General features: G+C 39.1%; 1 protein-coding gene and 3 pseudogenes across 4 annotated transcripts; 2 read left to right on the top strand and 2 right to left on the bottom strand.

Annotated features, from left to right (window-relative positions):
- Positions 1 to 6,610: 6,610 nt before the first annotated feature.
- On the top strand, positions 6,611 to 42,018 carry LOC149813499 (uncharacterized; annotated as a pseudogene). The gene is made up of 23 exons (XR_016428257.1): positions 6,611 to 6,855; positions 12,452 to 12,532; positions 12,637 to 12,705; positions 12,789 to 12,926; positions 13,036 to 13,141; positions 19,175 to 19,257; positions 19,480 to 19,575; positions 20,491 to 20,659; positions 20,753 to 20,895; positions 21,022 to 21,108; positions 31,923 to 32,108; positions 33,209 to 33,376; positions 34,889 to 35,009; positions 35,096 to 35,165; positions 35,398 to 35,485; positions 35,581 to 35,701; positions 37,455 to 37,656; positions 37,737 to 37,858; positions 38,344 to 38,499; positions 40,148 to 40,250; positions 41,059 to 41,232; positions 41,320 to 41,465; positions 41,543 to 42,018. The product of XR_016428257.1 is annotated as an uncharacterized LOC149813499 (transcript).
- A 3,285-nt stretch (positions 42,019 to 45,303) lies between these two features.
- Positions 45,304 to 47,701, bottom strand: LOC149813500 (cell division cycle 20.2, cofactor of APC complex-like; annotated as a pseudogene). The gene is made up of 4 exons (XR_016428255.1): positions 47,397 to 47,701; positions 47,052 to 47,317; positions 46,135 to 46,717; positions 45,304 to 46,017 (listed from the first exon to the last, which is right to left on the bottom strand). The product of XR_016428255.1 is annotated as a cell division cycle 20.2, cofactor of APC complex-like (transcript).
- A 304-nt stretch (positions 47,702 to 48,005) lies between these two features.
- LOC149813501 (cell division cycle 20.2, cofactor of APC complex-like) lies at positions 48,006 to 49,850 on the bottom strand (annotated as a pseudogene). The gene is made up of 4 exons (XR_016428256.1): positions 49,441 to 49,850; positions 49,050 to 49,317; positions 48,274 to 48,855; positions 48,006 to 48,165 (listed from the first exon to the last, which is right to left on the bottom strand). The product of XR_016428256.1 is annotated as a cell division cycle 20.2, cofactor of APC complex-like (transcript).
- A 19,910-nt stretch (positions 49,851 to 69,760) lies between these two features.
- Positions 69,761 to 72,275, top strand: LOC149813502 (late embryogenesis abundant protein At5g17165-like). The gene is made up of 2 exons (XM_089990825.1): positions 69,761 to 70,058; positions 71,717 to 72,275. The coding sequence occupies exons 1-2, from the start codon at positions 69,985 to 69,987 to the stop codon at positions 72,003 to 72,005; spliced, it is 363 nt and encodes a 120-aa protein (XP_089846951.1). The 5' UTR covers positions 69,761 to 69,984; the 3' UTR covers positions 72,006 to 72,275.
- Positions 72,276 to 109,644: the final 37,369 nt, after the last annotated feature.

Consider the following 109,644-nt stretch of genomic DNA (forward strand, 5'->3'; position numbering starts at 1 on the left):
TTTATTAAAGAACTAGACGATTCAGGGGGTGAAGCGTATCAAATTTCTGTTTATACGGTACATATTGGCCGATACTGACAAGGTTGATGATATGCACTGTTGCTTTTGTCCTATTGTTTTCAAGAAAATATCATGTTCATTTGGCAGAATCCCACTTGGTTTTAGACTACCTCACAGAGACACATGGACAAGAGGATGCGTGTGATGCCGAATGACTCGAAAGTAGGGATGGCAGTGGACCTGGGGACCGCCCCACCTCGCCCCATTTGGACCCAGGATGAAGGGCATGAAACGGAGATGAAGGTTAAAATCTATCCCCCGTGCGGGGATGGATTTACGCTTTTCCCCGCCCTGCCCCGTCTCCATCCCAATCCCCGCCTAACCTCGTCCCCAATCCTTTAAGGGATGACTATAAACTAAGGGTAAACGGGCTCCACCCTGCCTCGCCCCTGTTTGAACCGGGGATAGAGAACATGAAACGGGGATGGAGGCGGGGGTGGAGGTTAAAATCCATCCCCGTGCGGGGATGGAGGTTCAGATTTTGAAACAGGGCCTCCGCCCCAATCCACTGCCATCCCTACTCGAAAGTTCAAATTTTTTTTACAAAAGGTGACACGAGGACATGGAAATTTTAAATTTTTAATCAATAAGACTATTTTTTATTTTAATGTTAAAAATACAGTTTTATTAAAACAAAACCTTGAAAATTTTAAAAATATTAAAATATGGTATGCATGTGTCGTGTGTTCGTGTCCATGTGTTTGAGCGTGTCTGCTTGTGTCACTAAGAACACATAGGGGTGGCAATTGTGTTGGGTTGGCGGGTCGACCCAATGGGTTGGTGGGTCAGCATACCTCAACCCGAACCCGACCTGTTTATTAAACGGGTAACCCGACATGACCCGCCAACCCGTTTAATAAACAGGTTGGGTCGGGTAAACGGGTTGGCGGGTTGACCCGCCCGCCTAACCCGTTTATTAAACAGGTCAGCCGGGTTGGCATACCCCTAACACGAACCCAACCCGTTTAATAAACGGGTTAGGCGGGTCGACCCGTTTATTAAACGGGTTAGTTTAATCCCAACCCGCGGGTAGTGTCAGGTTTGGCCACCCCAAGGGACACACCACCAAAATGGCATGTCCGTGTGACATAGGTTTCAGTTCAACAATATTGATAGGTTCTATTAAAAATTTATTGTTAAAAGAATAAGTGATTATTTAATGGTAAAATGGCAATTGCAATGTTCACTTAGTAGCAACCTCGAGCAAAATGGAACTTTAGGTCTTTACTAATTAGGGAAAATTCTATTTAGGGTTTAATCTTTTTGGCCTAAATTCAAATATAGGCTTCATATTTTTAAAATTCCAAATATGAGCATTTGTTTCACAAGTGAAATTACAATAATAACCTTAAGAGTTCAAAATGTTTACTTTTCTTTTTTATGAGAATAAATGAGTATTTTTCAATTTTCAAGGGACAATACAGTCTACCAAAAAGGAATCACCTTTTTCCAAGATGATAGGTATTGACATGAGGTTCTTATTTGACTGTTTTCATGAAAAGTTTCTCATATTAAGAATTTCAAAAAAGTGAGGCTCATATTTGAAATTAGGGGTAAAATGTCAGCCCACAAATGAAAATTTTCTTTCTAATTAACCATGACATAATTTAGGTGCCTTTTTATTATTGCCAATAATTTAGATATGTTTCTGAAAATTCTCCATTATAAAAAAACCAGTTTTTTTTTTACATGAGCCCTCTTTTTGTTTTTTTTATAACTCCAACGAATCCCAACTTGAACAAAACGCGGTCATGCAAAAAACTTCACGGCCGGTCCCACCACGGCCCACTTGGACTGGCCCACTCATCTAGTGGGGCCCACTTGGGGAAAAGCTCTCAAAGAAGCCGCCAACCACAGTCGGCTGCGTGTGCAAATCGGATGCGTACTTTGCAAATCCAACCGAACAAACCAAAATAAAAAAAAGGAAAAAAATTACAGAGGGTACGATCAAGGTTGTTAAATGTGATGAGGTGAAGCGAGGCATAAGCCTCGAGGTGCTGAAGCGTAAGCTTCATGATCAGAATAATAAAATATATAATATTAATAAAATGTTTCTTTCTAAATTATTTATTATAACTAAATTAATCATATAACTATAACTTTTTTTTTAAAGGCAAGCGGGGTTAGGCGGACCCCTATTAGATCCCATGTGGGGGATTTGATCATGGGCCTTCGTCTTGACACTGGGCCCTCCATTGGGAATCGTATAACTATAATTGTTCTATATATTACAAATTATTATTCGAGTCCAATTCAATACAAAATTATAATATATAGTCTCTCTCTCATATGATTTGGAGCTTGACCCACCAAAGTGGTCAGATAGGTTTACTTGGTTCAGCCATAGAACTTGGGTTCCATCCCATTGCGCCAAACCCTTTTGGGGTGGATCCTGGGTAGGTTGGACCAGAGCAGCTGGATCTGAGAGATGCGCCATGCTCCAACTGTTTTTGACTCTCATCAACAACTGTATTTTCCAAATCAACCTTTTCTGTCTACAGGATATAATTCCAATTATTAGACCAATCTATTCACTGCTGAAGTTAGAAAATGAAAAAAAATACATACGATATCTGAGTTGAAGTTATAAAGTTCTTATCCTTTTGTGCCAAACAAAATGTTGTCATAACATAGAAGAAACTGAACATGCTAAACATGAAGAAATGCCATACAGCAAGCAACATAGAGTAATTTATGCACAAATACTGGAGCGAACAAGTCATCAATCTGAAGTTCTTAGCATTGGTTCTTTTTTCTGTTTGGCCTTGGGTGAATGCTTCTTACTTTCTCTATTTTGTAGTTGTTCCCAATTTTCTCATTTTCAAATTGCCTTGCTTAAAACAAAAGCTAAAAACTTTGGAAGTATTTTTTAAAACCAGACATAATGTCAATCCATAATCCCAAAATTTCCATGTTGTTGTGTGTGTTCTATAGCTAACAAATGAGGGGAAATGTCGCCGGCCTGCTTCAACTTAAGAAAATTAGCTATAAGATTAAAGTTGACAAGATGAACCACACATGGGTCAGGCGTTCAAAAAAAAAGTTCAGAGATCATTTTGCATTACATAGAGCTTGTTAAATGAAGTATTCAAGGATGGTATTTGTTTATCATAATAAATGATTCTCTCAAGTCTAATACATTGCAGAAACTAACCTTATGTAAATACCCAACCCTTGCACTCATAATCAATGGTAGATACTTGACGAAACACTAAATACAGAACTGAATTACATCTCCAGTGAAGTATTTCATGGGGAAAAAATCCATGAATCAAAAAGCCAAAACACACATGGAATCAACGAAGCTCTTTGTCATCACATCCAAGGACCATGAAAATACAAATCAGAGCCAAAAACAAACATATTAGACAACACCAATCTGCTATGCATTATTGAGTCCACAATTTCCAGAAGTGTTCCTGAGGAGATGAATGCTCATGGCCAAACATTAATCTATGCTCTTCACAAACTCATGAGAAGCATGAATACTGATTTGGATGGATTTATGTCCTTTGTACATAGATTTGCTGTGAAAGAGAATTATGTTTCTCTCCAATACAATCCATATACACGTGTAGAGTTCAAATTTTTCAGCAGTGCTAATTGCTGCTATAAAAAAATGATACTTTGCTGAGTACAAATAATTAAAAAAAAAAAGATTCACTACAAAATACACTAATTGCATCTTCTTGGGTGATTCAGCCCATAAGATCCTCCGCCACTTTTTCCCTAAATTTCCAATAATATTGTCCTCATTTGACCTCTTTACGAAAGGTGGAACTGTTGACTTCCACTTCATATATCTTCTTGTGCTTCCAACATGATTCCCTCTAGCTATTCCCAAATTTCTGTTGAAGTTTGACTCGTGTCACTGGTCCTCTGCTTGAGAGTCAATGATGACTTCCACCTATGTATGGTGTCCATATTCCCTTCCTGCTCTACCAGCTTTGGTTAGAAGAACAACAAATAATCATGGGAAAGGTAAGGTCAAAATGACCATGAAAAACAAGTAACATGATGCAAAAGAAGGTGCCTGAGTCCAAACACTCGAATCTCAGTATCAACAAAGAAATTCTTCCTTCAAGTGGAGCCTAGTTGATAGCATGGCAATGAGTTCCATATCAATAGAAACCAAAAGGCATATTTAAGGACTTTAATTTGGACTTCATTTAAGTTGCATTTTATAGGCCATCTAATTTTTTGAACTTGAGTACTGGGCTGATGTCTCAGAGCTTTATACATAGTCTAGGTTCTCAAACTGCAACCTGATTCAGTCAGAGTTTAGAGTCTTCACCACCTAGAACTTTGAGTACCAAGTTGAGATATTTAGTTCAAATATCAGGATTATGAGCCAGTACCATTTACATCAATAACACATAATAGATTTATGTCTATTTGTATCATGTAGCGCATAAGGTGCAAGTACCCATGCTCGAGAAACCTACTATGACTTTAAACTTAGTTTGTGGAGGTGGAAATCAAAGAGTCTTTCAAATTTAGATGTTACAGATTCCTCCAAGAATGTTAACTAATTTAATTAGAAATAAGACAGTATGCCAAATCGATCGAACACAGGCCGCAGGGGGCGTCGCCCCTGCCGGCCTGCTGAAAAAGAAACGGAGACGAAGAAGACAAGGATAAAGAAGAGGACATCCATGGGAGAGAGGGGGGTTCCGGATAGAGCAGGGGTGGCAAGGAGCGCTGGAGCAGGGAAGGGCGAACCAGAGAGAGATGGAGCAGAGAAGGGGGCAGCGGCCCTCCCCTGCGAGCCTAACACAGAGTGAGAGAGGGGGAGAGGTCACCTGAGAGGGATGGATGCGTAGGGTTCTTCGGCGAGGGTCGTCGACGAGGTTGCCTGCGTCGATCCCGACAAACAGAAGAAGGGGATGAAGGAGAGGAAGAACGAGAAGAAGAAAAGACAACACAGGAAGAGGGGGTTACCTGCGAGGGGGAGCCCAGGGACGGATGGGGTGTCGGGCGAGGGAGGTGGAAGCAGGGACTCGGGGAGGTGCTCATCGGATTGAGCCTACCGGGGAGACGGGGCTCCGGCAAGGGCTCGAGGCAGGGTGGGCTCGAGAGTGAGGGGGTTCAGGCAAACAACGAGAGAGAAAGGCAGCGGAGATTCAGAGGGTACCTAGGGGTTGCCCAGGGGTGTCCCCGGCGGCGCATTTTGGCAGGAAATGGGTGGTCTGCACAGATGCGTACGCACGGCTTGAGGCGTGCGCTTGACATGAGTGAAGCGTGTGTTTCAAGCCTGAAACGCCTCAATGCAAGGCCTCAATACCTTGAGCGTGCGTTTCGCCTATGAGGCGTACGCTTCAGGTATTGAGGCGTACGCCTCTCACAACACTGGGTACGATTCGATCGTTGTCGGAAAATGGGCGTCATTAAATCGACGATTAAATCGTCGGAGGCCGTCCTCTTATTCCTCTCCGCTCGATCCCTCCCGCCGACGTTCTCAAAGTCTTCTTCGTGGGTTCCTTGGCCGTCTCTTCGCTACGCCTCTCTCTCTTCCGGTAGACCAAAACCTCATGATTTTCCTCTGAACTCGTTCCGCTCGATCGGTTGTTGTTGGAGGGATTCGTGATCTCGTAATGTTTCCGGAGCTCTCGAGGATTCCTTCTTGTTCGCGTTTTCTCTGGTTGTTTTCTGTTTCTGTTTTCTTTCTTTTTCTTCTCTTGGAAGAATATGATCTTTCTGATTTATGTTTTCGTTCCGAGACTTTTTCCGGATTTATTTTGGCTGTCGTAAAGTTTACGATTGGACTGAACCGGTTGCTACGGTTAGTTGATTGTCTGGCTTCTCTTTGTTCGTTGTTTTTCTAGTTTTTCGGGAAGCCGAGTGAATTTTGATGAGAGATGGCTCTGCAACTTTTATACATTGGTTCTGCGCAATGCGCGTAGAGTTTTTGCTTCCGAGTCTCCCTAAATGAACGCCAGTGCTGCAATTGAGCTTCTTTATTTTTTGGATTTTGATGCAATCTGAGATTTTTGTTCCATGCGATATAATACAATACGGGGTCAATATTTGCTGGTGTCGCCATGAGTCGCAAACGGGTCTTTTTTTTTTACGTTTCATGAAAGTAGCCTTGCAGATGTGATCTACATGTTTTGCTTAGTGGGAATCTTCTCTTGGGTCGTCATGTAGGCAGGGTTTTATAAGGCTTAAAAATTCAACGGCCTACAATGTGCGATGTTTCTCCGACACACTTTTAGGTTGAAAAAACGCAACCTAAATGCTGATTTCTAAAATTTGGACCATGCTGAACCCATCTATGAGGTCTGATTGGGTCAAAACAACCTGCGCGATGGTGATCTAGAGGCGTTTGTACCTCATGTTAACATGGGCTATCATTAATTTGGTTGAGTTTTTAAGTAACATTCTTAGTTATGTATTGCAGGGAAAAAATCATGAAAGTTTAAGTTGTCCCTTCTGTGTGTGTGTGTGTTTAGTGGCTTATGACATGCTTATCATATGCCAAAAAGTCTTCGAGGTTGTTTCACATTTTAACCATATCGATATGTGATCAAATGTAAATGACAGCATCCTTGATTGATGAACGCAGAACCAAGTTTCACAAAAAGAGACAAGGTACTATTAAAAAATATGGATGGAGATCAATTGATGTCTAAGATGGCTGAACATTAATGTGTAATGGATGCTAGAGATGATAAGTCTAGAAAGATGTTTTTTCAGCCTGTTATTGAGGAGGGAGTTTTTAGATTTGATTGTTTTGGGGATGCAAGGAATGCAGCATATCCAAGCCTTTCATTTTCAAATGCTAAAGATAGAGATATGGTTATTGAAATGAAATGGGGATTTTCGAAACACGAGCTTAGATTCACAAGGGCAAGTGTCAAGAATGACACTAAAGCATAACCCTTAAAAAGGGTATAACTGGAAACAAAATAAAAATAAAAATGTATTCTTTATTGATATGAAAAATCAATTGCTTAAGAAGCATTGGAATAAAATACAAGAGGGGTTGCACCCCTTTATATACAGAGCTGAAAGAGGACTCAATAGAGTTGTTGGACATTTAGAGTTGTTGGACGGTGTCAGTCCAACAGCTCTATTGCTAGTCAAGTCTGGACAGGACTTGACTAGCAACAGTCATTCTAGTTCAAACTGAACTAGATGACATAAAGACAAAAAATAAAAATAAAGGAAAAAAATTACAGAAAAGAAAGAAATAAAAAAAATATATTTATATATATATATAATAATATATTATTATTATATATATATACATTTTTATATTTTAACACTCCCCCTTAAACTTACGGTACAATGAGCGAAAGTTTGTCTAAGAGAAAGTGAAATCGGGGAGCAACGAGAGGCTTTGTAAAGAAGTCTGTTAACTGATATTCTGAAGTGAATATGGCAGATCAATTATCCCGTGTAGATATTCTTCTCTGACGTAGTGACAATCCATTTCGATGTGTTTGGTGCGTTCGTGGAATGTTCTGTTACTGGCAATGTAGATCGCACTTTTGTTGTCACAACACATTTGTGAAGCCTTTGTTGCTTCAGCTCCCATGTCAGCAAGCAGTCATCGGAGCCAAACTACTTTCATAGTCATGGTTGCCATGGCTCTGTATTCAGCTTCGGTGGATGATAGAGATACCTTTTGCTTCTTTTTACACCTCCACGAGATCAATGATTCCCCTAAAAAGATACAAAAGCCAGTGGTTGAGTGTCTGTTATTGGGATCACCGATCACCTCCCCAATCAGCATCAGTATATGCAATTAAATTAAGAGGAAGATAAGAAAAGCCCTAGTGAAAGAGAGGACTTGATGTATTTAATAATACGCATGACTGCTCTCATATGAACAGAAGTAGGAGCATGTTGAAATTGACTTGTTGTGTGAACAACATGTGCTATATTTGGTCTGATAATAGATAGATAGGAAAGTGCCCCGACAAACTGTCTGTAAGGAGTAGGGTCTGCAAGAAGTTCTTCATCATCAATCTTTATTTTAACATTAACAACTTCTGGAGTGCCAACTTTCTTATCATCAGTAATACCAGACCTAAAAACACTATCAAAAGCAAATTTAGTCTGAGATAATAAATATCCTCTAGGAGAATAAGCAACTTCAATGCCTAAAAAATATCTCAACAAGCCCAAATCAGTCATTTCAAAATGAGATTTAAGAAGTGTTTTGATTGTTTTAACTCCCTGTTTATTGCTTTCGGTGATGATCATATCATCCACATAGAAAAGAAGCACAATGATCCCTGCATCAGAATTCTTAATAAACAAAGCAGTGTCAGTTAAACAGAATTGAAAACCAATATCAATCATAACATGTCTAAACCTATTATACCAAGCTTTTGGTGCTTGTTTAAGTCCATAAAGAGCTTTTTTTAAGCGAAGGACTTTACTCTTAGGAATACTTAGACCCGGAGGGGGTTCCATGTATACTTCTTCAACTAGCTTTCTGTTTAAAAAAGTATTTTTGACATCCATTTGAAAAATAGACCATTTTTTGATAGAAGCTAAGGCAATTAAGGTTCAGACAGTTTTCATACGAGCCATCGGAGCAAAGGTTTCTTCACAATCAATCCCATATTCTTGGGCATAACCTTTGGCTACTAAATGGGTTTTATATCTTTCAAGAGTACCATCACTCTTGGTTTTAATTTTATAAACCCATCGACATCTTATAGTTTTCTTCCCTGGAGGAAGATCTTGAATATTCCATGTAAAAGCCTTTTCAAGTGCATCTAATTCAGCTTTCATGGCTTCTATCCATTTGATATCATTTTTTGCTTGAAAATATGTGGATGTTTTTTCATATGAGTGAATTAATGCAATAATTGCCCTATATGTGGGTGAGAAAGACTCGTATGATACAAACTTTCCTGGAGGCCTCGAGACTCAGGATGATTGTCTAGTTAGAATGTTAGAATATTTTTCAAGTGCACATGGAGGATTAGACTCTTGTCGCCTGAAATATTGAATACTAGTATCTCTATGAACTTCTTCATTTTCAACATTAAGATCAATAATTCTTTAATCATCATCAAAGTTACAGTCAAGGTCATATTCATTAGATGTTGATGTTAGATCTAGCAAAAAGGAGTACTCAGTGACGTCTTTTAATTTTCTAAAATCAAAGAAACTCTCCTTTTCAAGAAAGGAAACATTTTTAGACACATATAGTCTATTATTTTTGAAGTCAAATCAGAGTTACCAGTCGAGGAAGCGGGAGCGGGAAGCGATACGGGAAGCGGGAGCGGGAAGCGAGGCACTTTCAAAAATTTAGGAAGCGGGGAAGCGTGGGATCACTTAGAAGAAAAATCCGAACCATCTCGGAAGCGACCTAGGAAGTGAACCGGAAGCGACCTAGGAAGCGAACCGGAAGCGAGAGGGAAGCGAAAAAAATGAAAAAAATGGGGAAGCGAGGGGGAAGTGCGCTTCCCAAAAAAAGGGGACGCTTCCCCTCACGCTTCGGAAGCGTGACGTTTCACGCTTCCGAAGCGCGCTTCCGGTAACTCTGAGTCAAAACATCTATAACCTTTCTGTTTTCAGCATATCCTAAAAAGGCACAGGGAATCACACGAGGGGAAAGTTTATCATTTTTGTCAGTAAATATGAAACGTTTGCATCCAAATATTCTTAGTCTAGAGTAGTCTGGAGAAATGTTCATAAGTTTTTCAATGGGAGTGATATTTTGTAACGAAGAAGATGACATCCTATTAATGAGATAGGTGGCAGTTAAGGCAACTTCTGCCCAAAAGTCTTTCGGGACTTGATTTGCTATTAATAAAGTCTTAGTGGTTTCTATAATATGACGATGTTTTCGTTCTGCCAGTCCATTTTGTTGAGGTGTATAAGGACAAGATCTTTGATGTGTGATGCCATGCAATTTAAGATAATTTTGAAAATCTGTGGATAAAAACTCTTCCCTTGAATCTGTGCGAAAAATAGTAATATCATTTTGAAACTTGTTTTTAACCATATTATGAAAAATTTGAAAGTATGAAAATACTTCAGACTTATGTTTGAGAAAGTACATCCACGTATGTCGTGAGAAATCATCGACAAAAATAACATAGTAAACAAATCCTCCTTTAGAAATTACTGGTGCAGGACCCCAAACATCCGAGTGTATTAATTCAAGTGGTCTTGAAGAGAAAAAGGTTCTGTTCTGAAATGGTAATATTTTCATTTTGCCGAGAATACAATCTTTACAATCAAATGATTCAGAGTTACAAAATTTTCCTAGATTTGGAAAATGTTGGATTTTGGCTATATGTGGGTGACCAAGTCTCTTATGCCACAGTTCCAACTCTATTTTTTGAATATTATAACAAAAAGCTTTCTTCGACATTAACAAAAAGCTTATCCATGTAATAGAGTCCTCCTTCTCTATGGCCTTCCCCAATCAGCTTGCCTGACTGGCGATCCTGTACCCAACAACCATGAGAAGAAAAGGAAATATTACACCCATAATCAGAAATTTGAGATACAGATAAAAGATTTACATTTAATTTGGGAACATGTCTAATTTCTGGAATAGAAAATTTCTTTGTTTTATAATTTTTTTCAAAATTTTCTATTCCTTCTATTTCAAGAGAAGTCCCATCAACAGTAAAGACCTTTGACACACTTGTTTTATTTTTAGCACATTTGGATAGACTTTGATTATTTGGGGTCATATGAAAAGATGCACCAGAGTCAAGGAGCCAAGAAATTTTACCTGGATCAGAAAAAGATGAGGCTGCTGCGCCGGCTGAAGCTTCAGATGAGGAAGAGGCACCTTTGATGAGAGGCTGAAGAATCTTCATTAGTTGGGCCAGGGAAACTGGTGCATCCTGATCTTTAGGCTCCGATCCAACAATTGCAGCTCTTTTTTCTCTCAACTCCTTAAGTTTGGGACATTGTGGCCTGTAGTGTCCCGGTTCATGACAGTGATGACAAATAACTTTTTTCTTATCATAGTCACCATTTTGTCGGTTAAAGTGAGGAGGCCTATATGATCGAACATGATTCCCTGGTCTAGACACGGCTAAAACGGAATCATCTTCAATTTTTAAAGAACCTTTCCGGAGACGATTTTCTTCCATTGTTAACTCTTCAATAGTTTTAACAATAGAAGAAATTTTTCCCCGGTGAAGTAGGGCCGATTTAGTGGTTTCAAATTCCGGCCTTAATCCAGTGATAAACTGGTAAAAATGTTCAGCATTGAGTTGTTTCTGACGAAGCTCGATGTCTTCGGCACAATGCCACTTTGGTTTTAAAAGGGAAAGTTCTTCCCAAAGTTCGGACAACCCATTATAATATTCACGAATAGTTTTGTCTCCTTGTGTTATCATTCAAACTTTTTCTTGGAGGTTGCACACATGTGCAATATCTTTAAGGGAATACATATTCTTAAGGTATTCCCATACTTTATCGACATAATCAAATTTGGCAAGACTTGAGCATTTTTTAATGTCAACGCTATTGATAAGCCATGACATTATCTTCGCATGAGATATTCTCCATTCTTTCCATTTCTTCTCGTATGAGGCAATAGCCTTGATTTTCTCTTCTTCCGATAGAGGGACCTCTTTATCTCCCTCCTTTTTAGTAAGAGATAGCTTAGGTTTCGAATCGGAACCATCCACAATCCCCCATAGGCCTTTTCTCCATATATGGTGCTTCATGATTGAAGCCCATGTTACATAGTTCGTATCGCTTAGTTTAATAGGCATGATGGTGACTTTATCATTGTCATCCATCGATTACAAGGAGAGAAAGAATAGGGATAAAAGAGAAACAAGAAGGAAAATGAAAAAGAAAGGAGAAAAAAACAATACAACAAGATGTGAAATCTTCCCCAATGAAGTGATAAAACACTTCTCTTCAAGTGGCGAACACTTTTGCAAATGGGCACGGAAACCGAGGCAACTTTTCTCAAGATTTAGTACTTCCACGTCTCTGATACCATGAAATGAAATGGGGATCTTCGAAACACGAGCTTAGATTCACAAGGGTAAGTGTCAAGAATGACACTAAAGCATAACCCTTAAAAAGGGTATAACTGGAAACAAAATAAAAATAAAAATGTATTCTTTATTGATATGAAAAATCAATTGCTTAAGAAGCATTGGAATAAAATACAAGAGGGGCTGCACCCCTTTATATACACAGCTGAAAGAGGACTCAATAGAGCTGTTGGACTGTGTCAGTCCAACAGCTCTACTGCTAGTCAAGTCTGGACAAGACTTGACTAGCAACAGTCATTCTAGTTCAAACTGAACTAGATGACATAAAGACAAAAAATAAAAATAAAGGAAAAAAATTACAGAAAAGAAAGAAATGAAATATATATATATATATATATATATATAATAATATAATATTATTATATATATATGTACAATTTTACATTTTAACAGTTATCACCACCCATAGTTTACCCGAATATGTTCCTTTTTGTGAGTGTACCAATGGCCAACAAATTGTTACCATTGAGGTTTGTGGTAACTCTTTCTAGTAAATCAAACTCATTCATTGTCAGCTTTAAGTTTATATCATTGGCTATGTGACAGGGGTTTAATTGGTTTAATTTTCTTCTAGCTTCTAGTAGGAACTTCTTTTTATGGAATTGGAGAGGTAAGTGGGCAACTTGAACGGACTGGAAAAAGAGTAAGCACTTTTGGCTGCATGATCCTTTTAATTTGTTTACTGAATTATTGGATGCATTAAAAACTAATTTCATTTTGATTCAGGTGTTTACATGGACTACTGATGCTTGGAGCTATGGACCTGTAACTGCGTCATTGTACCAATCACATCCTTGGGTCCTAGCTCTTTTTCCAAATGGAGATGCCTTTGGGGTTCTTGCTGACACGACCTATCATTGTGAGGTCTGTTTGTAATTTCGCTTCTGCTCAAGAATGTATATCCTAGGATATCCAATTGCTTGGATCTTTCTCCAGATATGCATTCCTTAGATGATTGTAATTCTCTTTGCAGATTGACCTACGCAAAGAATCAACAATAAGATTTGTGGCTCCTGTTGTGACGATTGGCCCATTTTCTTCTCCTTCCCAAGTCTTGGCATCTCTATCTCATGCAATTGGTAAATTAACTTTAATGAGTCACCAGATTCCATTATATGTTTGGTATATCAAGAAAAAACTTTAATTTTATTGTATATTTATAGTGTTTTCAGAGTTACCCAATGTCTTTTAGTCTTAGATGGCTATATTTTTGGAAATTTCTTTGCACTGAAGAAATTATGTTGTCCATCAATGTCATGTCTGATGGAAATGTATTTGCTGTTTCAATATTCTACTCAATGTTTGGACTTTGGATACTTGGTTCCCTAGTCCTTGTCTTGACTATAACTGGAATTGTAGGTTATCCATAGCTCTCTTCTTTCAGATGTGTTGTAAACTTCTAACCGGTTAAGGAAATACAAGACTTGGATGATAGCCCATCTTGGATGTCGTTGGAGTATTTCCAACTTCCAACTTGGTCAGATGATACTTGGTCTAACTTGCTGAAGTAGTTGAGTTGATCTTGTGATTGTTGTATATATCTCTGCTATGCCAATTGTTGAGATTAAGAGGTTTTAAGTTTAAGTCTTCTTAAAAGTAGGCTATTTGATATTTCTTGTTTAATAAGGGACTTGTTATGTAATTTTTTATATTGGTCTCTCTCTATTTAACATAGAGATTAGCCCTAATCAAATAAGTGTGTTTTACATTCTTTCTCAGCCGATATCTCTCTCTGCCTCGGCTCCTGTTGACTCCAGTAAAGTTCTCCACATGGTATCAGAGCAACTGGTCTTGGGAACGTGAGCACAGGTTCTCTGCAACAAAGGTGTGCATCACGTGTTCTGTCTGCACCAAAGCTCGAGTAAAGAAATAAAAAGGTGCGAGTTTTTTTTTTTTTTTGTTGCATAGATTTGATAACAGATCTGGTGTCTGACAAATGTCATGACATAGTTCTGCAATCAGATCTAAAGGCCACGACAATTTTTTTGTCAACCAGATTGAGTATCGGCAGCGATGGGTGATGTACAAAAGCAATTTTTTTTTATCATGGGTCGAAGTGGAAGTGAAAGAAAAGTATACTATTCAGTCGTAGATCTGGATATTTAAGGATCTGGATGATATCTGTGCTATCTGGGGTTGCTGTGAATCCTGTGATAAGGGGATTTTTTTTTAACTGATTTGCCGCTGCCGTGATTTCTGTTTTATGGAAAAGATCTTATCTGAGATGTGCTTATAACAGATCATAGGCATAATGATCCTTTGTTGTTGTTTTGGTTGTGGACCTAGATGGCATGTTTGAAGTGGTTCTGGCTTTTTTTTTTCAGATCTGCTGTCGTGACTCATCATCGTTTCTGCTGTGTGTTGAATAGCCTAATGTGGTCGATCTTTTTTTTTAGATCTGCTATCGTGACTCCTCATCATTTCTGCTGTGTGTTGAACAACTTAGTGTGGTCGTAAAACATTCAGATTTGAACTCTGAGCTATCTAAAGAGGGGATCTGATGGTTGGTTGTGCCTTTTTGTTTGTTTTGTGGATCTGGGATAAGTTTTTTTTGGTCATTTATTGTAGCATTATTATCAGCTAGTGTTTTTCATTATGGGTGAAGCTTCGAAACTCGATTCCAAGAATGAGACTATTGGAGAATATAAGGCTTTTGCAAATCCCTTCTCGTATGGCTTGTCTGTGAAATTGAATGAAACAAATTATGCCAGGTGGTCCAGAACTTTTATGATGTCAGTATCTGGACATCGTAGAAAATACATATTATTGGAAACTGAACCAGATCATAAAGTGGGAAACTATATCACTTGGGATGAAGATAATGACATTGTTATGTCATGGATTATGAATAGTGTCGAACCCCATATTGCAGATGGTCTAATTTACTATAATACAGCTAAACAGATGTGGGACAATATTCGAGATACGTACTCTCAAGAGACTAATGTGAGTCGTATCCTGCAAGTTGAACAAGAGATATATAATTTGCAGCAGGGAGATCAAACCTTGGCCCAGTACTATGCCTCCGTCAAATCAGCATTTGAAAGACTTAATGCTCACAGGCCTCTTTGTTGTTCGAAGCAAAAGGATCATCAAGAACATACTATGGTTGCTCGGTTTCTCACAGGCTTATCTTCAGAATTCTCTGTTGCTAAAGTTCAAATGTTGACTGGATCTGATATACCTACGCTTGCTGATGCATACAATCGCTTAAGTAGACTTGTTTTTTCTCTTCCACAATCTCATCCTATATCTCAGACATCTGCTCTAGCTGTCCCATCAGGTTATGGACATGGAAATACTCAAAATATTAGAGGACGAGGCTGTGGAAGAGGTATGGGAGGTAGAGGTAGACTTCAATGTAATTTCTATGGAAAATCAGGACACTTAGAAGATCATTGCTGGGACAAACATGGACGACCAACCTTCTCTTCATCAAAGCCTAATGTTCCAAAAGCGAATGTTACAACTCTAGAGGTAGCAAATGCAAATGAAACTACTCCTACCAGCGACAATATTACTCTTAGTCGAGCAGAATATGATGAACTGATAGCCCGTCGGCCTTCATCTTCTTCTCCTGTAGCTGGTGTTGCCTACTCAACAGGGGATCATCTTCATAAAAATGATAGTAAGTGGATTATTGACTCTGGTGCCTCCAGACATTTGTGTGGAAATTCTAATTTCTTTTCAGATCATAAGGATATTACTGCTCATCGAGGAGTCTCATTAGCAGATGGGAGTTCCTCACCAGTTGTTGGTCAGGAAAATATTTCTATATCCTCCTCCTTACAGTTGAAAAATGTTCTTCATGCTCCCAATTTTTCTCAAAGTTTACTCTCTGTTAGTTGTCTTACCAAAGAACTAAACTATAGAGTGATATTTGATCCGATGGGTTGTCATTTTCAAGATTTGCTGACGGGGAAGAAGATTGGTGGAGGCTATGAAGAAAATGGAGTCTACTACCTACATCATCCAGTGGGTAATGTTTATGTTGCGGTGGAACACTCATCCAGTCTTGTTCAGTGGCATCGTCGTCTTGGTCATCCTTCATTATCAAAGCTTCGTTATGTCTTTCCTCAAATTCTTTCTACTACATCATTTCAGTGTGAAGCATGTCAGTTGGGCAAGCATCATTGAAGTTCGTTCCCTTCAAGTCAGAGTCAATCCAGTCATAAAGTTTTTGAACTTCATGCAGATGTATGGGGTCCTAGTAAGATCCCTACTAGGACTCAATGTCGATATTATCTTGTTATTATTGATGATTTCTCTAAGTTGTCATAGGTGTTTTTAATAAAAGAAAGATATGAAGTTTCAAGGATTATAAAATCCTTAATTCTTGAATTAAAAACTCAGTTTGAATCTGTTGTCAAGATTGTTCGCACTGATAATGCTCTTGAGTTTAAATCAAAAGCCTTGTTACAATTTTACCAAGATCATGGCATTCAACCCCAAACTACCTGTGCCTATTCATCTCAACAAAATGGTGTGGCTGAGCGAAAATACAGGCACCTACTTGATGTCGCACGAACCCTTATGATACAATTCAATGTTCCTGCGTTATATTGGGGTGATGCGGCTATCACTGCTTGTTATTTGATCAACCGCATGCCTTCATCTTCTGTGGGAGATCAAATTCCATTACATATCCTAAAACCTAATGCCCCACTCTTCTCTTTCTCACCTAAAATATTTGGATGTGTTTGTTTTGTACACAAACTTGGCCCTGATGTGATAAATTAGCTGCTCAAGCTACAAAATGCTATTTATAGGTTATCCAAAAAATCAAAAGGGATATCGATGTTATGATTCAATTTCTCGCCAAGAGTATGTCAGTGCGGATGTATCTTTCTTGGAATCCATTCCTTATTACTCTAGTACCGGTTCCCAGATGCAAGTTGATCCAGCTGAGTCTTTTCCATTACCTATACCTCCTTTTCCTTTGGAATCTGTGTCCTCATTACCGATTCAAACTTCATCCTCTTCACGATTTAATAATCCTCCATTGGTATATGTGCATAGAGCTTCACCTCTCCTAGTGCCTTCATCTTCTTCTTCTCCTGAGGTAAGTACTACTGATGACAGTGATCTTCATGATGATGATAACAGGCCAATCACTCTACGAAAGGGGACACGACAATGTACTTTATATCTCATATCTCATTTTGTGTCCGATGTCAGAATTGGAGATCACATGAAAACTTTTATTTCAGCCTTATTTGCTGAAACTATTCCTCTGAACTATCAACAGGCAGAGCTAGATAACAGGTGGAAGTTGGCTATGCAAGAAGAAATTGATGCTTTATTGTCTCAGCATACATGGGATCTAGTTGATTCCCCAGTGGATGCTGACATTATTGGATGCAAATGGGTATATACAATAAAGTACAAATCGGATGGTTCTATTGAAAGGTACAAGGCCAGATTAGTAGCAAAAGGGTATACTCAGACTTATGGAATTGATTTCTTTGAAACTTTTTCTTCTGTTGCACGGATGAGCATCATTCGTCTTGTTCTCTCAGTAGCTGTTCATCATGGTTGGAGTTTGTGTCAATTAGACGTGAAAAATGCATTTCTATGTGGGGATCTTTCTGAGACAGTTTACATGCAACAACCTCCTGGATTCGAGGTTGAGGGGGAGTCTCAGAAGGTGTGTAGATTTTGAAAGACGATATATGGCTTGAAACAAAGTCCACGTGCATGGTTTCAAAAGTTGTTTGAGGTGATGTCAAGTTTTGGCTTTAATAGGTCAGCGGCAGATCATACATTATTTATCAAGAAAACTAACTCAGGCATAGTTGTTACGGTGGTATATGTGGATGACATCATTCTTACATGAGATGATATGAAAGATATTGAAGCTACAAAGGCTCATCTTCAAAAACACTTTGTTACAAAAGATCTTGGTTCACTTAGATATTTTCTGGGTATAGAAGTTGTCAGGAGTCGTGAAGGGATGGTTTTGTCTCAACGGAAGTATGTTCTTGACTTATTAAAGGAAACTGGAATGTTGGGAGCTAAACCAGCAAATATTCCCATGGACCATAAAGTTCAGTTGTTTGAAGAAGGGTCGAAACCGGTTGATAGCAAAAGTTATCGCTCACTAGTAGGTAAGTTACTATATGTAACTGTGATCAGGCCTGATATTGCTTTAGCAGTAAGCAAAGTTAGCCAATTTATGGACAAACCAACTGAGGTACACTGGAATGCAACTATAATAATTCTCAGGTATTTAAAATCTTCTCCTGGAAAAGGGTTATTATTCAAGAAAGGTGGAACTCTGGAGATAGTGACTTACTCTGATGCTGACTATGCAGGATCTGTAGTGGATAGAAAATCTACCACAGGATTCTGTGTGTTTTTGGGAGATAACTTAATTTCGTAGAGAAGTAAGAAGCAAAATGTGGTTGCTAGGTCGAGTGCAGAATCAGAATATAGGGCTATGGCCCAAACAACTGCTGAATTAATGTGGGTTCGTACGGTTCTAAATGATCTTCGGGTGAAGGTTTCCTTTCCTATGACCATGATGTGTGATAACAAGGCTGCCACATATATAGCGAACAATCCTGTTTTTCATGAGAGGACAAAGCATATTGAGGTTGATTGCCACTATATAAGAGATATGGTTCAAGCTGGTCATATCACTACCAAATATCTAAAGTCGGAGGACCAAGTTGCAGATATGTTTACAAAGCTTCTTGCTAGACCAAATTTCTTAAAATGCTGTGACAAGCTGAGCATGATTGATATCTATGCTCCAGCTTGAGGGGGAGTGTTGAGATTAAGAGGTTTTAAGTTTAAGTCTTCTTAAAAGTAGGCTATTTGATATTTCTTGTTTAATAGGGGACTTGTTATGTAATTTTTTATATTGGCCTCTCTCTATTTAACATAGAGATTAGCCCTAATCAAATAAGTGTGTGTTACATTCTTTCTCAGCCGATCTCTCTCTCTCTCTCTCTCTCTCTCTCTCTCTCTCTGCCTCGGCTCCTGTTGACTCCAGTAAAGTTCTCCACACCAATGAATTGAAACTTACTTAACATTGTGGCTCATCTGATTCTATGTCAAGCCTTTAATTTCAAATTAATGATGTAACTTTTCCTCCTTTTTTCTTTCAGGAACTGTGTTTATGCCTCCAAAGTGGTCTCTAGGCTATCATCAATGCCGTTATAGTTATGAGTCAGATGAAAGGGTTCTTAAGGTAAGAAAACTTTTCTGCTTGGCTAATATATTAGTTTTCTATATGAGCTATTTCTGAAGCATGCCTACCTACTTCCTGAAAATCATTTTAATGGAGCAGGTTCTGTTCTTGGTTCTTATTTTTCAATTACCACGAGTTCATTTTTCAGATTATTGGACCTTTTTGTTGGTTTCTTTTCTGAATAGCTATTGCATTCATCTCTTCTTGGTGTTGTCTATGCAGGTGGCTAAAACATTTCGTGAAAAGGGTATCCCTTGTGATGTCGTGTGGATGGACATTGACTACATGGATGGCTTCCGCTGTTTTACCTTTGATCAAGTATGTCGTTCTTCTCATTTGATCTCTTTTGAGAACAGTTATCCTTTTGATTTTATCTGAAAATTCAATTTACTGTTAGTTAACACCCTAAATCAATAAGATCCTCTATAATAAACATTTTTTTCTCACATCTTTTATCTTTGAATAAGCTATAATTCTATTTGTCCATATCACTTTGTTGAAATATTGAATAGTTATCATTAAAAAAAAAGAGAATATGGACCCTTCCTCTCTTGAGGTTTGTCCTTCTATATGAATGAGTCCCTAGAGTTATGACAAGCAAACAGAAGTGAGTGCAGTACATAAGGAAAGCTATTATAACAACAAGATGATCTCATAAACCAGAAAGCAGTGGGTTCAAATTTGAATGATTAACTCTCCAACCCTCTAATGTAGCACAAAAAGTGTTCCAAAGATGAATTATTTATGACATTTCATTGCACCAGAAATTGAATTCCTTGCAAGATGTGTTTAAGATAATTCATCTATGAATATCTGGCATTTTTCAACTCCATATATGCACTGGCAAGAAGCAATAATTCATCACATCTCCTGGTAGTGAAGTGACTGTGCAGCAATCTACTTTGATCCATTGAGCAAACTTTATCTGAACCACACTATAAATTGAAACTGCTGGACAATGGTTTTTTGTTAATTCTGATTTTCTTAACAAAATTCATATTCTTATTTATTTTGATTATGTAATTAAGTATAGAGTTTCCGTAAACATCCATATTCTCATGATGATTTATATATTTACATGTCCAAAAGAAATGGGGAGGAGCTATACATTTTTTTACTTGGAACCCTTCAGTTTTAGTTACTTTCTCTATGGCTTCATATAATTGTTATGAGGGAAGGCTCAAGAAGATTCAAAATCTAAATGGCTGATTTGATCTTCAACTTTCTCATCAGGAGCATTTCCCAGATCCAAAATCTTTGGTGGATAACCTTCACATGATTGGCTTCAGAGCTATCTGGATGCTTGATCCTGGGATTAAATATGAAAAGGGTTACTTTGTTTATGATAGTGGCTGTAAGAATGATGTCTGGACCCTACAAGTGGATGGAGAACATTTTGTCGGTAACTTCTCTAAGTTTACAGTTTTTTGTTATAAAAAGTGGATGGAAAACCATTTGTTGTTATCTTTTAAATTCTCTTTCTCATGCTACTTAGGGGAGGTGTGGCCCGGACCTTGTGTTTTCCCTGACTTCACACAACAAAAAGCTCGTCTGTGGTGGGCTAAATTGGTTAAGGATTTTATGTCCAATGGTGTTGATGGCATATGGAATGATATGAATGAGCCTGCTGTTTTTAAGGTAATATGATTTTCCAACTTCCTGCATCTTGTGCTATTTTTAAGGTAATATGGTTTCCCTTTCCCTTCATTGATTTTGTTCTTTGGGATAGTATCCCATCTAAAATCACCTTTTCCATTCCTTTAGTCTGTAACAAAAACGATGCCAGAGAGTAACATTCATAGAGGGGATAGTGAACTTGGTGGATTCCAGAGCCACTCACATTACCACAATGTAATTTTCTGCAATTCTAAGATGCATCTGCTTCATAGTTAGCTGAGATGTACGTTCATTATTATTTCTGAATGCTGCTCATTTGTAATGAAGAGGGGCGGAAGCACCGATAAAGCAAACCACTCTTTAAGAGTGATCTTAAGAGCCAAGAACACAAACACTAAAAGTGTATACAAAAAAACCAACTAAAGGAAAAATGACTTAAAGTCATAAGTTGGATATTATTGAAGAAAGAAAGAAGAGGGTAAAAAACCCAATACCATACAAGAGAAAACCTCCTCTATTTATAGAGGAGGAGGCCAAGAAGAAGGGACCACAAGGGGGCTCCCATCTAGTCGTTGGGGCCCCAACGACAAGATGAGTGGGCCCCTTGTGGTCTTACAAAAAGCAAAAGAAAAAAAAAGAAAAAAGAAAAAGTACAAAAGGGAGAGAAAAGGAAAAGGGAAGAGTTTACATGAGGATTTACCAAAATACCCCTATTGGGTATTTGAAGAAAAAAACAAAAAAGAAATATATATATATATATATACATATATGTATATATATATACTTATATATATATATGTATGTATATATATATAAGTATATGTATATATATATTTATATATACATAATTTAACATGCCCCCTCAAACTTTACGGGGAGAAGACCGAAAGTTTGCTAAGAAGAAACATAAATCGTGGAGTTGGGAGCGCTTTGGTGAAGAAGTCAGCCAGTTGATATTCAGAAGTAACGTATGGTAATGTGATAGTTCCTCTGAGGTATTTGTCTCGAACATAATGGCAATCCATTTCGATATGCTTGGTCCGCTCGTGAAAAGTATGATTGCTTGCAATGTAGATCGCACTTTTGTTATCACAACAGAGCTTGGTGGGAGAGGAAATGAGGACGCCCATGTCACCAAGGAGACTTCTGAGCCATACGATTTTCATTGTTGTCATTGCCATGGCTCGATATTCAGCTTCAGTGGATGATAGTGAGACCTTTTGCTGCTTCTTGCATCTCCACGAAATAAGAGATTCTCCTAAAAAAATGCAAAGACTAGTAGTTGAGATACGATCATTGAGATTTCCTCCTCAGTCAGCATCAGTAAAAGCAGTTAATTCAAGAGATGAGGAAGAGGATAAGAAGTGCCCCTTGGAGATGATATTTTTGATGTATCGCACAATTCTCATTACGGTCACCATATGAACTGAAGTAGGTGCATGCTGAAATTGGCTTGCAGCATGAACCTCATGAGTTATATCTGGACGGGTGATGGATAAATAGGTGAGAGATCCAATTAATTGACGATAGGGGGTTGGATCCTCAAGAAGAACACCATCCTCAAGTCTCAGTTTTGCATTGATAACTTCGGGAGTCTCAACTTTCTTTTCATCAGATATTCCTGACTTGGTACAAATGTCTGCTGCTAATTTCATTTGAGATAGAATGTATCATTGCGAGGAGTAAGCCACTTCAATTCCTAAAAAATATCTCAAGAATCCAAGGTCAGACATATCAAAAGTTTCTTTTAACATAGACTTCACATCATTTACCTCCTTTTTGTCACTCCTAGTGATGATCATATCATCAACATATAACAGAAGAATAACAATGAAATCACCTGTCTTCTTAACAAAAAGAGCAGTGTCAGTATAGTAAGAAGTAAATCCTAAATTGATTAATACATTACTAAACTTGTCATACCAAGCTTTAGGAGCTTGCTTAAGTCCATATAAGGCCTTTTTTAATTTTAAAATTTTACCATTTAAATTCATACCCGGAGGTGGTTCTATATAAACTTCTTCATTTAAATTTTCATTTAAAAAGGCATTTTTGACATCAAGTTGAAAAATTGACCATTTTTTAATAGAGGCTATTGCAATAAGAGCTCGAACACTAGTTATTCGAGCAACAGGAGCAAAAGTTTCATCATAATCTACCCCATACTCTTGGGCATATCCTTTGGCCACTAACCTAGCCTTATATCTTTCTAAAGAGCCATCACTCTTAGTTTTTACTTTAAAAACTCATCTACATCCAATGGGTTTCTTGCCATTGGGTGGATCAATGATTTTCCAAGTTTGTGCCCTTTTAAGTGCATTAAGTTCCAGTTCCAGTTCCATTGCTTCATTCGAATGAGCATATTGTTTAGCATCATTATAATGAGTCAGTTCATGAATTGAGTGAAGAGCTAGCAGACATGCTCGAAAATTTGGAGAAAAAGAATTATAAGATACAAATCTATTTGGTATTTTAGAAATACGATTTGATCTTCTTTGAGAGGATTCTTCAATCGACTCATTTTGAGAGAATTTTTCAAGGGCACAAGGAGGATTACTTTCATTTCTTCTAGAGTAGACTTGCGTTTGCCTTGGTACATTTTCTTCTAAATTTTGGTCATCATTTGGAGGTTCAAAATTATCCTCTATGAGAGATTCACTAGATTCAACATGATCATCTATGATGTTTTCTTGAGGTAACAAGTCAAATAAAAAAGAATAATCAATATTTTCATTTGGTTTATGCGAAAAACCATTTTCTTCTTCTAAGAATGTGACATCTTTTAAAATATAAAGTTTGTTTTTGAATATGTCAAAACATCGATAACCTTTTTGTTTTTCGCCATATCCTAAAAAAATACATTCAATTGCTCTAGAAGAAAGTTTATCATTTTTGTGAGTTAAAACAAAGCATTTACATCCGAAAATTCTTAGTCTTTTATAATCGGGAGACATATTGTAAAGTTTCTCAAATGGAAAAAGATTTTTCAAGGAAGATGAAGGGGTTCTATTGATAAGATATGTTGAGGTTAGAACCGCTTCGGCCCAAAAGGATTTTGGAATATTTTTTGAGATTAATAAAGTTCTTGTGGTTTCTATTATGTGTCTGCTTTCTTTCCGCAAGACCATTTTGTTGCGGAGTGTTTCAGCAAGAACGTTAATGGCAAATTCTATTTTCTTTCAAATAGATTTGAAATTCATTGGACATGTATTCCCCTCCCGAATCGGATCTAAGAATTGATAGATTTCCTAAAATTTGATTTTTAACCATTGCATGGAATTCTTTAAAGAAAGAGAAAACTTCGGATTTACGACTTAAGAAGTAAATCCATGTAAATCGAGTGAAGTCATCAATAAAGACCACATAGTACGAAAATCCTCCTTTGGATAAAATAGGGGAAGGTCCCCATACATCGGAATGAACAAGTTCAAAAGGCCGAGTGGTGAAATAACTTCTTTGAGGAAATGGAATAACTTTAGATTTCCCAAAAATGCAATCTTTACAAGTCATATGTTTGTCTTCAAGTATTGTTCAAAAAAGAAAAAAGAGACATCTTTACAAAATTTGGATGACCAAGTCTCTCATGCCAAATTCCAATACTTTTGTCCTTTATAAGATTGCAAAATGACTTTGGTGGAAGAGTAAAAAAGTCCATAAAATAAAGATCACCCCTTCTATGGCCTTGCCCAATCAGCTTCCCTGACTGGAGATCCTGCACGGTGCAATCTTTAGGTGAGAAAGAAACTTGGCATCCATGATCGGTGATTTGGGAAACGGAAAAAAGATTTAGATTAATTTTTGGAACGACCCTTACTTTAGGAACGAAAAAGGTTTGAGAAGTTTTAAAATCAAGTGTTCTCATACTTTCAATTTTTAAAGATGTCCCATCTGCCGTTGAAACATAAGAAGATATGGGTTCGAAAAAAACATTAGAAAGAGAGTTTTTATGAGATGTCATATGAAAAGAAGCACCGGAGTCAAGTATCCACATACCTGGAGGTGATGAAGAATAGGCGATGACGGCTTCGGATATTGAAGATGAAGAAGTCTTGAGAAGATGTTGGAGAACTTCGGAGATATGATTAAGAGTTTCTTTGATATCTCCCTCTTTGACACTTTCTTCTTCCTTCTTTGGAGAATTTTCTCCAACCGCAGCCACTTTCCCCTTAAGCTTTGGGCAAACCGGTTTAATGTGTCCCGGTTCATTACAATAGTGACAAATCACTCCCTTTCTATATCCATTATTTTTGTTAAAGTGGGGAGGTCTATATGCTTTTACATTTGATCTGGGCCTAGTAACGGCCAAAACATCATTACTCTTAATACTTAGGCCAAGTCGAGTTTCTTCTTGGCATACCTCGGCAAAGGCGTCTTCAATGGGTAAGGCTTTTTACTTCTATGGAGAAGGGATGCCCTAACTTGTTCAAATTCCGGTCGAAGACCATGGAGAAATTGGAAAAAATGCTCCTTTTCAATTTGTTTTCTTCTTAACTCAATATCTTCCGGAGCCACCCATTTGCGCTCAAGAAGAACAAGCTCATCCCAAAGAGGGGTTAAAGAGCTAAAGTAGTCACGGACACTCATATCAGCTTGTCTAGTGGAACAGATTTTTTCTTGACAAAAAAATTGTCTAGCAAGATCCTTTTGGGTATACATACCCTTAAGAAAGAACCATGCCTCATTGGCTCTTCTAAATTTTGCAATGTTTGCACAATTTTTGAGGTCCACATTGTTCATAAACCATGCCAAAATTTTGGCATGGTTACTTTCCCAATCCTCAACTTTGGATTGATGGTCATTGTCAGAAATATCAGCCTGCAGGTGTTAGAGATGAGGTAAAGAAAGAGAAGAGAGAGAAGAGTAGTCGGCGGCAATAGGGTTTTCCCTTTTACTTAATATTTATAAGTGGTACAATACAAGACATAACTTTACACAGGTAATAAGAACTAATTACAAACATGCCACCGCTGTATCTCGAGGTGGATCGGGTCGGATCCATAATCCAAACTAACACAAACTAATAGCCTCCCTCAAGTTGAGTATGGTCTTTGATCATGCTCAACTTGTCTTTGAGTGCCCAAAACTGATGAGTGGATAATCCCTTGGTAAAAATGTCAACCACTTGCATATCTGACCTAACATATGCAGGTTCAATTTCTTTTTCTTCCACCTTTTGTCTAACAAAGTGTTGATCGATTTCGATATGCTTCGTGCGACAATGAAGAATGGGATTGAAGGCAATATTAATAGCACTCTGATTATCACAAAGAAGCATAGAGGACGAGATTGGTTCTTGTAATTCTTGCAGTAGATGTCTCACCCACGTAACATCGGCTGTTCCTGCTGCCATTGCACGATACTCGGCTTCAGTACTAGATCGCGCCACTGCCTTTTGCTTCTTGCTACTCCATGTTACAACATTATTGCCGATAAGGATGCAATACCCTGAAACTGATCTGCGCTCATCAGGATCACCAACCCAGTCCGCATCTGTGTAGGTGAATAGTCGATGTCCTGATGTATAAGCTGTGTCTTTGTTATACATCAAACCATCTCCAATTGTACCCTTTAAATACCGAAGGATTCTTTTTACCGCTTCCATATGTGCATCTGTAGGAGCATGCATAAACTGAGAGGCCTGATTGACAGAGTATGCTATGTCAGGCCTAGTGAATGTTAAGTATTGTAACATCCCTACAACTCGACGATACAAAGTTGGATCATGATAAGTAGTGCCTTCTTTAACACTTAACTTATGATTTAGAAGACAAGGTGTGCTAATTGGTTTACAATTCTCCATCCCTGTAGCGAGTAGAATATCAATAGTGTACTTATGTTGGTTCAATGTAATAGTCTCATGTCGACTATCAACTTCCACACCCAAAACATATCTCAAGGAACCCAAGTCTTTCATCTTGAATTTAGCCATCAGCATAGACTTAACCCAAGATATGTGATCCTCATCACTCCCGGTAATAATGATATCATCAACATATATAAGCACCCAAACAATAGCTGAACCACTTTTGAAGATGAACAATGAATGGTCTAGAACACTTTTATTGAACCCATGACGCTGGATCTCTGTGGAAAAACTTTCAAACCAAGATCGAGAAGCTTGTTTTAACTTTTAATCCATAAAGAGAGCGTCGAAGTTTACATACCCAATTTGATGAATCATGCATGCTATATCCAGGTGGCTGCTCCATGTAAACTTCTTCCTTTAGTTCACCATGCAGAAAAACATTTTTAACATCAAGTTGACTGAGTGACCATCCATGTTGTAATGCCAACACAATGACAATCCTGACTGTGCCCAGTTTTACTACTGGGCTGAACGTTTCATCGTAGTCCTGCCCATATTGTTGTGTGAAGCCTCGTGCAACTAGACGAGCCTTATAGCGCTCAACACTGCCATCGGGTTTGTGCTTGATCTTGTACACCCATTTGGATCCTACAACATTCTTGTTATCTGGCCTTGGCACAATTTCCCATGTGTTGCATTCATGCAATGCTTCCATTTCCTCATTCATCGCCTCTACCCAGGCACGAGAATTTACAGCATCATGGAAAGAGGAAGGTTCTGTTTCTTTGGACACTCTGGTTAGAAATGTTTGAAAATCCAAAGAGAAATTGTTATAACTCTATAGGATGTCTAACCTGAGTGGAATGTCGTAGAGGAGTCTCAGCATTGACTGGGTGAGTTCTACGAGAATAAACAAGACCAGAAAAACGTGAGGATGTTGTTGTAGGAGGAATGTCTTCCATATGTGGTTCCACATCAAAAGTATAGGGTTCATTGTCTGTCAATAAAGATGAATCCTCATGAGGCAACGAGTCATATAAAAGTGAGTCACTGAGCCAAGGATCATAACTGTCCTGTGTATCTGTGGAAGATGAACCCAGAGTGTCAAAATTTTCATCATAAAAAACAACATTTCTGGATACCCGAATTTTGCCTGTATGAGGATCATAACACCTGTATCCCTTATAGTCATCTGCATACCCAAGAAACTTGCACTGTACAGCTCTGTCTTGAAACTTATTCCTCAATGAATGATCAATATGAACATAACATACACAACCAAAAGGATGTAGTTCTTCATATGATGGATGACAATTATAAAGAACAAAATACGGAGAATTATCTTCAAGGATGGTCATGGGCAACCTGTTGATAACGTAAACAGTTGTGTGGAAAGCCTCAGTCCAAAGGGAAAAAGAAATGCCCACAGTATGCATCATGCTCAAGGCTGTTTCAACAATATGCCTGTGCTTTCTCTCAGCAACTCCATTTTGTTGAGGGGTATGAGGGCAAGAAATGTTACGTGTAATGCCATGCTCCTTCAAATATTCACTAAAATCATGGGATATGTATTCTCCCCCCCATCACACTGGAAATATACAACATTGGTATTGAATTGGTTTTGGAGTAGTGCATGAAACTGTTTGAACAACTTGAAAACTTCATGTTTGTTTTTCATGAAGTAAATCCAACTAAAACGAATGTAAGAATCAAGAAAGAGTACATAGTATCTAGATCCAGAAAGAGAGGCAGTGGGCGCAGGACCCCAAACATCTGAGCATATAATCTCAAAAGGCTTTGTTGCTCTTTTATTGATACTATGAAAAGGAAGTACATGACTTTTGCATAAATGACAACTTGGACATTTTGACTCTAAACTGACTGCTGGTATTAGACCTTTAGCAGACAACTTGTCAAGAAAAACTTGACTACAATGACCCAAACGAAGATGCCATAAGTTTGGCTTATTAAGTTTCAAGACTCTAGATGAAGAACTATGATCTGTGGATCGACTAAAAAATGTTGGAAAGGAAGGAGCTGAAGAAGCCACGGCTACGGAAGACGACGTCTTCAAAGGCACATGAGATTCTTCAAAGACGTACATGTTCCCGCGCCGTTCACCTTTAGCGAGCGTCTTCTTGGTGTGAAGATCCTTAAGATAAACAGAAGAAGGAGTAAATTCAACGGAAGAATTTGTTTCATCAACTAATTTAGACACAGATAGAATATTCTTTTGAATAGCAGGTGTGAGTAAGACATTTGACAAGGGTAATTGAGATTCAGGCAAAGAAAGGGAGACATTTCCAGTGTGAGAGATGGGGTGGTGAGATCCATCTCCTATGACTATAGTGCCATTTCCAGTGTAAGGAGTCAAGTGAGAAAATTTACCTGCATCAGAAGTAACGTGTGCTGCTGCCCCTGAATCAATATACCATATACCTTCCTCATTTTGGCGCAAATTCATCTGATTGAAAGTAGTCATAAGGATATTTTGTACGTCCTGTGGAAGAACCTGTCCCTGAGGAGTACGGGCAAACTGATGAGTTGCCTTCTGCCCTGGCCTACTATCTGGCCTCCCTGATTTGTTCCGGTTCTGAGGATTGTACCAACAGTTTGCTTTAACATGTCCCCGTTTGTTGCATAGAAAACAAGTAGGAACACGTCCTCCTCGTGGTACACAGCTTGAACCAATACCTCCTCCACCTGGTGTAGGCAGTAATCCTCCTTTGTTCATAGGTGTTCCATTGTGGCGAGGGGGAGTAAATGAAATTCCTGTTTGAATAGGCGTATGTGTCATCATCACAGGATGAGCATCCTCTGACGCGTGTTCCTGATTTAAACTGACCTTATATTGCAAAAGCTTAGATTGAAGATCATCAAAACATGGAAGGACTGAGACAACCTGAAGTGCCGTGCAAAACATGCGATATTCAGGTCCAAGACTACCTAATACCTGTTGTACCATATCCTTATCTGATACAGGACTTCCAATGGCAGCTAACTGATCTGTAATCACTCTGACATCCCCATGAACTCTGTAATGGATTTGTTTTCTTTTCGCATGGATTGGAATTTCCACTTGAGTTGCAAAGCCCGAGATTCGGAAACCTGAGAAAAAGAATGAGCTAGTCCATTCCATAACTCGACAGCGGATTGGTCATCAGAGATAGTTTGTAAAACACGATCAGAAAGTGTGGAGGTTATGTAAGCAACTAATGTCTGATCCCGTTGTACCCATATGTCATAAGCTGGATTGGTGCTTCGAAGTTGACTCACCTTCCCATCTTCACCTGTTATTTCCTGCATGATATGTGTAGGTGGGGCGGGTGATCGCCCATCTAGATGCCCATAAAGACCATGACTGCAAATAAAAGGCACAATTTGGCGTTTCCAAAGCAAATAGTTATCATGTGATAACTTGTGGGTCATGAGGTGAGTAAGAAAACTAGGGTTCAATTTGGAATCCATAGATTTTATGAAGAATGAGAGAACAAACTGTATTTAACAGTGTATTAAGAGAAGAAGAACAACAATACTGTGTGCTGAAAATGATATCAGCAACACATTTGTACAGAAATATAGTGACGTGTAACCCAGAAAATAATCTTCACACACACATTCAATTTTTTTTTTTGCAATGCTGTGTAACGTGTGAACCAGGAATAGCAATGCTGTGTGCACAGAGAAATAGCAATGCTGTGTGCACAAAGAAATAGCAATGCTGCGTAACGTGTGAGCCAGAAAAAGAATTGGAAAAGAAAAGGAATCGAAATAGAAATAAGGATGCGCAAAACTGGGATGCGTGAAATCAGATTAGGAAAAAGGAGAAACTGGAGAAATCTGATTAAGGAAAAGAAACAGAGAAATAGGGATACGTGAAACTGGGATGATGCGTGAAATCAGATTAAAAGGAAAACTGGAGAAATCTGATTTAAAAAAAAACAGAGAAAAGATCAGAAGATCAGAAATAGATTTTAAGGAAAAAGGGATAGAGAAAGCCTACGTCCTTTCACGCACTGGTCTTTATAGGCCTTCCAGATGATCGATTTCCGCGCCTGTGCTCTGATACCATGTCAGAAATATCAGCCTGCAGGTGTTAGAGATGAGGTAAAGAAAGAGAAGAGTAGTCGGCGGCAATAGGGTTTTCCCTTTTACTTAATATTTATAAGTGGTACAATACAGGACATAACTTTACACAGGTAATAAGAACTAATTACAAACATGCCACCGCTGTATCTCGAGGTGGATCGGGTCGGATCCATGATCCAAACTAACACAAACTAACAGTCATTGATAGCTTTGATGTGCTCATCGCCATCTAAAGCTTTTTCAACCCCATTTTCAATTTTAGTGAGAACAAGAGAGGGTTCGGGAGTAGTTCCCATAACAAAACCCCAAAGTTTCTTACCTCTTAGATGATTTTCCATAGCGGAGGCCCACATAAGGTAATTGGATCCATTGAGCTTAAAAGAAAGCTCAACTTTAGAATCACGTTCCATAGGTGCAGAATAGTCTTTCTTTCTTCAAAAGCTTGAGAGGCACACGTCCCAAGATGACAAAAAAGAGAAGCCCGATCACCAACCTTGCTCTGATACCATGTAATGAAGAGGGGCGGAAGCACCGATAACGCAAACCACTCTTTAAGAGTGATCTTAAGAGCCAAGAACACAAACACTAAAAGTGTATACAAAAAAACCAACTAAAGAAAAAATGACTTAAAGTCATAAGTTGGATATTATTGAAGAAAGAAAGAAGAGGGTAAAAAACCCAATACCATACAAGAGAAAGCCTCCTCTATTTATAGAGGAGGAGGCCAAGAAGAAGGGACCACAAGGGGGCTCCCCTCTAGTCGTTGGGAGCCCCAACGGTCATAAATATGACCGTTGGGGCCCCAACGACAAGATGAGTGGGCCCCTTGTGGTCTTACAAAAAGCAAAAGAAAAAAAAAGAAAAAAGAAAAAGTACAAAAGGGAGAGAAAAGGAAAATGGAAGAGTTTACATGGGGATTTACCAAAATACCCCTATTGGGTATTTGGAGAAAAAAACAAAAAAGAAATATGTATATATATACATATATGTATATATATACTTATATATATACGTATGTATATATATATATATATAAGTATATGTATATATATATATATTTGTATATACATAATTTAACATCATTATGTTGCACTGAGGCCCATTGGTTATACATTGTAGTATAAATACATATTTTTTTTCATCTTTCATTTAGGTTTATGGGATGCTGATGGCAAGGTCTACGCATGAAGGAATAAAATTGGCTACAGAAAAGAAACGCCCTTTCGTTCTCACAAGAGCTGGTTATATCGACAGCCAAAGGTATGCTGCAACATGGACTGGAGACAATCTCTCGACTTGGGAACACTTACAAATGAGTATACCAATGGTGCTTTCATTGGTAAGCAAACATTCCCATTGAACTATTTAGGATACCATGTTGAATGTTGTGCCATAATTTTATCAGGTGTTTTGAATTATCAGTTTACATAGATCATATGCTGGTTTTCAATTAGGGGCCACATGACCCCTCTCATGCATGCCCTATATTCTTTGTAGTTTGAAGCAGGGTTACCGGAAGCGCCTAGCTAAAAGGGGAAGCGCGCTTCGGAAGCGCGAAACGTCGTGCTTCCGAAGCGTGGGGGGAAGCGTCCCCCTTTTTTGGGAAGCGCGCTTCCCTTTAATGGGGGACGTGCTTCCCTTTAATGGGAAGCGCGCTTCCCCCTCGCTTTCCCTGTTTTTTTCAATTTTTTTGTATTTTGTATTTTTTATTTTTATTTTTTTCGCTTTCCCCTCGCTTCCGAGACGCTTCCTGGGTCGCTTCCGAGACGCTTCCTAGGTCGCTTCCGAGACACTTCCCGAATCGGTCCTAAGTGGTCCCACGCTTCCCCGCTTCCTAAAATTTTGAAAGTGCCTCGCTTCCCGCTCCCGCTTCCCGTATCGCTTCCCGCTCCCGCTTCCTCAACTGGCAACCATGGTTTGAAGTGCCCACCCCCTCTCTCTCTCTCTCTATCTATCTATCTATATGTATGTATATATAGATATATATTATATTTTCAGAGTTATTTGTTATGTTCAACATACTGCTTTGATTGGCACCATTTTGACATGATTGGCAAGAAATTGGTAGGGCATCAGACAGCAGAAGATCATATTACATACATGTACAGGAATAGACAGTTGTTTACTTACGTTAGGGTATCATAACCTACACAGTTATCAGTTGGCATGCATACTAACATTGCATCTCTCTCTCTCTCTCATGTCTAGACCGGACTGAAGAAATCATTAAAAGAAATATTTGACAGTTAGCTAAAAGGGTGACAGTTCATATTAATCATTTGATACTTGAAAACGTCTCTTGGCTTCCACTTAGTAGTGGTTTTTAATGGTGAAATATCTTATGATGGCTATTTATTCTCAAAATTTTGGTTTAAGCCATTGCCTGTGGTGTTGTCTCAGCCGTACATATAAAATAAATATGTTTGCTCTCTTGTTTAGGGGCTTAGTGGACAACCATTATCAGGACCAGATATTGGTGGTTTTGGTGGGAATGCAACACCAAAGCTTTTTGGTAGATGGATGGGAGTGGGTGCTATGCTTCCATTCTGTCGTGGACATTCAGAGGCTGGATCAATTGATCATGAACCATGGGCTTTTGGCGTAGAGGTTTTGTTACGCTGATATACTAGTGCATATATGATTGTTCTGCATTTATTTTTAAATTTTCTATACATTAGGAATGGCACAAGGATGTTATTTAGACTTGACATGAATGCTCTTAAATGACCAATTTACTAAATTTGGGACTTGTTAAACAAACAAAAAAACATACAACAATAACAACTACGCCTTCATCCCAAAACAATTGGGGTCGGCGATATGAACCAAAAAAGAAAATCATTCTGGGTCTTCCACATGAATCCTTCTCCTCCAATCATTTTTATCCAATGCCATGTCCTCGGTGAGGTTCAAAGCATTCATATCCTTTCCTATCATCTCTATCCAAGTGTTCCTAGGCCTACCCCAACTTCTTTTAACTAATATATTTTTCCATTTCTCCATCCTTCTAACTGGAGCATCATTAGGCCTTCGCCGAATATGTCCAAACCACCATAAACGATTCTCTCTCATCTTATTTTCAATGGGTGCAACGCCTACCTTCTTACGTATCTCCTCGTTCTGAATCTTATCTTTTATTGTATTTCCACACATCCATCTAAGCATATGCATTTCAGCTACACTCATTTTTTGAATATGATGTCTCTTGGCAGCCCAACATTCCGTACCATATAGTAAAGCGGGCCTAATAGTCGTCCTATAAATTTTTCCCTTCAACCGCAATGACATTCTATGATCGCACAACACTCCAGTGGCACTTTTCCATTTCATCCACCCAACCTTTATCCTATGATTTACATCTCCATTAATTTCTCCATACTTTTGAATGATAGATCCCAAATATTTGAAATAATCATCCAGTGGTATTTCTTGCTCACCAAGCTTCACTACACTCTCATCACTACTTCGTTGCTTACTAAACCGACAATCCATATATTTTGTCTTACTCTTACTCAGCTTAAAACCTCTTGCTTCCAATGTTTGTCTCCATAATTCTAACTTAGCATTAACCCCAGCTCTAGACTCATCAATCAAAACAATATCATCAGCAAACAACATACACCACGGCACATTTTCATATTTTCGGAATTTTTCTGTTTAAAAAAAATAAAAGGTAGTTTTTTATGTTAATTATAAAATTGTAAAGCTTTTATAAAACATTTTTGTAGTCCATTTTGGAGTTTCTTTTTTGTTTCGTTTATTGTGTATCATGTCTTTTGCTGTAAAAGTTGCCATAATGTACTGTTCGATACATCGCAACTTTTACAACACAGGTGCTGAGCAATCTCAGATAACTATAGCATAGGCCATCTCTCATGACATTTATTTTAATTCATTGCATTTTATTTTATTTATTGTCTACTTCAAATTTTCATTATGTGTTTGTCTTGCTGTTGCCTTGTTGGGATAACCTTTCTGATTGTTTGTTATTATAGGTTTTCTATTTATCCCTTCTCTCTCCTCATTTCTTGTTTTTGTTTTGTTTCTATTTTTCTTCTTTCAATGAGATAAGCTTACTATGTTTCCTATAGAATACTAACTTATTGTCTTCTCTTCTAGTGTGAAGAAGTGTGTCGCTTGGCACTGTTGAGGCGCTACCAGCTTCTACCATACATTTATACTCTTTTTTATAGGGCTCACATAACAGGTGATCCTGTCGCTGCTCCAATTTCTTTTGCAGGTATACTTAATTACTTCAGAAAGTCTTTTTGGCACTTGATGCTCACAAACAATGTGGATAGAAATGGAGTGCTTTTTTTGTTGCAGATTCTAAGGATCAGAGTTTGAGGAAAGTCGAAAATGAATTCCTTTTGGGATCTATATTAGTATGCACTAGGTATTCCCTTCTGATCATTTTCAGAAAATGAGATACTGCCTATTGCATCATATCTGGTTGTATACTAGTCTTTCAGGAAGCTCTCAGAGCACATTGCAAGTTACTTTTATGGCCTGAATGTTTGTTTTGCACGTAACCATGTTTTAGCTTAAATTGTATCATGAATGATCCCTGTTTCGTTATGAATTTAGACAAATAAAGTCTATGTTTACCTTTCTTGGTATACATTCAGCACTCTGCCAGACAAAGGATCAAATGAATTACAGTATGTCTTGCCAAAGGGAATTTGGTTGCGATTTGATTTTGGAGATTCACATCCTGTAAGTATTTCTAGTTGTCTGGAATGAATTTGCCTCTAAGGCTTTAACTATTGATGATTGTAATGTATCTTTGTGGGCTTGCCTGAACAATGTAGGAGTTGCCTCTACTGTATCTGCAAGGTGGATCAATTATTCCTGTAGGTCGTCCCATTCAGTATGTGGGGGAAGAAAAGTTATCGGATGATTTGATCCTCATTATAGCATTAGATGAACTTGGTAAACTTGAGATTATTTCTTTGACAAATTTAAATTACATCCATTTCCACTCCTGCTTATTGATTTCTCTTTGAAAGTTTTGATTCTCTCTCTCTCTCTCCTTTGGGAAGAAAAAGAGGAACCTAATTCTGTTCTCTTCTGAATTATGAACTTTATCATAGAAAGATGCTCAGACAGTAGACTTCATTTGTTTGATGGTCTTTCTTCTTGTTTAAGTACACAAATGGGTAGCACTCTTTCCGAGTATCACTGCTTTAAATTTCATTCATAAGGACTTCAGAAAATAGGGAATCTTTTTGCATAAATTCTTCAGGTGCATCATTTTTTATTCGACGTTTGTTTGGTCATTTACATTGCTTCTAAGTATCACTGCTTTATGTTGCATCCATAAGGATCCAAGAAAGTACATAATACTTTCACATAAAAGCAGTCAGGAGCAGGATTTTGACTTAATTTCTTATTGTCATTTATACTGATTATGGAGATAGCAGTGGAATGATAAGATTGATTTTAGCATTCATGGCCTTGAACTTTATGCTGGTTTATGGGTCTATTCTGCCAAAGAAATTAATGACAATGAGCCCATTAAAGAGTCATGCTTTGAGAATAGGTTGGCAATTTAAGTGTTCCTAAGTATGGCACAAGGTAGGAGGCACGTTTTCTTTCATTAGGAAAAATGTGCCATCGGGATTCATCCCTCCCTTGGAGGCCAAATGTTGGGCACTGGGGTTCGAAATTCTTGATGTCTTGCCAAAATATCTGGAATGCAAAAGATTATGTTTGTCCTAATCTTGGAGAAAGGCCTCATATAGAAAGTTCTGTTCAACACTGGAGTTCATGATAGAAACCAATTTAGATTGGACTTGGAAAAAATTGTATCAAATCGGCCTGCTGGATATGTTGTGGGTGAATCTGATTGACAAGAGAAATCCTACATAAGTTGGATGTTCGTTGATTGAGCAGATTTTTATTTCAACCAGTCAAATCAAACTGTCGGAGTCAAATGGATATGCAAAATTTTGATAAAGGTGACCTTATCCTACCCAAACTAACCCTGATCCAACAAATTTCCTTTATCTTCAGCGGCAGTTTTAGAGACTGTTGACATGCAAGTTCTGTAGGTCTCTCTCTCTCTCTCTCTCAAGAGGAGTAATGATATGGTTATGTAGGAAAAATAGTTAACCGTTGGATTGCTGCCATGTGTTTGAAGCATAGTTACCATTAACCATCCAATAATATCTACTCAAATATTTTTGCCACTTTGGGAACTAATGAAAATTTCCGAGTACATTTTCTGGAAAAACATTATTTTTGTACACAACTCAGCTTGCCATCAACTGAGATTGTCATTATCCTGTTAGGATAACAAAAAGAGCAGTAAACTAGTAATACCATTTCCAAGCATGAATTTAGGATCAATCAACCAACAGTGATGCCACATGCACAACTTCATGTGACACTTTTTGGATTGATAGAGAGGTTGTAACAGGACTTTGGAAAAATATCGTACATCCTTGTGTGATACTCTTGCAGGCTTCTTTTACAATAGCCGCTTCTCTGACCATATAACTCGTGGAGTGCTTAAAGATGTAATCAAACAATAATTTTCATCTATTTATGAAATAGGTTTTCTATGTAAGATCGTCCATATTTGTTTACATCTAGTGGTCGAGTGGTAAGGGGTGAGACGGGTTATCTGTTTGTGACCACTCTACCTTCATATAATTTGTTTGGAACTGTATTTTCACCACAGGAAAAGCAAAAGGTTTTCTGTTTGAAGATGCTGGCGATGGATATGATTTCTACGAGGGTGAATATCTTTTATCCTATTATGAGGCTGAGCTTAAATCTTCAGTCGTTACAATCAAAGTATCCAGAAGCGAAGGATCCTGGAGAAGGCCAAGACGTGCTTTGCATGTGCATTTGTTATTGGATTTTGGAGCAAAGGTAGTTCTGTTATTCACAAATGCAGTAAATTTATGGGAATTATATGAAACTAATGTTATTTATCTCAAAACAAAAACTAATGATCCAGTTGTTCCTTGATGGTTGATGCTGTTGGCATTGATGGAGAGGAATTGCAAATTGTCATGCCTTCAGTATCTGAGATGTCCAAGTTAATAGCTGAAAGTAAAAATCAGTATAGAGCAGCTATGGGTATACATGTACTTCCATACCATCTTAAATATCTTTATAATATGCTTCGTCCAGAGCTTCAGCTTTGTAACGTTATGAAATTTATCCTTCTGGCCTTTAAGTTTTTTTTTCTCAAAACTGATATTTCAAGATTTGATCAAATGTGCTTAATTGTAAAATTGCTGATGTTTTACTTCTTTTTTTCATTTTTTAAAATGATCTTATCCACCATTTTATTTTGGATTTTGTATTCTTGGGTTGCATTGCTTCTATGCACAATTTTGCATTCAACTGTGCCAGTGGTTTTGAACTACGATCTTTTAAGTGTTTCTGTTGATACCAACATATGGTAGTTCTCATGGTCTACTAGCTAGGCGAGTTGCTTTAAAAACTTGAAAAGATGTTTCACAAGTTCCTTTATTCATGCCTGTTACAGTTTCTCAAGTCTTAGATTATAGGCTAATTAATGGATTTGGATTCCACTTTTGACTGTGCTCCTGATGCAGAATGCGCCAAACGAATCCCAGATGCAGAAGAGCTTGCTCCACGCAAAGGAGTGAAGCTTTTGATGACTCCTGTTGAATTGAAGGGCACTGATTGGGTTCTTAAAATAGTGCCCTGGGTTGGGGGTAGAATAGTCTCTATGTTGCATGCTCCTTCTGGTATGGTTCATATGTCTATCGATTGCTGAATATACTATATAGCATGTTCCTGCTGTTACAGTTCATCTATCCATCCATTCCTGATGCACACTTGATGCATGAGATAAATCATCTAGGTATATTTTTTCATAAACAGGAAAAAAGAAAACAAGAATTTTTGGTCCAACTGACATGATAGCAAAAATTTTACAGGGATTAGGGTTAGGGTTGCTAATGGGTCATACATTTGTCCCATTAAGGTTCACACAGACCTGCCCAGACCATGAAGCAGGGTCCTGCTTCGGGTTACGTCAGGACTGGAAAATGAGAATCCAAACCTGACAATATGGTTGTTGAAAATATTCATTTTTACAAAAAATTACATCTGAAATTCAGGTCGAATCATCAGGTGTGATATCCAACAAAAGACAAAGCTCAAATGTTACCAAAATATTATTTGAGCCAGGTTCGGGTCAACCTGAACAATGTTCAGGTCTGAATTTTATGCACACATCAAAGCATTCGAATTTGGTTGGGTAGGAGGCGCCTGACACATATACAACTTGTTGATACCCAATTGTAATTATTTGATAGAGTTTCTCTTTCTCTATGTTTGAGCTTTTCTTCATATTTTTCAAAAGCATTTTAAGTTGAGGGTGGAGAGTAGGGCTGCACACGAGCCTATCTGAGCCTGGCTAGCACATGGACACTGAGCTTGAATACTAATATTCAAGCATGGCTCAGCCAAGTTTGGCCAGGCTCAAGCTTGGCTAGGTTAACCTCAAGCCAAGCTTATAGTAAAAAATTATTGTATTTTCAATTATTAATTGAAAGAACAGAGCAGATATGAACCAGTGAACTCAGTTTTCAAAAGCCATAGAGCACTTTCTATCATGTGCACAACAAAATAGACATCTACATGTGCTTGCTATGAATGATCTTCAACGAGATTTCTCCAGCCCAAACCTATGTTTGAACTCGACTTTGACCCCAAGCTTTTTTGTGTAATTATTTGAGCTTACGTCTCAGCTCCAGCTCGTCTCATTTAATAAGTAAATGAGCACTAGTCAAGCTTTAGCCATGCTGATCACTAGTTGAACTCAAGCAACTTGGCTTGTTCTGCAGCTTAGTGAGGGGTTAAATCTGAGAGGAAAAGGAGAAGAAAAGTTCAAGCATTCATCATCTATAGATTTTACTTACGATGAAATGTATGCTGATTTTGTCAACAGCCGCTTGGTATCTGCAGAGATAGTTTTTGTATAATTATCCCAACTGATTTAAAGTGACTAAGCAGGGCAATAGATTTTTTTATTGAATAGCTAAATGCTATTACGATTATGTTATGTGGTCAAGTTCTGCAATTACATTTCTTTGTTTTTTTGTTTTTACTTCTAGTTCTTTTTTCTTTTGTTTTTTATGTTATTAATGTTTCCAGTTTAATTTGTTATTTTACCTAATGGTTCGTCATAATTTAATTCATAATTTTACTTGAGATATCCAAGTTTTCAAATGTGCAAAGTGCCTCGAGCTTGCACCATACTGCCTTGCTTTGCCTCAAAAAGCTTTTATCATTATCACGCTACATTTTACTCTAAGCATAGGTAATGTTGCAGACCTTCCGAAACTCACAGCTCCTGTTTAGCTTCTGATAAATATTTTTTTGCTACAGGGGTACAATGGCTTCAAAGCAGCGTTAAAATTGATGGATATGAAGAATATAGTGGAGTTGAATATCGGTCCGCTGGCTGTTCAGAGGAATATTCTGTAATTGAGTGAGTTTTCAGCTTGCCTTCCTCTCTTATTCATCATTCGAGAAATATGCATTTTCACCTTTTGTTGTGTATGGCCCAGTTGCAACTAATTTTTACAGAATGTTAGTGTGTCTAAGATTGTTGACCATGTTTAAAGCATAGTCACTGATATCACCAATATTTTGAAAAAATCGTGAAATTATCGGGAAAATATCATGAATAAATATATACTGCAATATTATCATGATATTTTTGCAAGGTTATTGAAAACCTTTATATATATATATAGCCTATGTTTTTTTTTTTTTGCATTTTAAGAACTTTTCTGCTTGTTTCTTTTATATTTTAGCAAGAAAAAACAATACAAAACTTTTATTTCTTATTTCTTTTATTATTCTTTATATTTTTTAATGTATCAGTAGCTTAGTTGCTATTGGAAGGTTACAATTCCGAAGATGGGGTACCCTTTTTCAAAGTCCAAGACAAAGTAAAAACCATTTTTTGAAAAAAAAAACTCCAAGAAAAACCCTCTGCAAGAAACTGCCGAGAACAACACTGTTGAGACTGGTTTAAAGTTCTGATGACCTGCTTACGAGCTTCTGCTGTTTGACTCTCTTCCTCGTTGTCCATGTTGACTCCTTCCTCTGAGTCTATTTGTAAACAGACCTGGTTCTGTCTGAACTCTGAATCCTAGTTTGCTTCATGTGTAAAAGCATCTACTTCCTTGATATTTTTTGCATGGTATTTGTCAACTGTCCATTGATGAGGCAGCTTTTACGGGTATACCTTTTTAGGTGAATCTGATTGATTTTAGTACAATTCCAAACAGGAGGAATCCTGAGCGGTCAGGGGAGGAAGAAGCTGTCAGTTTAAAAGGCGATATTGGTGGCGGATTGGTTCTTCAGCGGTTCATTTCACTTCCAAAGGATAAACCAGAGGTTTTCCAAATTAACTCTGGAATTATAGCCCGGAATCTTGGTCCCGGTTCTGGAGGTTTCTCAAGGTATGATAAGTTGGTCTTCTGTTCATCATAATGTGGTTACTTTAAACTGTAAGAACAAATTGCTAAAAGGTTTCTTTTTGACATTAGGGTGGTTTGTCTGCGTGTACATCCAATGTTCACTCTTTTGCACCCAGCAGAAGTTTACGTTGCGTTCACTTCTGTGAATGGCTGTAAGTGTGAATTGTGGCCAGAATCTGGTGATCAATCTTTAGAGGGAGATGGTCGTCCAAATGGTAAGTCTATTATGTTTCCCACGCCACTCATCAACTTTGTTGTCTTCTGCTTGGAAATCTTTTCGCAATTTCAACAGGGGAATGGATGTTGGTAGAACGATGTGCCGGTTTGGGTCTGGTTAATAGATTTGATATAGGTCAAGTGCATACATGCTTGATTCATTGGTGGACAGGTAGGTACCTGTAGCATGGAGCTTTGTTCTGCAGAAAGGCCGGTCTCAAAGAATGTTCCTCTTGAGATCTCTCATGAATATGTGGTAATATCCCTCTAATATGGAGAGGAAAGGTAGTTTGAATCTCAAGAATGACTAAGAAAGCTTTATGAAACCTCTGGACAGTTCCCACATTTTTAGGCACCATGTAAAAAGAATGCAAGTCATTCTTCTTCAGATTGATCTATTGATATCTAAACAGTCTGTTTTGTATTTAATTCCAGGACATTCAAAAAGTGAATCTTGGTACTAAACCGTAATTCTGGTCCTACATGAATCTACTATTGAAGCCTTAAGAGATGGAGAGCTGAGCTTATAATCACATTATGGTTTATATCTTATTGCTGACTGGTATTTGTTTTGTCTTGAACAATGTACTAAGGGAAGGGGGGAGAGAGGGGAGTATCCTTTCATAAGAAAGAGCTCGGGCATTGAACACTCATGCAGGAAAAGCGATGGTGCTTTCATAGGAAATAGACAGTTCCCTACCAAAATGTAGGGTCCACCACAAAGACCGTTTGCTTCGCTTATCATTGATAAGGCACATTTTTGTACAAAAATGGGCCATTTCCCATATCCCACATCTCGGAGTGAAACAAATGGCCTCTCGAAGTATTTAACTACACTTAGGGCACATTTGGAAGCGAGAAAAATGCAAGTAGAAAAGAAAAAATGACAACTTTTTCAACTATTTCAAACAAAAGAACATTTTTGAAAGGAATTTTTCTTATCAAAAATTCTTTTTGATTAAGGCAACCATTCACCGACAACACATCTCATCGCATGCTGCCACGAGCTTTCTCCATCTTCATTTTCCTCCTACCCACCACCATCTTCAGGTTTCTCTCTCTCTCTCTCTCTGAGGGTTGATCAACCATCTCTCTCTTTTTCTCATATTTTCTATTCCGTTTTTCTCATGCTACACAACAAGTGAAATTTTTTCATTTAGAAAAGTTATCATGTCAACTTTTCATAGGCAAAATTTTCTTTTCCTATGAGGATTTTTCTTGCTCCCAAACGTGCCCTTAGGAAGGTGATGCACATGAGGGAGAGGAGTCCGACTTTTCCCCTTCCTCATACTCGAATATACATAGAACCTTGATCTTGCCTAAACTTTAAGAATCCATAATGAGATTTCTATGATTTCATCCTCCATCAACAGAGGTGGTTAGACTAGTCAGAGTAATGATTCCCTGACCTGAAGTAGATGCTAAGTGTCATTTTAATAAATGGCCTCATCTATGTTATATATCCTCATCCCCAGAAATATTCACTTGATCAAAGCATATTATTTACCCATCAAGTATTTCTCTGTCTGGATTAAGACTAACAGATGAATTGAAAAAAGGAGCTTATCTTGGGACTGTTCCCTAGCTTGTTTATTGGAATAAAAAAGAAACAAAAGAAAATGGTTTCATGACCTAGATCCAAAATTAAAATTTCTAAGGAGTCCACGTTAATTCATAAAGGTCAACTCTTTTGCAAAATATATTTCATGCAAGTCCAAACGGTTGCCAACCAATTGAGATATCATAATGATGATATGACCATCTGTACGAGAACTAATAAAAGAGATTTACATGGTTCACAACATAGCAGAGGGTTAAGTGTATTTGATCCAAGTTTGGCATAAATCAGATTAATGAAACTAGGAACTCTTATTAAGTGGGTATATTAAAAATTGAGACATTCATTAAGTTGCTTGAATGACAACTTGAAACATATTTGAACAACGAATGAAGAAAAATGATCGTAACAAGACAAAAAAATTCAAGTGGTTCACCACACAATGGCAATATCCACAGGTCACCAATGATAATGGGTGCCACCATAAGAAAAAGCTTACTTCCTTCTCTCTAACTAAAATAAGCAAGCACCACGTTCCAACAGCCCCAAGGGGGGTTGGCGTAGTGGGGTGGGGCCCTGGCCACTAGACCACCGGTCAAAGTTCGATTCCCATGGCCATCTCTCCTCTCAGCACAAGCCAATGCCCAGCATAGGCCATGGGGGCAGGGGTCCTAGCCTCGGAGTTTTACACCGCTGGCAGGACTACCGTATGTATGGCAGGCTGAGCCAGCGCAACCAGGTCTTCATCCTGGGTGCGGTTTCTTCAGGTTATAAATCCAAAAAAAGCGTCACATTCCAACAGCAAGTGAATAAGAACTAGTAGCACCACTATGCCCACTCACCTCCAACTCAACAAATCGAGTAAGGCACAACTGTTTCTGATCCAATACAGTACAACTGATTCACCTTGATGAAATGCTTCCGAAATGTCAACCATCTCTTTAAGACCCAGTGCTGTTTCTTGAGACTGCATTTTGGTAAACCATCATGACCCATTGTCATATTGAGCCAAAACTTTCAAGGCCTTGTTTGTTTCATGCAACTTACATGGGAAAGTGCTGAACTGACAACCTTGATGTAAACCTTTCCCACCATGACTAAAACAAACATCAAATCATCATGGTGGGAAAATAACATGCTGGCACAAGCGGGCCCTAGTTTTTCCCACCACTGAGATGGCAGGATTTTTTAGAAATCTGTGCTTATTCCCATGTAAAGCTTTTCCTTTACATGGGAATGAAACATACGACGCCTAAAAAGCTGCTGATAAATAAGCCTTGAAAGAAAACCAACTCTAACCAAAATCTCAGATACCACTGGCTCCAACATGTCAACTCATCTCCCTCTTAGAAGCTGGGTTGCAAAAATATTTTTTTTTCGAGAATCTACAAAAATAATTTTCAAACTGCTGAAAAGCAAAAGCGGCATTTTATACTTGGTGTTTCTGCAAATATATTGTGGAGTAAGTATGAAATGCAGATCGCAATATTTTGCAAACAACTGCCATCAATATCAAACACAAAACAGTCCAAGAATTGCCAGAGCAACCTCAAGAGCATATAAGCCAAGAAGACTTTTAATAGTGGTAATAACCGCCATCAATATCTAGCATAAAACAGTGATTTTGTATGTCTAAGTTTAAAAAATTGTTAGGAATAATAATATCAAGTATATTATAGAAACACTTACGAGATGTTTGAATACCTCAGATCTCTCATTCGATGGTGCAACCTGGCATAGGCCTCATGCTAGATCATTTCATGAAAACAAAGGATTTCAGATTCAAACATCCACGTAAATTAGAATTTTCTTGAAAACATTACTAAATTATTAACTTTTTCTTTATTTCTCTTTTTGTATATCTCATAATAATGTTGTGAGAAATTCAGTATATGCCATGTCGCATGGACATAGATATACTTATGTAATATAATGCTTGTACAACTAGTACCAAACAGGAACAGGAGTTTTAGAAAAATGGAAAAAGTGGGGGCATAAAATGACATGCGTGTAATGGCATGAGCCTGCATAAACGAGAGATTTTGAGACTGTAAACAAAGGAATTCATTGAGGTTTAAAGATGTAGAGAAGTCTAATGCTATATGTATTTATATAATGAAAAGATATAATCCATAATATGCAGTATGGTATTTATGAGTACCCAGCACCACCAATATCAACATATGCATGGACGCATAAAGCTTTGATGTGCCCATATCATGGTTGCAAGAAGCTTCTAGACATACTTAGAAGCTCCATTCTTAGAAAGCAGTCGCAGAAGTTGAAAGCTAGGTGCTTTCTAGTACTCGTCCCAAGGGCATGGAAATCATAATTTCTTGAAACAGAGATTCCAGGCCCATTAAAAGACACCATTCTGGTAGGAGCAGCTAGTGCACGTCACCTTGTGTTGGGACATTGCAAGTTCAAATCCCAATGGTATCGTTGTACAACTGGTAGGGGTCTGCCAACCCCAGCTTGCCTTTCAAAAAAAAAAAGACACCATTCTGCATTTCAAAGAGACAGGTTGGTTCACACTCTGTAAAGTTCATATTTTCAAGGATGACAATGATGTTAAATACCATCAAAGACCATAAAAGTTATGATCAGAAAATGACTGATATTTTCAATCCTGGAGGTAAATAAGTACCATAGTTACATGGAAAAGCTACTCAATTTCCAGGAGAACAAATCCTGCTAACAAAAGATAAAATTGGCTATGATGTTTCCACAAAAATAAAACATGACATAAACAAGGAAAAACATTACCTGGAAGGCCAACAACAAGTCTGAAACTTACGATCCTGCAAATTAACAAGAGGAATTGGTCCGCATCACCGAATTCATACCCATCACCTTATGCTGTTGAGGTTTGCAAATGGTCCAATTGATTTGCTGACAGGCTTCTTGTTCACTTCAGGATTCCCAAATGCATTCCAAAATCTCAAAGTTTCATCCCCTCCAGCAGCTGATGCTACTGTGCAACCATCTGGACTCTGAAAATTTTAAGAAACAAGTTACAAAACACATCATGAGTCATATATATTGCTTACATTTTCGTGAGTCCGACCTTTTCCCCACTTGTGTTCTTTTATGATGGAAAGATACCATACCTGAGCAATGAACAGATCCCTTGAAGTATGCCCTGTTAGTTCTGCCATCTTAACCATAGATGGACATTTCCATAATGTCAACGGCTTCTGAGAAAACCCATGTGAACCAAGAGGCTCCTTTTCAGTTTTACTCCATAAAAGTGCACATAGTTGAGAACCAGTATCCGCCGAGTTCAGGCAGTACCCAATGTGTGTGTTCCAGAACTTAATACAGCGACCTCCACCACCACCCTGATGCTAGCAGATTGCACTGGAATGGGCACCAAGCCAATGCTTTTACTGCAGCCCTGTGATCTTCAAGTCTGTATAGCCACTGAGTTCTAGCAACTGGGTTTGCTGCCATTGCCCGATCCCAGATGTGCAGAAGGTTGTCATTTCCTCCACTGGCTAATTGCTGGCCTGAGCTTAACCATTTCATCCCACAAACCTCCTGCTGGTGCCCTCTGTATTCTTCTAGTATATGAGATCGGACACGTACATCATTGTTAAAAATCAAACCATCTCTTTCTCCAGTTGTCAGAATATCAGAGTTCCAAGCAAGAGAACCAACTCTTGATTGATGATCCCCTCGCAGAGTGCTCAACTGCAGGCATCATGAAAAAGAAAATGATATTTTCAGTACGCTAAAAAGAATGCAACTAATTCATCAAAAACTTTCTTGGGCTACTGCATCTGAATTCTAAATCCTAAGCCAAAAACTTTACTTGGTAATGTCACAATCAATCAATCAATCAAGCCAAATTGGTTGCAAATGAAACACTATTTATCAAAAATTTGAGATCAAATCAATCCTGAAATCTGAATGACTATTTGAGCAGAAAAAAGACTTCTGAGGCTTGAAAGTTGAAACCTTGAACCAGCCATTGCATATAAACACAGCACCATATTGAGAACAGGAATAGGGCCACGAGGCAAACCTGCTTACTCACTGGCACGTCCCACAAATGAAGAGCTGAACTGTTCAAACCAATTGCAATATGCCTACCATCAGGAGCCCAACTGATGCTTGTAACTGGGCCATTCTCCTCATCTACAGACATCAGCTCAGAAGCGGTCCCATCTGACGCATCCAGAGAAAGACAGAGTGGCCAAGAGCAATAGCCAAAACGTTACTGCTGCTCCAGTCAAGGAGATTGTAGTAGTCATCATGAAGCTCAGGTGCATCCAGAATTCTCTCTGCAATCTGCGCAATCAAACTGCAAATCAATCAACCAAGAATTATCTCCGTGAAATACGTTGTTGAACCAGGGAAGGACACACACCTGAGGGATGTATCTGTGAGGCTTGATGGGTTTAGATCGGTGCGGAGATGAGCTATCACAACATACTTCCTGCAGAACACTCTCCGTCAGTTCGGGAGGTTGGATTCTGAAAGCAAGGATCCTGGTTTGGTTCTTCAGACACAATTCTGCAAGGCGTTTACGATATGCTTCTTGGGATGGAGACAGTGTCTCTGATGGTTTCTCCCTCTTTGAATCCACCATCAAATATCCAGCAATGTCAAGGTCCATGGCTCCTCTCTTCGGAATAAACCTGTCATACTGAACATAGAAAAACACAGTATTTTCATAGTCCAGACTCTCAATTTGATGGAGCTAATACTTCTGAAAATGAAAAGAATAAGAAAGTGAAAGAAAAAGGAAATTAGACCAGATTTTTCAATATTAAGGAAGTCAATAAACAATGGAAAACAAAATGAACCAAGGAAAACCACAGAAATCTTCTTGTGAAAAACAACATACTAGATGATACCAATATTAAAATTCATGGAATATTACGAGAATGAAAATAAGGAAAAGCTTTACCTGAAAGGTCAAGGACAAAACTGAAACTTACCACTTGCAAATCAACAACATGAGTTGGTTTGCAGGAAAAAATTCATACCCATCACCTTATGCTATTGATGTTCGCAAATGGTCCAGGTGGCTGGCTGACAGGTTTCTTGTTCACTTCAGGATTCCCAAATACGTTCCAGAATCTCATAGTTTCATCCCCACCAGAAGTTGAGGCTACTGTGCACCCATCTGGACTCTGAAAATTAAGAAATAGTGTGCATCATGAGTCATATATTATTTGCATTTCGTAAGGCCTATAATCATTTCAATACTTGTATTTTTCATGGAAGGATGGATTCTATACCTGAGCCATAAACAGAACTCTTGAAGTATGCCCTGTTAGTTCTGCCATCTTAACCATAGATGGATATTTCCATAACGTCAACTGGTTCTGAGAAGGCCCATGTGAATAAGAAGCTCCCGTTCAGTTTTACTCCATAAAAGTGCACAAACTTGCGAACCAGTATCAACCGAATTCAGGCAGGACCCAGTATGGGTATTCCAGAACTTGATACAGCGATCTCCACCACCACCGGATGCTAGCAGATTTCCGTGAAAAGGGCACCAAGCCAATGCTTTTACTGCAGCTCTATGATCTTCAAGCCTGTGCAGCCACTGAGTTCTAGCAATATGGATTTGCCGCCATTGCCCGATCCCAGATGTACGGAAGGTTGTCATTTCCTCCACTAGCTAATTGCTGGCCTGAGCTTGACCATTTCAGCACACAAACCTCTTGCTGATGTCCTCTGTATTCTCCTACTATATGAGACAGAAGTCGTACGTCATTGTTAAATATCAAGCCATCTCTTCCTCCAGTTGTCAGAATATGAGAATTCCAAGCAAGAATACCAACTCTTGATTGATGACCCTCTCTCAGAGTTCTCAACTACAAAGAATATGAGATTTTTAGTATACTAAAAAGAACGAAATATTTAAGCCTAATTTATCAAAACTATCTTGGGCTATAGCATATTTGAGCAGAAAAAAGACTCCTGAGGCGTGCAAATTTATACTGACCATTGCATACAAGCACAACACCATATTAAGAACAGGAATGAGGCATCAAAGCCAGAGGCAAACCTGCTTAGTTGCTAATGCGTTCCACAACTGAACTGCTGAACTGTGCAAGCCAACTGCAATGTGCCTGCCGTCAGGAGCCCAACTGATGCTTGTAATTGGGCCATTGTCCTCATCTACGGACATCAGCTCAGAAGCGGTCCCATCAGATGCATCCCAGAGAAAGACAGTATCCAAGACCAATAGCCGAAACGTTACTGCTGCTCCAATCAAGCAAATTCAAATAGTAGTCATCCTGAAGCTCAGGTACATCCAGAGTTCTCTCTGCAGACTGAGAAAGGAAATTATCACTACCACATAAGAAGAACAATGCTAGAAGCACAAAACAAACTGCAATTCCATCAACCAAGAATTGTCTATCAGTGAAAAGTGTTACTGAACCACAAGGACTCACCTGAGATATATATCTTCGAGGCTTGGTGGTTCCGGAGCAGTGCGGAGATGAGCTATCACGACACACTTCCTGAAGAGCATTCTCCACAGGTTCCGAAGATTTGCTTCTGAAAGCAAGGATCCTGGTTCGGTTCTTCAGACACACTTCTGCAAGGCGTTTACGATATGCTTCTTGAGATGGAGACAGTGTCTCTGATGGTTTCTCCCGCTTTGAATCCACCATCAAATACCCAGCAAAGTCAAGGTCCATGGCTCCTCTATTTGGAATAAACCTGTCATATTGAACATAGAAAAGCACAAAAGTATTTCAGAGTCGAGAATCTTAAATTAGTGAAGCAAACAATCTTCAAAAGGAAAAGGAAAAAAAGAAAGAAAAATCGGCGAAAGAAAATAGACACAGATTTATCAACACTCGGGAGTCGGGAAGCCATGATGCAATGAGAGGACAATGAACCAAGGAAAACTACCAATTTTTTTTTGTGAAAAACAACATACTAGAAGATAGGGGTGGCAATTTCTGACACGACCAGCCAACCCCCTTCTTAGGCGGGTTCGGCTTAAACGGGTTCGTGTGGTAAACGGGTTGACCCGCCTAACCCGTTTATTAAACGGGTCGGGTTCGTGTTAGGGGTATGCCAACCTGCCAACCCGTCTGACCCGTTTAATAAACGGGTTAGGTGGGTGGGTCAACCCGTTTACCCGAACCCGATCCGCCGGCCAACCCTTTTACCCATTTACCTTTGGATCCTTTTTTTTTTCTTTTGAATACTTGATTAGGGATTTAGGGTTTCTCTAGGAGAACAGAGGCTAATCCGGCGACGATCTTGCCTTCCTTGTGGGCACTCTTCGGCTTGATCGTCAGCGAGGTTCACTCCGTCACCACCACCCTCATCTGACCACCACCACCAGTGGCGTCCTTTCCCTGGCCGAGATTGTCGCTAAAGAGCAACTCGAACTCGTCGAAAAATCTGATGGTAGAGAGGCCGGAGGGTTTCACGGCGATGGTGGTGGCGGCCTTCTTCTCCTCTTCGCCCTGGCTCGGCTTCGTCCGCTCGTAAGGGGAGAGCCATTTGGCGCGCATGTACTCGGGCTTCCACCAGGGTGGGAAGTGGAGCCCCTTCCTCTTCAACGACTGCTTCGCGGCCTCGGAGATGATGGTGACGATCTGGTGGAGTCGGTCGGCTTTCCTGACGAAGATGGATGGCAGGGGCTGGAGCACTGCCCGGTAGTGGCTCATCGACTCGACCCGCCAACCCGCCTGCCAACCCGTTTACCTGACCCCGACCCACCCGCCAACCAGTTTACCCGCTTACCCAGAAACCGACCCGAAAACCCGCCAACCCATTTACCTGGCCCGACCCGTTTATTAAACGGGTTAACCGTGTCGTGTCGACTTACCTGTTTAATAAATGGGTCGGGTTCGTGTTTGCCACAACCGACCCGTTTAATAAACGGGTCGGGTTCGTGTTGAGGTATGCTGACCCGCCAACCCATCGTGTCGACCCGTCAACCCGACCCGATTGCCACCCCTACTAGAAGATACCAACGTAAAAAATTCATGGGAATATTACGAGAAGCTAGAGGATGTGTTAAGAACTACAAAGAAATACATCGACATAATGGAAAGAATTACAACCCATGTAAAAAATTCTCAAGATGACCCAAAAAATCCGAAGAAATCCTTCGAAATTTGAACCAAACAACGACAACCCATCAACAAAAATGAAAAAAAAGAGAAACAAAATAAAATCGACATCAAAATATTATCCAAGAACTTTCCAAAGAACAACAGGGGAAAGTCAGAAGAAGCGTACCCGAGGCCTCCACATTGGGTTTCTAAGCATCCGCCCCTGAAGAAGAGGTGATCGGCGATTCTTAGAAGAAGGCGACGACAGAGATCTCGGTTCCATGCCCTCGTTCACCTCCCCAGATATTGAAAAAAACAAAGAAACACAAAAAAATAGAAAGAACAAAAAGAAGGAATAGTAAACCTGTCAAAAGCAATGTAAGAACAGAGTAATAAAATCTAAAAATATGAATTTCTGGATAGCTGGAAACAATGGCCGATTAATGTTTGGGTGTTTCCTTGACGCAACAGCAAGCAATACAGAGAGACAGAGCCTAAAGAAACATCAACATTACTAAGGTAGGGGATCAACAAAAAATTGAGCCCGCGAAAACAAAAAAACAACAACCCGAAAGCACGAAGGCAAAACATAAAAAATAAGATAACACAGAGCCAGAGTCTTGAGGAAGAGAATGTGGCTGAAAGAGGTGGATGGGAATAGAGGCGCAGAATTAAGTACACATCACTCAAGATATTGAAAGCAACCGAAATTTAACCAAAGATTGAATTTTTGTGAGTCATCCACACAGCCCACCAAGAAGTAAGAAGCCAAGTTCTTGAGATCAACAATCACTGCTTGCAACTGTGAACTCACGACAGACACCACAGAAAGTCGAGCGCGAAGGATTCCTGTCTCACGATTACTTCAGGCTGATTTCACATACTTTTAAAGAGATCCACAAAGATTGGGCAGGCCCAAAACAGATGAAAGGTGAATTTTTCCACCGCTTGGCAAAGGATGCACCTACTCGGATACCGAAAACCCACCTTCTTAAGAAAGTTGTCCATCTGTATCTTATCGTGTAAAATTAACCAGGCTAAGAACCGAGAGTGGGAAGTTGGCCCATTCGCCCATAAAAGACGCTCAGAAAGTCAGTCAGCCCCAGGAGGAAGAAAAGACTGATACAGAGTTTTGGTGTACAAAACGCCGCTAGGCGCAATTGCCCATTGCAAAAACTGCGCGTCAGGACCGAGATCACCATCTTGCATGAGGATGAATGACATAACCTTAAGCCACATGCGACACAAGTACGAGCTATAAAGCCTGCAGAGACGACATATATAATGGATCGACTCAAGGAAACCGTACTTAGCATGGAGCATAAGAGCACAAGAATTGCCTGGATGGTGCATCATCCAGCATTGCTTCACGACGAGAGCAATATTCCTTAGTCTGGGAGCAAAGATCCCCAGACCAGCCATACGCCTTGGTAACACCAACGAGTTCCATCCAACCAGGTGGCGCTTAGTCCGAAGGTGGCAACCAGACCAAAAAAAATTCGTCATCAAACTGAAGAACTTCTCCACACCTTTGGGCATTAGAAACATTGACATAAAAAAATTTGTGATAGAGGACAAGACGTGCCTAATAAGGGTAAGTCGACCGACGGTGGAAAGGTAGGAAGCCTCCCAGAAAGAAATTTTGGTCTGAACTTTTTGGATAGTGGCAATTCAAGCGGCTGAAGAGATGCGCTTTATTTATAAAGGGAGACCCAGATAGGAAATAGGTAAATCCGAAATTGCGCAGCTAAAAATCTGCTTTCCAGCGGCCAGCAAGGAAGATGAAACATTGAACATGGACAAGCAACATTTACTGTCATTAAAGGATAAACCCGAAAGAGAGAAAAAACTGAATGATGAGCTTGAATCTCAGCATTTGTTGCACGAAAGCGTGGCAAAAAATGATCATGTCATCAGCATAGGTGAGAATATGATGGGAGAATTTTTGGATGCCAATGTAATCGATTATGCCTTTATCCACTGCCCACTTGAACAACACCACGAGACCCTCAACGATGGCGTTAAACAATAAAGAGGAGAGATGATAGCCTTACCGAATACCACGCCCAAGCTTGAAATACCTACCTTTTGCTTTGTTAAGCTTAATCAAAGAGTGAGCATTTGATACCAACTCGTGTACCTACCGAGAGAAACGATGATCGATACGAAAGTTGGTAAGCATGTGGAATAAGAAAGGCCAATGGACCGAGTCGAAGGCTTTATGGAAGTCGAGCTTGAGAGATAAGAAAGACTGTCCGTTGATATGCAAAGAGTGAAGAACTTTCGATGCCAAGATGAATGAGTGTTAAATTTGCCTGTGGAGGATAAAAGTGAATTGAGCGTGCTCGAGATATCAGAGGCCAAAACCTTAGCAATAATGTGGTAGAGGGCACTCATAACCGAAATCGGACGGAACCTCGAGATATCAGAGGCCGCCACGTCCTTCGGATGAGAGAGACAATGGCTAAGTGCGTGTGAACCGACAACCGACAGTTACGATGGAATTCAGCGAAGACATTGATAACGTCATGTTGAATGCAAGACCAAAAGATATGGAAGAAATCCACGAGAAAATCGTCGTAGCCAGAAGCTTTCCATCCTAAAAGACCATTGATAGCCAAAATGATTTCAGCGTCAACGAACTTAGATTGCATAGCTCTGGCTTGAGATTGATCAATAGCCCGCAATAGATAAAGAGCTATATTTTTTCCTAACAACTATATATACGAGCGGGGAAGTTAGAGTCCCACAATTGGAAAGTTACTTGTCATGCCCTCCTCACACTATTATTTTGCATATGACCTCCATCTTATCCCAAAAGAACTACTGATCTTCTAAATCTTTTTATCTACTTCTAAATCTTTTTATTTACCGACGCACTCAAAATTCTTAAACAGCCTTGTCTTTCTCGCATTTATATTTTTTTCACCATTTGCGCCCCTTTTGCCCGTTTTTACTATTGTTGCTACTAAACAAAATTAAGATGTATTTCATTTAAGCCATAGTAAATCAAAAAAATAAAAAAATACAAATAGAAAAAACAACTATAAAAAAAGTTACATGCAAACGGCAGAAATGCATACTTTTGTAAGTTTCCATTAATTTTTTCTCCGGAGCAGTTGGCATAAAGAAAATATTCATCCATGGTCAAGATGGCAGAGCTAGCAGGATATACTGATAGAGACTGTTCAGATGTGGTGTCCATGAAATTCCAAATAGCACACAAGTTATATCCTGTGTTAAATGGTCTTATTTATATTCCATGTTATATATATATATATATATATATATATATATATATATATATATATATATATATATATGGTGGTTTTGTTTCATGATATCATATGGTGGTCACGCTTTTTTTTTATGGAGTTAGCCACCAAATTCTAAATATAACCTTACAAATGTGTTAAGCATAATTTATTTACTATCTGATGCACCATAAGATTCTTCTTTTGAGATGAAAAGTCATATGCTCACGATTCAAGAAAATAAGGGTGGTTTAAAAATGCTATAAAACATGAATAAACTTTATCACATGGATATAGTCTATGTCACAAAGACACGTGGACCTGAACAGATGGACGTGTGATGCGGATTTTATTCCAAAGTTTGAATTTATTTTAAAATATAGGACACTGATACATACACTTTTAAAAAATTTAAATAATAAGAAATGTTTTTTGATATTTTAATATATATATATTTAAAATATTAAATAATATTAAAATATTCCACATGCCCGCTCGTGTCACTAGGGACACCCCCACCAAAATGGTATGTGGGACATAAGATATAGTAAATAAGACGTGCTAAACATGATACAAAGGTTAGATTTTGCCTCTAAAGCTTAAATCTACGTAAATCAAGCCTTTTATATATATATATATATATATATATATATATATATATAGAGAGAGAGAGAGAGAGAGAGAGAGAGGCTTTAGAAGGGTTTTTTTGTTCTCTGTTTTCTCAAAACTTACCATACAAATGCGTTCTACTTCTTGCATCGTCCGATTTTGGTGCATGGATAGTTTTTTATAAGGTTTGAATGTGTAAAATTATTATAAATATCTAAAGCTTAAAAAATCAAGTTTTTTTTATTGAAAAGCATGTCCCTTCTTCCTCGTAGCAAATCAACCACGTGGAACGCGTATGTGGGCTCAGATTTGCTAAAAATAACCCAGAAACCCCTCAAACTTCCTAACAAATTCTGGGTCATTTTTGTAGGTTTCCATTTTGCTAGCAAAATCAACAATGTCCGACACATGGTGCGCAGCTACCAGCACAAACAGATGGGCCGTTCATCGCAGCTTTGATGGACGACCCACATAAAAACACACATTTTTGGGCATTCTTGTCTTTTAGTGACGGTTTTTGACCGCGCTAAAGGTTCTAGCAGAAATTGTGAGCTTTAGTGACTGTCAAAACACTGACCGCCGCTAAAGGTCCTAGTTTTCGCTGGGACCTTATGCGTTTTTCTACTTTCTTTTTTTTTGTGTGTGTGTAGCTGTCTTGTGATGGACGGCCCACAGAGTTGCGCAGGTAGCTAAGGATTTTTGCTGAAACCATGATGCATTCGACAGTTGCGTTCAACTGTTTAGACCCTGAACTACACCTGGTGGGTCTTGACCTCGGTCTGACTCTGAGGTGATGGTACCGAGCCCAGGTCTGAACTATTGGACCTAGCAAAGAAAGAATCATCAGGATATTGGAACCGAGTCAGACATGAGCCTTAAATTGAAACTTCATAAGCCATATCCAGGTCCTGTGTCCTACCAAGTCCGAACAACTCATCTGACCTATTTTACTATGCTTGGATCTGGGTCCTACCAAATCCGATCTGGGTGAAATTTGTTCATACTCAATCCAATGACGTGATGCTTGGAACTGTATCCTACCAAATCCAATCCCGGTAAAATTTGGTCATACTCAATCCATTGACATGCCTACCACTAGGGTCGCAAACAGGTCAGAGGTCAGATCTGTAATGACTCCCATTATCAAATCCGGGTAATCCATCTATGAATCTGCATTGGATTTGGAACAAACAATGTTGGGTTTAGTCAGATCTGAGTCGGAATCGGATAAATAAATAAGTTTGGAGCTGAACTAGGACTGGGTCTGATCCAACCCTTCTTGTCTATTTCACATGGACACCGATATACTTTACCTGTTTTCTACAGATCCGGTATCAAAGCGAGTCAAATCATAACCGGATCCAGAATTCTACCATGTGTCCTGATTCATATCCAAATCCAAAATCAGATCCATTTATTGAGCATTGGACCCAGTTTCAGGTCAACACCGACCTGACCCATATGTGATATGTTTGCAAATTGCAACCTTACTGACTTTTATGGCTGTCAACAGGTTTTGGTACCTGACCCATCAAGGTATATACTCAAACACGTCCAAATAACAATTTGTTGGGTTCGGGTTCGGGTTATGTCGGGTCACAAAAATGAAATCCTAAACTTGGAGCTGCATAATTTTAAAATTTTATTTTTATTAAAAATACATATAAAATACTCAGGTTGAATTGAGTACCTGGCAAAAAACACTTAGCCTCGGGTACCCAGAAAAAGTCATGACCCAAATCCAGCCCCCATATAGCTCCGGTCGGTTTGGGTCGACCTTAGTATTATTTGGCTTGACACTTTTCATGCCCATACCCGAGAATTCAGGTTCCAGTCGGGTACCCAATACATATCAGACCACCCACACCACACCTCAATTCTCAAATAATTGGAACCTTGACGAGTACGGATATGGTGCAATCACATATCACAAAATTTGTGCATTAAGCACCGGATATCCCTCCATCAGGCCTGTCCCACAGACAGGCCCTATATCCCCAAGATGAACGGTGATCAGGTGGTTAATGCACAAATATTTGTGCAATCAATCTTTTCACAACCTTGACCCGGTCTCTCTCTCTCATCGTTTGCCGGTTCGTATCTCACCGAGTTGCCAACTGCCCACAACGGAAAACTAGACATAGAGAAACGAGAAAGCGTGGGGAAGGAGCGAAGCAGAGGCGAGAGGATCATCGGCTGAGGGGGTCTGGTGAGAGCTTCTTCCCCCACGGTGGGCCTTACCAATCAGAGGTCCATGGAATCCCTGAGCAGCCACCACCATCGAGGAGGAGGAAGGCCTCCGCAGCGGCTGCAGGCGGAGTCCCTGACGCTCTTCGCCGAGGCCGTTCATTTGGTGCTCTCCCGATGGACCGCCCTGCTCCTCGCCGTCCACAACCAGTGGGGAGGCTGCAACTCCCGCCACAAGTCCGACCAATTGGTCCGAGATTTGGTCTCCTGGTTCGCCTTCTCAAATGGTGACGATGGTTTCCCTTCCTTTCATATGAACCTCTCCTTCGCTTCCTCCATTAGTTTTAGGCTCTCTCTCTCTCTCTCTACGCATTGTGGTGTTGTTTATGCGGTTCTGTGATGTGGGTGGATGCAGTTTCTTTTCTCCTTTCTATCTTTTTTTTTGGTTGAATGATTTTATATTGATTTGAAGAAGTTGGTCGTGTTGCATTGATGCCCACATTGTCTGAATGATGATTGAAGGTTCTTTTATGATTGGATTTTGATTCATATGGACGATATAGGTAGTTGAGGATGATTATTTATCGTAGTTTTTAGTTTTTATTTTTTTCCTGTATGCGGGTATTGTTTCTGGTGTGGCATATCAGGTTAGGAGGATCTGAAGCAAATTAGTTGTGCTTGAAAGCATGATGCTAGAGAGATGTTCTATATAGCCAACATTTTTTGTTTTCTGTTGGTTTTCAGCACCCCTTCATATAGACGAGTTGGAAATGATGCTTGATGAGAAGATGGTGCTCTTTTTCAATGCAGAGATTGAGGATGGTAGCATTGAGGAGGTATGAATGTGCTGAACCGTGCAGGTGGCTGTAGATGTAGCTTTAAATCATTTTTTTACGTGTACAAATTGTTTCATTGACTGTTAAATCTTCTCGAGAAACCCATTTAAAGAATTAGAGGGGTTATAAATGCTTTATCAGCATCAGAAGATGCCGTTGAAGCTCTGCTTTTGCTATAATTAGAACCGTTACATGATTTGAGAACATGATTTTGAAGAAGAAAGATGGACTTTCATTAAAAAAAACAAAAACAGGAAAAGTGACAAGAAGGAGCAGAAGGAAAGTGACAAGAAGATGCCCCTGGTTGTGTTTGGACAATGTTGAAATGATAAAATAACACTGTTGATGCACTTTGGGAGGCCTGTGTGTTAATGAATTGCACCTCATCTAAACGCATACAAGTTGTGTGGAAACGATGGAAATTAGAAGTTTTTCAATGAAAGCTTTGTAAATGCTACTGTGTCTGTTATTGTTTCCGTGATGCTTCTGTTTCGAGGGGTATATGTTTCATGTAATTTTTCTAGAGTAGTTCACAAATTTAAATGATTTTATATGATAAAATTTTCTTTCATTTCTTTTGATGTTTGGGTTTGTTCTTCTCTATTACAAAATCCTTGGCACATGCCTTTGTTCTTTTTAATTAAGGTTTCACATTCATGAGTCATGACGACATTGTAGTTGCGTATGGCTAATTTACAATCAAAGTATACTATAATCTCATTTTTTTATGCTGGTGCATGTATTGATTGGTTGCGTTGGAGCAGGTGGCAGAGCAATTGATGATCATACATGAAGATTTTCTTGAAGGAAATTATGACTCGGTATCTCAGCTGAGAAATTCTTGAAGAGAGCCACATCACATTTCTCAAAGCAAAGCGGTAAACTTGTACTGTTTTTGTTCATTTTTTATCTTTATGAAAGTAATAAGATTAACTAAATTGAGAAGCGCGGACTTGCCATGTTAACAGTATTGTTAAAGTTCCAGCAGAAGATTTCTCTTGGATTATCCAAAAAGTAGTTCCAACAGAAAATGCATATGTAGCTTAGGTGGGATAAATTATGTTATCGTCTTACAATCATAGAGGTCCATCTGTGCAGTGATCTTGCTTAGGGATGTATCATTTATATGAGGGATTTCCACAGACTGTTCACAATATTTGGTTAGACAAGTTGATTGTTGGTAGGATCAAGAAGTTAGACAGGTTGATTGTTGGCAGGATTGAACATATGTTACAGCAAGATTGGTAAAAACACAATGGCTTAGAAACTTCTTGGATGAGAGAATGTTCATTGTATTAGAGGAGGTTTTGCTATCGTGCATATGCAATGTACCCTTGGGATGTGAGTTGTTCCTATTTATAACTCTAATCCTAATGAGCAATTTTTAGATCAAGTTTGGTTAGGAAGGCAAGAAAGTGATTGTTGCCTTCATTCGGGAAAGTTTTGTGCTTGTTAATATAAAGGGAAGCGCTAGTGGAGGTTTTCATTTTGTTAAAATCATAAATGCTATCAATTCTTTACTAAAGCTTATCTGCAGAATTTGCCTTGTCATCCCTTTAAAGTTGGGAAAATGAAATGAGCTCAAGGGCAGTTGGCTCTTTTTCATTTTTCTTAATCATTTCCATGTGAGATCTTAAACAGAAGTTTTGGTTTATGTAGCTGTTATGCTTCTCTGCTCATTTCATCCCCAAAACTCCACTGTTTTATAAATTGATGCATTTTAGTTTTTTTTCTTAGCATTGCCATATTTCCCTTGATTCAATCTCGATTTCACCATCAACATTAAGATATGAACAGATTCTTGGAATTTCAGCTTCCTTGATTAGAAATTTAGAACTCTGGAGTGACCCATTTTTGGAGAGGTATACGGCAGTGAGGACTGAGAAATAGTTGAGCATGTTTAGTGGAGGGGAAACTGTTCTGTGTTCAGGCTGTAAACAAGAGCACTTTTGGGCATCTATTTGACTTCTAGCTCATTTTTTGATATATCTCCCATGAGTTTTGCATCATGAACTAAGATGGTATCTGTACATTCCATTGTCCATATTCTACTGGCTAGAAAATGACGCAGGATAAAACATTTTGTAGCTTGGGTTTTGCTTGAACTGAACTAGGCAGTTAAAGAATATAACAACAAATATCTTGCAGTTTTCAACTCTTTTAGTAAGGGGGTGTTTGATCGCCTCGGTTCTCAGATGGAGGGAAATCCTAAGATTTGAGAAGTGAGGATCTCTGGCCTGATCCTCCCAGGTTGGGCTGCAGAACCATGAATTAAGGCCATTTTATGTACCTCAGATCCTCAAAAAGCTCGGATCTGAAATACCATATTTGAGAACCTCGGATCTGGGAAGCTGACCTATGCACATCTGATCCTCAGATCTTAATGCACCCCAAGTATTTGTGTTAATATGATGCGAGTTTTTACATGATCTCCTTGTGGCAGGTGATTGACCAAAAAGCAGATGAAAGTTCAGATGAGTATGAACCAGCACTAGACTTGGCTTTGGATATCATGTAAGAAGAATCGAATGACACCGTCGATACCAACGGGGCTCTGCTTGTTTGGTAGGAGCTGTTACTGCATGTCACCTTGTGTTGGGATGTTGCAAGTTCAAAACTCAATGGTACTTTGTATAACTGGTGGGGGTCTGCCTAACCCCAACTTGCCTATAAAAAAAAACATATGTAAGAGAATTTCAAATGCCGATTTTTGAATTTCCACAATCATGCACACAAGTAGGATTCCAGCAAATTGAATGTTGACAAGAACCCAGTCTTGGCTTGTGGTCAGTTGGGTCTAGATTGGCCTAGCCCGGCCTGACTGGATATCTACACATAATAGAGGGAGGATCAGCTGCAATGTGATTGCATACTTTTAGTGTGCTGCTGCACCTGATCACCCTCCATCTTTGAGATAAAGCCTGTCATCTGTGAGGCCCAACAACAAATGAAGACAGCAGCACACCACATTGCACCTGATCTTCCCTTGATAACCTATCACTGCACTGGTCTAAAAAAGCCAGATACTAAAAAGCTCATATAAAATCTGATTTTTTACATGTAATTATGTATATATATATATATATATATATATATATATAGAGAGAGAGAGAGAGAGAGAGAGAGAGAGAAATGGGTCCGTGCTAAATGAAATATGCTAAATAAAATGTGCTAAATGGGTTTTTCTGCTCTTCCGGTATTTTTTTAACAGTTTTGACTCTATAAATGTGTTGGACATGGTCGATTTACGAGGAATCCATACCTGAGCCATGTATTTATGATGAAAAAATGATATTTGGAGCCTTGAAAATTTACAAAGATTTTGGACAGTTGATTTTTTGAACATTATAAAAACCCACCTAAGAGCTGATCCCTATAAAATCAAGTACATAGATCACAGTATGGTCATAATTTAAAAATAAAACAAAAAAACTCTGAAAAACTCATTTAGCATGGACCCATTATATATATATATATATATATATATATATATATATATATATATATAGAGAGAGAGAGAGAGAGAGAGAGAGAGAGATAGATAGATAGATAGATAGATAGATAGATAGATATGTGTGTGTGTGTGTGGAGAGTGAAAAGAAGTTGTTTCTGGTTCCTAACCCAAGTCGGGTCTGGACCCAATTTTTGTACTGGATCGGATCCAGATCCAAAGTGATAAATGCCTGTTGTAAATGTGTATATTATTAGAGGGTATTTTAGTACCCTAAAAAGGTTATGTATTAGTTATATATTAAACCTCTAATACAATGAAAAACACGCTGGAACCTATTGACGTGTTTTGCAGCCGCTTCTCCCTCTTTTCATTTTTCTCTTTCCTGCACAGGTGAACGTGGGAGGTCTTCATGTTTCAACATGGTATCAGAGCAGCGTTGAATGCTGGGTCTGAGATTGCCTTCTAGAAAGAACTCCCCTATCCAACTCCAACTCTGCGTGTGCCTTCTTCCCTTTCTCTCTATTCTACTTCGGCCCTGGTAAGAACCCGACATCTGGGTACGTTTCCTTCTCTTTTTCAAATTTGGTAAAAACCCTCTCAACGTGCGTCCTCTTCAGCGTGCGTTCTCTTCTTTTCCTTTCTGTTTATCTTCTTCTCTACTCTTTTTGACATCAACGTGTCCTTATCTTCTTCAGAACTGATTCTCTTATAATCAGTTAACTGATCCTAGAGGTGATATTTGTTCACTTAGATTTGCGTATTCAGTCGTTAAGATTAATGCTTGTGGTGTTTCCTATTTTTCGAATTATTAATAGTCCTGTTTCATGTTTTATCAGATCTGAAACCACTTCCACGTTTGATAATCATTAGTGAACTGCTTTAAGTCTGGAAACTATACACTCAAAGATCAATATTGTGCTGCCTCAGTTTGCAACATTCTGTTTCACGTTTTCACATTCTTTTGTGCGATATTCAGGTCTTGTCTTGAAAAACTGTTTAATCAGTTATCTCTCTAGTCATACCCGAATATAATAAGTCTGCCTTAATTTAAAAAAAAAGGCAGGATACTCAGGTGATTGAATTTTTGTTTGATTCAGACTTTTCTTTTCCTTTTTCTTTGCCAATGGACTCATCCTTCCCACAGTCAGGCCTTTCCTCCAACTTCCTTAGCCAATTGATCTCTGAAAAGCTGAATAATTCCAACTTCTTGACTTGAAAAAGGCAGATTGTTCCTTTTATAAGGAGTCAGGATTTCTCTAGTCATCTAGATGGATCGATCTCAATCCCTCCATAATTCACCTCGCAGGAAAAGACAGACGATAAAGGGGCACAATCCATCGTTCTTCTAAAAAATTCAGATTATGTTGCTTGGATGAAAATGGATCAAGCATTAGTGGCATACATCACCTCAACACTCTCACAGGAAGTTCTTGTTGCCATTCCCGATGATTGTTCAGCCAAAGAGTTGTGGGACAAGTTAGTTCAGACATATTCACATATTTTTGAAGCAAGAATTGTGTTTCTCAAGCGAGAATTTCAAATGTTGAAGAAAGATTCAATGTCTATTATGGAGTACCTGAATAAAATGAAAGGCATTACAGATCAACTGGCTATTGTGGGATGTCTCGTCAGTGATAAAGACAAAGTGCAGCAGACCTTGAGTGGATTAGGGCTGGACTATCATGTTCTGGTGACATCCTTGTTGTGTCTCCCGAAACTTCCAAAATTTGAAGATCTTCGTGCAAAGCTACTACAGTATGAAATGACCCTAAAAGGGTTCTCTAAGGACACCCATGTTCATTCAGGAACTCAAGATGTGCTGGCCACGGGACTGACTTATGGCAGAGGCAGAGGAGGAAATTCTTTTCGAGGAAAGGGAGGATAAGGGAGAAATGTCTCTGGTGGTCGTGGTATCCTTCCAACGCCCAATATACAGGGACAAAGGCCTATTCCTACCTGCTTCCTATGCAATAAGAAATGACATATTAAGGCGAATTGTTGGTTCAATCCTCAAAATAAGGAAAAAACTCCACAAACAGAGGCTAAGAAGGATGAAGAAGTAAAAGACTTGTTATTGGCAGCCTTAGCAGGCTTAAATATGAAACAAAATGATAAAGGCATTTGGTACGTTGATTTTGGAGCAACGACACACGTCTCAGGTGATGCGGGTAAACTCTAAAACCTTAATCCTTATGTTGGTAAGAGTAGCATAGTCACAGGAGATGGTTCTCATCACTCCATCTCACATATTGGAAATGCCATTATACCCATGTCCAAGTCTTCTCTTAATCTTTCAAATGTTATTCATGCTCCTAATATCCAGAAGAATATTGTTTTTGTCTCAAAACTTGTTGATGGTGTTAATGCCTTAGTTGAATTTACTCCCTCTTCTGTTTATGTCAAGGATCTTTGCACGAGGGAGACATTTGCTGAGGGAAAGAGACAAGACAACATGTACATCTTCCAAGAAGATCCTTCCTTCACTATTCATTCTGCGGATTCATCCTTGAAGCCTCAATATTCGTCTTTTGTTCCTTCTAAATATGTGTTTGCCATCTCTGAATGTAATAAGCCAACTCTTTGGCATAGTCGTTTGGGTCATTGTGGTCGTCATTTTATTGAAAAACTTGTCTCGAATAATTTCATTCCTAAGTCCAGTCTGGGTTCAGAAGCCAGTGAAATAAAATGTCCTAGTTGTCATTTATGTAAGAGTCATATTTTGTCTTTCAATTTAATTAATAAGAGAGCTTCAATGCCCTTTGAGACCATATGTTCTGATGTCTGGGGCCCTGCCCCATTTGCTTATGTTTCTGGTAGCAAATATTACCTCATTTTTATTGATAGTTATTCCCGCTATACTTGGATATTTTTCATGAAACACAAATCAGAAGTTTTTGGATTGTTTCAAAATTTTCATTCCTTTGTCAAAAATCATTTCTCTACCAATATTCTCAATTTCCAATGCGATGGAATAGGGGAATTCTCTTCCAGTGATTTTGTTAATTTTCTTCAACATAATGGGATAAAGAGAAGAGTGTCTTGCCCACATACACCTCAACAGAATGAAATTGCAGAGAGAAAGCATCGGCATATTATTGAGAGTGCAATGAGCATGATGCATGAGACTAATTTACCTATCACTCTATGGACAGAAGATTTCAAATCCACAGTTCATGTGATAAATCGATTGCCCATGACCATTTTAGAAAATAAGTCTCTTTTCTTCTCTTTATTTGGAATACACCCTAACTACCATGAATTACGTGTGTTTGGATGTGTTTTCTATGTTCACGTTGACAACTCATTGAGAAATAAGTTTCAGGACAAAGCATTGAAATGCAGGTTCGTGGGATATGCTGAAGACTATAAGGGGTATAGGTGTTATGATCCATTGAGCAAACACGTCAAAATATCGAGGAATGTCATTTTTGACGAGATGAACTTTGACGATCAGCCCATTAATCCAAGTTTTCATATTGCTAGTTCAGGTCCCAGTGTTGAGGTGTACGATCCATGGTTAAATTCAGAACTCTTCTCCAATGCTAGAGAAGATTGTCCTACAGATTGCAGCCAGAAGGAGATATGTCAGGAGTCATCAAATGTATCCCAAACAGAAGAGGTTACCACACAAAACTTGGAGCTAGTAAGGTATAAAGGTATTGTATACACCCAGCGAGAAAAAGAGCAAGAACCCTCGTCTTTTTCTTGTGATGATGATTCTGGTCCTTCTACTTCCGCTCCACAGATGTTGGACAACATCAGAAGATCCACTCGGGCTCGACATCCGCTTGACAGGTGGGTAAGTTATAAAATTTTTTCATTGGATTTTCAATTGTTCCTAACATCCATAAATAAAGAGGATGAGCCTCTCACATTTTATCAAGCTGCAAACTCTAGAAGATGGATCGAAGCAATGAATGAAGAAATTGAAGCTTTACATGAATGTGGTACCTGGGAAGTTGTGCCTAGACCACTAGATAGGAATATAGTTGGGTCGAGATGGGTATACAAGATAAAATATAAACCAGATGGGAGCATTGAAAGGTATAAAGCTAGACTTGTAGCCAAAGGATTCACACAAGAACAAGGACAAGATTTTGATTAAACCTTCAACCATGTTGTTAAGATGGGAACCATTCGTATTGTGTTGGGTCTTGCCATTGAACATGGATGGACATTGAGCCAGTTAGATGTTAAAAATGCATTTTTACATGGGGACCTAAAAGAGGAGGTCTATATGGAACAACCCATCGGGTATGCAGAACAAGATGCCAATCATTATGTATGCAAGTTGGAAAGAGCTTTATATGGATTGAAGCAAGCTTCTCGGTCTTGGTTCGAGAGTTTTTCGTTGGAAATACAGAAGCACGGTTTCTCTCGGTCTCTTCTAGATCACTCATTATTCATCTACAATGAACGAGATGTAACCACTCTTCTGCTAATATATGTCGATGATATTATCATCACAGGAAACTACAGAATCCATATTAAGGAAGCAAATAATATATTAAATCAGAGATTCAAAATGAAAGATCTCGGTGATCTGCGATATTTTCTTGGGGTGGAAGTTGATAAAACGTGTGATACACTTACTCTTACTCAACACAAATACACGATGGATATTCTTAGTAAAGCAGGCATGAAAGATTGTAAGTCATTGGCAACTCCAAGCATCGTCCATCAAAAATTGAGTTCTAAAAAAGGGGATTTATATGAGGATCCCACTAGATATCGCAGCATCGTGGGCATGTTACAATATCTGACCTTTACTAGACCTGACATAGTCTATTCAGTGAATCAAGTATCTCAGTTTATGCATGAACCTCATACATCGCACATGGAGGTAGTTAAGCGAATACTTCGTTATCTAAAGGGTACAATTGGTGATGGGCTTATGTACAGGAAAAGTGAATTAAATAAAGGTAGCCATGAAATCATTATATATGCTGATGCTGATTGGGTGGGTGACCCAGATGAACGACGGTCTGTATCTGGTTATTATAGTTTCATTGGATCCAACATGGTCTCTTGGAGTAGCAGAAAGCAAAAGGCAGTTGCTAGGTCAAGTACAGAGGCTGAGTACAGATCGATGGCTGCTGCGACTACTGAGGCTACGTGGATAAGACATCTCTTAACAGAGATGGGAGAACCGATTATTCGCTCACTTCTGTTGTGTGATAATCAAAGTGCCATCAATATGTCCTTTAACCCCATCTATCATAGTCGAGCAAAGCATATTGAGATTGATCAACATTTCGTGAGAAAAAAGGTTGAAGAAAAAGAGATTGAACCTATGTTTGTGCGAACTGAAGAGCAAGTTGCAGATATATTCACCAAAGGATTGACAAAGGACAGATTTTGGTTTCTAAAAGGCAAGTTAGTCATGGTCCAGGACCATGCACAACTTGAGGGAGGCTGAAAAGAAGTTGTTTCTGGTTCCTAACCCAAGTCGGACCTGGACTCAATTTTTGTACTAGATCGGATCTAGATCCAAAGTGATAAATGCCTGTTGTAAATTTGTATATTATTAGAGGGTATTTTAGTACCGTAAAAAGGTTATGTATTAGTTATATATTAAACCTCTAATACAATGAAAAACACGCTGAAACCTATTGACGTGTTTTGCAGCCTCTTCTCCCTCTTTTCGTTTTTCTCTTTCCTGCACAGGTGAACGTGGAGGTCTTCACGTTTCAACAGAGAGAAACTGGAATATGTTTACCAACCAAATATGTTTGCTGGTATGAATCCACATTCTTATAAGTTTTTGTGCAAATCTAACTAGATGCATTTGGTGTGGTCCATTTGCTAGAACCAATTGTTTGATTGTTGTATTCGAATCAAGAAATGTGATTTTTTATGTTTGAATATTTATGAAAATTCTAAGTCATTGATTTTCAACCCTTAAAAGATCCTTCTTATACATCGTAATTGGATGATCCAAGAGTATCTTTCTATAAAACCAAGCATACAGTGAAATTTAAAAAAAAATTTAAAAAAACCTATGAAAATCTTGGTTCATACCGGTAAACATATTTGGTTGGTAAACATATTTTAGTTGACTTATATATATATATATATATATATATATATATATATATATATATATATATATATATATATAGTTACTAGAATATGAGAACTAATGTGTGAAACACGATTTTCATGGAATTTTTGTTATTTCTCTTGGACCTAACCGTATAGATGTGATCTACATGTTTGGTTTTATAAGAATTTGCTTTTGAATAATCCGATTTTGATTTTGATGCATAAACGAGATTTTTTTGAAGCTTTAAAATCAATGGCTCAAAATCTTCATAAATATTCAAGCATTCAAAAATCACATTTTTCATTGAAAAATACATGATCCTATGATTGATTCCTATCAAATTCACCATTCCAAGCACATCTAAATGGCTGGATTTGCAAAAAAAGTGCCGAAAATGCCCATGTTTATAATTCTCATATTTCACTTCTCATATTCTAGTGTCTCTCTCTCTCTCTCTCTCTCTCTCTCTCTCTCTCTCTCTCTATATATATATATATATATATATATATATATATATATATATATATATATATATAGGGTAACTAAAATATGTTTACCAACTCAATATGTTTATTGGTGTGAACCAAGATTTTTGAGGTTTATTTGCTTTTTGTCGAAAATTTCTCCATTGGGATGTGATCTAGACACTTGGTTTTATAGAAATAGATTATTGGATCATCCAATTCATATGTATAGGAAGGATCTTTCAAGGGTTGAAAACGAACAACATAGAATTTTCATAAATATTTAAGCATAAAAAATCACATTTATTGATGAGATTATGATGATCCTTGTCAAAAAAAAAACTATGAAAATCTTGATTCATACTAGAAACCATATTTAGTTGGTAAGCATATTTCAGTTTACACACACACACACACACATATATATATATATATATATATAGGTGCGAAATGGTACATGCTTAATGAGTTTTTGAGGGCTTTTTTATTTTATTTTTAAATTCTATGTGATCTATGTACTTGATTTTATAAAGATCAGCTTTTGAAGTGTTCGAGTTTCACATAGGTGAGTTTTTATAAGGTTCCAAAAATCAACTATTCAAAATATTTATAAATTTTTGAGGCTCGAAATATTTTTTTTTATGGAAAACACATGATCCAATTGTGGATTTCTCATAAATCGACCATGCCAGGTTGAAACTGCAGAAAAAACATTGGAACCCATTTAGCACTATTCAATTTCACACCTACCCATATATATATATATATATATATATATATATATATATATATATATATATATATATATATATATATATATCAAATTCTATATATATATATCAAATTCTATAATTAAAAATCAAAACCAATTTTGCTTTTTTATTATAACATGTGGATTAGGCTTACCAAATCTAGCTAAACGTAGTTGATAAAATCCGATCCGAGATACGGAAGTTCATGTTTATTGATTATTTTAGCAACCTTTGTGATGAATGAGGGGTCACAGTCCAGTCAATTTAGGGATAGGGTTCGAAACACGCAATGAAGTGAGAGTAAGTCGCTTTATATCAGAGCTTGGACTCAGCTGCAGATGGTCAACACGGATTCATCGAAACAAGGACTAGTCAGGGATCCATGCAGTTTGGGTCATGTTCATCTACGCACTAATGTAGTTTGCCCGTGGCCCGAGCCGGACTGCTAACTACGACTAGACCAACTTGGCTGGCTCAGGTTTTGGAGATTGGAATCCTCCTCAGTAAGCCCCGCTTGCAAGGTCTCTTGGACTTGAGTGGGCTGGGTCGAGTGCAGGAGCTTACATGGCTTGACATGATGTGGGTGTGGGCTCGTAATTGGACCAAGGATAATTTTTGTATTTTGGATTAATTCCAAGGACATTTTTGATAAAAGAAGCTCTCATCAAATTACCAAAAAGCACAAGAGTTCTTGGGATGGACAGCCTCGAATTTTTTACCCTTCCGCCCCTCCGTCCTCATTTAGAAAATTACGGAATTCCCCACCAAAATTCCCAGACTCTACTTCTCAAGCTCTTAAGCAAAAACAAACGAAGCGTCGTTTGTGAGGGTAATTACGTCATTTTCACCGTACCTACTTGACCGTACTTCCCGGTGACTAACGGCTGTTTCATGAGATGCCGAATACTGAGACGGAATATTCGCTCTCCTTCAAACGCTTCTCTCGCTCACCGAGTCGCCGTCAGGACTAACGGAGGAAGTTAGATCGCCGGCGACCAGCTACCGCAGGCGGTTGGGGGTGGGTAGGTGAGTCCGCTGGGCGCTCCCTCCCCTGCCCACTATAAAAGGCCGACGCTGGTGATGCCCAGTGAACCTCACTTTTTTTATTTTTTACTGCCCTTCTTCTTCGTCTGTCCCACTCTTTCTTTCTTCTTCTTTCCTCTTGCTCTTGGAATTCCTTCAGTCTAAAGAAGGCTGAACGAGTGAGGAAAAGGGGAAGAAATCTCTCCTTTCTTGCTCTTGCTTCCTGCAAGGAGAAATCGAAACACAGAGCTCTCTCTCTCTCTCTCTCTCTCTCTCTCTCTCTAGTGTATTATATGGCCTCCATCACTCTGCGCAAGGGAGGATCGGTCGGGATTTGCGGGCGTTTCGCTCAGATCTCGGCGTTTCGGTAGTTTGAACTCTCTCTCTGTACAATTTTGTTTTTCTTCATGAAATTCTTCATTTTCTTGCCTTTTGTTTGAAATTAGAATAGAGATTTGGGCGGATGATTCTCGCGTTGGCGTCTGGTCTTCGTTTTGCTCTTTTTTTTTGTTGTTTCGCATTACAACACTCATCGGTGCACGTTTTTGTCTGAAATTTTTGGACAAGGCATACTCTTTTAGATTGGAAGGATTTCGAGAGAAATCTCCTGCAATTAATCTTCGAAGCTCTTCTTCTTTTTCTTCTTCTCCATTTCTTTGGAAGCTGATGTAAATCTAATCTCTTTTTCTTTCGAAATGAATTAGTTATTCTCTTTTCCCTTAATCTCCAGTTTTCTTCCTTATTTTCGTGCATTTTCCCGTTATTTTTCCTGCTTTCCTATATAAAATTAGATATTGTTAGATAGCTCATATTTTTGGTAGATTTTCCACGTGAATCCAAGATCAGGTTTACATCAGAAACGGAGTGATCTTTGCTCAGCAATTTGTTAGATTATGTTCTCGCTTGTAACTGTTGAGTAGTGCGAAACGAAAAGAAAAACTCGAGCTTTAGGCGATGATTTATTCTTCTGTTTCCATGTTTATGCATTTTTCCGTCTTTTTCACGATTCAGAGAGAATTAGTAGAGAACTTTGTTAAATTGGGGGTTCTTGTTCGATGATACCTTTTAGCTCGCAGATAGAAGGGGAAAAACTCTGCGAGATTTTTTTTGGCTCATCTGGTGGCCCGCTTATTGATAGATCATGACATAAATCGTGTTCTTTTGTGGTTCTGAGAACTCGATTTTCTGCAGCCTTTATTTTTTATTTTTTGCCAATTCCTTCTCTTTTTTTGGGAGAAAAGTATATATTCATTTCATGTCAGATAGAAAGTACTACAGCATGGAGTGACGAGATGTCACTGAGCAAAAAGACCTCGAGACATGCCTGGAACGGAATTTCCAGGTCAGCCCATTTAAATCTAGAGCCAATAAAAAGTTCCCGAAGTGCAGCTTTAGCAATCATGGTGTGATTGCCAATTCCTTCTCAAAATATCGTTTTTGCTTTTGTAATGGTTCCTATGAGTTTATGGCGTTTTTTTTAACCTGTAATCTGTTAAAACGTTTTTGTTTCTTGATCGATCATTCGATCTTCAAGTAGAGCGGAATAGCTTGAGGCCGAACGGTCTGTTATTTTATACTTTTAAAATAAACCGGGTTTATTCCTAATTTTTATGATTATTTCTTGACAGGTTAATTAATAAATAATTTTCCTTGGGGTCCCGCGTGTCTCTTGGACCCCGGTGCCTTGTTGAGATTCCAAAATAATAATAATGATAATAATTAGAAATTGCTGTTTTTGGTTTTACAGTTTTACTAGCCCACATTTGTTAAGAGTGATCTTTAGCTGGTTGCACTTCAGAGCGTTGTTTCTTATTTAATTTTCCTTTCATACTCCTGCGTTTAGTTTTTCAATGTAACGATGTATTTGAAAGGTTCTTTGCCCTGTTTCCGAAGAGCTTTACTTCCTTCTCTCTTTTTTGGTAGATTCATGTGTATTTTTCTGCTGAGCTAGTTTGCCTCCATCTGTTCACAAAGATGAAAGAACGGCTCGTCTGACCCTCCTTTCTGCGACCACGTTTATTGCAGCCACATCCTTCACTCGGCGTACGGCAAGAACCAGGACGACCAGCCCACGCCGAGCGTGCTGCCGGACGATGTGATCCCCCAACAACAGTCGGAGAAGTACTGGGCCCCACACCCGGAGACGGGGGTGTTCGGACCCGCTGGGGAGGAAGGCCAAGGTGGCCCTTCCACTGGTGGGGGCGAGCGCCTGAGCTCCTCCCCCGTATCGCCGCCGGCGGGGGGCTCCGTCCTAGAACAGAAGGCCTGGTTCCGCACCCACGGGGACGTCGACGTCGACAAAGAAGCCAAGTGAACGATCACCCTCTGCTGCTGCTGAAGCTACTTCCTCTCTACCACACTCTTAATTCCGTATCAGTACTTTTTGCTACTGCTATTATTACTACATGTGCTGTATGAAACTGCATAAGCTCCTCGTTTTCGCTTCTTATTCTGGTGATGGTCGTCGGTTGCGATGCATGATGTCAGTCATCGTGTTCTGCAGCCGCGGTGTCTGCCGGTTTGTGTTGTTTGCTTTGCTTTTCTCGCAGATAGATGATAATGAAGGCGATTTGATTATTGTTTCTGCGATTTTACTGCAACCTGCAGGCTCCGGTTTTGGCTTGCTTGTTACAGATTTACAAAACGTTACATGGTGACACGGCCGCTCTGACAAACCCACATTCACGTTCGATCTCTCGGTCCGTTCTGAGCAGGACCGTCCCCGTTCGCTACGCCGTTGCCGTTCAGGCTTTTGCTCTTTTGAGCCTTTTTTACGAACTGTGTATGGCAAATTGTACTCTGGAGCAGCGTACCCTGGGGATTGGTTCCCGCTTACCGGCCTCCACGTGACGTTTAGCTGGCATGGGGATTGTGATAAGAATTGGGATAAAGACATGAGTTGGCTCTATCCCCAATAGATTTCATATCTCGTTTATGGATTTTTCTTAACCCATCCTAAATCTGTTAGGCAATGCTAATAGTTCTCATATCTTCTTCAATGATTTCCTATGTTATTTCTTTCCTTGTATTCAACTCCTCCGGCTGTTCACAACAATAACATAAAAAAAGAAAGCAGGGTCATTTTTTCCCATAAATATAGGCAAACAATAAAAAATAACGACTACTTCGTTGAAAGGATCCAAGTATTTCAGCTGGTCGAAAGTTGTCAACCTCTTTTTGAGCAAAAAAATCAAAGATAGGGCATGCGATGACAAGACGCTGCCTAAGATGAATGAGAATCAATCTGTTAATGTCTTGGTTAAGTATTGCTGAAAGTGTTCTTCTTTTAGAAATGGCACAAGAAATATGACAGAACCTTATGAGGCTCAAAATAACTTGTCCCACGTTTATCAACTCTAATCGGACCTATTTCACGTGAGTTATGAATAAAGGCCGTTTCATGTCTACCTTGGGGCATTTAAAGCCACCTGGGACGAGTTACATCAATACTGACCACTGACATGATAAAATATTTAGACTCCTCACTAGATTAAGACAACATTATGAATCATTGATGAGTCGAATCCTTATGTCCACTCTGCTGTTGCCCTCTTTCAACAACATTTGTGCCACCATTCAGAGAGATGAGACAAGACGAAAGGTGATGAGCAAGAGAAACTAACCTTCAAAGTTGAATCCAACATAGAAGAGAAGAAGGCATTCATTGCCACCAGTCATAGAGAAAGCAACACCAACCCAGAAAAATAAACCAAGGTGCAGCTATTGCAAAAAACTGAGACACATCCGAAAAAAATGCTAGGAATTGACGAGCTGATCAGGGAAGGAAAAAAACTAAGATCAACATCCTAGGAAGGAAAATGCCAATGTTGTGTCCTTTGAAGACCTTGCAAAATAGTTTCAATAAATGAGCCACTCCAACCTTGCCACAAAACTTCATCTAAGCAGTTCAAGCATCACGAAAACAAGTATTAACTGTGCTTACATATCTCAAACCTCTACTACCGAATGGATAGTCGATACTGGCACTACCGACTATATGATTGGTCGACGTAATCAGATTTGTGACATTAAATCGACATTAAAGAAACCTGTCCACATAGTCGATGGGTCTTTAGTTCCAGTTTAAGGTGTCGGTAACACTTCTTTCTAAAAAAAAAAAACCTTTCAAGTGCTTTACATTCCTAAATTTTTAGCAAGCTTATTGCCTATTAGTAAGTTGACTGCTACTTACAAATGCTTGGCAACATGATCTTCCAAGACATAGAGACGAGGAAGGAAATTGATAGAGAGCACATGCAAAATGGGTTATACATGTTGGAGACCTCATTGCAGCCATCCAATGTCTACCTTGCAGCGAAACATGAATCACCTCACAAACTATGGCACTTCAGGCTCCGCCACCCATCTAATAATGTGCTTTCATCATTATTTCCAGATTTACAATTAGAATCTTATGCTTGTGACGCATGTGAGTTCGCAAAATTTTTAAGATTACCATTCAAACATTCTGAGAAAAAAAGTAGTGAACTATTTCAGCTTGTTCACTCAGACGTGTGGGGTCCGACTCCAGTCGTTGCCCATTTTGGTTACAAATATTATGTAACCTTCATAAATGGAAAATCTAAGAACACATGGGTGTATTTTCTCAAACAAAAAATTGAGGTTAAAAAGGTCTTCCAAGAATTTTACAACATGATTTTAACCCAGTACAATTCCAAAATAAAGTCTTTGCGCTTAGATAATGATGGCGAGTACGTGAATGAAGTTATTAGAGAGTTCATGAATTTAAACGGAATCTTGCCTCAACTTACTTGCATTGGCACTCCTAAACAAAACGGAGTGGCTGAGTGCAAGAATATGCACCTAGTCAACATAACTAGAGCCATCATGTTCAACACGAACATTCTGAAGGAATACTAGGTTGAGGCAGTCGCCACGGCATGCTACATCATAAACTGAATTCCTAATAATGGTACACCAAAACAAATACCTATGGAAGTTCTCCTAAAGAGACTTGTTTCAATCATTTTAAAGTCTTTAGCTGCAAATGCTTTGTTCACTTGGAGGGAAGGAACAAACTAGACGCAAGAGCAACAAAATGTGTTTTTCTTGGCTATTCCTTCATGAAAAAAAGCTACAAAAGTTTTGATCCCACCAGTTAAACTTTCTATATCTCTCGAGATGTGATTTTTTTTGAAATAGAGCCCTACTTCTCTAAACTTGTCAAGTCACTTGGCAACTTCGGTCCAAGTAAAGAGAAGATCCACAAGACCCTTGGACCTATCCTGCCAGCTTTATTCATAACCGAGAACCCGTCCACCACTCAAACTGATCTTACTACAACAACCCAAACCTAGTCCACCCAAATCAACCCCAACACGGTAACCCAAATTGAGTCCACCATCTATGACTCCACTCAGCCTCCATGTACGAATGATGCCCAAACCGAACGAGAAGTCCCTATTAGAAGGTCAAATCACACCATCAAACCCTCGGTAAGACTTAGTAACTTCTATACATACCTGGCCTCATCCTCAACCTCATACTCCATAGAAAACTAAGTCAACCTAAACAAACTATCTCAAGCCTACCTATCAAACATGTCAAAGGTATACTCTCAAACTGAACCCTCATCCTACCAAGAAGACAAACTCAACCCTAGGTGGAGAGAAGCCATGCAAGAAGAATTAAAAGCCCTCGAGAAGAACCATACATGAGATATTGTGAAATTGCCTCAAGAAAAGGAACCTGTAGGTTATAAATGGACATACAAAATAAAGTACCACAATGACGAAACCGTAAAAAGATTCTAGTAGCCAAAGGGTACACTTAAGTGGAAGGAATTGACTACTCTGAAACCTTCGCTCTCGTAGCAAAAATGAGCTTCATTCGTACCCTTTTATCAATAACAACAAACAAACAATAGAGGATGTATCAACTAGATGTAAAAAATGCTTTCCTACACGAAGAGATTGAAGAAGTTTATATGGACCTTCCACCAGGAATCAATGAGAATGAAGGATTGACTTGCAGACTCAGAAAATCCATATACGATCTCAAACAATTCCCCTGAGCCTGGTTCTCAAAACTTAGTGATGCTATGATAAATATCGGGTTCAAACGAAGTCTCACTGACTACACCATGTTGACCTTCATTAAACCCATCAGATCGGTTATTATTCTCGTGTATGTTAACGATATAATTGTTATAGGTGATGACAAAGAAAGAATAACTCAAGTAAAGATGTTCTTGCACAAAAGGTTCGAAATCAAAGACCTTGAGAAACTCAGATACTTCTTAAGGTTGGAGGTGACTCACTCAGACAAAGGCATATTTATTTGTCAAAGGAAGTATGTATTGGATCTATTAAAGGACACTAGTACACATGGAGCAAAACCATGTGATACACCGCTGGAAATCAATAAAAAGCTAAAGAATGATGAAGGAGAACTCATTCAAGACGTACAAGGATTTCAGAGATTCATAGATCGCTTGATATATCTTACTGTTACCAGGCCGGACATAACATATGTTGTCAGTCACATAAGTCAGTTCATGCACAACCCCAAAACATCTCACCTCGAAACAACTCAAAGAATTCTAAAATATTTAAAGGGGCATCCGGGAACATGGATTCTCCTAAGAATAAATGGACACTTAAAAATTACAGGATATGCTGATGAAGACTGGGTCGGTGATCCAAACAATAGAAAATCTACATAAGGTTACTATGTATTCGTAGGAGAAAATCTGAAAAGTTGAAAAAGCAAAAAAAAAACAAAAACAAAATATGGTGGCTCGATCAAGCGCCGAGGCAGAATACATATCCATGGCCACATGCACCTGCAAGTTGATCTGGGTAAAAAGCTCTTCTATCAAATATAGGGTTCAATAGTGAGGATCTAATGGATCTCAAATGTGATAATCAAGCAACTATCTACATTGGAGCCAATCCTGTGATCCATGAGAGAACGAAGCATATAGAAGTCGATTGCCAATTCATTCATGAGAAGATACAAAACAAAGTGATAACAACCTCACATGTGAGATCAAATGAGCAACTAGTAGACATCCAAACAAAGGCACTTGCTAAAGATCAACATCGATGAATCACTAACAAGTTGGGGCAGATTGATATCTGCACATCAACTTAAGGAAGAGACGGTTGAAGGATACACTACAAGAAAAATGTTAATTAGTGTCAGAAATAATTCATCGCAAATTTGCGATGAATTAGCTAGAGAAAACGAGCCATCCCTAAAATTGGAATTAGGAACAGACTTAGCGACGGAACAATTCTGTCTCAAAATCCATTGCTAATTAGCGATGAAATTTTTTTATCTCAATCTCCGTCTTAGCTTCGTGACAGACGAGCAACATATTTTTTCTGTCTTGACTTAGTCGCTAATTGGCGACGGATTTTGAGACAGAATTTTTCCATTGCTAATTTCGTCGCTAATTTCCCCCATAAAACCCTAATGCGAGTCACTTTCTTTCCCTTTCTGTTTCATCCACCGACTGTCGTGTGCATCTGCTGACCATCGCCATGTGCCATCACAACCCGCCGACCTCCTCTTCTTCTGCCCCCTGCCACCGCGCTACTCGCCATCTCCGCTCCCGCTCTCCGACGACCCACCGACGATGCCCTTTGGAGACCTCATCCCCCACGTCCAGCCCACCCTCTCTGCCTCGCCGACAACCCCACCTCCCTCTCCGCCATCATCCCTCTTCGCCCTCTCTCCTCTCCCATCCGACCTCCAGCCTCCGACAACCCCACTTCCCTCTTCGCCCTCATTTTTCTTCGCCCTCTCTCCTCTTTTGTCCGACCTCCAGCCTCCGGCAACCCCACCTCCCTCTCCGCCCTCGTCCCTCTTCGCCTTCTCTCCTTTGTCGTTTGACCTCCAACCCCCCACCTGCGACCCTCCCTCGCCGACCTCCTCTTCTTCCTCCCTCTCTGACAGCCTCATAGTGTAATTAATAGGCCACAGAGGGCCGAACCCGCATTCCTCCTCTCTCCCCCTGATTGTGCCTCCCCTTTCACTGTCGCCCTCATTCCTCTTCGTCATCTATCCTCTCCCGTATGACCTCCAGCCTCCGGTCGACAGCCGTCGAAGTCCCTCCCCCCACCTACGACCCTACCTCACCGACCTCCTCTTCTTCCTTCCCCTCTCGTCTTCCTCCCTCTCTGGCAGCCTCAATCACTCTCTTCTCTCTTGACCCCCTCTCGTCCTCCTGTTTCGGTAGCTTCGCTCTGCAGCCAACCCATGGCCGGATACCCTTCCTCGGTGAGTCTGCAGGTATACCGCCTCTCTCTGTTAGGCGGTGGCAGAGCGCTGCCCCTGCCATATATAAATGTGCATTGCAGGTACATAGCTAAGCTAGTGCTAAGCATCACATGCGGCTAAAAATGCAATGTAAAAAGAAATAAGAAAAAAATGCAAAGGCAAAAGCAATGCAAATTGGGTAAATACCCGTGGTGAGTAAGTGATGCAAACACATCACATATTATTTACTTTCTTGGATACAACACTTTCTTGTTCACACACTCACTTAGTTGTGGATATCTAGGACTGCTTTGCTGGAGTTCAGAGATCATGCTGAGCATGATTTGAATGTATGAAAATAGAAGTACTTTTATTTTTATAGTTCAGAGTCCATGCTAGTCATGGTAGTAGTTAGCGGAATATTGGAGTGTGTTTGCTGCAGGTAAATGTTTGACATTATTGTGATATGAATGATTGAATGTATTGCAATGTTTGACGTGACTGTATCCATACTTGCATGAAGTTATTTTTGAATTAATTATGCCCTCTATGTGAAATTGTACTATGAAAACATGCTTAAATTGAATATATCATGTTTATGAATGTGATTTCATCTTTCTAAATATCTTCGTGATATATATATATATATATGTGTGTGTGTGTGTGTGTGTGTGTGTCATGTATCATGTATACATGCTTGCATGAAGTTATTTTCGAATTAATTATGCTCTCTATGTGAAATTGTATTATGAAAATATGCTTAAATTGAATGTAACATGTTTATGAATGTGATTTCATCTTTCTAAATATCTTTGTGATATATATATATATATATATATATATATATATGTTTGTGTGTGTGTGTATCCATGCTTGCATAAAGTTATTTTTGAATTAATTATGCACTCCATGTGAAATTGTATTATGAAAACATGCTTAAATTGAATGTATCATGTTTATGAATGTGATTTCATCATTCTAAATATCTTTATGATATATATATATCCAACAATGTGTGATAAATTTGATATTTTTTTATCGACGCATTATTATGATTATCTTTTAACTGGTGAAGATAATATCCGTAATATTATAGGATAAAATGACTGCAAACCGTGAATGGATGTACCGTAGAATAGTTGATAATGGGGTGTCGCTTGAATATATGGATGGTGTTGACAGTTTTATTGAATTTGCAACCGTAAGTGTCAGTACAGTGGATCTCATCGGTCGGATCAGATGCCCCTGCATAATGTGTAAGAACAATCGATTTATAAAACTTTATGGCGTTAGACATCACCTATACAGGAAGGGTTTTATGAGTGTTTATTAGAATTGGATGCTTCATGATGAAGAATTTTAGAACAATTTTGACGTACGGGTGAATGTGGTGCACGATAATCCATATGTAGATTTGATGTTTGATGTTGTAGGACCAGAACTGGGTTCTGCTATAGGTTCTAGTGATGTACAAACTTGGGTAGAGGAAAAAGCAACAAACGATACAACTAGTAGATTTTATGACTTACTTAGAGATGTTGATGAGCCACTGTGGAATGGTTGCGAGAGTCACACTATCTTGTTTGCAGTTCTTCAACTACTGAATTTGAAGTCATAGTATAATTTGAGTCAATCATGTTTTGACCGTCTGTGCTCTATTGTGAAGTCTATGTTGCCCGAAGATGAGAAATTGCCACAAAATTTCTATCATACGAAGGTTATGATCAACACTCTAGGTATGGGGTATCAAAAGATAGATGCTTGTCTAAATCACTACATATATTTCAAAGATAAAAAAAATAGCAGATCATGTCTGTCATGTGGGCATCCTCGGTTTAAGCCAAAGACAAAAGACAATGATAGCACGATGCCAAAAGAAGTTTCATACAAGTCACTTCACTACTTCCTGCTCACCAATAGATTGCAACGATTGTATATGTCTTCGAAAATAGCTAAACACATGAGATGGCATACAAATAAAGTTCGACAAGATTGTGACAAGATCACACATCCTGTTAACGCAGAAGCTTGAAAGCACTTTGATCGTACTCATCAGACCTTCACAATGGAAGTGAGAAATGTTAGGCTAGGTTTATGTACATATGAATTTAATCCATTTGGGGGTAGATCAACCTCATACTCGTGTTGGCCATTATTTGTCATCTCATACAACCTTCCTCCAAGCTTGTGTATGAAGCATCAAAATCTTTTCTTGTTTCTATTGATCCTTGGTCTGACCTCTCCGAGCCAAAATCTTGATGTATATTTAAGGTCATTGATTGATAAGCTGAAAATATTGTGCGATGACGGTGTTCTCACGTACGATGCCCACAAAAAATATAACTTCAATATGAAGACTGTTGTTCTATAGATAATTAGTGACTTCCCTGCGTATGGTATGTTATTAGGTTAGAGCACATATGGAAGGTCTGCATGCCCGTACTGCATGGAGGATACAAAATCTTTTAGATTGACGCATGGAAGGAAGTTGTGCAGGTTTGATTGTCACTGTTGATTTCTACCCAGCGATCATCCGTTCTGACGATAAAAGAATGTGTTCTGAGCATACACAACTGAAATAGAAGGTCCACATACATGGTTGTCTGACATAGAGATTTTAAGACGATTGTGATACTTTTCATATGGACTGATAGATGCTCGTAGTCCGACACTCTTCCTTGGATTTGGAAAGGATCACAATTGGACAAAGAAATCTATATTTTAGGAACTACTATATTGGCCAACCTTATTGATATGACATAATTTGGATGTGATGCATATAGAGAAAAATATATTTCATAATGTGTTCAATACGGCAATGAATGTCAAAAGAAAAATGAAGGATAATTCAAAGGCCCGTATGAATTTAAAGATAATATGTAAAAGACCAGAATTGGAACTCCAAGAGTACAATGGCAAAGTACTGAAACCAAAGGCAATGTACATGCTTGAATCAGATCAAGTAAAACAGGTATGTCACTGGTTGAGATAATTGAGATTTCCAAATGTATACGTCTCTAACATTGCTCGGGCTATGAAGATAGCCGAGGAACAATTATATGGGTTGAAGAACCATGATTGTCATGTCATTATGCAACGGTTGATTCCCCTAGCATTCCATGATATGTTAGATAAACTTATATGGAGGTATTATTCGAGTTGAAAAGATTTTTTAGAATATTGTGTGCATCGAAAGTTGTAGTAACTGAGGTAAAGAATCTCGAGAATTCTGTCGTCACTATTATTTATCAGTTAGAGAAGATATTTTTGCCAGCATTTTTTGATGTTATGAAACACGTGATCATACATTTTCTATATGAACTTAGATTTGGCGGTCCTGTGCAATATCAGTGGATGTACCCATTTGAAAGGTATATTTTTATTTATACTTTTCTCTCTAATGCTATTGGAAATTTATTGTATTACGAGATGTATATTATTGATAGATGCATGTTTGACCTCAAAAAAAAAATTGTTCGGAATAAAGCAAGAGTGGGGGATTCAATTTTTGAAGTGTACACTTTAGAAAAGATTTCAAATTTCTCATTTATGTACTTTGAACCTCACATTTCAACACGTTACACTTGCCCACCTCGTAATGATGATGAAGAACAATTTACTGTGGCTGACAAACTATCAATATTTCAACCACTTGGGCATGCCTTTGGCAGTTGCTGGTCAAGACTCTTGGAAGATCGAGAGCAAGACGCAACACAGATCTATATCCTTTTTAATTGATCAGCGATCGACCCCTACATCGAGTAAGTATACTTTATATATAACACTAAGTTCTATATGTGCGTATATGGTTCAGTAATATAATTATTTGTTAAGTGCAAACAATTTCATCTAGAGTTACGAAGAGAACTTCCACATCTCACCGATTCAGAAGTACAGAAAGAACGTGAAAATAAGTTTGGGGGCATAGTTGAAAGAGTTGGTAAAGACCATGACATGCATTCTTTTCGTGTAAACAATAATATATTACTTAATTGGTCGTGATTACAATCATTGTTTATGCTTGTAGGTCCGCCATGGTGATGTTAATGATCAAGGAACATGTGATTTACAGAATGGTCCGACCAAAGTTGTGTAATGTTACAACAGGTACATTGTAAATGGTTATTGATTTCATACAAAAGAGTACGGTGTAAATAAGTCAATGATGAATAGCGGCATGTGCGTCAAGGGTAGCGGTTATGGTAAAAATGAACTTGACTACTACGGTGTTATTGAAGAAATAATAGAGTTGACTTACTTAGGCATAAATAACACGGTAATTTTATTCAAGTGTCATTGGTTTACTCCCACAACAACAAGAGTCAACAAAGCCTCAGGCATTATGAAAGTGAATCATAAATCGAAGTTTGAAACATATGAACCATTCATATTAGCCTCACAAGCTCAACAACTTTACTATACTTCATATCCGAATACAAGAAAGTCAGATAGAAATGAATGGTGGGCGGTTTGCAAGGTGAAGTCTAAACTATACTCTGAGTATGATTAGTTACATGAAGACAAGATTGTTGAAGAGGGTGATTACTATCAATCAGATGATATGTATGACTTCTCTTATGGTCACGATGTCACACATGGTTTGCATGCTACATCTCCATTGTTCGATGGCACACGTATGAAAGAATGTGATCCAAATGATATACCAAGTGAATGGGTGCCCAATAAAGAAGACGACGAAGATGACGAGGAGGAAGAAGAAGAATATAAAAGTCAAACAAGTGATGAGGAAGCATACACAAGCTAGTGAAGTACATCTTGTAATATATACCACATCAGTTTCTCATATGCTCTTATTTTTGTAGTTCGGAGTTCATGCTAGTCATGATTGTAGTTAGTGAGATATTGGAGTATGTTTGTTGCAGGTACATATTTGACGTGACTGTATCCATGCTTGCATAAAGTTATATTTGCTTTAATTATGTATTTATGTTCATAAAATTCTATATCATATTACATTTAATGCATACTTAGCATGTACATGCATAGTTATAAAACTGATTCATGTAGGACCTTTAAATCTTTATATTTCGTGCATATATCATGTTCATGCTAAGATCAAGAGTTATGTAACTGATCCAAATAATATTTTTATTTGTTAGAATAAGTTTCATGGAGGTCACAGTGGTCGAGCACCCAGTGGTCGAGGACCAAGTGGAGGCCGTGAGATATCATTAGGTAGATGTCTTTGTGTTATATTTAAATATAGGAATTCATTATATTTTTTCTTATATATTGATATAAAAATTGTTACTTATTAATTGTTTGTATAGGATCTCAACTCAGTGATAGCCACTATCAGCCTTCGTCTTCACATAATCCTTCAATAGGTATATCATTTAAATAAATGTACAGTTGATTAGTTTATATGTGTATTGTGTGAATTTCTAACTCATTGTTTTGTAGATGATGTTTCGCCTGCACATGACCCACCTACACCAGTTACTCATATACATCACGAGACAACACCAGATGCAGGGTCTTCTTAGTTTGACACACGATGACTCATTCAAATAGTGTATATCGATAGTCGACCGTAAGTATTATATTGTCATTTGTCCAAAACTTATCTTATAAATAGTGTATATCGACAGGTGATTGTTAATGTGTACCAATTCATGTGCAGCGCGATGTTCGAGCTACAAGAAGTAATATGAGAAATTAGGAAGTCACTACTTCAATATCTAACGTGATCGGTCGCTTAATAGAAAGAGTATCCGAAAGAGATGTTGAAAAGATTATGGTCCTCATTCATGATATACAATCGTTTATCATAGCTAATGTGTTTCATATATAATTTTTTGTTATAGTCATATGCACTAACTTTCTGAAATTATTTGTAAGCTTCGAATCGCTTCGCGACCTCAAAGAAAGAGCAGGATATGAGGATAGTGTGGCAGAAGGTCACTGCAAATCGATTTACTGACATGCTGCACAATATGAAGACTGCAGTAATAAAAGCAGTTGGTGGGATAGATGATCCGCTGCAGTGGAAGGGCCATGACCCTTCTACTATCAAGATAGATTATTGGGATGCAATGTGCGACAAGTGAGCGAGCCATGGATTTTGAAACCGCTCAGCAAAGGTTGCATAGAACCGAGCAAAGATGCTCGATGCTCATCTACACATAAGTGGTTTTAGGACTTTTGGGAGCCACCAGAAGAAAATGGTAACTCATTAATATATATTGTCAAATTTATAAGTATTTCTGCATACTTTCTAATTGATTTTTTTATCATTTAATATTGCAGGAAGCTGAAAAATGAAGGTATTGTGTTTTACAAGGATATGTTTGTTGAAACACATAAACGTAAGAGCACAGAAGAGTTCATATTAGAGAAGGCGAGAGCGACAATGGTATGTATTCATTGTATTAATAAACATTGTAATATATTGTATTAATAAACATTGTAATATACAAGTTACCACGATTTACATTATCATAAATATTGTAATTCTTAATTATTAATTCTTACTGTAATCATTATTTTGTAGCAGTCATACGAGCAACAGATGGTAGAGTGATATGGAGATGACTCCACTCAGCATCCGTCTTTTGATCCTACAGCGTGGGTGACTGCAACTGGTGAACCCAAAAAGGGTTGTGTGCTCGGGTTTGGGAGTAACATTAACACTACATCAGTCGTTGCCTCCTGCAGTCACGACTCTCAGAGTTCTCCCGTCAGCATCAACTCTCACTGTTCGATTTACCATGCTGTTTCTTGGGATGGTGTTTGTCAGCTTCTTTAGGACACAATGCGTGACTTTTTATATGAAGCAATTCCCAACCTTATCCATAATGAGTTGTGCAATTTTTTTCGGGACAAGAGAACTTCGTTTGCATTCAACATGAGCTCTGGTGCCCGTCAGTTATGAATGATTGAATCACTATGAATTTTTATTGCTAGCATTAGAACACATGTATGCATGATTGAATTACTATAAAATTTTTGACAACCTTATAACACATATATGCACGATTGAATCCTTATGAAATATTTTTGGACAACTTTAGAATACATATAAGCGTGATTTCATCACTATAAAAGTTTTTTTACTGCCTTATAACACATATATGCATGATTGAATTACTATAAAAGTTTTTTGACAACCTTAGAACACATATAAGCATGATTTCATCACTATGAAAGTTTTTTTAGTGCCTTACAACACATATATGCATGATTGGATTACTATAAAAGTTTTATGGCAACCTTAGAATACATATAAGAATGATTTTATCACTATGAAAGTTTTTTGACTGCCTTATAACAGATATATACATGATTGAATTACTATTAAAGTTTTTTGACAATCTTAGAACACATATAAGCATGATTTCATCACTATGAAAGTTTTTTGATTGCCTTAGAATACATATAAGCATGCTTTCATCACTATAAAAGTTTTTTGACTGCCTTATAACACATATAAGCATGATCTCATCACTATGAAAGTTTTTTTACTGCTTTATAACACATATATGCATGATTGAATTACTATGAAAGTTTTTTGACTGCCTTATAACACATATATGCATGATTGAATTACTATGAAAGTTTTTTGACTGCCTTATAACACATATATGCATGATTGAATTACTATAAAAGTTTTTTGACTGCCTTATAACACATATATGCATGATTGAATCACTATGAAAGTTTTTTTACTACCTTAGAATACATATATGCATGATTATGATATATAACATATTTATTTGACAACCTTATAAACTATATATGCATGCTTGAATCACTATGACATTTTTTGACAACCTTATAAACTATATATGCATGCTTGAATCACTATGACATTTTTTTGACAACCTTAGAACACATATCTGCATGATTGAATCAATATGATTTTTTTTATCAACCTTAGAACATATATCTGAATGTTGTTAATGCTTTTCACTTTATTGCTAGTTTATGTGTTATTCAGCTATGTTACTTTGATTTTCTTATATTAGGTGCATTGCATATAATTTATTTCATTATATTTTGTTTATCAATACTAACATTTTGGTTCTCTTGTAGGATGCTGAAGATGATCAACGTAGATGAGCTGATGCAGGCATGAATGAAGAGGCAAATCGAGACAATGAAGAGGATGATGCTCCAAATCTTGGCGATGATTAGATTGTTGTTTCAAATAAAACTCTTTGTATATGTTCACTTGTAACTAATTAGTACTTGACGAGGATTATAGTGGGTTGTTAAATTTGTTTCACTTATAGCTTGTGCTAAATTTGTTTCACTTGCTTTGTATGTCTTTTTTATTTGTACTTTGTGTTTTATACACAGGGTATATAAATTGTATAACGAAATTTTTTTTCTCGATATTTTTATTATTTCAAATATTTTTTTTTATTTTTTTAAAATTTTGCGACGAATTAGCGATGAATATTTTTTGTCGCTAATATCCATCGCAAATGTAGGGACATATATTTATCGGTCTCAAAAACTGAATCAACTGATGTTTTGCAACAAAATGTAATCTGTCGCTACGTCGTCGTTAATTGAGAGACGAAATTTAGCGACAGAAACATATCTATCATAAAATTTTAGCGATGGATATCTATTTGTCGTAAAACAAAATCAGTCTTTATTTAACGACGAATTAATGACAAATCATGACATTTGCTAATTCGTCGCAAATTAGCGACAGAAGTAACGACAGATCAGTTTCGTTGCTAATTAGCGATCGGAAAATTATGATAGACGCTATCCATCGCTAAGCCATCGTCAATCCGTCGTTAAACGGATTAGCGATAGATTTGCGACGAATTATCGACGGATAGCAGCTATCGCTAATCTGCAGATTTCTTGTAGTGATAAGGACTTGTGCAGTTGAACACTCGTTGGCTCTATCTGCAACAGATTTCATAATAGTTAGTATATCTCACCATTTATGGATCCTTCTCAATCCATCCTAAATCTGTTAAGCAATGCTAATCATTGCCCTATCTTCTCCAACGGTTTTCTATGTTATCTCTTTCTCACGATAATAACAGAAAAAAAAGAAAGTAGAGTCTTTTTTTCGTGAACGTAGGCAAATAACTGAACCACTTCTTCTTGGCCTTGTATGTCTTTGTTTTTTTTTCATGCACTCGTAAGATTTGTAACATGAATTATGTGGATGGTGACGTGTCAGATCAATTTGCTGACCATTTGGCATGGTTTGGCATACATGGATCAGACGACAGGTAGATGTTGCGTAAGGGGGTGAAGCCTCTTACTTAGGACGTCTTGTCCGAGTTCGGTTTCCCCAGTCCAAGTAGGAAACAGGTTGCATCTGGCCCTCTCATGACTTTTAACCATGTCTGTCTGTTCAAGACCAAACACGAATCCAGCATATGACTAGGCATAGAGTCGTCTTTGTGGTTCTGGACATGGCTAATTTGGAATTGTTTGTTGGGTGCATTGACGAGTCGTTCTATTGTGGTCATCCGTGTACCCATGCAGCTTAGTGCTTATCCACTGAAGTGGGGCATCGGGTGTGCAAAATAATGTGTGTGTGCATGAACTGAAGTAGGTGGATCGGGCTTTGGCACTCATCAGTCGGAGAGAGAGAGAGAGAGAGAGATTCTGAAGTCTCATATCATTTTGTCACATCTGAAAATTGGTCAAATTAGAAAAGTGGTCCTATCATTACGCCTGTTTTTTTCAATCAATGTGCCTTGATTTTCAGGCGAGAAACTTAGAAAAGTGGTTTTAATTAGGGCACATAATTTTTCAGTCCACAAAAATAAAAAACCGTCAAGAAAAATAGTCGATTGGCCAGATTTGTTATATTTTCTAGGGTGGCAATCGGGTCGGGTTGGCAGGTTTGCGGGTCAGCATACCTCAACCCAAACCCGACCCGTTTATTAAACGGGTAACCCGACACGACCCGCCAATCCGCTTAATAAACTAGTTGGGTCAGGTAAACGGGTTGGCTGGTTAGCGGGTCAGGTTGGTGGGTCGGCGGGTCAGGTTGGCCGATTGGCGGGTTGACCCACCTGCCTAACCCGTTTATTAAACGGGTCAGCTGGGTTGGCATACCCCTAACACGAACCCGACTCGTTTAATAAACGGGTTAGGCGGGTCGACCAGTTTATTAAACAGGTTCGTTTTTGCCCAACCCGAACCCACCTAAGAGGCGGGTTGGGGGGTCGTGTCAGGTTTTGCCACCCCTAATATTTTCTAATTCGTGGCCAGCCAATTTTAATGTTGTGCCCAAAAACTAATACCATCTACTTCAATTTTGATAAAAAGAATTATGCAATAAACATCGATGCTGTATTTCCAACCTCAAATGTGTAAACCTTAGGAGATTACAGTATTACACACATGTAGAATGTTTTACCCTGCGGCCCAACTTCAAATGACTCCAAAAGCTGTCAAAAAAGGCTTTTGGCACCGGCCACATTTTGTCTTAATTAGATCATGCATGGATAATCTAACAGCAAATGTTGTTATAAATCGGTTTCTTAACTGAGTTGATTTTCAAAAAGATTCCGTGAATTGCCCATTCTCGCTCAAATTGAATCGGTTGATGCACTTGTTTTTTTTTCTTTTCAAAAAATCATTAAAATTTGAGAAAATAAAACATTAAAAAAAAAATTCAAACTTGGCCCAATTTGGCTGATTCTGGATTGAATTGGGCTGATTTTTTAATGTGGCGAATTTGTCCTTGAAGCGAATATCAGAGATTATGCTAAGATTTCTAAGAACTAATTCTAATGGTTTGGGTCAAGGTTGTTAAATGCGATGAGGCGAAGCGAGGCGTTGAGCCTGCGCTTCGCCTCTGAGGCGTACGCCTCAGGTACTGAGGCGTACGCCTCTCACAACTGGTATGAAAGTGAAGCGGTGGGAGGGGAGGCAGGGAGCGGCGGTGGAGCAGCTGGCCGGCACCTGGCGGTGGATCCACCGGCACTTGGGGTTAGCACAGCCGACAAATCCGGCGGAGGAGGAAGACTTGGGGATGAAGGAAGGCTTCAGTAGGTGGATCCACCGGCAATTTGCGCATCACAGCACGCCTCAGTACCTTGAGCGTGCGCCTCGCCTCTGAGGCGTACGCTTCAGGTACTGAGGCGTACGCCTCTCACAACACTGGTTTGGGTTATTCAGGAGCGGGCCTCCTAAACAATCCAAGTCAGAAATGATGGCAGGTAATTAAGGCCAGCTATTCCACTCAACAACTACCCATATATGGACGTCCACACACGAACATCTCGATGTCAATGACATAACCCTACAGCCACAGGAACCTTTTTATTTTTTATTTTTGATGAAGGAAAACTCTCACTGAAGAACAGGGTTACTTTGAAAAAAACGTACCCAGCTTTTTCCTGATAATTGACATTCATGTCTAAGAAGACCACTAACCCAAAAGCCTACGTGATTTTATCTTTCAGAGAAAAGATCGTACTACCCCTGAGAATAATGCTATTTTACATAATAACGGCAAGATATCACAATATTTTTCGCTTACCCACCCGCTCAATTTTCTCTAACTTTTAAAGCAATTTTTTTATGATTTTACCCTTGTGCTGAAGCACCCTTCTATCAAAATTCACCATTTTAGTGAAACTCTAATTTTTTCAATGAAACTAAAATTCACCTATACATAAAAATAGCAAAACTCAGTTTAAACTAATGAATGTCAGTTGCAAGGCTTACTTTTTTTTGTTTTACAGTTACTTTTCTTCCACTCCACCTCATCGTTACCACCACCACCATCATCACTACCACCACTTCTCTACCGTTAGCACCACCAACATCACTGTTACCATTACAACCACCGTCATCACCATTGCTATCTTCAGCACCACTATTTCTCTACCATTATCACCGTTACTATCACCATTGCCATTACCACCACCGTCATCACCATTGCTATCTTCACTACCACTATTACTTTATCATTATCACCATTACTATCACCACCGCCACCCATCACCATTGCTATTACCACCACCGCCACCAATCACTATTGTCATCACCACCATTATCACTACCACTACTATCATTTGTTGGGATGTGTGGCTATTATCCGCACATCGCGGCATATCCTCGAACAAGGGCCCGTTCGTGGATATGCTTGGGCAGTTATCAAAACCAATTTCAAATAAACTTTTAGAAAATTATTTTTGTTTAATGTTCGTTCCAATAATCTCGCTGAGCTTATCTGCAAAGTTGAGCCAAAGGGAAACCGAGAGATGAAAGTTATAAAAGAGGGACATTCTCAGCAATCGAGTGTGTGAACAACACAAGAAAAAGCCTCTCGAAGCAAACCTTGTAAAGCCTAAAACACCCGAACCTTTTTCTTCTTCTCCTCTTGCTCTTGCTCTTGCTCGAACTCCTCTCGCTTCTTCTGCTGCTACGTGCCTCTATTGCGTCAACCTTCATTGGTATCAGAGCATAGTTGAGATCCTTAGAGTTTGTTGCATCTTTCTTCTTATGCCTATCGAAATCTGCAAGGAAAGCGTGACAAGTTAGTCGGGCTTCAAGAAGCCCTCTTTTTTTTGTGACTGTAAACCTGCACAGACACAATTTTTTTTTTATGCTTTTTTCGCTTGAAGAACTCTAAGAGCAGAGACCCTTCTAAGTTTTGTGTTGCTTCTACGTATATGAAAACAATCATATCTGTGAGATTTTTTTTTTCATCTGTAGCAATCTACAATAAGAATACAAATCAAATAAAAAAAAGGAAAACTATCCTCCGTTGATCTGTCTCCGATTTTCTTTTCCGGCGACCACTGCTATTTTATCAGCGGCCCCGGCCTTTGACCGACTTTTTCTGTTTTCTCTCTCTCCTTGTCTGAATCTGTAACCGGTAGGGAAGATATCCACCGACATTCCTAAAAAGGCAAAGCAAAACAAAATAAAAGTATACCAGAAAACTCATCTGAGAAAACCCCGAAAAAAGAAAAACACCAGAAGTCGGTCGTCCGGCTATCGGTTTAAGTTTTTTCCCAAAGATAGATCTGAGCAGAAAGCACCGACCCAAACACTCGGCAAAGCTTTCCGCTGAAATTACTGGCCAGAAACTCGAAAGAGGAGTTCGGCATCTCCGACGAACTTTCGAGAGAAAAGAGTGAAAGTCGACTAAAAAATAAAATTTCCAGTCGAGTACTTTAGGGTATTTATACCTTGTGGTACGAAAATACAATATTGACCCTCTATTTTACAGGTTATTTAAAAAAACTATTATAAATTTTAACCCGCATACTTTTTTTTTAAATATTTGCTAAAAGAGGTTTGCATGTTTGATTTTACCAGAATTCCATTATGAAGCCTAAGAATGTTTAAATTTATAGAAACAGGCTTTTCTATTTTAATATTAATATTTCTTCATAATTCCGGCTAAAGACCGCTTATTGTTTTTTTTTTATTCTTATTTTCTCAGTGTAACATTTTATAGGTCGATATTGATTCGTAGTTTACTATTTCATTTCTTGATAATATATATATATATATATATATATAATAAAATAAATAAAATATAATAACAATAAATAAATTACTATAAATTAAAATATACAAAAGCGTGACAGGATGACCAGTTGTGTGTGTGCTTCTGAACTTGCCAAAACTGACAAGTTAAATGGAACAAAATTTTCAATCTGAAAAAGAAGAATACCTTTATCTCTTACACTTGGGGGTTTGGAATATGTATTACACAAACAAGTAGAAAATCATCGAGAAATAGAGTCAAAAGAGGAGAAAAAAATATAAAAAATATTTAAGAGATGATCTTATAGCTAGAACAATTATACTAACATATATGGATGATGACCTGATTAGAGTCTTTGAAGACTATAAAACAACTAATGAAATGATGAAAGCAATTGGGTTTAAATATGATACTACATCCGAAGTACATGTTCAACTGCTATTAGAACAATACAATTCATATAAAATGAAAGAGGCAGTCAACGTAGTAGATCATGTGAACCGTATGCTGGTCATGACAAAAGACTTAGCAATAGCTGGAAACGTGATACCTGATAGGATGCAAATCTCAACAGTCTTGAATAGTTTGCCTGTATCTTGGAGGATGATAACCACAACACTTAGGCTGAATACTAAAAGTTTAAACGTTAATGAGTTACCTCTGCAACTAGCAATAGAATAAGAACACATAGCCAAGGACAAAAAGTTAGAACTCATGATAGCTCAATATGTCCCATCCAACAATCAAGTACCCTTTAAAAGAAACAACAATAACTTTAAAGGAAAAAGAAACATGTTTAATAAAGGACAATACACCAACTTCAGAAGGCCTCAGAGAAATGGACCTCAAGTAAAGTGTTTCAAATGTGGAAAGATGGGACACATCCAAAGGAACTGCAGAACAAAGACCTTCAACAGGAACAATGGACAGCATGGAAAACAAAACAACAAAAGAAGACCTGATAATAAAGAAGTTGTTTGCGTGGTGTCTGAATGTCTCTTTGCAAGTGAGGAACTCTCAGGATGGTGGGTTGATTCTGGAGCAATTTGACACATAGCTACAACCACAAATGGATCTGTAAACATGAAAAAATTAAGTCCAGGAGAACACAAGGTGTATACGAGAAATAACACCTACTGTGATGTACGTGAAATTGGGTAGACTTAATGTAGGTGAAACAAGTGTCCTTAATGAAGTTCTTTATGTACTCTCATTTTAGAAGAACTTAGTTTCTGTCCCGGCATTGACTGAAAAAGGATTTGAAGTCAGATTCATTCCTAGAAAAGTCACAATAGGGAAACATAGCAGAGTCCTATTTGAAAGATTTTTTGTCAAAGAACATTGTATGTTTAAGTTGTGTGATAATAAAGAATCAATTTATGCTTATATTGATTGTGTCTTTAACATTGATATAAATGCATGGCATAAATGACTTGGACATATAAGCATAAAGAAAATGAAAAAATTAGCACAATAAGGAATAATTTCTATGTTTAATGAATCACACTTTGAAAAATGTGAAACTTGTATATATGAAAAAATGGCTAGAAAACCTTTTCCATCAAATGTTGTACGTGCTAAAGAATTGTTAGAAATAATTCATACTAATATTTGTGGACCATTTAGAGTCCAAACTCACAATGGAATGTTATATTTTATAACATTTATTGATGATTTCTCAAGATACGACTACTTATACTTGATTAAACATAAATTAGAAGCTCTTGAAAATTTTAAAGAATATAAAAGTGAAGTTGAGAGACAACTTAGAAGATATATTAAAATAATTAGGTCAGACAGGGGAGGTGAATACACCTCGAATAAGTTCTGTGAATTTTATAAAGATCTTGGCATTAACAGGCAAATTAGAACCATGCCAAGAACACCACAACAAAATAGTATTGCAGAGAGGTGCAATAAAACCTTCTTGAACATGGTTAGAACCATATTGACAGGAGCACAATTACCCAAAGTTTTTTGGGGTGAAGCTGTAAATACAACAATGTATACCCTAAATAGAGTGCCCTGCAAAGTTGTCCCAACAACTCCGCATGAAAGCTGAACTGGTATGAAACTAGATTTGAGCCATCTTAGGAGATGGAGTTCTGTAGCACATGCTAAGATCTTGGATCCAACTATGAATAAGTTTAACAATAGATCTGTTAGAGGTATTTTTATCAGATATCCTAAAGGATAAAAAAGCTACAGGTTATACCATGAAAGGTTGAGACTGATTAAGAGTAGAGATATTGAGTTCCTAGAAGGACTCAACAATGAATCCAGTGATCCTATTAAGGATCCCTTTGATTTACTAGATGATTTTGATGATCAAGATGAACAGTTTGACAATGAACCAACTGTAGATCAGTCAAGCAATGAACCAACTGATTCAGGCTCCTCTACTTCTCAAAGTTTAAGTGGTCATAAGAGGACTAGAGCTCTTCCATCTTATCTGGATGATTATTATGTGTATCTGACTAAAGAGTTATGCTATTCAGTAGATATAGATGAAATGACTGACAATCTATCATATTCTGATACTATTAAATCACACGAAGCATTAGAATGGAAAATGACTATGGATGAAGAAATAGAATCCATTGAAAAGAATCAAGTCTGAGAATTAACTAATCTTCCTAAAGGAAGGAAACCAGTCGGTTGTAAATGAGTTCTTAAAAAGAAGTACAAGGTTGATGGGTCAATAGACAAATTCAAAGCAAGACTGGTAGCCAAAGGTTTTTTCCAAAAGAAAAGTGTTGATTACACTGAAACCTACTCACCAGTTGCTAAGTTTGCATCCATCAGGATAATATTATCCATAGCAGCTCATTATGATCTACACTACAAGAAAATCGCGGATTAGTGACGGACAATATCTATCGCTAAACAATTTAGCGATGGATTGGCGACGGATTAGCACTGGCTAACGCCCGTCACAAATTTTTTGGTCGCTAATTAGCGACAAAACTTATCTGTCGTTACTTCCATCGCTAATTTGTGATAGATTAGCCACAAACATTATTCATCGCTAATCCGTTGCTAAATTTCAAAAAAATAAAAAAAAAACTTAATCCCTGTCGGGCAATATTCCGACAACAATAAGCCAGACTTGTACTACACCCAACAGGCATTGCACAGGGTCTTAGACCCGAGCGGACCGACCCGCCACTGCGGGGTCTTTTGCACAGAACCGGTGTGCTCTCCGGCGTCGCCGTCCTTCGATATTAGCCCTGTCGTCCTTTGTGAACCGGCGTGCTCTTCGGTGTCACCATCCTCCAGCGATCGCTTTGCCTCATCGCTGTTCTTTGTGAACCAGCGTGCTCTCCAACGTGCTCTCTGGCATCACCGTCCTCCAACGATCGCTTTGCCTCGTCACCGTTCGCTAATATCATCCCTTCCCCCATCCTCAAACTTCATCGCCCTCCATTTAGAAGTCTGTTTAAATCGAGAGAGGTCGGTTTAAATTTCGAACGGGCAGAGAAGAAAAATTTTGCGCTCTTGATGGGTCGGTTTAAATAAAAAATTAGCGACAGATTTAGCGAGAGAATTTTTCTGTCACTAATTAGCGACAGATTTACGACGGAAAAATTCTCTCGCTAAATTCATCGCTAAAATGTTTTTCTTGTATTGAGAATTAACGACGAAAAATTGGCGTCGCTAATGCATCGCTCAGTAGAGACAGATTAGCGATGAAAGTTTTTTCATCGCTAATCTGTCGCTACTTAGCGACTGATTCATGATGAAAGTTTTCTTTAGCTAATCTGTCGCAAATTTGCGACGAAAAAAATTTGTCGCAAATTTTCATCGCTAATTAACATTTTTCTTGTAGTACTAGATGTGTGGCAGATGGATGTAAAAACTGCTTTCTTAAATGATGACTTAAAAAAAACTATTTATATGTTTCAGCCAGAAGGATATGTCACAGATAATGACAAAGTATACAAGTTGAAAAAATCCTTGTATGGGCTTAAGCAATCACCAAGACAGTGGTATTTGACTTTTCATAAAGCAATAACCAAGATTGGATATGAAGCCAATCAATTAGACCACTGTGTATATGTTTGGAAAAGTGGGAGTCACTTTTGGATTTTATCTCTTTATGTTGATGATATATTGTTGACTAAAAATGATAATAATATGATAGTCAACATAAAGAGTGGGTTGTATATCAACTTCAAAATGAAAGATATGGGTGAAGCTTCATACATTCTGGGAATCAAAATTACCAGAAATCGAGAATAAAAAATTCTCAGCTTGAGTCAAGAAAGATATATTGACTATATTTTAAAGAAATATAGAATGCATGACTCGAAACCCATTGGGACTCCGGTTGCTAAAGGGGTGAACTTAAGCAAAAGTGATTGTTCAGAAGAAAACCAACAAAGACTAGATGTACCATATGCTCAGGCTGTTGAAAGCTTAATGTACGTTATGCTCTTTACAAGACCTGATATAAGTTTTGTAGTAGGTCTTGTTAGCAGATATCAAAGTAATCCTGGTTGGCCTCACTGGCAGGCTGTCAAAAGAATTTTTTGATATTTGAAAGGCTCAAAAGGATTATAGTTGAGTTTTCAATCTAACAAACTTGATTTGATTGGGTACTCAGATGCTGACTTTGCAGGATGCAAAGATGATAGTAAGTCTACCTCTGGCTATATCTTCCTATTTGGAGGAGGTGCGGTAGCCTGGTAATGTAAAAAGCAAGGTTGTGTGGCCGTGCATACTCAGAAAGCTGAGTATATTGCTTGTAATGCAGCCACAACCTTTGTAGTGTGGATTAGAAGGTCCATCTATGATTTAAAACTAGATTTTGTATTTGAACCTGTACACCTTTTTTTTAACAATCAGACTATTATCTCTTTGATGAAAAGTGAAGCAGATAGCTCTAAAAGCAAGCATATAATGGTAAAATACCACTATATACATGATATGATTGAACATAATGAGATAACCGTTGATCATCTACCATCATCAGACATGGTAGCAAATCCTCTTACGAAAGGGATCCCTGAGGATCTGTTCACAAAACATGTGGCACATATGAGATTAAGATACTTGTGATTATGAGGCAAATCCTTATGAAAAAATCATAAGCATTGCATAAAAAGCCCACAATAGTGGAAGCAAGGCCGACAAATATATGGCCAAGTGGGAGATATTGGGATGTGTGGCCATTATCTGCGCATCTCGTCATATCCATGAACAAGGGCCCATTCGTGGATATGCTTGGGCAGTTATCAAAACCAATTTCAAATAAACTTTTAGAAAACCATCTTTGTTTAATGCCCATTCCAACAATCTCGCTGAGCTTATCTGCAAAGTTGAGCCAAAGGAAAACCGAGAGATGAAAGTTATAAAAGAGGGACATGCTCAGCAGTCGAGTGTGTGAACAACACAAGAAAAAGCCTCTCAATGCAAACCTTGTCAAACCTAAAACACCGAAACCTTCTTCTTCTTTTCTCTTGCTCTTGCTCAAACTTCTCTCGCTTCTTCTGCTGCTACGTGCCTCTGCTGCGCCATCCTTTATCATTGACATTAACATCATCACCATTACCACTACCAGCATCTATCACCGTTGCTATCACTACCATTGTCATTACTATTATTACCATTACCATTATCATCATCACCACCACCTGCAACAAGGTTTTACAATTGAGTTTTGTTATTCTATTATCTTAGTTGAGTTTTACTAAAATTGTATAGCCTTTAAAAGTTTTAGTGAAACTTGACTTTTGCCAATATAATTGAGATTCACTTATACAATTATAGTGAACCTCAATTGCAATAAAATAGCTAAACTCAACTGTGAAACCTAATTACTGTAAGACTAATAAAACTTAGTGGTGGTTGGTGGTAATGATGGATGAAGACAGTAGATAGAGGTGGTGGCAATGGTGATGATAATAGAAATAGAAATGGTGATAGTGGTAGTGGTCACGGTAATGATGGTGAAAGCAATGGTGGTAGTGGTAACGGTGGTGATGACAATGGTCACCTCTATCTTTTGTTGTACAAATACATACCCATTATAAATGTGTCACCTCTAACAAAGGTTTATGGTTAACAACATTTGAACTATACCAATTCTACCCTCGTTTAGTTTCTTTCATCAATCTCTCTCTCTCTCTCTCTCTCTCTCTCTATATATATATATATATATATATATATATATATATATATATATATATATATATATATATATATATATATCTCAATGGGTTGAATATCCAACCTATCGAGGTGCATTCCTACCCATGAAAGTTCGTTCAAACATGGCCTGCATATTACTTGGGTCAGATTTGGGTCGACCAAAAAACACTTGGATAGGAATTTTGATGCCTATACACGGAATTGAGTCAAGTCATATAATCAACACAAACCGGATGGCCGAATCAGTAGGTCAAAAAATATGTGTAACTCAGTTTTTACAAAAACTCAGTTGAGTCATAGACAAGTGATATATATATATATATATATCACTTGTCTATGACTCAACTGAGTTTTTGTAAAAACTGAGTTACACATATTTTTTGACCTAGTGATTCGGCCATCAAGATCTAGTCAACCGAAGTGATGAGTCAACCCGGCGAGTTTTTTAACAGTACTTAAAACCTTTAAAAATATTAAAGTATTGGATTAAAGCGTCTTAGAGTGTGCGGTCATATCATTAGGACACAGGACAAAAATGTCGTGTCCCTGTGACATAAAGAAAAGGTAAGCGATTGCATTATTGGTGAGAGTAATGCTGCAAAGATAAGACGACGACTTTGGGTGCGCGTAAAAGCTTTTGCGTCCTTTTCCCCCAAAACTCCTCTTCATTTTCTTTTGTATCCCCACACACATTGACAGAAAAAGTGCCACAAACAGTTTTCATTGAACTTTACCGTGTCACTGTATCCTTAAAAACCTTTATCAACCGTAGAAGAATACGACCCTTGATCTCTCTGAATTTGAAAAACAATTATTTTGCAATATTTGAGATTATCTGATCGTTCATGAGTATGATAGTTTTATCACTTTTTTTTGCAACTTTTTTCAGTTTCCCAACTTCCCGTGCATTTTGTATGTATGGCTAGGGATCTCAATGAATTGAATTTTATCTAATATTCGACGGAATTGGTTTTAGTTTAGTTGCATTTGGTAAGCCAAAACCATATCTGATTATAATTAGATGTGAATATGATTTTTGATTTTTTGATACCGAATCTGACAAATTTCAGAATTTGACAGATATTTGAATCCGTAAATTTACATGTAAACAAACAAATTTTTGGTTTGACCTTTTCATCATCATAGTGCGAATCTGAATTTAAATATGTTTACCCATCATCCAATTAGTCAAATATGGCATTGGCGAAATCCAATCGGAATCCTATTGGCATCCCTTTGTATGGCAGGCACAATGACAAATATAGGTGTTCTATTTCTTCACGCAAGGAAAATTTGTGAAATTGTCTAGCCGGTAAAATCATAAATAGCACGACTTCATTGTTATTTTTTTCATTTTTTCTTTGTTTTGCTAAGCGGAAGCTGAGCGATTCTTTGGGTACAAGGGGTGTGTCACGGGGGACCAGGGAGGGGGACAAGGTCTCCACTCTCGCCCCGTTTCAAAAGCCGAACCTCCATCCCCACACGGGGATGGATTTTAACCTCCACCCCCGCCTCCATCCCTGTTTCAAATCTATCCCCGGTCCAAACGGGGGTGAGGCGGGGGCCCGTTTCCCCTCGATCTATAGTCATTCCTTGAAGGATTGGGGACGGGGCGAGCAGGCATTGGGATGGGAATGGGGCGGGGCGGGGGAAAGCGTAAGTCCATCCCCGCACGAGGATAAATTTTAACCTTCATCCCCGCCTCCATCCCTGTTTCATGCACTTCATCCCCGGTCCAAACAGGGCCAGACAGGGCAGGGCCCGTTGTCCCCGGGTCCACTGCCATCCCTATAAGTACTGCAAACTTAGCCAGCACGATTAGGCCTTTAGTCACGAGCTGGTTTTCCAGTTCTTCGTATAAAAAAGAAAGAAAGAAAACTCTCTTTCATAAGAAATAAGACCGCTTTCTTACAAAGGGTAAAACAAACATGTTTATGAGAAGTACATGGTAAGAACTTCAAAAAAGCATAAAAAACCAAACAAATAAGAAATTTCAGGAAAATTATGTAAACAAAGAAATTACATAAATGCAATAAATGAGGACTTGGTGGTGCAATCCAATTATAAAGTACACCTTTAATACTTAAAAAATATAATAACAAATAAACAACATACTGATCACAGATATAAAAAAAAGAAGAAAAAAATAATCGAGGAGGTGCCTGTTAGGTTGATTCGACTGGCTTTTACAACATTGATGCGGACTGTCACGGGCCTATTTCCTTCAATGGGCCAGCGCGGCGCGACGGTCCTTCCTTACCGCCGCAAGCCAACTCGTCAGCTCGCTTGCCGGTCGCGGAAGCTTGTATTCAGAGTGCAAGAGAGAATAGAGGGAGAGAAATTGCAATCACAAGAAGCAATTACAACGAGGGTGAACAAAAGAAAGCTCAACGCATTTAATTCATTCACAATTTTGCCCGCAGGCGATTACAGTTCAAGTATACGGGCTGCCCCTTCGGGGTATTGATTCACCTGAACCGGACAGCTTACATCAGACTCAACAAAAGCAAAACAGACTCTAGCGCAACTGTACACTGTAAGTCGCAAGGGAACATGCTCCCCCCTTCAAGTCATGCGCCGTCCTCGGCGCCATCTGTTTCGTGGTAAGCCCTGACTTCAGCCGGGTAGCGGCTGTTCATTCGAAATGCAGGCTCCCACGTTGGTTCTGCTGTTTCCTCCCACTGCACCAAGTATTTCTTCGCTTGCCCCAAGTAGTTGACCTTGTGGCGAAGGATCTGACTGAGGTGCTTCTCGGCCCGTTGTGCTGCCGGGGCCCTCTGCATGATGGGAGCGCGTTGCGGCACATTGTGTTCCGGGTCTCCATCATCTGGATGGAACTGCTTGAGGTTGCACACGTGGAACACCGAGTGCACCTTGAAGTCTGGGGGCAACTCCAGCTTATATGCCAGCTTGCCCACCTTCTTTGTGATGGTGAAGGGTCCCTCATACTTTCTGAGTAGTCCGCGGTGCCGCCCGCGGAAGATGCCTGTGCGACCAGGATATAACTTCACCAACACTTGGTCCCCAACTTGGAACCCTGCGGGCCGACGGTGTTTGTCCGCCCACTTCTTCATTCTCTTCGCCGCTTTGTGTAAGAATGCCTTCGCCAACTCATTCTGCTCGTGCCAGTCGCGAACAAGCTGATAGGCGAAGGATGGCCTTCCCTTTTCTTGTGCGGCAAGAGTGTGCGGGGTCAGTGGCTGCTGCCCCGTGGCTATCTCAAACGGGCTGTAGCCTGAAGATTCGCTCTTTTGCAGATTATAACAAAACTGTGCCACATCAAGGAGCTTCACCCAATTTTTCTGATTGGCACTAACAAAGTGCCTAAGGTACTGCTCCAGTATCCCGTTGATGTGCTCTGTCTGCCCATCTGTCTGCGGATGAAAGCTTGTTGAAAACAGCAAATCAGAGCCAAGTAACCGAAATACTTCACGCCAGAACTTGCCCGTGAAGTGAGCATCGCGATCGCTCACAATGCTCTTTGGTATGCCCCAGTGCTTCACCACATGCTTTACGAACAACTCTGCAGTCTTTTCTGCAGGGCACTCCTTGGAAGCTGAGATGAAGGTGACATACTTTGAGAAACGATCCACCACGACTAAAATAGAACTGAGGCCCTCTACCTTTGGCAGACTAACAATAAAGTCCATAGAAATGCTTTCTTAAGGACGTTCTGGAATTGGTAGAGGCTCAAGTTGACCGGCAGCCTTCTGGTTTGTCCCCTTATCTTGCTGGCAGATGAGGCATGTCCGCATATACCCCTCAACATCGTCTCTCATCTGCGGCCAATAGTAGCCGCGTTCAAGGAGTGCTAAGGTCCGCTCCTGACCAGGATGGCCAGCCCATAGTGTATCATGGCACTCTTTGAGTAGCTCTCGGCGAAGGCTTCCCCACCGTGGTACAAAGATGCGTTCCCCTTTTGTTACAAGGAGGCCATCCTGTAGCCAAAATTGCCGAGTCTTCCCTGCCTGCGCCAGAGAAACAAGGTGTTGTGCGGTCGGATCCTGCTGTGTACCCTCGCGAATGCGGCTCAGCAATGCACTCTCCAAATGCACTTCAGAAGGCTCTGCGCGCGCAACAGCTAATTCAGCCCTACGGCTCAGGGCATCCGCCACAACATTGGTTTTTCCAACCTTGTACTCTAAGGCAAAGTCGAACTCAGCCAAAAACATCTGCCATCGAGCTTGCTTGGGCGTCAACTTCTTTTGCGTCTGAAAATAGCTCGTGGCCACATTGTCCATCTTGACGACGAACTCGGCACCCAAAAGGTAGTTCCGTCAGGTCCTGAGGCAATACACAATGGCGGTCATCTCACGTTCGTGCACTGTGTACCGCCTCTCTACATCCTTCAGCTTACGACTCTCATATGCGATCGGATGACCGTCTTGCATAATAACTCCACCAATGGCAAAGTCTGAGGCATCAGTGTGGACTTCGAAGGGTCTCGAATGATCAGGCAGTCGCAGCACTGACTCCCTCACTAAGGCTTTCTTCAAGCCGTCGAAGGCATCTTGGCACGCTCCTGTCCAAAGCCATACCCGATTCTTCTTTAACAAATCCGTGAGGGGCGCAGCAATGAGGGAATAACCTTCGATGAAACGCCGATAATAGTTTGCCAAACCAAGGAATGACCGCAATTCTGGCACTTTGCTTGGCGGAACCCATTCCTGGATGGCCCTTATCTTCTGCCCATCCATACGCAGCACACCACGCCCCACAACGTGGCCAAGGAAGCTGATTTCCTCCTGCCCAAAGAGACACTTCTCTCGTTTGACACAGAGGTCATTATCCTTCAGCACCTGAAACATTGTTCGCAAGTGCCCGGCATGTTCCTCCATGTTGCTGCTGTAGATCACGATATCATCCAGGTAGACTACCACAAACTTGTCTAAGTAAGGGTAGAAGATCTGGTTCATTAAAGTCGTGAAAGTGGCTGGAGCATTTGTCAACCCGAATGGCATTACTAGAAATTCGTAAGCACCATAGCGAGTGACGCAAGTTGTTTTCGGCTCATCACCTTCGGCAATCCTCACCTGCCAGTAACTCGATCGCAGATCTAGCTTGAAAAAGATACGGGCACTGCCTAGCTGATCGAACAAGTCTGCTATCAATGGCAATGGGTACTTGTTCTTCACTGTGACCTTGTTCAAAGCCCGGTAATCCACACATAACCGTTTAGAGCCATCATGTTTCATCTGAAAAAGGACCGGGGCACCAAATGGGGCTTTTGATGGACGAACAATGCCTGCGTCCAACATCTCATTTAACTGCCTACGCAGTTCCTTCAGCTCAGCTGGCCCCATACGGTATGGAACCATAGCAGGAGGCTTCGCTCCCGGGGTCAACTCAATCTTGTGGTCGACCTCGCGTCTTGGCGGAAGACGCTTTGGCAATTCCGGGGGCATCACCCCCCGAAACTCCTCCAACAGTGGGGCTAGGGTCGGTGGCACTACTGCTTCGACCTTCTCTTCCTCTGCGCGCACTGCCACTAAGAATGTCTGCTCCCCATGCTTGACACCCTTCTTTAGTTGCATTGCCGACAACACTGAAGACTTGCCTTTCTGCGTAAGGCACTGCACTGTGTGGGTCAGGTCTGACTCCATGATCGTCAGCGTATTGAATTTTGGCAACATCATGACATTCTGGCTTCGCAGAAACTCCATACCTAAAATCATCTTGAAATCGTCCAGGGGCACCACAGAGAAGTTGGCTTTACCGACCCAACTTCCCACTTGAATAGCCACATCTCTTGCTTCACCAAGGATGGGCTTGGCCTCAGAGTTTACCGTTTTAATGGTCCTCTGCTTTGGCCCATGCTTCAAGCCCAACCGCTCTGCCTCTTCCCGCGAGACAAAGTTGTGTGTGGCCCCGGAGTCTATCATTGCTGAAGTAGACTTTCCATTCATAATAACTTCAGCGTACATGAGTTCCTTACTGACCTGCATGTTTTTAGTTGCACAACTTCTAGCTGCATTAATCGATCGCATGGCGCCCATCCTCGGTTGCATGGTCTCAGTGTCGCTGCATTCAGTATCGCTGCATTCTTCCTGTGCAGCATTGGCTTGTACGTCGTCCTTTACAAGGCGCTTTGGGCATTGCCGGGCGATATGTCTATCACCACAGAACCAACATGTCACAACCGCACCTTTGTTGCTGTTGTTATGCTTTGTGTAGTTCTGTTTCTTTTCGGATTGATGGCGTGTCGACGCCTCACCTTTATCGTTGCGTTGCTCATCCTTTTTGCCTCCGTGGTCAGGCTTCTTCCCAACTTTGGTTGATGGGGTGAAAGGTTTGCGCTGAGTATCAACTAAGCGCTCAGCCGCCACATATGCATCTTCCGAAATACGGGGGTTGCTCCTTTCCACTTCAGACTGTGCCCATGGTTGAAGTCCCACAATGAACCAGTTGAGCATGTCGTCTTCTTGCATGTTAGGTATCTCCAGCATAAGTTTCTGGAACGTTCTGACATAGTCTTGCAACGAACCAGTATGTTTGAGTTCACGAACCATCCGGTAAGCCTGTCTTTGCGCATTTCTTGGCATGAAGTAGTTGCGCAACTCTACTTTGAAGTCGTCAAAGGTGTTTATCACACATTGACCCCTCTCCATGTCATTGCGCTTCCGCCTCCACCAAGCGATAGCATCACCATCAAGTAGGGCCGCTGCAGCCTTGATCCTCAGATCTTCGAGGGTCACATTTTGGATATCCAAGTAGTCTTCTACTTGGAACAAGAAGTTCTTAATGGCCTTGCTGTCGCGAGAACCATTGAATTTTGCGGGTCTAGGTACATCAATCCTTGATGGTCTCTCACCGTTTCCGCCATTCAGGGTCACCGTCCGCTGCAACGTACGGTTCCTCAACTCAAGATCGGTCACTGTAGTCGTCAACGAAGTGACCTGCCCCATTAGTAAGTTCACCTGCTCTTGCAGGCTCGCCACCACATCATTCAATCCATTGAATGATTTACATGCGTGTGAAATCGCTTCATCGTGCGAAGTCACATCTTCCACCAACTTGTTAACAGTTGCAGCCAACTCTTCTTGGCCCCGAGGTGAACTCATCTCCTCAGCTTCGGCAACTGCCTTGCCTCTGATGTTGCGCAAGTGTTGATAAGGCGCCACGATGTCTTGCTCACAAATCGCAGTCTGTCGACACCGACTCCGGAGTCCCTTCCCCAGCACGAGAACGGGCTCTGATACCACTTGTCACAGGCTTATTTCCTTCAATGGGCCAGCGCGGCGCAACGGTCCTTCCTTACCGCCGCAAGCCAACTCGTCAGCTCGCTTGCCGGTCGCGGAAGCTTGTATTCAGAGTGCAAGAGAGCAAGAGAGAATAGAGGGAGAGAAATTGCAATCACAAGAAGCAATTACAACGAGGGTGAACAAAAGAAAGCTCAACGCATTTAATTCATTCACAATTTTGCCCGCAGGCGATTACAGTTCAAGTATACGGGCTGCCCCTTCGGGGTATTGATTCACCTGAACCGGGCAGCTTACATTAGACTCAACAAAAGCAAAACAGACTCTAGCGCAACTGTACACTGTAAGTCGCAAGGGAACACGGACAATCCATCAGTTAATTGAGTGGCGAAAAGAAAAAAAAAAGAAAAAAAAAATTGGGGGTTGACCGGCTAGTGCAACAAGAACCTGATCATTACGTCCCCTTCTAACTAGACCTTGCAAGTGCTACATCTAGGGAGCAATTTTCTCATCCAAACAGTAGTATAGAAAATGACCAATTAACATCATCATATCTCTATTCCTTGACCGAGCCACCAGGAGTTGAGATCATCCCATTTAAGTGTATTTGGTGTTCTGGTCCGACCCCAAGATCTAAACTTTTCTCCTGGTTTGTGTTGCTTGGTCGAGTTCCCACACAGGACAACCTCATGAGGCTGAGCCTCCATTTGGTTAGTGTATGTTGTTTGTGTGGTAGTGCTGCCTCGGAGGAATGTGGGGCATGATTTTTATTTTTTTTTTAAAAGCAAGATGGGGTTAGGCGGACCCCATCAGCTACTATTCAATGTACCATTGAGTTTTGAACCTGTAACATCCCACCACAAGGAGACGTGCACTGACAGTATAATTTCTACCTTGATACACATCCCTAATTTTTGTTGATCCAGGTTGGTGGGGGTTGCAGGGAAGCAACGCCCCCTTACCCGCATGGTGGGGGTTTTTGGGGCGTGAGTCCCCAAGGCTAAAATAGTTTAGAGGGTAGTTTTATAATTTTATCAAAAAATAGGTTGCCTTAAATTTCTTGTATTTAAACAAGGTAATCTTGTGGCCATAGACTTAGGCAACTCTTTTTGAACCACGTAAAATCCTTGTTTTTTGTACGATGGATTTTCTCTTCTCATTTTTTGTTTCTTCGATCTATCCAAAGTGTGTTGAGTCCCATCACTTTTGGTTCTGAAACCACCACTATGATTTGGATGTATGATACACTCTCGAATCTGGAATGTGAGTACTAAGTTATGGTTATGCTAAATAAAACTGAAAATTTAGACCCAAGTGGTTTGGCATAGTGGGATGAGGCCTAGAGCGTTTGACGAGAATTCTAGGTTCAAATTTCATGGGCGTCACCCCCTACATAAGCCGAAGCTTGGCGACTCCTTGGGGTCGAGGGGTAAGCCCTCAAAGTTTTACAATAACGTGAGTAGAGACTGTAAGTATGACAGGCTGAGCCAGCGCGGCTAGGTCTATGTGTCTGAAGTGGTTTTCTTCGAGTAAAAACAAAAAAATAAAAATTCAATCGAATAAATAAAAGTATATAATAGAGAAGATTAACAAAGGAAAAGAAAGACTTCAAAGTTTGAGAGAAAGGAAAAAGATTACAGCCAATCTGCTCTACAAAAGTCCTATAATGTGCATTTTATGAAACCCTAATTCTAAATTGGATTTGAGATAGATTCATTATATAATTAAGACCTAAATAAAAACTCAACTAAGAATTTAAACTAAGAATTGGATTCAAATGAATCCGACCTGGATTGCATGTTGCTCAACTCTTGCATTAATGTCCCATTACAACTGAGGTATGTCATATTGGTCGTGGACTTGAATCGATGTCTTTAGTGTAAAACTTCATGAATGGGCACCCCTTCTTGGAGGAGAATAGTTTCCCATTAGTTGAGGGAATGAAATGGTGTGAAAATTGTAAAAAAAGCAACAGTGACAAGATTTTGCAAGCAAAAAAATGATTATGACAATCAAGAAGCCTTCGCCTAACCTTTCATGAGAATATATCTTGGACTATAGGCAGAGCCACGTCGAGGTCAGTGTGGGCATGATATCTTGGACTATAGGCCGAGCCACATTGAGGTCAGGGTGGGTATGTGCCCACCCTGACCCAAAAACACTCTAATAAGGGGGTTCCACCCTGACCCCATGAAAGAAGGACCAAGGTGGGGTGGCAGTGCCCACCTTGATCTTTTATGTGCCCTCTCCCCCACTTACATCTCTCTCTCTCTCTCTCTCTCTCTCTCTCTCTCTCTCTCTCTCTCTCTCTCTCTCTCTCTCTCACACACACACACACACACACACACACACACACAAATCACCCCAGCTTGGCTGGAGAGTGTTAGATATTCATATAAAGTCTAAAACCTTCTGGGAAGATCTTTTTAGTTTCAACAGAAGATGCATGACGGAATGATACATAGTCTTGTCTCATCTTTTTGAGGATCGAATGTGCTTCCTTACATGGCATCTCATGTGCCTCGCTTCTACATCCGCCGGTGATTCTCCGTTGAATAACAAGAAAGTCATTTTTCTGCCCCAAGCACCATTCCAACGAATCATTTTGGCAACGTTGCTAGCGACCTCCACCTCCACAGCAACATCAAACTGGGAGGTGGCTCTCCTCAACCTGCTGCGAACAACAGCTACATAAGATTTAGCATGTTTCCCCATCCTAGTAGAGCTCCCTTGATCGATTTTCTGCAGTTGCACCATGATCTAGCCATTTCTCATGAAGCCATTCTGGTGATGGTTCAACTCTAGAGATGCCGCATGCTGCCGGTAGGCTCCAGGTCTGCGACAGAGCTCCGGAAGTCTTACTGACGACGTCCCCTTCTCCGATCCCATCCGGCCGACTCCTACCAGTTATACAACTATACCATGGGTTTTGAACCTGTAATGCCCTAACACAAGGTGACGTGCACTCACAACCTACCTAAATTCATGAAAAAGACCAGAGTAGACTCAGCCAACCCGGACCTGACTATGGAGGCATGGATTTGTTTGAGTTGTTCAATACTTTTGAAGCGTTCGAAACTCTGTGGGATGAAGAGAAGGTGATGGGTTGAAAAATGGTCTGAAGATGGGGTTTAGAGATGGATGGATTGGAGGAGTAGCCACGCATGCAGGGTTCAAATCACAAAAGCAAATCACAATAAAATTTGAACTCTAAAACTACTAAGAAGAGCTCTAACTAGCTCATTTGTAAAGTAAAAATCATTTCAAACTTGTAAGCGAATTAATAGGATTTGAACTCTAAACTTATTGCTTGCAAGCCAAACACTTCAATCATCTTCATTCAATAATATAAAACATATGTAAAATATATTTATTATTAATAAATGAATTGAGACGAGATGAACATTGTTTTTCTATGCTCGAGCTTGATGAGCCTATTTCACGAGTTCAAACGAGCTCTTTACAAGCCGAATATGAGGAGAGTCACGAGTGGCTCATATCATTTCCCAGACCTATTGGTTACCTTACTATCTAAAGCTTGGAAAGCTTAAACTTAATTACTGACACACTATCGAGTAGGCAGATTTTTATTGGAATTGATTAAATCATCTTAAATCAGGCCCGGCCCACAAAGGGCTCCGTTCATATGTTAGGAGCGAATTATAAATGTCACTAAGTTGACAGGACATCACAAGTTCGAAACCCACAAGTGGTGCCCCCTTGCCACAAGGTCGCTGGAGGCCAGCCAATGTGTGGTCAGTGATGTTTTTTTTTTTCCTTGGACTGTCCAAAAAAAATCTTAAATCACGCCAATTTTATCCTGGATGGATTAATTTAAATGTTTTAAAAATATTATATAAAAAAAATAAAATTCAATGAAAGTCAATTTTTGAAATGGCTCAATTAAAAAACGAGCCAATTTGTTTCGGACCAATTTTGTCAACTTTTTTCTGATAATTGATTCACTTAATGAACCGGTTTTACCAACATTGGTATAGGAGAGAGGATTCAATCCAAGGTTTCTTGGACCAGAAACCATTTACAAAACCCTGGATATTGATCATCGCCGAGATAACACGCAAGAAACCACCGAATGAAAGGTTTCAAGGAAAGAAATCTATTATAATATAAAAGAATATTCTTGTCATCATAACACGACGCTTTGGCCGCGAGAGTTCGAATCTCTCAGGCGTCGTCTTTTAAAAACAGTTTATTTTTTTCTTAAAAAACACGATAAATACCAAATGACTGTAATGGCCCCTCAACTTTCACTTTTGACGTCTTGATCGTGACTACGTCGGAACAAAATGTGGCCCTCACGGGAGAAATGTGACTTTTTGAAGCTCCTAATAATTTTTTACTTAGCCCTCACCAAGTCCATGCAAGACTGGCGCCACGAGCCTAGTATTGGCTCCTCAAGCCCTTGAGTCTTTGACCACAGATTAACTTGGCTAGGTTTGTCTTCTTAGACGCCAAAGGTCCGTCTAGCCCATCGCTTCGAGTCTAGCCTAAACAAAGGATTGCAGCAGGCAAACTCATCGTACTCATGGATCCAGCCACGGTCAAGGTAATTCACTCAGAAGTAGGGGTATCAATGGGGCGGGTTTACCAGGACCCGACTCGTATAGGATCCTGGTATGGTGATAAATATGAAGATCCAATTAAGACCCGGATCCGATTAATACATGGAGCCCGTACCACCCTATAGTGTCCAGGTATCTATCTGCTATTCGCTGTAGGATTTGGGGTTTTATCATAGTGACAAATATCACATGATTTATGAAAATCTTGCGATAATATCACGAGATTTATGTAAAAAACATAAATACGGTGATTCAAACAAGATCTTTACGTATTAAATGGCTATTTATCATGAAAAAATGATGTATTTTTATTAATATTTGTTATAAAAAAAT

The sequence above is a fragment of the Nuphar pumila genome, chromosome 16, assembly GCF_984573655.1.
Source record: "Nuphar pumila chromosome 16, dmNupPumi1.hap1.1, whole genome shotgun sequence".
In the NCBI taxonomy this organism is placed as follows: Eukaryota; Viridiplantae; Streptophyta; class Magnoliopsida; order Nymphaeales; family Nymphaeaceae; genus Nuphar; species Nuphar pumila.

Bases quoted from the DNA above. Each gene is read 5' to 3' on its own strand.
- LOC149813502 (XM_089990825.1), top strand. From the start codon at position 69,985: ATGGCCTCCATCACTCTGCGCAAGGGAGGATCGGTCGGGATTTGCGGG. The intron at 70,059-71,716 runs GTAGTTTGAACT...CGTTTATTGCAG, and splicing joins GCTCAGATCTCGGCGTTTCG to CCACATCCTTCACTCGGCGT.